This window comes from Arvicanthis niloticus, chromosome 13 (genome assembly GCF_011762505.2).
Source record: "Arvicanthis niloticus isolate mArvNil1 chromosome 13, mArvNil1.pat.X, whole genome shotgun sequence".
Classification (NCBI taxonomy): Eukaryota; Metazoa; Chordata; class Mammalia; order Rodentia; family Muridae; genus Arvicanthis; species Arvicanthis niloticus.
In genome coordinates this window covers 34518081-34654365 of record NC_047670.1, presented here as the reverse complement: position 1 = coordinate 34654365, position 136285 = coordinate 34518081, and the positions used below count along the sequence as shown (strand labels likewise).

Below are 136285 nucleotides of genomic sequence, written 5' to 3'. Positions count from 1 at the left end.
AGCATGTTGAGATTACAGGCACAATCTTAACCACACCTGGTTTTGTAATTACTAGCTCAAGTGAGAATCCTCTGTGGGAGCCTGATAAATTTGTAGTGGCAGTAGGGGCAGGCAAGGGATGTCTTAGTTTCTTGGCACCCCAAGTTTCTATCTCAGTTAGGGATTAGCGCAAAACAGTCTCGAGGTTAAAGTCTATTGGAACAGTTACTGGTTAAGAGCTCCAGATTGAGAAGCTGGGTGGTGTGGATAGAAGACACTGTCATGGGGGCCAGGGCTTGCTTGTATACCGGATGGGAAAAATCTAGAGGCTGTGGCTGGACCCTGGGGAAAGAGCACCTCCCCTGCCACTTCACATCAAGTCCTGTAGCAGTGAGGGAATCATACTGTCTTGTTACCCAGTGACCCGAGACGGGACATTAAATTGAAAACTAGTTGGCGTATTAATTAGACAGGCAAATCGCTCCCTGTCAACACCAATCAATTCTTTTCGGCATAAAAACCAGAACAGTGAAGGCAGGGCAGGGTGAGGTTCTCCAACGTGTGTCTGCTGGGGGCCAAGGCAGTGGGTGGGAAAGAGAGGTAGGTGTCTGAGGGTTCTGCCAGGTGCCCCAAGCCCCATTCACCCACACAACCCTCTTCAGCTGCTTTTCAGCGAGGCCTCTCCCTCCAGATTGGTCTCCATTGGTCCTATCTTGAGAATCTTACAAAATCCCAGAGCCCTTCCCAACATCCCCCACTGCAAGGTCTGTGACTCTTTTGTCTCTCTCTCACCTTTGACTCTAGGCCCCTTGCTTGAGATTTCTAACATGCATAAAACTACACAAGCTCCTAGTTTTCCTTAGCAAACACCAAGGGGCTTTCTAAAGATTAAGATATCACTTCCATGCACTGAAGCTCATCCCCGTGAATGTACTGCTGCTGGGCTCTGAGACCATAACCAAACAATGTTCTCACCACCACCAAAGCCTTCCAAAGTCACACCTTCCCCTCCCTCAGCCCTGGGAAACAACCTGTCTGTCTCTAAAACATTTTGCTTGTCCCTGGATGTCACATAATTAGAAGCACACACGGTTAAATCTCCGGATCTGGCTTCTGGCTTCTTTTGCTTAGCACAATGCATTGTGATTCGCCTATTCTGTGCATCGTTAGCCATCATCTAGATGTGCCGTAGTTCATTTATCTACTTCCCAGAGAAAGGACATTGGTTTCTTACTTGATAGGCCTATGTATAAAGCTGTTATAAATAATTGTATGCAGAATTTCATATAAACCATTTATATAAATTGGATAAATATCTAGGACAATATTTCTAAGTTCCATGGTAGATGTGTTTATGACTTTGTAAGAAACTGCTGCACTGTCTTGTAAAGTCTGTTTTCTTTATGCCCATCAGCAACAAAGGAGACTTTGGTTGTTCCACACTGCTGATATATAAACATGTGTGTGTGTGTGTGTGTGTGTGTATGTGCACATACATGCGTAGATTCGCAAGTGTGTGCATGTGCACATACATGCGTAGATTCGCAAGTGTGTGCACATCTGCCGAGTGTGTGGATGCCAGAGGCTGATGGCAGGATATTTTCCTCCATTTCTTCTCCATCTTTTCTTCAAGGTCTCCTTGACCTTGGAACTCTCTGATTGGGCTATACTGTGTGGCTATTGAGGCCCTGGGATCTGCTTGTCTCTACTCCCCCAGTGCAGGGGTCACAGATGCACAAGACCACACGTGCTACTTCACATGAGTTCAGGGGGTCCCATCTCTGGTTCTCATGGTTGCACAGAAAGCATTTTACGCGGTGAGTCATCTCCCCAGTTCCGGAGTATAAATTTTAAGAAATGGCATCGTGTGTTGGAGGTGACCACACTTATACAATTTGCAGACCCAGTGGCAAAACACAAACATGGAGTTCCTTGTTCAAAAGAGAAGGAAAGAAAATACCACAGGAGTCATGGAGCTAGAGGCTTTGGTCTTTTTTTTCTATCGTCTTTCTCTTGGCTTCTGGTGGGCTGTTTGGTTTGCTTTTTAAATTCGTTCTTTGATGTTTTACTGTGTTCTGTGGTGTGTTTGGGTGAGTGTGCTGAGCAGAGATAAAGATTTAGATATTTGGTAGGACTCTCTCACAGGCTCGGGGTCCTAAGCATTATCTCAGCCACTTCTTGAATAGCTGCTATAAATGTGAGGAGGCTGACTGACTTCTGTGGTTCTGGAGAAGCTGAACAAGAACACATTCCCCACCAGGACCCAGACCTTCTAATGTCGCGCCCCGCTTGTCCAGCAAGGAAGACGCGACAAACCGGATTCTTCTCAACAGCCTTTATTGGAAGCGCTCTTTTAGGTTTCTGGGAGAGACTAACTGGAATGCTCAGAATGGGCTACTTATATACCCCCAGCCCTGGGCGTGGCAAAGCACATGGAGGTGTCCGATTGGTCAATTTGCAATGACTCATTAGCATACTCATTAGCATACCCCGCCCGGGCGGGGTGATTGGCCAGGTTCGTGGTACCCTAGTCGTACCTTATTTGCATGCCCCGTTTGGGAGGGGCTGGAGTCAAGTTCCTAAATGCACTGCGCATGCGCAGTGCACTGATGGTTTTCCCTGAAAGCCTTGAGTCAGCCGCCATCTTGGAGTCACCTCAGCGGCTGACGGGCGAATGTCAGCCCATCAGCCGCTTTTGAGGTTGCGGCGCTGCTTCTCTCGGCTGGCAGCCACAGCCGCTTTTAGTCTGTGGCGCCGAGAGAAAAAACGGGCAGCCGCCTTGAGTCGGCGGCTGCACCGTAAGAAAAAACAGGTAGCTGCTTTGAAGTGGCGGCAGTTCCGCCGCTTTTAGCAGCTTTGAATCGGCCGCTTTTCAAGCTGACATGACAGACCTGCGGTGCCTTCCAGCCGTCAGGTCTGTCAGGTCAGCTTCCTACATCTCCCCCTTTTTTGTTTTATTTGCAAACCCTGAGTCATAGAACGGGTACACGATAGTTGCCCTATGAGTATAGTTGTACAGTGAGGGAAAGCAGAGGCCTGATCCCCTGTGCAAGATGAGATATTGTAATGGGTTTCTTCTCTTGAATACTCCCCATACCCATCTCGATGCCTTTTGACGGGGAAAGGGAGCCTTCACCCTGGGGCGCCACCAGGAGAGGAGGTTTTTGGCATCAAACCTTTATGCAATCAGGCATACTTTCGGGAAATCTATCCGTACTCGTGGAACATTCCCTGTCGAGTACCCACTCGCAAACACCTCAAACTGCCAGTAGAGTACTCCTTAAGGGCTCGTATCTATGAAACCCGCTCATATTTCCTTCAGGGTTGCTAGCCAAACATGGGGAGATTCACCATTCTCGAGGGCGGCTAAGGCTTGGTAGACTACGGTTTTGTGCCTGGCATGATCTCTCCTTAGTCTGCATAGAAGCCATATGCAAAAGACACAACCGGCCAACATCATGGCTCCCCAAACCAGGACTCCCGCCCACTCTTTAAAGAAGGAAAAGGCATTGGCCATCCAGGATGTGAGGTCACTGAGGGAGAGAGGCTGCAGTCTGGTCCCGTTCAGCTGGGCAACCTGGACAAACAATCTGGTCACCATCTCTTCTGCTTGCAATGACCAGTTGCCTCGCAGGTATTCTGACAGCATCCTAGATTGATTGATAGACTGAGAAAAGTTAGTTTGTAGGGGGGTGACACAGAGGCCTCTCATGGAGTACACACAGGAGGCCTGAATGACTTTGAATAGTTCCTCTACTTGGTTTTGGACTATATCAATGCGTTGGTTAGCCAGTAGTATTCCAGAGGTAAGATGGGCATTAATCTCTCTCTCGGTAGTCAGTGCAGTAGCTGTCTGCTCTACTATGGAATTGACTGTCTCTGCCGTCTGTACTTGAGAGGTCATAGCGACCGCAGCAGTTGTGGCCGCGGCAGCAGCTATTACAACAGCAGTTACTATCGCTGCTGTGATACCAAAATCACGCTTCTGGCGCAACAGGGTAAGTATTGGAAATTGTTCAGGATCAGCTTCGACAGGGACGGGTACAAAGGTTGGTAACTGCACCACCAGAGCTGTGGTACTTGTCCCATCCCAGCACTCAGATATCAAGCAGGCAACCCCAGAGGCATTGCAACTTAGCACTACCCCTGAGGAGTTAGTCAGAATGAAGAAAAAGGGGGGCTTCACACAAACGGGAGCCTCTGCATAAGAAAGATTCTGTAATTGCCCCTTAATCTTGATATCTGACAAACTCACATTGGGGTGCCTGATGGCAGTAATGTTAACCAATGAGAAATTGCCCCCTCTCAACCTAGAGAATGGGGTGAGAGAAGTAAAGGCTGACTTGTTATTAGAGAGTAGCCATTGATACCAGGGCCAGATGTTACCTAGCCTGGATGGAATCCTTAAGTTATTGGTATACTTTGCTTTAAACAACGGGGGGCTAAATTCAAACCCAGAAGATATCTGAGTGTGCCGGTGATCGGGACTCTGGCAAGGAGAGAAATCGGGGGGAAACTCTTGGTATGGTGGACAAATAGGCAGGATTTTACGCTTAGTGGACTTGGCTTGGGTGGAATTACCATTAGAGGGTATAACTAAATATTGCGACATAAGAAAGGTGGTGATATTGAGGGAGGCACTAGAATTAGTGCCTGTCTTTCCTGAACCCTGGCTAAGGCCGGAGCTCAGCTTTGATAGAGCTGCGTGTAATACTCCGGTGCTTGTTCCCCCTATATCTATGGGATCTAGCCAATTCACCAAATACCGGGATGCTAGAAAAATGCATGGAGCAACATTCCTATTAAAGGTGAAACATAAGGTGCCTGCCAAGGTGTAATTAGTGGCTGTATATCTTGCAGGGGCCTCCTGAGTGGGAATAGTGCAGGGCATATCTTGGTCACAAGAGGTGGAGAAAAAGGTGGGCAGAACTGGGGAATTGCTATGAATGGGCATGGGAACCGGCCAGGTTTTGGCTATTGCCCATAGTTGAATGGCTAATCCCTGGGTTACCATCAGCAGTAGACTCATCATCTGGATCATCACGTATGTCTTCCGCATCGTTCTGGTCCTGGGGTGATTCAATACGTCTAGTGAGGCGTTCAGGGACCCAAATTGGATCTTCCTGGTCCTGTGGAAAAACACAGACAGCTCCCCTGGATCTGGAAATAACCGGATCCGGACCATGCCATGAGCCTGTTAAGACATCCTTCCATTTTACTTCTTGCTTAACAGTTGGGGTGGACAGTGAATGCCTGTCGGCCGCTGAGCGTCCGTCCGAATCCAATGTCAAAAAATTTAGAGTGAAGAGGGCTAAAGAAAGTTGATCTTTTGGGGAGTGCCCATGAGCTACTCCCCCTTTTTGTTTTATTAGCAGTTCCTTTAGTGTGCGATGGGCACGTTCCACAATACCCTGACCTTGAGGGTTGTAGGGTAAACCAGTGATATGTTTCACCTTCATGTGTTGACAAAATGTGGCGAAAGGCCTAGATGCATAGGCCGGTCCATTGTCCGTTTTAATGACATCGGGCTTTCCCCATGCCGCCCAAGCCGCAAGGCAATGGCTTATCACATTGCGGACTTTTTCCCCACTTAGGGGAGAGGCATAGACGATGCCTGAACATGTATCTATGGAAAGGTGGACATACTTAAGAGTCCCAAAGCGGGATATGTGGGTAACATCCATTTGCCACAGTTTGAGAGGCAACAAGCCTCTAGGGTTAATGCCGGTATGAGGCGGATGAAGAAACTGTGCACAATCTGGACAATTGGTTACAATATCTCTGGCTGCTGCTCGTGGCAAGCGAAACATATGGCGGAGTGTGGTGGATGGTACATGAAACTGCTTATGAAAAGCAGAGGCTTTAGTAATTGCATCCGTGTGGAAGACAAATTCCATGCGGGTGGCTGCATCCACCAGAGCATTGCGCTCTGTCATGGGACCTGGCAGCATAGTATGGGCTCTCATATGTTGGACAAAAAACTTATTTTCCCTTAGCCAAATAAGCTTCTGGATTTGCTGGAGAAGGTGGCAAACAGGACTATTTGACTTAATAGGTCCTGCAAGTTCCAAAGAAGCTACAGCATTAACTACGTACCTGGAGTCTGATACCAAATTAAATGGACCAGGGAAGGTTTGAAAGACTACCAACACAATTTGGCACTCCACGAGTTGTGGAGTTCCAGGGGTAAACTGAATTTGTACTGGGGGTTCAGAGCCAACAACGTAACTGCCAACTCCTGTTTTGGAGCCATCCGTGTATATATCCACTGCCTCAGGTATAGGTAATGAGGCTGTAACCTTTGGAAATATAATGGGGTGATTGGTAAAAAACTGCAGGATAGGGCTCTTGGGGAAATGATTATCAAAATCCCCATCAAAGCTACATCTGAGAATAGTCCAATCATCTATCACAGCACACAAAGTTTGTATCTGCTGACTAGTGTAAGGGGTAATAATCCTCATTGGAGGCACACCGAAGTGTGCCAAGCACGATTTAAGGCCCATTAAAGCTAACTGTGCGATGACCGTGGGATAGTGTTCCACAGTTTTACTAGGAGAAACATGAGGATGTATCCATAATAGGGGGCCCTCCTGCCATAGTACCGCAGTAGGTTGTCTTAGTGTCCGTAAAATACATAAAAGGATGGTATGCACATCGCGGATGCGAGTAACTTGTGCCTTACTTAGAGCAGTTTCTACCCTTTGCAGGGCTAACCTAGCATCTGGTGTGAGGCTCCTGGGGGAGGTCAGGTGAGGATCCCCTTTCAAGATGTCAAACAAGGGAACCAACTCATGATTGGGGATCTTTAAATAGGGTCTAATCCAATTGATATCTCCTAACAATTGTTGAAAATCATTTAGCGTACGTAAATGATCTTTTCTGATATTTATTTTTTGAGGTCTAATGTCCCTAGGAGATATTACTGCTCCCAGGAATCGTCCTACCGTTTCTGTCTGTACCTTCTCTGGAGCCACATATAATTGTGCTTTCTTCAGTCGTTTAATCAATGCTGCATAAGCAGAATCCAACTGGTCTCTGGTGGGAGCGGCCAGTAAAATGTCATCCATGTAATGACAAACTCTAATCTCTGGGAAGGTCTGCCTAATTGGCAGCAAAGCTCGCCCTACATACAGCTGACACATAGTAGGACTATTGGCCATTCCTTGTGGTAGTACCCGCCATTGGTAGCGGGCATCAGGTTCTTCATTGTTTATTGCGGGGACAGTAAAAGCAAACCGCTCGCAATCGGCGGGGGCCAATGGTATAGAAAAGAAACAATCCTTAATGTCAATTATAAAGATAGGCCATTCCTTTGGTAGACTAGAAAGTAAAGGAAGGCCTCGTTGAATGGGGCCCATAGGTTGCATCTGGGCGTTGATGGCCCGCAAATCATGTAACAATCTCCATTTACCCGATTTCTTTCTTATTACAAAGATTGGAGTGTTCCAGGGGGATTGGGATGGTTCTATATGTCCTGCCTCTAATTGTTCTTGCACTAAGGCTCTTGCCACCTGTAACTTTTCTATAGGCAATGGCCACTGAGGGACCCACACTGGGTCCCCCGTTTTCCAAGTGATAGGTGTACCTCCCTCAGTGGCCCCTAAGAAAAACCCAGCCCAGTCCTATCATGTTTGGGAAGTGTAGTTATCACATCTGGGCTGCCTTGCAGATTCTTTCCCAGTCCCTTGCCTGGCCTATAGCCCATGCCCTGCATCATATTTTGTGATTGAGCAGAGTAATCATTTGTGAGTTTCATGCCTAATTGTACTAGTACGTCTCTTCCCCACAAGGTGACCGGGAGGTCCAGAACATACGGAGTAAACCTTCCTGTTTTCCCTTCCTGGTTTTTCCACACTAGCTCCTTAGAGCTCATCATGGGGGAGGATTCATAGCCTAATCCCCGGATGTTTTGGGCAGACCTCTGGGTCGGCCATTTGGCAGGCCAGTCATGGGCAGATATGATGCTACGATCTGCCCCAGTGTCCAACAGTCCCAAAAAAGATCGACCTTCTACCCATAGTGTCATCATAGGACGATCTTGTAATTCTAAAGAAAGATAGGCAAAGCGAGACCCGGTAGACCCGAGCCCGCTATTACCTCTAGTCTTGTTATGGGATGGAAAATAGCTATGCAAACTGGGCAGTAGTAACAACTGAGCTATCCTATCTCCTGGGGAAATAGCCGTAATTCCTTTTGGAGAGGAGGCCAATATTTTGACCTTCCCCGTATAGTCTGCATCTACGACTCCTGGAACGATCTGTAATCCCCTCAGAGCTGAGGATGATCGTCCTAAAAGTAAGCCTACAGTGTCTTTGGGCAATGGTCCTGAAAAATCAGACTCTATAGGCTGCACTCCCATTTGCGGTGTCAGCACGATTCTAATGGTGGCACTGAGGTCCAGTCCTGCAGAACCCGGAGTGGCCCTCCTTGGTTCCGAGGGGCTTGCAGAGATGGACTCTGAATGGCCCCATATATTTGCGGGCCCTGGGGTCGTGGGCCCTTCTGCCCGTTTTTTGGACAAACACCACCATAGTTGTTACGTAGGGGACGTCCATTAATATCTCTGAAGGAGCGACATTCTTTTGCCCAATGATTCCCCTTCTTACATCTGGGACAAGGCCCAGGGCCCTGTCCGTGTTGTCCCGCACTGTTACTCCTCTGGGGGCACTGTCTTTTGAAGTGTCCAGACTTCCCACAAATAAAGCAGGTTTTGGCTCTCTCTATTCCTTTTGTAGCTTGTAGGACAGCAGCTGCTAATCCTGCATTGGACAAAGGGCCTCCTATTTCCCTGCATGCCTTCATCCATGCCTGCAATCCTTTAGCCTTCCATGGAGTGATAGCATTCCTACATTCCTTCGTACACTGCTCATAGACAAGCTGTTCTATCAATGGCATGGCTGTATCTGGGTCACCAAAAATCCTCTCTGCTGCCTCTATCATTCTTGCCACGAAGTCAGAAAATGGCTCCGTGGGCCCCTGGATGACCTTTGTTAGGTTTCCTGATACCTCTCCTCTGTTGGGCAGGGACCTCCATGCCTTTATGGCCATGGCGTTAATCTGGTTGTAAACTGGTATGGGATAACCTGTCTGATTTGCGGCCCATTGACCCTGACCCATTAACATGTCAAAGGACCAGGCATCTTGGCCATCAATTTGGTTGGCCCGAGCCTGGCTTTGAGCGTACTCAATATACAGGGCCTTCCAGTTCAAATACTGACCCATAGTTAAGCAGGCTTTGACTGTGCTCATCCAATCGGATGGGGTCATAGCACGCAAGGTTAGTCTTTCCAACAATGCCTGAGTAAAAGATGCATTAACCCCATACGCCTGGACGGACTCAGCCAAGGCCTTTAGTTGCTTAAACTCTAAAGGCTCATAAAATCTCTGCCGATTATCATCCTCAAAAATAGGAAAGGCCCCCGCTGCCTCCTTCCACGTCTGAGGGAAAAAGGAAGATCCCTTTTTCCCATCTTTTCTCCCCTCTTCCTGTCTCTTTCTTGAAAGAGTCATTGATCTCATTTCGGCTAGGAACTCCTTCAGCTCCTCGTCCCTTTTGTCTAACTTATCCTCTTCCTGTTTATCCTTGGCCTTACTGATGTTTCCCCGACCAAAATCACATCTTTTTTGTCTATACTTAGCGGCTCCCCTTTCCAGCTCTGCTTCTTCCTCAGAAGCTAACCCGGACTCATCTGAAGTTTCTAATTCTTTCAAAGAGGGGTAAATCCCTCTGGATCCCTCTACCCTTTTCTCCTTTTTATCCTTTTCAGGTCGTTTAGACCTGTCTTTGGCTATGCTAGCTTTTCCCTTTTCTTTATCTTTGTACCCCTTATCCTCTTTTTTCTCCTTAAAGGCCCTTTCCTCTTCTGACATGCTCTCCTGATGCTCTTGAAGCAATTTCTGTCCTGCTTTCACACCCTCAACACATCTTTTATCCTCCAAGCAGGCACGTATTATGCGCCAAAGAGGCCTCACCCCAGGTTTCACTGACCCTTCCTCAGCCTCCTTATCAAGCTCTCGACCCAATTTCTCCCATGAGCTAATGGTTAGAGACCCTGTGAGCGCAAACCATGGGGCTACTCGCTCTATCTCACGTAGAAATCCCTCTAGGATTCTTCTTTTTATATCAAGGTGTCGTTGCTCAAGGAGCTCTTGCAACGCACTCAAGAATTGGCTGGATTGAGTATTCCCCATGTTACTCACTTAGCTATGTGAGGTTTACACACGGGTGGACAGGTGGAGTGGCCTAACCCCGTCTGTCCTAATCAAAAATTGGGCTTATATTGTCCCGTTCCCTCAGGAACTTTCCCTTGGGCAAACTGCCGCTAGAACTGCCTCTTTTCTGAGGTCTTCTGAGGTGCCTCTTTACCGAGGTCTTTCTGAATCTGCAGATTTTCGAATCCTCTCTTTCTGAGGACCTTTTATCCCATTTGATCAGGGAACTTACCGGTACCGCCGCTTCTCAGGGTGAAGAGTTCTGAATTCGCGAGAATTTCTCCTCGGGTCCCCCGTTCTCAGATGCCTTCTTTTTTCTTTCTTCTGTCCCGGATTTCTTCTTTCTTCTTTCTTCTTTCTTCTTTTCTTCTGTCTTCTTTTCTTCTTTTCTTCTTTTCTTCTTTTCTTCTTTTCTTCTTCCCGGGTTTCGGCACCACTTTGTCGCGCCCCGCTTGTCCAGCAAGGAAGACGCGACAAACCGGATTCTTCTCAACAGCCTTTATTGGAAGCGCTCTTTTAGGTTTCTGGGAGAGACTAACTGGAATGCTCAGAATGGGCTACTTATATACCCCCAGCCCTGGGCGTGGCAAAGCACATGGAGGTGTCCGATTGGTCAATTTGCAATGACTCATTAGCATACTCATTAGCATACCCCGCCCGGGCGGGGTGATTGGCCAGGTTCGTGGTACCCTAGTCGTACCTTATTTGCATGCCCCGTTTGGGAGGGGCTGGAGTCAAGTTCCTAAATGCACTGCGCATGCGCAGTGCACTGCGCATGCGCAGTGCACTGATGGTTTTCCCTGAAAGCCTTGAGTCAGCCGCCATCTTGGAGTCACCTCAGCGGCTGACGGGCGAATGTCAGCCCATCAGCCGCTTTTGAGGTTGCGGCGCTGCTTCTCTCGGCTGGCAGCCACAGCCGCTTTTAGTCTGTGGCGCCGAGAGAAAAAACGGGCAGCCGCCTTGAGTCGGCGGCTGCACCGTAAGAAAAAACAGGTAGCTGCTTTGAAGTGGCGGCAGTTCCGCCGCTTTTAGCAGCTTTGAATCGGCCGCTTTTCAAGCTGACATGACAGACCTGCGGTGCCTTCCAGCCGTCAGGTCTGTCAGGTCAGCTTCCTACATTCTAACAAGAGGCATTTTGTAATTAGACTTTCTCTCTGGCTATTAATGGAAGCCGCTAAGCCAGATGAGGTAACTCTGTCAAGGGTAATTGTGCAATTCAGGCACAACATGATGTTTGAAGGAAGGTCTGGGAGCCGATTTCACTGATAGGAACTGAAAGGACCGGTGTTTGGGCAGCCCAGCCCCGTGAGCTGGCATGTCAAAGCCACACACCCACTAGCCTGGTGAACCGGGGCCTCACGGCTCTGTGTGTGTGGTGACGGGAGACACTGCCCTTCACAACTGTTGTTGTGCGGGTTGGAACTCGAACAAAACTCCTACCTGGTTCTGGGTCTGAACTTGGAAGGAGTGGAGCGGGCTCAGCTTTGGGCCTCAGGGCTGCTGCATCCATCACCACCTGTCTCACCAGGCACTAGGAGAGGAGTGGGAGGGTCCTTTCAGGTGAGTGTTAACCCTTTCTTCTCTGCCTAGGGATTCCTGCCCATCCAGTACATGGAGAGTACAAAGTACCTATGAATCTGCTCCTCAATAATTTAGTGGAAAGATTCATTTGGATTTAAAAAAAAAAGGGGGGTCACATTGTGCAATGGTGTAACTCTTCAATCCCATGAAAACTGAGACACAGAAAAGAACCAGCCCTGTCTTCAAAGGAAACTCTGCCTCTCTGCAGCAGGGGAATGTCTCAGATGTCTCTTGCAGTCAAATCTTTTAACGCTCCCAGTTTCTACAAGGCGCAGCATGCCCTGCTGCCAGGAAAGACAGCAGGCAAGAAAGCATCAACACAGAGGAACCCCGTCTCACAAACAAACAAATAAACAAACAACAAACAAAGCAAAGGAAGGAAGGAAGGAAGGAAGGAAGGAAGGAAGGAAGGAAGGAAGGAAGAAACCATGAAGCCAGGCAGTGAGATGGATCAGCCAGCTAGTAAAAGGCAATTGCCACCAAGTCTGATGACTTGAGTTCAATCCCCTGGATTCTCAAGATAGAAGTGTGACTCTATACACACACACACACACACACACACACACACACACACACACACACACACTGAATAAATATAAAGTACTAAACTAACCTGGGCCCATGGGGGAAATCACAGAGACTGAGCCACCAACCAGGGTGTATGCAGGCGCTGGACCTAGACCCCCTACACATTTGTAGCCAATGTGCAGCTCGGCCTTCATGTGGGTGCCCTAATATGTGGAAGGGGAGGGGGTCTCAGTTTCTGTTCCCTGGCATTGGATCCCTTCCCCCTACCTGAACTGGTTGGGCTTCAGTGGGAGAGAATGTGCCTAGTCCTGCTGGGACTAGCTGTTCCAGGGTGGTCCCAAGGTGGGGCTCCCCCTTCTTTGAGGAGGAGAGGGGGCAGGAGGTAATGGGGGAAAGTGACTTGTAAGGGTGGAACTGGGACAAGGGGCGGGGGCCTATGATGGAGATGTAATGTGAATAAAAATAAATCATTGGAGAAAATAAATAAATATAAAGGAATATAAGAAAGCAAAGAAAAAAAAAAAAAACATAAAAACAAGCATGGGGCCTTGAAAATGAAGCAAGCATGATCCTGAACCATGGTGAATGTTAAGGTCAGGGAGAAGCCAGGGTCCGTGAGAACACAGCACAGAGTGACTCCACCCAGCTCAAGGGCAGATGCCTCAGGAGTGATGAGTGGAAATAGGGGAGAGGGTGAGACAAGCCAGAGAGGGTAGACCTGGAGGTACATGAGGATGTAGCTCCTCTCATGGGTGGAGGAGCCACGAGGCTTTGGCAGGGTACCTTCAAAGTCACTGCAACATTAGTACTGGCTACTCTAGTCACCAGGAGCCTGTCGAGCTCCTTGGGGGACATCTGGCCAACAGCAGGAGTGAGGCTGCTTCTTTCCCTGTCCGAGTGGTGACTCTTGAATGCTGCCAATAACAACAGATTGCCTCCTGCCTGGCTGTCCATTCCTCAAGCTGAACCCAAGCTGGGAGGAGTGTAACCTTCTGATGCCCTGGACACAGCGCAGAGGAACGTCTGGCTGTTTCCCTCAGGGCACACCTGAATAGTCTGCCTTCTCACCCCTCGTCTCCCTCTCTTTGCCTGGATGGCTTCTCCCTTCCCTCTGTCTTGTCATAGCCAGAATAAAGGATGAGACTCCTTTGAGCCTAGCCAAGGCCAGCCAGGTAGGCTGCAAACTCCAGCTGTAATAGGTCAGCTTGGGGACCTTTCCTTATCCTAGAGGATGACAGCAGTGTCTGCCCCTGAGAGCCTCCTTCTCTCTCTCCTGTTTCTTCTTAGTTTAAGCAGAGGTCATGGGAAGGAGGTAGGAGTCCTAGTGTGGAGAAGTTTAGCGCCAACTCCTCTGACCTGGCTCCAGGTGAGCAGGAACTGTATGAGGAAAGACCAGGCAGAGGCCAGGCCGGAGGTGGCTCGTAAGCTAGGCACTATCCCTGTCAAATAGATGGAGACCATGAGCTGAGGGCGAGACGGAAGTACAGAGAGAGCGAGGTGGCAAAAGTCTCAGTAATTCCTACCAGCAGGCCTTCTGGTCTTGGCTTTGGGGTAAATGGAAAATTGTCCTTGGGGTGAGAGGACAGGAACGAACTTATTCTTCTTTTAATCTGCCCACAAGTTCTTCAGTTTTACACTCTCCAACACATCATCAATACATGCACACAAGAACATCCATGTTTCTGCTGTGTTTGTTACTAACAAAACTTAAGGTCTTCTGGAATTACGAGACCTTCCTATGACACCTAGAGCCACAATCTCGGTAGCATGAATAATGAAACGTATTCTCTCGCTGACTTGGATGTCGAATGGCCATATTGGACTAAAGTGTCTGTGGGGCTTCGTTCCTCCTGGGCCCTCTTCTTGGCTGTGGCTAGATGGCTGTCTTTCCCCTGCACCCTAATAGGGGGCTCCCTCTGTGTATGCTCAGGTCCTCGTTTCTCATAGACACGCCAGGCAGTTATAAAGAGCAAGGGAGAGCCACACCTGTTAGCAGGTGTGATGGCTACTCTTGATTGTTAAGTTGACCACACCTGGGGTGAACTAAAACCCAAGCAGCTGGTGTGGCGGTTTGACTAGGAATGTTCCCCCAAAGACTCATGGATTTGAATGCTTGGTCCATAGGGAGTGGCACTATTAGGAGGTGCGGCCTTGTTAGAATGGGTGCGGCCTTGTTAGAATCTTTGTTAAAGGAACTATGTCACCAGCTGGGAACCTGGAGCACATTGCACAGCCTGCAGCCAGTTCAACAGTTTGGAGAGTGTCCCTTCCAGGCAGCTCAAGTGGTCTGAGAGTGTCTTCCTCGGCATTGCTTCCTTCTTGCTTCTATACTCTGGGGAGAGGGTGGGATGGGATGAATCTGGTCAGTTTCAGGAACTTCCTGGGGCCCCTGAATTGCTTACTTCCTGAGCTTCCCGAGTTTCTCTGTAGGATGGAGTTTTTACACATCAAATGACAGCTAAATACATTCAAACATGCAGTGTGTATCAAATGAGAATCCAGTTCTGTGTGTTGTGAGTAGAAAACACCGTAGAAGCCTGTACACTCATCTACACTGAGTCAGTTGTGCTGATTGCTTCAGGTTCCTTCAGACAGAAAATAGAAGAGCCACATGTTGGAGGTGGTGGCCAAGAAACAAGCTGTTTCATTGGGAGGAGGAGTCAGAAAGGAAGTAGGTGGGGAAAGAATTAGCAAGTTTCAAAGGATGTGACCTTGGACCTGACTGTTGAAGGAAGAAATCCCAGCAGCAAAGCCACCTGAGCATAGATGGGATAGTCAGGTGGAGGCACAGCAGCCTGTGCACAGGGGGCAGTGGGAAAGACCTGTTCCTGCAATTCCAGAAGGTACAGCTTGGAACACTTTGTCAGCCTGTGGGTCTGAGAAACGGCTCACTTCCAGCCAAGCCTGTAGTCCTGTGGGATGCAGAGGCACTATCCACCTTGTATTTTGGACTCAATATACACAAAGCCAGAGGCTCAGTCTGGGGCTCCCCTGAGGAGTGCCCTTGCTCCAGGAATCAGGAAGCTGGGCATGTGTTCATGTACCCAAAGGCTCCCTACTGTCTTTTGATAGTAAGTGGGATCCTGTTTTAATTATTGTTCTATTGCTGTGAGAAGACACCGTAACTGAGGCAACGTACAAAGGAAAGCATTTAACTGAAGGCCTGTGTACAGTCTCAGATTAGTCCATCACCACTCTGGTGGGGAACATGGTAGCATGTTGTAAGTGCAATAGCTGAGAGCTTACACCTTATCTGTAATGTGGGGACGGAGAACAAGCCCACACCTCCCAATTTTTCCTCAACAGTACACTAATGGGGACCAAGGATTCAATTATATGAGCCTACGGCGGCCATTCTCATCCAAATGGCCACAGACCCATATTTAAAAGATCCAGATGCTTTATTGAGTAGCGAGTTTGCTTCTTGAACAATGCAGCTCAACTGGCGAGTCCCAGGTGCTTGCAGCTTTCCGGTGCTGCGCCTCCTTGAGCTCCTGGGGACGTCCGGAGGAAGCCTTGGGGAAGCTGCAACGAGGAGAAGGGGCAGAAAGTGTGCACGTGTAACGCGCATGCCTGTGAATTATTCCCGGAGGCTCCTTCGGCTCAGTTACGCCGGGTTAAGAGTGACCGTGAGAAGCCAGCATCCGGAACGAGGCCAGGAGCACAGCAGGTGCCCACTAAATGTTTCAGAACATCACGAGCGAGTAAACTCTATACAAAAGCAAGCTCACAACCGTGTCTCTCTCCCAGGCTCTCCCGCACCAGGACAACGTTAGCAAGCAACCCATTGCGCCTGTTGATGGACGGAGGGACAGGCGAATAAAGACACCGCGAGGGTAGATCGGCAGGTCCCAGAGGAGCAAGAAACTCCGGCGTCCTGGAAACGCTAACCAAACTCCAGCTTCTGAGCATGCGCAATGGGCTTTCCACCAGGGTCTTGGGACTCAGGCCGGAAGGATCTCATAGGTGCCTCGTTAGCGCAGTAGGTAGCGCGTCAGTCTCATAATCTGAAGGTCGTGAGTTCGATCCTCACACGGGGCACAATACTTTTGGCCGTTCCAGGCCAAATTTCTTGCTAGGAGTGAATTTTACTCTTTATCGTGGAGCGCTCGCAGCAAGGACTTTGTCTTGTGTTGGCTAGGTATGGAGTAGTTGCTGTGTGTTGTCTTGCGTTGGCTAGGCATGGAGTAGTTGGCGTGTTCTCGTAAACTGCCGACCGCCCCGGGGAGAGAGGTGGTACTTTTCCGTGTGGTGTGAGGGGACGTGGAGCCGGGAGCAATGAGGTGGGGACCCGCTTAGGCGCGCGAGGTCTCTAGGGGTCTCGGTCACTTCTGCAGGCCACAGCCGTGCGACCACAGGTCAGATTGCAAGTCAGATGGAGATGTGTCGGATATTACCCATCCCCCCACCTTCCAAGCTGCTACCCTCCCCAGTAACAGCCCTTTTTCCGAGCGTCTTGGGGCAGTGTGGAGAATCGATCATTTTCTGGTGTGTGTTTACTTCAGTACCTGATTCGGGTTTTAGGAAATCTCTCTCCACTCCCTGGAGTTCATATTTCCCTGAAAACTCCCTGGATCACTACAAGCCCCCATTTTGGGTGGTTTTCTTCTCCTTTATACACATCATTCCATAGTTTCCCTGGAGGAGGCACAGAGAACACTTAGCAAACGAACACGTGGCTCTCCCGCAAGGTCCTTCCTTAAGGAGACCCTGCCCCCCTTCAACCTGCGTTTTGGGGTCTGGAATATGGAAATTGCCTTAAATGGAAACCGAGCTTCTGAGCCATTGGGTCTGGAGTCTTTCCTCGTGCACACACCATTTTTGTTGTTGTTTTGATTTTCGAGACAGGATTTCTCTGTGTAGCTCTGGCTGTCCTGGAACTCTATAGACCAGGCTGGTCTCAAACTCACAGAGATCCTCCTGCCTCTACCTCCGGAGCATTTGGATCAAAGGCGTGAGCCACTATTTTGCAGTCTGCCTGTCTCCTTCCTTCTTAGAGATGAATCAACATCCAAAGAGACCTGACTATGATTGCCTGACTGCACCTTGCTGTCCACCGCTGACCTGGGGAACTGAAAAGCCCACTGGGTCCCTGCTACCACAGACTACAGACATAGGTGTCGCATTTCTTACTGTCTGTCACTAGTGGCCAGCAGAGCCACCATGGAGAGTCTCAGTTTTGCAGACAATTTTACCATTGGCTGTCTTACTGAAGTCAGTCTTTTGGGCTGCAAACCTGGAGTTGGGGGGGGGTGGGGGTGGGGTCGTGTCATAAATCTGCGTTTCTGTTCTTAGCTTCCTAAGCTTTGAAAACCTTTATCTTCACCAAGGTTTCCTAAAATTTTCCAGTCATGATCCCTCCCTTTTTGGCTTGAGGAATTTTACGAGAACCTGGATTTATAAGTATATAAATAAATGTACAAATAAAATGTACTGAGAAGAAACCACAAATTTACTTTATTTTTAAGTTGGAAAAATAGCTCGATTGTGTTTGGGGAATCTGAAAGATCATGGGCTGCTTATAGTAAGAGTGCTGTTAGTGTCCACCATCATACAGTGGACTTGAGGCTTGTCAGCTTATCTTAGGTAGACTGAGGGGGAAGTTTTTTATTTTAAAACCAGTCTTTAACGCTCATTCTGGTTATGCATGTATTTTAACCATTTATTAAATATAAAAGCAATTTGGCACACTAATAAGCTGAAAGTGCTTATTTAATTTTACACAATGAATTAAATCTTGGGTGAGCATTTGATACCATAACATGTAGAGTGTCTTCACCTTTCTTCAGAGCTGACGGGTAATGTATTGGGTATGATAGCGCGTGCCTGTTTTCAGTACTTGGCAGTTGGGGCCAGGGAGGTTAGTTCATAGCTATTCTCAGCCTCACAGCAAGTTTGAGGCAAGCCTGGGCTATGAGCCTATGTCTCAAGAGAGCAGGCACACAAACAACCCACCTCACAAAATTGATGATACTTTGATTTTATAATTACCGATGTTAAGAACACTCCTTTGCATAAATATGTACGTTCTGGGCCATTGCAGAAATTGTTGGAAATTCTGACCTGATCTCCAGCCAAAATTTGCTTAGTGATTTTTTTTTTTGAAACTCAAAAAACAGTAATTTTGACATTGCTAGCTAGATCCCAAACACTCAACCACCGAGCCATATCTGTAGCTCAAACAGTAATTGTAAAACCCAAACATTTTAACTATGACACAATCTAAAAATACCCTAATTTGATACTTACAAGCTGAGGAATGACAGTAGGAATATATTTAATGTTTGTTTCTGAAATTAACCCATTATTTTTTTGTAAGGACAAAAAACAGCATGTACAGCAAAAACCTTGGGGTTTATAGCATACAATAATCGCGTATCAGAGCTGAGACGTTCTCAGCAGTGGATATTGGTGTTTCGTGGTGTAGCATAATGGGGTGACCATGGGAATCATGGGAATCACTTATACGCAGACAAACCAAGGCTGATGGATGAATCTCAAAGTGCACCTGCTAGCTGAGATATGGAACCTGCCCACTGCAAATGTGTGCTCAGACAGAGGCTGTGCCGATGTTGTGTGATAAAACCTTGGTAAATGCCAGAATCGTTATGTATTCGATATCGAAATAATTGTTTGTTGTGTGTTCAGAAACCTCTTACTGTTGCCAAAGTTCCATGATTCTCCCAGTCACTGGCGGGACTCCATATAGGGTCAGTCCTACAGTTTAAGGAGCTAGGATCTTTATCATGCTGGAAAACCGTTGGGACCTCAGTTTTACCAAACAGAGGCCGATATTGGGTCTACTTGTCAATTAACCAAGAAGCTATAGAGCCTTTTCCAGCGGGAGCATGCTGATGCTGTGTCCCTCCCACCCCTGCTCTGCACCTGGCAAATGACAACCTGTGCTGTCCTCTGGCCTCCACATGCACACACAAGCAGGTGCATGTGTATACCACTCCCCCCACCCACCCACAATTCATGCAGGAGTGTAGCCAGATGTGGACTTAGTTGAAGCCCAATGATAAATAGTTTGTGCCAGAAAGTTTTACAAACAGAGCAACCATGCAGAGGTTGTTCACATACTCAAGCGGGGCCCTGGGAAACTCTTTGGATGCAGCCAGAACATGACACATTTTTGTCAAGTTCGATGTTCATCCAATCACAGAGTTCACATTCTTTTTTAAAAAGTAACAAACAGAAGACAAACAAAACCAACCTGGGTAAGACTGTGTATGCAGTGTTAAGAAGCGGGAAGAGATCATTGGAAATGCACTTTACATACTTAATTAAACGTGAGAACCTTTGAGATGGTGACTCAGAGCGTGTAGCTAGTTAGTTCAGAAAACAAGAGAATGTAATAGAAAACTGTAGAAAGAATCTCTTGTGCAATATATGGATGTATCACGTCATAAAATGCTGTTAGCCTATTAGCTTAGGCAAGAAACGAGGAGGTGGGAGTTGTGGTACAGAGAAGATTTCTGGGCTAGAGTCAGGTGCAGCAAAAATTTGCTCAAACTCTGAGGAATACGGTCACATGAAACGGAAGGAGAGGTGACCAGGCATGTGGCATGACTTAGACTAGTTTAAACAGGGTAACTGATTTATGAGTTAGCGGAAACAAACCAAAGATACTGGCCAAGGCAATTATTCATAAATAATTCAGTCTCAGAGTCATTGTTTCTGGAACTTTTGTGAGGGTGGAAAAGCCCAAGGTTACAGAAAACCGTCTTCATTTGGGCAAGAGTACTCTTTAAATGCCTTTGCTAAAAGGATGGAAACTTTAAAGAAATGATGTATTACAATCTATGTTCAAGCCCCCCCCCACACACACACTTACAAAGGTAATTAGAGTAGGTCTAAATTCTGGCCAGAAAGGACCTGAAAGAAACGGAGAGATGCTCCAGTGCTTATGAGCACTTACTCTTGCAGAGGACCTGGTTTTGGTTGGCAGCACTCACATGACGGCTTACAAGCACTTGTCAATTCTTGTTCCATGGGATTTGACACCCTTTTCTGACCTCTCTGGACTCCTGCATGCATATAGTGCACCCAAACTCACACAGGCACACACATAAACACACACAGATAAATCCTTTTCTTTTAAAGGACTTAAGAGATGATGTTTGCAATACACAGCTGATTGTGGCAGGTGGAACCACAGCGTTTCAGAACTTGAATGCTTTTAGGTCTGCAGGCTCCTTTCCTAAAGCACCCACCACCTTCTGCATTCTGTGTCCTCTATTTCTGCAGCAAAACATCATCAACGGCCTATACTGTAATCACTGAAAAGGTCCAGGCTGAGGAAGTACTCCTGAGAAAACCACTGTTTGCACAAAGACAAGTAGTATCTTACTATTACGATTCTTTGTGGATAATGGAGAATATTTCCCAGATGTATTTGGTTTACCACCAGATTCTTCTTAGTGACCCCAGAAAACAGAATTACTGCAAAGTACCACACATCTGTTATATAATCAAGTACTGGGCTAGGAACTTCAGGTAATGACGAATAATCCTCACAGGTCTTCAGGGATGAAAGGGAGGCCCGGGCAGCTGTTGGAGGGGTAGGGGCAGCACTGACTATTTTGTCAGTAGAGGGCGGAAGCTGGAGAAGCTGAGCCAGAGCCAGTGCTGTGGTGGGTGGGGTCACAGCAAGAGGCCCAACAGTCCGGAAGTGCAGAACACAAGTCTGCCATTCAGGCAAACTGCCCACAGCTGCAGTTTGAAGTCACATGTAGATTGCCTATGATGGGCATGTGAGTGTGTGGCAGAGAGCACAGCTTGGTTCTCTCTTTCCAGCCTGTGGGCCAGCCTGGGAACTCAGGTCATCAGGCTTAGGCTTGCCCCTTTACTCACTCAGCAGCCTCCTTGACTTGAATATTGTTGTCTATTTCTCCATTTATCTTTAAAATAAACCCCATCTCATCAGCTGAAGTCTGTGCTGGCCTTCACAAGCAAAGAAGACAGCCCAGCTTTGATAGTTTCCAAAAAAATCTTTATTGTGAAAGATTCCAGAAGCCCTTTACAAGCCAAAGCATTGTAATTCAATAGAAAACATAATTTTATAGACATATCTCTCTATACAAAAGGCTGATCTTTATAAAGATTAGAATAAATAATTGAAAAAAATCAGTGCCATTGATTTAAAAAAAGGTATATCTGATTGCTTCATGGTGAAATGCTTCCTATGTCACCAAAAGATGAGGGTGCTGATAGCTGCTCCGAGCCTGGGCTGTGAGTCTCCTGCGAAGATTTCGCACGTTCTTGAGAAGATCGTGTTCCGTGTGGTTCCATTCTGTTGGTTTATTTCTTGAAAAAACTGGAAAACACAATTTACAGTTATTAGCAACCGAGTTTTCCGATATACTAATATAGTATTTACCTTCAGTGCAATTGTGAGAATAATCAATAACAAAACCAATATACTAAAAGACGAATTTCTTGAACACAAAGCCAGCCATATTACCCTGCCCTTTGTGGTCTCATTTCCCAGTCAAAGGGCTTTTCTGTTGTTGCTGTGGTTGAACTGAATGTCACAGAGCGCTCAGCTCGGACTGAGCACACACCGTGTGTGTAAATTAGATAGAGTTTGGCTGGGAAGCTGAGCTCAGCATCCTACACATCCTACCCCGATGCTCAGGTCAGGAGCTATACTCCATAACCACGTCCCCCAAATACAGGCCAGTTGTAATGCAGGGGAGTCCGGGTGCGGAGGGCTGGGAACACTGGGACAGAGGGAGTGCTCTCTACATATTTAAATGGCTCAGCTTCTGAAAATGAGTTTCGTCCCCCAAAGCACTCAGCCATTAAGCTTTCATTTGCTGCCAAATAACCCAAGCTTGGCTGGTTCTTTCCTATCCCTCTCTGAAGTGCAGATTATCTGGGTGTGCACAGCTCCAGGTGTGTGTGAGGGGGGCAGTCCCCAGTGCAGGCTGGAGGCACAGGGCCACTCCAGCTTGAGCAAGACAGTGAACCTTGTCTATCAAAAAAAAAAAAAAAAAAAGTCTGAAGAAAGGACAAGGTTTAATTATTCTTCAGGTACAGAACTTACAGATGCGCACAAGAGGACTCAGTGAAGATATTTCACCGATACTGGAATTTCATGATTTGTCATTAGTCATACTTCTCATAAAGCTTGTCTTCTGGGGATCTTGTACAAAAGGCTGTTCTTCTAAGAGGGCTCAAAAGGCCTCTCAAAAAAATCAAATTTCGCTTTATCTAGACAACAGCTTTATTGGAAAGCCAATTAAAAGTCTAACAGATTTTCTTGTCCTCTCCTTATTTTAAAAATTACATATATGTGTGTGTGTGTGAGTGTGTGTGTGTGTGTATGTATGTATGTATGTATGTATGTATGTATGTATGTAACCCAGGCCCACACTGAGCCTCAGCCCCTTCATACTGAGCCTCGAGAGGTCCCCCAGGCTGGCCTGGCCTTCCTCTGTCTTCTTAGCTTCCCTCGTGGCTGGGTTTATAGGCCTGAATCTAAAGTCACCCACCAGCTCCTTTTCTGATTCTACTGGGATATTGATTAGTTCCTTAAGGGCCAACTCATGATCTTAGCCCTGCCCTGCCCTACCCTGCCCTGGGCCACAAGTCAAGTGATCCCTAGATCACAGGTCACCTAGCCAGCCCCAAGCCCTTCGCAGCCATCAGTCAATCTGCTGAACTCTTTGAGGTGGGTGGGGCGGGGCGTGCTGGAACCATGTTACTAAGTCTAGTCAGTGTCTTTGATTGTTATTTGGGGGCCCAAAAAAAAAAAAAAAAAAAAAAAGAGTCACATGACCTGTGTGTGAGGCTGCTCCTCATCCTGTCTTCTCCAGCAGAGCTGCAAGGCTCCCACTGCCCCATTCTAGACTTCCTACTGACAGTGCCTTGGGAAAGAGACCATGTGCTCTACCTCCCATTAGTCTCCACTCTGCTTAAATACTGTGAAATGTAAAACACCAGACAAGGTCTTCCGTATTTATCAACTTACTCTGTGTTGAGGGATCCATGTCAGAAACATCACTTAATCGTGAGGTTTGAGGCAGGTAGGCTGAGTCCATGTGTTGCCTTTGCAACCAAGGCGCTTCTGCTCATAAAGAGGAGAGAAAGGATGTGTGAGAGTGAGCGGAAACCCTTTATTACTAACAGACAGTGCTCGGTAACTCACACTTGCACGGATGGTTACCATCATGGTCTTGTTCTGGGAAGAACACTGCTGCCATTCAGCAGAGAGTGGAAATACAGTGTCAGGGAGCGAGAGCTGCACAGACACTCTGCTAATGGCCTTTAAAGAACATCTTCAGCTAAAACAAAGGCCAACAAATAGCTAAGAAATAGACACCAGGGGCCAGAAGCCTGGCTTGATGGGAGAGCACTTTCCAGCGCACATAAGGCTCCTGATTCCTTTTCCTGCAGAAGATGTCAGGGTGTGATCCCAAATGCCAAATGAAGAGATTATGGAATGTCACTGAGAAGCAGTGTGTATGCGCCAGAGGCGTAGGGTGGCGTGGCTAAGTGGGTTACCACGGCACAGACAGCCAATCAGTAGCAGGAATCCTGAGCACAGAAATGAGCACAGCAGCAAAACCCAGGCGCCCTTCTGCTCATTAACCACACCGCTCACCATGAAGATCACACGGGGCTGGTGAGCTTAGCAGGTCAAGGCATTTGCTGTTAAACACGACTACTAGAGCCAATCCCCGGGTCAACGTAGTGGATGGAGAGAACCCTCTTACAGCCATGCCCCCAGTACAAAATGAAATACACAGACATAGGCATCAACAAAACCGTGCTCACCTTCCTGTTTCCCCAACCCTGACCCCCACTGCTCCACGTCTGACAACAAGGCCTTTTGGAATCTGCCTCACCTGTATCATCACCATCACAAAAGCTTGATATAGGGAGGGGATGGAGCCATGTGACAAGCTGGCCAGCCTCCAAATGTCCCAGTGTAGGTGATAACATCGCTGCCATGCAGTGGACGAGCCACAAGCCAGGCTCTGGCTCCTCTTACGCATTCTTTCAGAGCTGAGATGTGTCTGCCCCTGACTCTCATTATCCTGTCTAATGTGTCACCTCCAGAGGCTGTTCAGTGATGTTTTCCCACTCAGCCACGCACTGGCCTTCTGTCCACGGCAGTATCTCAAGCACTGGCCGAGCAGACTCGTCTGTGTAGCTAGGCTGGCCACTGCTTCAGCCTGCTCCGCTCAGTCAGTTACTGCACACACCACGTCAGAGCATCACCACCAATGCAGTTCTGCATGGGTGGATTTAAAGCAATCTGCAATTTATTGAAAGATGCTGCCCCTAACACACCTGAACATTTAAAGAACAGAGAGGAAGTGCCTATGCTTTCTGTGCTGCAGCCTGATGCTTTTCTTCCCTCAAAGCATGTTCTGTAAGGCTTCAGAGGTGACTCAGTTTTTATGCGTGGTGCACATGGGTATATGGACGTGCAGGCACGTGTGTCTGTGTATATGGGGGACAGACACTGATGTCAGGTGACTGCTGCTCACTTTCTATATTGAGGCTGTCTCTTACTGCAACCCAGACATTGCCCAATTCAGCTAGTCCAATTGGCCAGCTTGCTCCAAGGATTCTGTGTCTCTGTCTCTGGAAAGCTGGGATTACAAGCAATCTGCCATGCCCTCCTGACACTTACCTGGACGGTGGGGAATCAGAATTCCAGTCTTCGTGGTGGCCCAGAGAATACTTTACTCATTGAGCCATCTACCCAGCCCCTGACTGTTTATTTTTAAAAACTAATGCTTATTTAATGAGTTCATATCACATATACCAAGGAATGCAAAAGTGCACACCAGCTCCCTTGCTTCTCTGACTCCTGAGCACTAGCCTGGAGCTCACCTGGAGCAGAAGGAGAACCTGTCCTGGTGTGGCTGTGTCATGTGGCTGGTTGAGTAGCCTAGTAACAGTCTGGGGCTGCACTCCTCAGCCTAGCACAAGAGACCCTATCATCTGTGGCTGTCTTCATCTCCCAAAACCTGAGCCAGGCCCCACTGCAGCTGTCCTGTGTCTGGGACCCCCAAAGCTGGCCTCATGTTCTCGTGCCCAAGGCATTTACAGGCATCCACACTTGGACCCTGCTGCAGCTACCAGAGCAGGCAGCTTTATACTGTTGCTGAGTTGTACTCATCAAATTTTGTGAGGAACAATGGGTGATAAATCCACAAAAAGTCTTAGAGGAAACATTGTCAATCCATGTGTATATGCATGTTTCTCAAACAGGCCTAGAAACGACAGGGGTTAGAAAACAGCGTGATAAATGTAATAACACTCAAGATCCCAGCCCAGAATCTTCTCACTTGATATAGAAGGAACTGGACACTCACAGAAACCTAAGGCACACATCTCAGCGCTGTGGCTGTGCCCATCCCCATGAAGCCAGGCCAGGCTCCTGCCTTGCCGTTGGTGGCCCTGTCCTCCATCCTGTTCATCTGTCCCAAGTGCCATCTCTTTCTTCCAAGCCCTCCCTGTTCTTCCTTCCTCATGTAGCATTTTGAAACCTGGTCCAATGGCTCCACCTGGCAACAGCATTTCCCAACGTTGCTGTGTTATTTACTCTCACTCTGTGGTGGGGAGATTGTGCTGAGTGAGCCACAACCAGCCTGGCTTTTAGGAACTGCTTCTCCTTCCACTGGGAGTCCTGACGATTAAACTCAGGTCATCAGGCACGTGTAGACTTACCACTGCACCATCTTGCTGGCTCCCACTGTCTTTAATTTCTGAGGAACTGTTCTATTGATATATACTTTATGTATCATATCCTTCCTTTTATTTGAGACAGATTCTTGTGTAGTGCAGGCTGGCCTTGAACTTCTGATGCTCTTGCCTCTATCTCTCAAGTGCTGGGATTATAGGAATGTGCCACCACATATGGCCAGTTCATCTTTTTAAAGTAAATAATCAGGGCTGGAGAGATGGCTCCGCTGTTAAGAGCACTGACTGCTCTTCCAGAGGTCCTGGGTTCAATTCCCAGCAACCACATGGTGGCTAACAACCATTTTTAATGGGATCTGATGCCCTCTTCTAGTGTGTCTGAAGGCAGCTACAGTGTACTCATATACATAAAAATAAATAAATCTTTAAAAAAAAAAGAGGAAATAAATAAATCCCTTAAAAAAAAACAGGAAAATACAATTAACTCATAGAGGCCTTTAAAGAGGAAATGAATAAAGTGAGTAATCGATGTTATCGATACATTAGAAGCTTCTGGAACATGTAGTAGTTGTTTCCCCAGCACTTTCTGGTGACCACTCATCTACTCCTCTCCATACAAATGCGCCAGCCCTGGGCACTTCACATGGCTGGGCTTCACAGCGGGCATACAGCCCTTCATGTCTGCCTTCTACAACTGGACAGAAGGTTTTCCAGGTCAACTATTCTGAGGCATGGACACTCTATTTATAGCAGAAGACAATTTCCCTGTATGGACAGCCATCCTCTCTCCCCTCACATTTCACTATGCAGCTCAGACCAACCTGAACCTCACGACAGCCTCGGCATCCTGAGTGCCTGCATTACAGGTACAGATCACCACACCAAGCCTGAACACATCCTCTGACTATATACTATAAGCAGCGTACTGTCCCTGAGGGACTGTACCAGGGAAGCTGTTGTTAACAGGTATGAATCATAGACTGTAGAGGGGCTGGCAGCACAAAATGCAGTAAAGAAAACTTCCCCATGACTCTACTATGCTTTAGAATGTTAAATTACAATTCTCATCTAAAATTACATCTGTCTGTCTGTCTGTCTGTCTTATTTTGTGCATGTGTATGCACATGTGTGCCACACTGCACATGTGGAGGTGTGAAGATAACTGGGGGAGTGAGTTCCTCTTCCATCATCAGGATCCTGGGAATTTGACACAGGCTGTCAGGCACCACACCAGGGCCTTTACGCACCGACCCATATCAACCGGCCCAATAGAAATTTGACTTTTCAGTTGAATGGTTGGAAGCCTTCTCCTAAAACTTAAGACAGGTCCCGAAGGTCCTATGCTGTTGAACACACTGTTGTTCTAGAGCTGATTAATTTGGCAAAGCATAGATCCTTAGTAAACTTAGAATAGTTCTTGGGGAACAAAGCAGATTCCAGATTAAGAGAGCTCCAAAGACCACAGTCATCTGGATAAGACAGTCCCATGAGGTGTTAGAGGTTCCCTTTGGTTACTACCTGGTGAGGTCTGTGCTGGACTGAGCTTGGGTTTCTTGTACTTGAGGCAAGCACTCTATTGCTGCCTCAGCTCAGGGCTGTTTTCTTAACAGGAACTCTGTTCATCAGTTCTACATCCGCAGCCTACATCTGCAGTCTGTCCCTTGTACCCCTCCTCCCCCCACAGCCCCCTACAGTCCACCAAGCATAATTTGAATGACAGCAACAGAGAGAGCTATAGAGTTTACCATGGTAACAGTATGTTAAGGAATCCGTAACAGCGTAGACCCTGCAGACACTCACCTTCATGCTCCAAAGCTGCACTTGTCTCCTGCCTTAAAAACCATTTTCTAGAGGCATCTGAAAGGGCAGAGACTTTCTTTTCTGACTGCAAATGGAATTCCTTCTCTTCGGCTTCCTTCCACTGCACACACGTGGGGTAAAAAGACCGTTAGAGACTGCAAAGACGACTCTGGCAGAGCGACTTCCTCCATTTTCCTCTGCCCCTTTCTTCACAGGACGAAACACATAGGCCCTGGGTGGTGCTGTGGATTTGGGGTAGCCATGGCCATGTAAGAATCCAGGGCAGAGGCAGGTCCTGTTACAAAGCTGAGTCTCAGCTCTGCCCGACAAGCAGCAGCTGTGTCCCAGGTTCCAGGACCTGGCAGACTCACTTCCATTTAATATGAATGCTGTGCCTCGGTTACAATGACTAGAAAAGCCAGAGACCTCTTTGCTCGGCTCTGGGACACACATCAATCATAAAAGGTTACTGATTCCTACTGGGCCCAGCCTTCCCTCTATAAAAGGAGAAAGTTCATCTTAAAATGAGTCCAGAGATGACTCAGTAGTGAATCTAGAACATCCAGAAATGTTACACAGAAACACACAGACTTTGTGATTAAAATGCCAATTCATTGAGTGCAAACTTTAAAGAATCTCAAAATCTGAGGTCAAAGGACAGCAGAGATTTCTACTCATCAGGGCACAGTCTCCTGCTTTTCCAAGACCATAAACAGCAGAGGCAGCTTTAGAACTCAGGACACTAGACACAATGGCTTGTGCAGGAGACACTTGTGCAAGGACTCTCAGTCCACCCACAAGTCACTATTTACCTCAAGTCAATTTCATCAAAGTTTACAGTCTGTTCACACAGTGCCGGCAATCCTTGTCTTGAAGGAAGGGCTCTCTCCCCACAATGTTCCTATAGCTAATGATGTCAGTATTTGGGGTACCACCTCATACCTCAACCTTCTTTCCTGTTCTTGAGTAAAAGGGCTACAAGACAGGTTCCCTCACTGGGGTGAGGGAGAGGAAGGTGAACCTGGAAAAGGTCGTGAGGTACTGGCTTCCAGTAGGGCACTGTTGCTAACTACCTAAAGCCTAGACCTCCCGGGTCACTTTCTTAAGGTTTCAGAGTGGTTAGGTCAGCCAGAAGATACCCAGCCTTGACTCCAGGGTCACTGAGTGAGTGACAGGATGACACAGGATGACAGTCATGCAGCAGGGCAGAGCAGGAAGGCGAATATCCACGCCCCCAATGCTGTCGGCCCACCTCACCCTCGTTATAGCTGCGCTACTTTGGGATTGCCTACTACTGGTTACCCTGTCTGCCATTTAAGTTTTTAGGTATTATAGCACTAATATAGCATACGATAGCAAGAATAAACCCAAAAGTCACTAAGGTAAGACATAATATAAACCGGGATGACATTTTTAAGTAGTGTCAGGATTAAACAATGTGCTTAAATAGCCCCCATTATATTTTGATCACTTAATGGGTTAGGGGCATAACTCAGTGGTGGGGTGCCTGGCCCTGGGTCTAGTCCCTAGCCGGCTCAGGAAGAGGTTAGCTTGACACACTAGCTAGAGCCTGTAAGCTTCGCTTACCTTCTTAGCCTCCTCCTGTACCATCGCATTTAACACTTCGACTTCTTTCCGTCTGTTCTTGCGGAGGAGACTGGCGACTTCGTAGTAGCCCTCGCTGCGCTGCCGGTCCTCGCGCTTCTGCTTCTGTAAAGTCTGGATCTGCCAGTCAGCATTCAGGCAGGCTTGCTTGGCCTTTGCCAAACTGTCCTCCATTGCCTAAAAAAAAGTAAATTTCAGAAACAAGGTGAAGTCATGTAGGACTCGGGCATCCACCTACTGTATCCAAGAATCTACTTAGCCTAGGTGGGTGATTAAACAAACTGACTTCCAGGCCCCACCACAAACCAATCAAACCCATCACTAGGCAGCCAGTGCTTTTAAAAAGCTGACTGTGGTATGTGTGTGTGGCAGGGGAGAGGAAGGGGAGAAGGTACAAGTTCAAGGCCGGTTCAAGCTTAGGCGGTAACCAAACCCTCTCTTCATATCACAACACCAAGCTCCTGAAGCGACTTTGCTTCTCACAACACTGAGACCTTCCAGGTTAGAGAAAAGGCAAGACACAACAGTTTCTGGTTTTAACACCCTGAGAAACAGAAAGAAAAGGCCCCTTTCAGATGGATAGAAACCTGGGAAGAGAAACAAATAGTATGGTATTTTGGAGGAGTCAGCTAAGAGATGGGTGCCACTATCAGTCCTAATTTTTAGAACAGTGCCAGCCTGCGACATACCCACTTATGTAACACTATGTTAAAGGGACAGCATAGAACGTTCTTTCTGAATGCCTCTTGTCCCATCTGAATCCACTTCAGCTGGCACTTCCGAAAGGGCAGTTCATAAGAAATGCAGAAAATAACTGGAAATGTTTTCTTATGGCCTCAGCAATATACAGTATCCTCAAATCTGCTGCCGTAACCCCTCATTTCACACCAGTGTTTCCAATCCTGAGTTATTGGATAAGATGCCTTGGAAATTCTTGTACGCCTGGCGGAACCCAGGGTTCTGCGACTTTTGTGCTGCCCGGGACATTTCCAGAGAAGAACACAGGACTGAACAATGTGGAACTTATTTAGTTCTCCTATGCTTTCTTCTATGTCTTACTGTCCACTCACAGGGCATGTAAGCTGCACAGCACTGATGTAGTCAGTACCATGAACGCAAAGCCCTGGGACATCTAAAGACACAGACTAACAAACAAATAAGTCAATCACTGCAACTTCAAACACTTTCAAATGTGTGCTCTCAGAAGTCCAGCTCAAAGCTCACGCACACGCACACCACTTGAGCCAGGCTCAGCAGACTCTCACCCTCTGAGCCCTTATGCTCCCCATCTGGCTGTTCTCCAGCAGCTGCTGAAACATGTGTTCTTCCAGAGCCACCTTCCGCCTATGGGTGTCTGTATCTTCTCGAATTTCCTTTGCAATGGCCTCCTGACTTGTCGTCAGATCCTGTTGAGCACAAAGGGATTTTGCTTTGTTCAGGCCCCAAGGATGACTGTAACTTTCTCATTGTCAAAGGGACAAAGGAAACACGGGTAACTCTGCTGACAACTTCAGGGTCCCTGAAAAGTTACCGTATCAACACGGAGAATGGCAAACACGCTCAGAATCAACTTCTGAATTCTGGTAGTTACCAGAGGGTGTATGGCATGCTGTGGAACATGTCAAGAAGAAGGCATCCATTCCTACCCCACCCACAAGCTCTCCATCAGCCTTTGAAAGCCAGCAGTCTTGGCAGGTCACCCTGTGCAAGGTGTGAGTCAGGGTCTGCGTGCGCAGACCTGAGAGGTCCCATGCCCTCTCTCTGGTTGTCAGTGAGATTTCACACAATCAGAAAGTGAAGTTGAAGCTGAGATTGCAGGCTGCCTTGCTCCATCTTCAGCAGAGACCCAAAGCTCTTGGATCATACGGCATTTTGTTACTCAGCTATGGGAAGGAATAAAGCATGCTGCAGTGTGGACGGACCTCGGAAACATGCTAAGTGAAAGAAGCCAACCTCAGAAGACACTGTATACATGTTCCAAGTATAGGAGATATCCGGGATAGGCAAATACATAGATGAGGGCAACAGAGCAGTAGTTGCCAGGGGTAGGAAATGGGACACGATGCTAATGGTACAGTAGCTGGGACATGGGGAAAGCAAACAACCTTCGTGATGATCTAAGGTAAAGAGGCAGAACACAAACTGTATGCCAGCTGACTCTCCGACCACTGCTACTGATGTCATCGGTTGTGCTTCAGTTCAGCACTGGGGCTGAACCCAGGGCCTGTGTGTTCTACCAAGTGCTCCACCACTACTCAGAGCCCCGGCAGTCATTCTTTTAAGATCTATTTTAAATTGCGCGAGTGTGTGTGTGTGTGTGTGCGTGTGCGTGTGCGTGTGCGTGTGCGTGTGCGCATGTGCTGCAGGTGTCCTCAGATGTCCTGGAATTGGAGTTATAGATAGTTGTCAGCCACCTGATAACCAGCATGGCTGCTGGGAACGACACTCTGGCCCTCTGCAGGGTAGCACGTGCTCTTAACCACTAAGCTTACTCAGTGTTAAAACTATATGAAGAAAATCCAGTCCCCAGGATTCCTTTCTTTAAAGCCTTTTTATTTTATGTGTATGAGCATTCTGCTTGCACCTATGTGTGTGAACCGTGTGCATACAATGCCCGTGGAGACCAGAAGAGGGGGTTGGAGCCCTGGAGCTGGGGTGACATATGGCTGTGCGACCATGTGGGTGCTCTTAGCCACTGTGCCATTCATTGCTCAAGTTCCTGGACTTATTTCTTGACTTGAAGATTTTTAATTACTATTTTTCTAATGACCTATAAACAGCTTAATTACTTTTATAATTAGTGAAAATATTTCTTAATTACATGTAGAAAAGGTACATATATAAAGATATTTATTGCTAAAATTATAAAATTACAAATCACTTACATTTAAGATTCATTATTTTTATTTATGTGTATGGGTGTTTTGCCTGCATGTATTCAAGTACACCACATGTGCACACATAGAGCCTGCGGAGGCCAGAAGAGGGAACTAGATTACCTATCCTTCCACTCTGGAACTGGAGGTACAGGTGGTTTTTAGGTGCTGTGTATGTGCTGGGAATTGAACCTGTGTCCCCTGGAAGAACAGCCAGGCCTGTTAACCACTCAGCTGTCTCTCCAGCCCAAACATTAAAGTTTAAGTAAGGTATGGCTCAATAGCAGCACTACAGAGGCTAACTATGAAGGTCCACAGGCATTCAGAAAGAGAATCGCAAAATACTCTTAAGTAACAAAATGTTTTCTCAAATAATAACATGTATTAACAGCTCTTTTCAATGATAAAATATATACCCTAAACTCTACATCTGCTGATTTAATTCCAGATAATTCTAATTTAAAGTATTCCCTATCTCTTGTTTTGTGTTCCTACAATCCCAAAGGTTCAGGGAATCTCCCTTATCTGACCACTCAGCAAGCAGCTCTACAGATTTGGGAGGGGTCTGGATTCTGAGCACTGTGCAGGGTGGAACAGTTCCTGACATGAGAGATTTCAGACTCAGGACTTCAGATGGGGTGTTCTCAATCATTGTCACACAAACACAGGGGAGCTTAGCAAAGAGCAAGAGAGAGATCTTGAGGCAAAACCTGGGCTCAGGCTGGTACCTCGGAAGTGTGGCCACACTGCTGGAGAACCAGGAGTCTAGACATTACACATACGCATCCTGCCATTTGCTAAGTTACACGATATTCTGTGTAAAGGATAAACAGAACGAATACTATAAACCACAGGGGGTCCAGCCTTGTCCACAAGTCAGTCCAGGGGCTGAAGGGCAGCGCTTTCCTCCTGGTGGAAAGAGCTGCTTTCTACCTTCTCATAAAGTCGTTTTTGTGCTTCAAGTTCCAGCTGTCTCATTTCCAGGTCTTTGGCTGTGGCAGCAATCTCTTGATCTCTCATTTGTGCCTATGGACAAAGCACAAACTGTCAAGGCCCCAAATACCTCATAGCACAATTTTTAATAGCTGTAGTAATCTTGTAACCTGACACTCCACTAACAGCACTACAGAAACAAGCAGGAACTGGGTTGAAAACTGACTGACTGGCAACATGGTAGTACTCTCCTGGAATCCAGGCCTGATCTGGGTTAAGCCTTGTTTTTTAAACAGCAAGCACAACTGCCATGGGGACAGGCTGACGAGCAGGTGGCAGCTCTTCCTGTTACAGTAACCAGCTCCCAGTTAAAGAAAACCAGGCAGCTCAAAGTTGGGCTGGAGACGACATTTAATCTTATTAAAATAACGTGCTTAATTAAAAATTAAGCTTCTGAACTTCTTATACACTGAAGCTTCCTGTGAGCTGTCTGACCATCATTCTGCTCTCTGCGTGGACGGTGCTTACCTGGAGCTCACCGTCCCCAAATGTAGTATGACTTGGGGGCTGTCACTTCTGTAAGACAGGGTAGGGCACTCTCTACAGAACCTTCCTAAGCATTTGCTTGCCACAGACCCAGGTGTGTTTAGGGGTGAGAATTAAGTAACTGATGTGTTTTTGGAAAACAAAACTATGTCCAATCACCTATCAATCCCTGTATCCAGCAAACTTGTAAGGACTGTATCACTGCCTTAGTCAGTTCTGAGTATTCAGAGCGTTGGCAGACAGTGCACTAGTAAATCCTTCTAAGAGGCCATAAAATGAGGGCACTGTGGGATGCAGACTCACATTCCAGGGGTAAAATAAATGCTATGTAACTGACCTTGGGGCAGCCTAGCTAAGGTGAGGTCTGAGTGTGAAGCCAGTGCCCTGGGAGCACCATCCCACTCTGTTGGGGGTCCAGGCACACGGCTAGTTTGATTTTGAGTTTTTGGAGATAAGCAGCTATAAAAAAAGATCAGGTGAGTCTGTGAGCAATTTCCACAGTCACGTGCACATGTCCCTGCTGGAGCTGGGGCAGCTGGAGCACAGCGATGAGCTAAGCAGGGGCCTCTCCACTGCTGCTAAGAGGAATCAGGATGCCTTACTGTACGGCAAGAGGATCCGGGAAAGACACCAGAGTTCTGAGCATGGATCACTTTGGGGGAAGGGACACACACTTTTTTGTTAAGAATATAAAGCTATTAACTTGACTCACTAGTGAGGTAATTTAAAAGAACTGTAGATTATAAAAGCTAATTAAAATTAATTAGCCTTAAACAAAGCAAGAAGTATTAAATTAAATCCTTTACAGCAGTTAAAAATTTAGCATTTTATCAAAACTAGGTTTTAAGCTTCCAAAATTAATGCATAAATTTAATATAATACTAATGAGACTTTCAATCGGATGGGAGAGAGGATTCAGAAAAATAAGATTTTCCGTTGGGAATATAAATATTTGAGAATATTGAATCAGATAAAGAGGAGGAACAGTGAGCTGCAATGAGTGAGAAGCCCCAGCTACTGCACTCAGTGTGGACAGGACCAAAGTCAGGGAGCAGATGGGCTCCACAGGCCTGTCCATGAGCAATAGCCCTCAGTCAGCAAGGGGCGTCACCAACACTCAAATGGTGTCAGGACAACAGCCTGCCTTCTAGACAGAGGTAAGCTTGCTCCCTAACTCAACCTATAGTCCGTTTTCAGACAGATTTTGGGCTGGCAAATCTTGTCTACCAAGCACCAGATAGCAAACACTTTAGGCTTTGAGAGTTACAACCACCTGCCTTGTCAATAATTCTAAAATCAAGATATGACACTATTAATATTTTTAACAGGCAATAGGTAAAGACCAGCTGAAAAAACTTTCAACAGACAAGGGTCAATTTCCCAACCACACACTGCGTGGCAGCCACCAGCTATGTGTGACTGACGGGCAAAAAACAGATCGTAAAGGCAAAAGGGTGCTGGCTGGTAAGAGAGTCACGGTTAAACGGGAGACATTTCATCTTTTTTTTTTTTTTTTTTTTTTGGTTTTTCGAGACAGGGTTTCTCTGTGTCCTGGCTGTCCTGGAACTCACTCTGTAGACCAGGCTGGCCTCGAACTCAGAAATCCGCCTGCCTCTGCCTCCCAAATGCTGGGATTAAAGGCGTGTGCCACCACCGCCCGGCCGAGACATTTCATCTTCAGAGACTAACCTGGATTTTATTTTTAGAAAAAGGTTAATTACACAGCCTTTTTGTGTGTTTCTACAGGTGGAGGAATAACTATTTTTATACTTTCTTCTGTTAATGTAAATTTCCATTTGCCTTCTATTTTTGTGTGCATGGCTAATTTAATCCTTCACACTAGGTGTTTGGGTTATGTGTAGTGACCGTTTTACAGATGGCACTATGCTGTATATTCAGCATAAAAACTACTTAAGGCACCCACAGCGCAGACATCTCAGCTAGAAGGGCCAGCTCTCTAACTCCAGATGTTCTACACTGGAAATTCTTCTTAGATTGACCACATATACATCTGTAATAGAGAAGACTACGTGCCCTGGCTCACAACTGACGGCTGCCATACTTTTATTTCTAGAGAAACACGGTATCTCACTGCTTTTCTTTGTCTAAGAACAGGTGCCTGTTAGGGTAGTGTTCACCAGACTGTAGCATCTCACGTAATCTGAAGGTGTTTGTCACGTGACAATGAAGACGTAAGATTAAAGCTGATGAACCTTTCTCTCGATTTCATCCTCCAGCCTGCGCAGCTCCATTTCACGTTGATCTTGCTGCAGCTTCAGCAAGCGTCTCCTGGCAGCATCCTGTAAGTGTATTTCCTTTATCTCCAGTTCTCTTTTCACAGCAGCTAGCCTGAAAAACAAACTGTATCAGGCACTTTCCAACACACCTTTGATATTTTTTTTTTCTTCACTGAGTTGCCTGTGCTGTTGGGATACATTGTATCCATTGCAACACAGCTCTGTTTCCAATACATAAACAAAGTCAGTACACAGGGCAGTGGTGGTCAGCGCAATTGGCCACACCCTTTCAGACTTGATTTCCAACAGTCTGCCTGTCAGCTACTTTCCCAGTTCCGGGATGCAATCCAGAGGCCTCCTGTACACATTAACATCAAGCTGCAGCCCAGCTCTGTCAGAGCATTTTAATACAAATGATACAGGAGGAGGGTGACCAGGAAACCACTACAATGGCATCACACATGGTACCCATGTTTTTTGCAGTTTTGGTGGAGACCATCAGTTCTAGAATTGCTTTTAACTGCACATAGAAATAAGAATCAATAAATGTATAGAATCAAAACATGGAAAGAAGACAGTTTCCTAAGCTGAATGTGGGGCTTCTACACTGTGCCCCAGTGGGGAAACTGAGGTTTCCTCAGTACTAGGGAAGTCTGGGGTAAGATATTTCCTTCTTTGCCAAAGTTTAAATTTTTAAAAGTTTACTGATTTTATGTATATGAGTGTTTGCCTGCCTGTGTGTGTGTGTGTGTGGGGGGAGGTGTATGTATGTATGTATGTATGTATGTATGTATGTATGTACGTACGTACGTACATATGTGCATGTCCGGTACCTGTAGAAGTCATAAGAAGTCTTAGACCCCTAGGAACTGGAGTTAGAGATGGCTGTGAACTGCTTTGTGGGTGGATGCTGTGATCTAAGCCCAGGTCCTCTACGAGAGCAGCAAATGCTCTTACCCACTGAGTCGTCTCTCTAGATCTTGTCAAAGATATTGTTTGTTTGTTTGCTTTGAGACAGGGTCTCACTGTGTAACCCTGGCTGTCCTTGAACTCAGAGTTCCACATTCCCCATGCCTCTGCTTCATAAGTAGTGGGATTAAGCAAGCACCACCACACCTGGCATCGCCAAAGTTCTAAATGCACAAGGAGAGGAATGATTCATGTTTCAATTTGTTGGATCAGAGTTACATTTAAAACATAATTTTAAAAACCACATTGCATCAACAGTGATTTTCCAACACTCTTATTACAAAGCATTTCTGCCTACCATAAAAAGATTGTTTTAAACATAGAGACAGGCTGGTGTAGAAGTCCACGATGAAGCCCAGATTAGCTTTTAACAGCCTAATACCCTCCCAGGCTGTTAGGATTACAGGCATCAATTATGCCTGGTTTGAATGAATATTTCTAAATAATGTTTTTAAAAATATTAGAGCTCATATTACTTCTGAAAATTCAAGCCAAGGGATGATATTCAACATTCCTTTAGGATTAACTTTACTACATGGAGGATCTTTTTTCAGTGGCATATATGCTTTTTATTAATTTATATATTTGCCTAATGGGAATTACACTGGGTAACTTTATATACAGTGTTTAAGTAAGGAAAGGAAAGAAAGGAAATAGAACTTATTTGACTTCCATTCTAGGGTTTCTACAGCAGTAGACTCTACCTGTGTCTCTGCTGGGCCATGGGGACTGCACTGGTGTCTCTGTGACCCATGTGGACTACACCTATGTCCCTGCTGGGTCATGTGGACTGTACTGGTGTCTCTGTTGAGCCATGTGAACTGCATCCTTGTCTCTGTTGGGTCATGGGGACTGCACCTATGTCTCTGCTGGGCCATGGGGACTATATCTGTGTCTCTCCTGGGTCATGGGGACTGCACCTGTGCCTCTGCTGGGTCATGTGAACTTCACCTGTGTCTCTGCTGGGTCATGGGGACCACACCTGTGTCTCTGCTGGGTCATGCGAACTTCACCTGTGTCTCTGCTGGGTCATGTGAACTTCACCTATGTCTCTGCTGGGTCATAGGGACTATACCTGTGTCTCTGCTGGGTCATGGGGACTACACCTGTGTCTCTGCTGGGCCATGAGGAGTGCACCTTTGTCTCTGCTGGGCCATGGGGACTACACCTGTGTCTCTGCTGGGCCATGTGAATGGCACCTGTGTCCCTGCTGGGACATGTGGACTACACCTGTGTCTCTCCTGACCCATGTGGACTGCACCTATGTCCCTGCTGGGTCATGGGGACTGTACTGGTGTCTCTGTTGAGCCATGTGAACTGCATCCTTTTCTCTGCTGGGTCATGGGGACTGCACCTGTGTCTCTGCTGGGCCATGGAGACTGCACCTATGTCTCTGCTGGGTCATGGGGACTACACCTGTGTCTCTGCTGGGTCATGGGGACTATACCTGTGTCTCTGCTGGGCCATGGGGACCACACCTGTGTCTCTGCTGGGCCATGAGGACTGCACCTATGTCTCTGCTGCACCATGAGACTATATCTGTGTCTCTGTTGGGTCATGGGGACCACACCTGTGTCTCTGCTGGGCCATGGGGACTACACCTGTGTTTCTGCTGCGCCATGAGACTACACCTGTGTCTCTGCTGGGCCATGAGGACTACACCTGTGTTTCTGCTGGGTCATGAGGAGTGCACCTGTGTCTCTGCTGGGTCATGGGGACTACACCTGTGTCTCTGCTGGGTCATGAGGACCACACCTTTGTCTCTGCTGGGCCATCTTTTCTTCCTCTTGAAGAAGTATCTCTCTTCTTGTCTCCTCAGCTTTACGGAGCAGCTCTTGCTTCTGGTACCATGCCTCATCCTTAGCTCTCTGCTCGTCCACTTCAGCCTGCATATTTTCAACTGTCTGCCTTAAGTAGACACAATATTTACTATTAGTAAAATGTAAACACGAAAGTAAAGTAATTTAGCTCAAAACAACTAAGATACAAAATCTAGAACCTGGTGAAAGTCCAATATGTGGTTTTATTTCCAGATATAGGAGAAATTAGGCATCTTTAAAGACATATTATGCCTTCAAATTTGGATTTGATACATGTACTTTATATTTCAAATTGATATCTCATTAAAAACTTTACTTGAAAAAGCTCAGAGGTTAAACTCATGTCTGTTCTTGCAGAGGACCAGGTTTGGCTCTTGGCACCATTTCTAGTGGCTCATAACTACTTGTAACGCCAGACGACCTACCTGTACCCTCCAGCTTCTCTGGGGACCTGCACACACGTAGTGTACACAAGCCCATGCAGGCACACATACATACACATAAATAAGACAATCTAAAGACAAAACCTTTCTTATTTATAACGTCTCATTCTGTGAAGAATGATTATTCCATCATTACCTCTCTCTCAAGAAATCCAGTTCATCGTTCCTTATCCTTTCCCGTTCCTGTGTCTGATAGTCCACAATGAATTTTGGATATTGATTAAATATAGGGTATTGCCCTTTTGTTAGTGCAACAAAAGCATTCAGCATGCTATTTGGATGGATATCAGCAGGCGTGGTCTCCATGAGACGATAAACTTCTCTAATTACAACATTTATGTCCAGGTTATTCCGATGGTGAAAAAAGTACTGCAAGAAAACTTGAAGTTCAAATCAAGGCTTCCCCAGCAAAGCCCACTATTAATCCCCAGAAGCAGCAGTAAAAATGAGGGCCGTGAGATGCAGACACACAGGCTAGGGGCAAGGGAGACAGAGCAACTGACCTAGAGGAAGTTATGGGAAACACTAGCTAAGATGAGGCCTCAGCTATGAAGCCAGAGTTGTGGGGCACAGAGAGGGGAGGGAGACACTCAATGGGGGGGTTGTTACAGAGCTCGGCTGCTTTTTTTTTTTTTTTTTTTTTTTTTTTTTATTCTGTAACAGTTTATGCAAGTCTGGAATTTGCTACAAAGCCCAGACTAGCCTCAAACTTGTGATCCTCCTGCCTTAGCTTTCCTCGTGCTGACTTCACAGGTCACACACCTGGAAGGCCTGCCCTGAGCTTCATGCTGACCTGTGCAACAGAGGGAGTTTGAAGCCTCCCTCTGGGCTACAGGGTCATGACAAAACACTGTCTCAAAAAAACACAAAACTGGCCAAGAACAATGAAACTCTAGAGAACTAGTCTACACACATTTCCAGGCAATCACAGACCAGGGGGCCACTGAAGAGATCATTCAACGAACAAGCAACCAAGTGTTCAATGCTCTTTACAAAGGAAAAAATAAAAAGCAGTTATAACAACCTGCTTGCCCAGAATGTACACAAGGTCAGGGATGTGGTCCAACTTTTTATCTATTGTATTTCTACTACCTAGCACCAATACCCAACACAAGCAGGTTGTCAGCCAAGGAATGCACTCCTCAGTGTAAACAACTGAGACTGGAGAACTTCTTGTGTGGGATTTGTTGTTGACTTATGGTGAGTGATGCGCTGGAACCCAGGGCCTCGTGTGAGCTAGGCAAGCATGCCACCACTGATGACACATGCAGCATTGAGAACCTTCTCTTATGGACGAGTATTTACCTCAAAATCATCCTTAAGAGTACAGTTGAGCAAAGGTGATCTAGAGCAGGTACTGTAGGCCACCACGGTCATCAGGAGGAAGGAAGGGTGATTGGAGAAAATATTATCGAATAACCGGAGCCATTCCTCTCTCGTCAGCACTTCTGAGAACAGTGTTTCAAGGAGAGGCCAGGCATACACCTAAAGCAGACAAGAAATGACGTACACCATTCCAGTATTCTAACTAAGAGTCAAAGCGGTCATTGCCAATTTAAGTTATGCAGCAATTACGTTATTAAAAGCACCACATTAATTTGGACAACACTTCTGCTTCCCCACAGGCTAGAGATTAAACCAGGCCTGACGAACACTAAGCAAGTGCTCTACCACTGAACTACATCCTACTTGGCCTCTCTCTGTAAACTTTCGGGAAGGCAACTTAATAAAGAATGGTAAATGGTTCAAAGTACAGAACGTGAGCAGCAGGACAGCCCAGCCCAGCACAGCTGTTTGCCATCAAGTGGATGGCCTGAGTGTAAGCCCTGCACACAGACCCACAGATGTACACACGCACGCGCACACGCGCACACACACACACACACACACACACACACACACACACGCACACACACACGCACAGGCACACGCACACGCACACTTCCATATGCACATAATAAATTAAAATATTATTCATTGGGGAAACAGTGTTTTACCCATTCCGGAATCAATCTTAGCTCTCAAAATAAGTGTTCCTCTAAAGCCCTTCTATTTCTTACCTGGGAAGTTATATCACGATCTATGAAGTGCTGTAGCAGCTCCTTGTCATGAAATGCCAAAACATTTTCTATCATACTAAGAATATTGATGGGAGGATTAGGAAAGTACTCAAACCAATGTTGACACCAATTGACTGCAGAGGAAAAAAAAATCAGAAAGTCGGTCTTTAAATACCGTTATTATTATAAAGGGATTTGCTACAGTCCCACTATGTGTCCGTCTATACGTATATATTCATATTTCTAGGCTAGTATTAAATTTCTGATCCACCTAATATTGAGATTATAGGCAACTACACTGGGGCTTTTCATCTTTAGTACTGTGGGTCAGACATAGGGCCTCGCACACGCTAGGCACTGTCCTACCCCTAAGCTACATCCCAGCCTATTTACTCATTTGTTTATTTAGTTGTAGGTTTTAAGGCAGGTGCTAAACCTGTGGTCTACCTGCAAGCCTCTGGACTAGCTGGCACCACAGAAATATACCATCAGACCCAGTTAATTCTTTTTTTTTTTCCTTCTCAATATGCTTGTGAATAAAGAAGAGATAATGTAACTTTTTAACTGCTAGAACATGAGGTTCCAACACTCAGTTTGATGGTGGCTCTTCTCACCTCATTTAAACCTTTGCTGGAAATGTCCTCACAGGCATGCCCAGCAGCTTCCCAATAAATTTAAGTCTGGTCAAGTTGACCATAAGGATAAAATACAATACACAGCCTTTCCTAAGAAAATCCCTTTGTTAATCAGAGACAGCAAAACACGAGTCATCAGGAACCAGAAGGTCCAACATGTTCGGGATTAGGAATGGTTTTGGAAGTGTGTGTGTGTGTGTGTGTGTATGCACATAGTTTCATTGACACATTTCCAACCACTGCCCTGCTTAGGAATAAAGAAAACTTGCCAATGTGGTGCTCCATTCCACAGACAGAATCCTAGGTGGAATCCAAGAAAAAGCACATGATGCATTGGCACTAATGCATGCTTCCTGCTGCCGGCCTGCAATGCAGAGTGAGCAGCTGCCTCACGCTTTGCTGCCATGACTCTCCTCCTATGATATACCATGAGCCAGTAAGTCAAATGCCTTTCCTTAGTTACTAAGGTAACTGAAGGGATTTGTCACAGTGATAGGAAAAGCTGGATTCCTCAATGTTAGGATTCCCTATCAGCAACAGAAGCTCCATCAGTAGAGTATTAAATAGTTTACAAGGGCTATTATTTCATTTATTACTGTGCAGTTAGACTTGAGCTAATAATTAAGCCAGAGGTAAATCTGGTAATGATTTCAACTTCTTTAAACTGCTGTTGTTAGAGTGATTCACTTTACAGCGAATGACCAGGAACACACTGTCCTAACCTAGCCTCAGAACTTGGAGTCTCAGTGCCTCGGTCTCATCTGCAGACAGGGGCAGTCATGGCTATAGCATAGGGTAGTGATGAAGGAAAAAGGAGGTAACAAAAGTGAACTCAGGACAATGTGCCATACAAACTGTTCAGTTCTGTGAGCCTCAGAGGAGCATGAGGGCAGCAGACAGCACCTGGGCAAGAATGGCAGGTACCAAATGGCAGGCACTGAACAGCAGGCACCAAATGGCAGGCACTGCTTACTAAGTACTCAGTCCTGCAGCAGTTCCATGAAAAGCAACCAACCCTCGGTAGGTGCAAGATCGAATTCTTTCTGACAGAACCCAGCCCAGGACAATATTGTTCAAAAAAAATAAAAATAAATCTAGATTCCCTAAGCGTAGCAAAGGTGCAGCCATGAAGTACTTACTTATGAGTGTAGCAACAACTTCAAAACAGATGAGCTGATTGTTCTGGAACAATTTTACAAATGGAAATGCCAAGAGTGGAAGATATGGTGTGTCACTGAAGATTGCAGACCAGTGAGCTAATGCAGAGAGGGTTCTGGAAGTAAAAAAAGGAAAGAAAGACCAGAAAGCAACAGCATTATTAAAGTATGTCTGAGTAGGTGACTCAGACTTGGTGGAGACCCTCTCCCACCCTCAGCACACAGCTTGTCTCTTTGGAAGCGCTGGGTATGGCAGCACACACCTTTGATTCCAACAATGGAGAGGCAGAGACAAGCAGATCTCTGGGAGTTCAAGGCCAGCCTGGTCTACACAATGAGGTCTAGGCCAGCTAGGGCTACATAGTGAGACACAGCCCCCCAGCCCCCCAGCCCCCCAACCCAGTCTCCCCTCACCACCAACAAAAGGATTCAACCTCACACAAATGGTGGTGTTACATAAGCACTGCTCTGTGCCTTGAAGTTTCTAATTAATACTTGAAACATCTGCATCAGGATATTAGCACAAATACCTGAATGATGTTTTCTTGGTTCCTGTGAGTGCTTGGTGTTGAGGTATCTCATTTATTGAAATAAGATTCCTATCATTGGGACTCTAGAAGCCTTCTGCTTTTATAAACAATATGGCATAGAGTATCGTGAATACCTATTTTCACATGGGAATACAGAGTTAATGGACACAGAGCTATAATTTCAATAGCCACACAATGTCTATTATATTGCCACTGACATTGTGAAGGAATGTCTGTTTTTTAAGACTCTTAAAAACGTGTTATCAGGGGCTGAAGAGATGGTGCAGTGGTAAAGGACCTGAGGACCTGAGTTCAATTCCCAGCAACCACCGGTAATGGGATCTGATGTCCTCTTCTGGTGTGTCTGAAGACAGAGACAGTGTACTCATATTAAATAAATGTCTTTTTTTAAAAATCTAAAAAAAAAAAAGTTTCTTCAAAAAAAAAAAAAAAAAAGCATTATCAACTTGGTTGTTGACTTGACTGTATCTGGGAACAACTAAAACCCAAGTGGCTAGGAGACCCATTTTTACTCGGAATCTTCTGATCTGGGAAGATCCACCTGTAATGTGAGTCCTACCTTCTGGTGACAGCATATATAAAGGCCACTGGAAAAGGAAGCTTGCTCTGTTTGCTTGCCCTTACGCTTGCTGGCAGGTCCATTCCTTCTCTGGCACTGAAGCCTACTTTCTCAGGATTCTGGAGGATACTGAAGACCAGCTGAGACACCAGCCTCCTGGGCTGAACAACTACTGGATCTCAGACTTTGCATTGGTAGACAGCTATCATCGGACTAGATGGACTACAAGCCTGTAAGCTACTTATTAAATCCATATGCACGTGCATGCACGCACATGGGCACACACACGTGCACACACACGCACCCATGCGCTTATGGAGTCAGAGCCTCTGGAACTGGGATTAGAAGAGGTTGTGAGCTGCCTGACACAGATGCTGGGAACCAAGCTTTGATCCTCTGGAAAAGCAGCAAGTGTTCTTAACCAAGAACTATGTTCTCTTTAAAAAGATTAAAATGAACAATTTTAAGGTACTTTAAATGTCCAAACATATGAAGGTAGAAGGTAGTCACCTACCATGAACTGTTGCCCGTGTCTGACAGAAAGACTCTACCTCCACCACTTTTACTACAGTCTGTTAAAGCATGTCATTTAATATATCATTTAATATATACTAATAGTTAAGTAAACATCTTTAATTAAAAAGAGAAAGCAGGGGAGGGCATGGCAGTGCTGGCAAGATGGCATAGCAGGTAAGTGTGCTTGCCATATAAGCCTGGTGACCTGAGTCCAATTCCGGGGACTCACAGAGTGGAAGGAAAGAAATAACTCTCCACATGTATGCACCACACACACACACACACACACACACACACACACACACTCCGTATGTAAATAAATAAAATTAAAACCAAGCATTTTATATATAGTAATATAATTATAATACTTAAGAATAAACAGGGCTTCTTCAGTACAACCCATAGCCAGGCAAGTCTCAACTTTCTGCAATAGCAGAATTAAGCTAAAAACAATAATTCTCTTTCATTAAATGATAATTTTGAATTAAAATTATAAAACCAGTAATATAAGAATAAATAAGAATTTTATGTCACATATAATGAGTGCTCTGTCTGCCTGGTGCCCTGGAAGGCCAGCAGACTGCCGGACTCCTGGGACTGAGTTACACACGGCGGTGAGCTGCTCCCTAAGGAGCAGTGCTCTTAACCATGCAGCTATCTCCCTAGCGCCTAATGTTGATCGTTTAAATGAAAACAGAGAAAAATAAAACAGGTGTGATGGCTTCTCCTTTTAACCACAGCATGTGGAGGCCCGAAGCAGGAACATGGAGAGTGTGAGGCCAGCTTGGGCTACATGGTAAGTTCCAGGCCACAGTGAGCTAGAGAGTGAGAATCCATCTCAAAGAAAAGAAACTAGAAAAATAGAAATTGAAAAACAAAAGAAAAACATGAAGATTATAAATTGAAGTATTTATATAGAATTATAATTAAAACAGTAACTTTAATTGTAAATGGTATATACAAAATGGCTTTATGAATCAAACTTCCTACATCTTATGAAAACTCTCTTGGCGCCTTAGCAGAGTTCAGGAACTTGTCTTCGGGAAGTGCCCATCCATATACTATGTAGGAAGAAATGTAATGAGAGCATTTCTCTGACCATTTGAATCATCAGACAAATGTCAGCATCTTGCTTTTATTTATTGACAAAGTCAATTCTTGATTTCCTACAAAGACGGGGTGCACAGAAGGAATATGTAGTCTGTTCATCCTCCAAACACAGGCACGTTAGCATTTCAGAGGGATGTGTGAGAATATTCACTTCTGAAGTAATAGATTCCCAGGGCTTTCTGCCAAAGTACTCGCTGTGTTTAACTCTGCAAACTTGAATCCAAGAATCAAAGCAAGGCACGAGGGTATTCCAAAAATATCTGAACGATAGTGTTATTTTATGAAGACTTACTATACACAGCAGGCAAGCAAATTAAATGTAGGGACCAAATGAGTGAAATACGTCTTAACATCTGCTGATATTTCATTGAATTCAAAAGGGCAATAATTTAAATTTTAAGGTGCCTCACATTTTTAAGAGTATGTATAGGCAAAGCTAATTAACTCAGCACCTTTTAAGAGCAGGAGACTGGAAACAATCCAGATGCTCATTAGTAGGGACAGGGCAATGAATCATGCGACGAGCACAGGCAGCTAGACTCAGATGCACACCGCTTCCACACGCTTCAAAATGCTCTCGCCTTAAAGCCGAGTCTGGAGATGTGTGAGATGGCTAAGCAGTTGCATAAGAAAAGCACAAACACACACGTGATTATGTAATGTTTGCCGACAGTATTACCAATGGAGAAACAAGGTAGAGGGAACAGAAGCCAGAACAAACCTTATTTTTCATGGCTTGAACAAACCTTATTTTTCATGAGAGTATAAAACAAAATAAAGTTTAAATTAAACAAAAATTTCAGGGGCTAGCAGACAGCTCAGTGACCCCCGTTCAGACTTCACTGAAGAGGAAACAGTACTGAACCAAAAGCACTGGGAATGAATGGGACAAATTAAGCTAACCGTGCAGTGAATGTGTGCTGTCAGCATAGAAATGGTTACATCATTTAAAAATGATAATTAGGCTAGACATGCTGTGGGTTACAATCTAAGAGAAAAAAAAAAACCTAAAAGCATTTGAACTATTTTCACTAGTCCTAACATGAACTATGGTGATACAAGCCTGCAGAACCCGAGGCAGGCGAGTTATCATGAGTTAACGCAAGCTTGGCTCACATCCCAAGGATGGGGCCAGCTAGAGCTTTATAATAAGAACCCACCTCAAACAGAAAACAAAATACCAACTGACCACTCAAAACAATCATGTGAGATCTAGAGTCCCATTATCAAACAGAATACTGAGTTTATATACACACGGCACCGAGTTAAAAGTCAGGTTAAAGCAGGCTGCAGCTGCACCTCAGGAGGCGAGCACTTCTCTACCATGCCAAAGGGCCTAGGTTTGATCCCAGCAACACACACAGACATGCGCGTCAATGCTGTTATGAATCAAGATCTTTCTGACTCTAAAAGATTCAAATATAAAATTCAAGTTATGCAAAAAAAAATTTAATCCTAAATTTGATAGAAAATATCACTATAAAATCTTTCCTGGCCCTGTCCACTGGAAAAGCATATGTTTAAACCTAAGCTTATAATATATAAACGTATTATTTTGGACACTCTAAGGTATTAATTTACTATTTTGAAAACTGTTAACATTTTTTTAAAAGGTACCACGCATTTAACCTGGCCTTCCTTCACAGGCTGTATATTAGAGGGGCCTGGAAGTTGACAGGAACCTTGTCTTTCTTTCTTTGACTGTGCATACATTTTCATGGGGGTCGGGGGAGGTACATGTGTGTGAGGAGCCCATGTGCCCATATGTGGAGGTCAGAGGGCAATCTCAGCTGTTGCTCCTCAGGTGCCCTTCACTGTGTGAGACAGGGTTTCTTCTTGGTCTGGACCCTCAGCGACTAAGCTAGACTAACTAGCCATAGCGCTCGCAAGGATCTGCTTGTCTCTGAGTCCATCTCACCATCACTGGGACTGCAAAAATGCACACCACAGCCCCCAGATTTTTATTTGTGTTCTAGGGATTGAACTCAGGTCCTCTGGCCTACAAGGCCAGTGCTTTATGAACTGAGCCATTTCCCTGCCCCCAGGAAAATTTTTGTTATAGAAAGTTTCCACCTAATAAGAAATGGCTGAACTAGATTGTCAGTGTCTTGCTAATTTCTGGGAAGCAAAGGATCCAGAGGATAATCATCAATAACCAGTAACACCGCCAAAAGACAGACAACCAGCGATGAACACCCTCTGGACAGAGATATACAAAGCCACCTGTAATGTTACCTGGAGAGCCACCCAAGTGGAGGAAATTAACATCCTGACTCTCATCAGGAGCTCTGCATGAATGGTCAGGTTAGAGGACATTATGGAGAAAAATAGTAAGAGGATAAACCAGCAAAATCCAGACCCTGTAAGGTAATTCCTGGTTCTCCAGCAAATACATTGCCAGGGAAAGAAAGAACCTGTAGATGAAGAGAGTCTCCCGTGGCCTGGTGTGGTGGCACATGCCCAGAACCCCAGCTCTCAGGAGGCAGAGGCAGCAGAGCTGCAGTTCCAGAATAGCCTGGGCTACAAAGGCTCTGTCTCTAAAACACCAAAACAAACACTAAAAATATAAAAATATGGTCTACAGAGCAAGTTCTAGGACAGCCAGGATACAGAGAAACCAGAAACCAAAAAACAAACAAACAACCTGCAACTTGATTGAATCCAGATGTAAACGGGTTTACCATAAACTTTCCCAAGTCACTCAGCAATGGGATGCTGAGTGGATACGTAAGGAGACCAGAATGAGCTTTCTTGATGGTGCAGTCTCGAAGGGAACACATGGACTCCGTGTTAGAGCAAAGGTTCCTAGCCTGGAGGCTTGTGTGTGCATATCAGCATGGTATGTGTACGCACACCTAGGGAGGCAGCAGAGGCTGGTGGAAGAGGGCAAAACTATGAATAAGATGGCCCCCGAGTTGGCAGCTGCTCAAGTGAGTGATAGACACAAGGCTATTCTTTACCGTGTCCAACTTTCATGGACTCTTGCAGTTTTTCATCATGAAAACTTAACTCGGAAAAACAGCCTTGAATTATAGAGACCGGGTGCAATTCCAGATCTGACAAATGTGACCACATCACATTACCAACCTCTGTATACCTTGGTTTCTCTACCTGTAACGTGAATTAAGTACATATTTATTACTTAATAATGAAAGATATTTGTGCTCAGCCTTGCCACACGTCACCTACAAACTCCACACTTGAGAACCGTGTGATCAAGTTACTGGAAAGAAAAAAATCTTACAATGTTTTAAGGAAGTTTACAGTTTCGTGCCAAGTCATCTCCAGAGTCCCGCTCAGGTCTGTGGAGCACTTGGGCCACAGTGGGACACACACGCAGGCTATTTACCAAGTGCCGTCTATGAACCAGACACTGGCATTATAAGTGGCACTGTTTTCAAACACCCCAATAATCTCACGATGTTGGGGTTATTAGCTTCAACCCCATTTCCTGACCAAAAAAAATCAAGGATGGGGGAGGAGAGACACAGCCTTTATCAACTATGAAATGACTGAACAGAGTCCAAACTGGGTCTTCTGTCTTAAAGCCCAAGCTTTCTGATGAGCTAAAAGAGATTACGATTTTCTGGAACACCAGCACAAACTACTATCCATACATGATGAGGGTGTGTTGAAACAAGCAGACGAGGACAGTCAACACCGAGTGAACAATGCCTTGTGAGATGGGGACCCCAAAACCCTGCAGTCCTGGTTCCCACCCCATGCATCGCTGCAGTAAGCTGAGCGTACCTCTGCAATACTCTCAGTAGTTTTCTACTTTTGATGGGGTATTTCTTCTGAAGGTTGAGATAAGCTGCATGAGTCCCTTTGTCCACCAAGCTACTAAATGCAGTATGATTTTCAGGCAGTTGTAGTAAAGAACGCCAAATAAACATTCTGAAATAAAAATTTAATTTTAAATGAAAGAGCTTTTTTGGAGCAAAATTGACTTTTAGAATGAAACAATTTGGAGTTTACCTGTATTTTGTCGGATATTCCCCATAGCCTTTTAATAAGATTTGTAAGCGATTTTTATTTAATCCTTCTGACAATTCATTCTATAAAAAGATTATATCAGTAAGTGACAGTTATGCAACTGAAAACAGAGTAATCTAGTCCACGGTAGCTTCCAGACTTTAGAACACAACACGTAAGACAGGCAGGGTGGCACTTGCTTGAGTCTTAGCACTCAGAGGATGATGCTTTTGAAGCCAGACAGTGCTGCAGGAAAGATCCTGGTCAAACAACAGAGAGAACTGAACACAACACAGTAGGAAATACTGTGTGCCTGGACTCCGTGGCAGACATGCTCCCTCTTTCCTACCCTCAAGTACAGACAAAACACAGGATGTGACATTCACTCCATATTACCTCCTGACAAAGCCCCAGCATGACAACACCCAGCACAGCACAATGCGATGTCATCCTCACTAAGCTGTAATCTGCTTTATCCATTCTTTCATACACAGAAGTCTTATTGCTTAAATGCTTATAGAAGACATTATTAAAATAAATGTGAAAAGTACCAAGTGTTGCTGAGGATATGGAATAACTAGAACTCTCTCCTGCTGTTAGGAATATGAATTACGTCAGCAACTCAGGAAACTGACAGTATCCAGTAAACAAACCTATGGTACCAAGAGCTAAGGTGTGTGCCAGAACACAACTTAGTATACATGTGCACTTCAGATTTCAATCCCCAACACTCACTCTTCCCGGCAAAGAGCGCATTATGACTGGGGCAAAAGGCAATGCCTAGAGGGAAGAGTAACATCCCACTCTTTCACGTGGCTGCTGGTAGCATGGGTAGATTAAGTTTGAAAATTCACTGTGTACTTCACTTGTGTATTTTACTGTCAATAAATAAGTTCCCTGAAGATACTGTAACATTTCTATGAATATTTATATTTTTTCTATTTCAAAATAATATATATGCTTTGCAGATAAAAAATTCAAAAAGAACAGAAAACCATCTTAGAAAAGAACATGGGGCAATGAGATGGCTCAGTGTTTTGGTGAAAGTGCTTACCGTGTGAGCTGGTGACCTGAGAGTGACCCCTGGAGCCCAAAGTGGAAAGAGAGAACTGACTTGAAAGTTGTCACCTCATCTCAAAAAGTTAAACACACACAAACACACTCACACACATGCACATACACACAAACATGCATACATGTATATATACACACGTATATACACATAAACACACAGACACATATACACATATAGCACACACATACATGCATACACATAGACAGACATATACACATACACCTATCACACACACACACACACACACACACACACACACACACTGCACTCTTGTATACACTTATTTTAGAAAACAGAATCTTTTGAACTCTTTGCCTCAAGGCACTTGTGCTATTGGCCGCCCTCAAGGAGTTCCTGTTTCCCTTCACAACCTCCTGAAGCATCACTGTCCAGCAGAAATGCAACAGGAGTCACAACTGGAACTTAAAACTCTCTAACAAGTACATTAACAAAAGTAGAGAGAAACAGGGAAAAGTCACTTTCATAATTTTTTAACTCAACATAATCAAAAAAGTCACTTTAATATATAATCAACATGAAATGGTCAATTAATAAAATAATTTATATTCTGGGTTCTCCTACTTTCTTGCTGCACATGTTTTACACTTCAATACCCTTTAAAACATTTACTTAGTATGTGCAATGTGAATGTGTGTGTACATTCCACAACACATGTGAAGATTAATGGACAATTTTTTTGACAGTTGATTCCTCTCTGTCTATTATGTGGGCTCCAAGGATAGGACTCAGGTTGTGAGAGTGTGTTGTGTTGTGTTGTGGTTTGAGACACCGCGTCACTCTGTAACCCAGGCTGACCCCAAACTCACAATCCTGCCTCTACTTCCTAAGTGCTGGGACTACAGGTGTGAGCCACCTTGGCCAGGCTATGATAGCCTTGATCCACACACACACCTCAGTCCAGATCCCCACACTTCAGTATCATGGGCCATGCCCAGCACAGCCGTCACACAATCCAGAGCCAGCCTCAGCCAGCCAGAGCTCAAGTGTACAATATGCTTACCTCCTTGTTGTCTAAGTTCCCGGTCAGGTCTTGCTGTAGGACTCTGGTTTGGATTTTGCTGTCTGTATACCTTGCTGGCCGCTGTACTCTTTGTGACATTATTTTCATCTTAAGATTGCGGGAACTCCCTGTATTATTAGGCAAATCTTCAATCACCTTAACTAGAGGAGGAGGAGGCTGAAAGAGGAGGAAAGAGGTGTATTCATGAACCTGCATGTATCTCCCAGAGGTGGTATCTCAGAAAGTATGTGGAGTTTAATTTGTACAGTTAGTTTTTAATTATACAGATAGTTTTTTCTACAGTTAGTTTTTATGCATAAAGTCTAAGTTAAAATGTCTAAGAGTACTTTAGAATGCTTATTGATGAATAAACCACAGCATATGTCTGTCAAAGTCCTTTAAAGAATAAATATATATGATCAACAGCAGTAAGTAGAATTTGTTCCCAAAAGGTGGCTCAAATTATATGTCAGCAAATCACTCTGCACTTCCACAATGAAGTTAGCACACGACGACCCACACAGAAGGCATGGCTGGACAGATGGACCAGGAGAATGCTGAGAAAAGCATCCTCACAGCCCCAGTGCAGATCCTCGAGGGTGTATGGGGTCCCCTGTGCTGTGTGAGGTCAAGGGCTGTGGTCTGCATGGGGAGGTTAGACAGTCTGCTTTAGAGACAACTCAGGCAACACCATGTACAACCCAAGAGCTCATTTTTAGGGAGCTATCAAACAGGAAAAATCTAACAGGCAGCTTACTTGGACAGAAATGATTCAGGAGAACATTTTCTTCACAAATGACACTTCTTTTGAAATCAAACGATCTTCCTTATTCAAAGGAAAGAAACAAATAAGGACATGGGCTGAGTTCTGAAGATGAGGTATAGTGCTCACTTCCATGATTTAATTCTTCATCTTATGATGGAATCAAATGATCTGAGCAGGTTACACCAGCCTTTAATATTGCTGAACGGCCATTCTTTAATTTAAAAATATTTATTTTTTATTTTATATGCGTTAGTTTTGCCTGCATGTATGTTAGTCTAAGGGCATTGGATCCCTTAGAGCTGGAGTTACACAGGCAGTTGTGAGCCGCCATGTGGGTGCTGAGAATTGAACCTGGGTCCTCTGGAAGAACAACCAGTGTTCTTGACTGTTGTGCCTTCTCTCTAGTCCCTTATTCTTTAATTTAAATCCATTCTTCTAAATTTTTGTTAAAGCCCATAAGGTTTTTTCCCCTGCTGGGGCTTTTTCCTTAGCTTTGAGCACAGTCTTTCCAAGGCTCAAGCCCCAGATGTCGCTGGATTCAATGTTACCTCTATAATAAATATATAAAAATTCACTGACTTCATTAGAACATCATCAAATGACAAGAAAATAGTGAAACTGAGAAGAAAAAGGCATAGAAGGACTGAGGTTGATGCAGGAAACATAGATATTTATGCAGTTGCAACAACCACAGAGACACTGGATGGTGTGCCCTAATAGTAAAAGATGATTATTACACCTGGGGAGCTGGCCCCCCTTCCCTGTGGCCTTGGCGTGCTCGTCTCACTCTGCACAGTCGTTCAGCTCCTTCCCATCTCCTTCAGCGTGTTCTCAGCTGTACAGAGTCACATGGGAACACTGAAGATGCTCGGCAGGAGCACGTAATACATGGTGATGTAAAAACAGCACATACCTAGTGTTCCAACCAGAGAAAATGTAATGACGGTGGCATCTACATTGCATATTGTATGTAGATCATATATAGGAACAACAGAGTATAATCCCATATTGTAAAAAATACTTACAAATACACACATACACAAACACATATATTAGATGAGTCTTGTCATTTGAGGTATATAATTATATAGAATTATCTCAAGTACTGAGTTAGTAGATGATGGATAGATTCATGATAACTGACAAATAAGATAAACAGATAGTAACAGAAAAAAGATGATGGATAGATATATGATAGATAATTGATAGGTGATAGATTGATAGTTGATAGGCAGATGATGGGTGGATGGTAGATAATGTTTCTAATATCTAGTTTCAAATGTAAGAAAGCCTATGATTTAGCAGTGACTTGATTAGAAAAGAAAAGAAAAAAAAAGAGCGAGAGAAAAAAAGAAAAAAACAGACACAGAGCTCCCAGGCTTGTAACCTAGATGAGAACAAAGCAGACCAGAAAGGAAGAGATGAAAGTAAAGGCCTCTCTTGGGAAAGAGGTCACGGGTGACAGTGAATGGATGGGCACCAGACTGAGAAGTCAGATCTGGAGACGCAGCTCTTAAAGAGCCAGGGAACATACCCAGGACAGATGTGTCCCAATGACGTTAGAAGGTAGCACAGAGGAAATACTTCATTGTTGGCAATACAATATCACAGTGCAAAGAGCAGATTCAGTTACTTGATGACATACCTTATTTATTTCTTGTGTTAAAGCCTGAACTGAATATACATTGAGACTTCCATTTTCCATAATAGATGCTATGTATCGACCGTGTGGGCTAATTACTGATGAGCTAATTCCTTCTTCAACAGTCCCAATTTCAAAGAGAAGTTTACAAGTCTGTATGTTGATAAACCTCATAATCCCATCTTGACTTAGCACACCAAGAACCTGAAGAGACAGAAAGGGTAGGGCCTTAACATTTGAAAGCTAAAGCCTGAAAGTCTATATACATAGAACATGGTATATATGTGCATATTTCTATGATGTAAATATATTCTAAAAGTAAAATATTCATTTTATATAATTTTTAAGAGGGCAGCTCAATTTCCAGTGCACCATTACACATTTTAAGATCACCAATGATGGCTCGTGTGGATGTGTCTTTAGGCCCAGACATGTCTGGCTCTGACTTCACAGGATGGAAAGCACACTGGGGAACTATGGAAGCCCTTGGCTTTGCCAGGAAGGCTTCTTCCCCTGAGACACAGGGATCAGTTGCTGACCCTCTCACCTCCCCATTGGCTGTCAGAGGCAGGGAAGAGGTGCATGCGCTCTTGGTAAAGCTCCCCACTCTCTGCCTATGTTCAGTGGTTCTAACTGATGTTTGGAGAGTGGACTAAGATTACGGGTTGTATACTGGATTATGGTAGGTGAGTTAGGTGGGAAGCTATTCTTTGAAGGGGAAAAATCATGTAATTTGAAAAATTAAAAACATAAAGTGTGGGGAGCCGACAGAAGGCGGCTATCATCCTTGCAGCCATCTTGAGCCATATACCCTGACAAGAGACTTGATTACAATAGCCTACAACAGCTAAGCACACTCTGATAACATCTTGTTTTGGATACCCAGGATTTTCCCTTGGGTGTGTGAGACTTAAAGGTGTGTGACTTAAGGGCGTGACTTAGAGATCAGATTTAGAGATAAGACCTAAGGGTGTGACTTAAGGGCGTGGCTTAAAAGTGATACATATAAAAAAAAGGCAGACAGAAGAAATTATGAGGTAGAAGACACTTGGACTAGAGAACACAGAAGAAATGATTATTAGGTATTAGGCACTTGGCACTTGGAGGAAGAACTTGGAATTAGACACTAGGCATTAGACATTAGACATTAGACACTTGTACTGGGAAAGAGACTAGCAACTGGGACTAGGATTAGGTGCTAGGAACTAGGGACTTGGAACTAGGGACTTGGAGAGAAGAGAGACTGAAGAATAAACAGGATTGAATCACACTCTGTCTGGTCTCCATTCTTTGTGTCAGTCCTCACTCTCTCACTTGCTGAACCCCGACCCGAGGACCAGAGCAGCTTGGGGCAGTACGGGCTCTAACAACTTAGCCACCAAGGCTTTTGGCAGTGCGGGTTCCAACATTGATAGAGCAGTCCCCGACATTTTGGCCCCCGAACGTGGGGCAGCTCGGGCTGTAACAATAAAGTGACAACACTAAATGAATAAGCCCTCTCTGCTGCCTAGGGTTAGGGGCCAATGGCTGCAAGTATAACTTCATGTGGCTCTTTGACATTCCACTGTAGGGTTGTTTTACATAAGGTAGTCTGGCAGTGTCCAGAGAAAAAGTGTGCTGTTTGAATGGCTGGCTGGTGGTGCACAGCTGTCCACATGTGCAGGAGGCTATCTTGAGGGCAATGTGCAAGGATCCTGTTCCATATGCCTTCATGAAACTACCTCAACTCTGGGATTCTTATCCTACAAATAGGATATGAAAAATTACATTTGCAAAAAATCTAGTCATCCTGTGAGGCATTATTTATAACAGAAAAGGGCTAAGAATAGATTAAGTGTCCAATAACAGAGGGCTAGTTTAAAGGGAAATATGGAATTCTATAAAGCCATGAACAAGAAAGACATTTTGTACTGATGATAATTACAGAATAATTTCCAAATTAAGGAAAAAGGTGTAAGGCTGTTTTTATAGAGAAAACATATTATATGTAACAACAGTAGTTATGGAAGGAGTGAATACCCAGATACCAGGAGACAGGATGAAGCTTACCACCGATGCCCATTTGTAAGTTTTGCATTTCCAACCATAAGACCACATCAACAATTTAGAAATCTTAAATAAGACGACAAATACCAACGTTTCTACATACTGCATGTGTGTGTATGTATGCAACCACATGAAACGTGCTGAATTTAACTTTGAAATTCATCACTACGACTGTCAATGTAAAACAAAGTTAAACAATTGTCAGTAATATTAAATAAATAACGTAAGATTTTGAATTCTTTTTTCAACTTTAGATTCTTCACAAAAATAAACTACTCAGTTTTAGATTTGAGTCAGTCGTGCCGTCGGTTACGTTGAATGCTGATGAAGACAGAGCTGGGATGGGGGTGAGGCAGGGGTACCACAGGGCACCGGAGGGAGCCTGTGTGGACGGGAATGGCTAACACTTTCAGAGGATAAGGATTACTGCAGAAGAGAAATGCATGAACAACAGAGCCAGCACAGGCTGGGAAGTGGGAGCTTGCTCTGCCTGTTACTAACCTGATTGGAACCTGCATCAAAGCTGTCAGGTAGGAATTCCAGATGGCGAACAGCTCGCACCTTCGTGGGCATCTGAATGATTCTGAAGAGCTGTGTGGCCTCCAAGCACCACAGATGCAGGTGACTGGATTTGCCTCCAGCAGCCAAAATTCGGCCATCTCTACATTTAAAAAGCAAAACCAAACAGTGAGGGGGCGAGACCAGCTGAGGTGTTATGCTGCAGAGCTTCCTGCGGGGTAACCCCCTCCAGTCACCGACCAAAGGTGCCTCTGGCTACGTGCAGCTATGAACTATGGAGTCGTGGCAACCTACTGAGGAAGGGAAGGAAGGCTACATGTGGCCAGTGGATAAGCAGGTGGCTCAGGCTTACTGAAGAACTACAAGTTTTACCTACTGCATTAAAGCACCAGCTTCAGTTTGAGGTTGACTTGTTGGGTGAGTTATTAGAGGCTGAGGATCATGTATATTTTAAATATATTTTTAGGATTTATTTATTAGGCAGGTGGTGGTGGCACCTACCTTTAATCCTAGCACTTGGGAGGCAGAAACAGGAGGATCTCTGTGAATTTGAGCACAGCCTGGTCTATATAGTAAGTTCTAGAAAAGCTACACACACACACACACACACACACACACACACACACACACTCCTTTTTTTTAATTTGAAAATTATTCTGTAATTATTAGTAGCATAAAATATCTTTCTCTTCCATGGCTTTACACTATTTCTTTTATATATATGCCTGCATGTTTTATGTGTACCATATGTAACCCTTGGAGGCCAGACCCCCTGCACCTAGAGTTCTGGGTGGGTTTGAATCACTATGTGGGTGCTGGGCACCTATGTCCTTTGCAGGAACAAAGCGAATGAATGAATAAATTTGATGTTAGCTAGTGAGAAATTCTGTACAGCTGTAAACAGAAGTCACAAACGCTGAAAGGAAGATGTGCCCCTGGACGACACGACCAGACCAACTCTAGAAAACAGAGAAATTCCACCTCTGCCAGTAAAAGTACTGTGGAAGGAATGCGACTCTTGATAGGAGAAGAAAGAACCAGTCAAGTATGCCTGGAGCAGAGGGGAGGAAGTCGACCATGGAGAGGGAAGCCTGCGGCAGGTGACAGCCTAGGCTACAAGCAAGGCAGGGTATGGGATCCACTCTGAGTGCCGGGAAGTTCAAAGGGAATGACGCAGGAAAGCGCTCTGAGCCAGCGTGCTCGAGTGCAGGCGGCAGTTGACTGGTTTGGCAGAGATGCATTTAGAAAGTAGGAATAAAAAGAGACCAAAAGGGGATATCAGTGTCTGAGAGAGTCTGGGGCGGCCTGGTCAGGTGAGGAGTTATGCCAGGGATCAAAATAGCATCAATAGTTCAATATACGGCTTAGTAGAGTTGGTGAGATTTCCTAAGTCCTCAGGAGGAAAGTGTGTGTGTGTGTGTGTGTGTGTGTGTGTGTGTGTGTGTGTGTGGAGAGAGAGGGAGGGAGAGGAGAGGAGAGGAGAGGAGAGAGGGAGAGAGATCGAGAGAGATCGAGAGAGATCGAGAGAGATCGAGAGAGAGAGAGAGAGAGAGAGAGAGAGAGAGAGAGAGAGATAGAGATATCGGTCCACTTCCTAGTCTTCTCAGCAGGCTGGGAAGGTTTATAAAGAATGAGCAGCCCAATCCCCAGCCCCTGGCATGTAGGGTTTCAAGTCTTCACTCCCTCTTTAGAGAAACAGCTGACTGTAGGCTTGGAACAATCTGGAACACTTAGTTAGGACAGACTAAGTGTTTGGAAATGAGAGGACCTGGCATAAGTTTAAAACTCCTAACTACTGTGGCTTGAAATTTCCCAACTACATCCAGGAGTTTGAAAAGATTAATGAAAAAAAAAATGAGTTCAATGACATCTTTGGAAGATGCCAATAAACCAGCCTATTACTTTAAAAACTGCTTTTAGAAAGAAAAAAAAAAAAAAAAAAAGAAGAAGCACTAGGGAGACTAAGGCAGGAGGATTGCCATGAGTTTGAGGTATGTCTGTGCTAGAGTAAGATCCTATCTCACAAACAAATACAAATAAACAAAATCCCAAAATAACAGCAAAAACAAGTAAGGAAAGGAAGGGCGGGGGATCAAGCTCCAATTTGCCCGTGCACCATTTTCTATAAACTATGTCAAAGCAAGCGAAGCACTGATGCGAACGCTTGCTCTTACAGTTCCTAACTTGTAAGTGAACGGCTAGAGAATCAGAAGTGAAGGAACAACAGAAAAGGAAAAGTTAGTGAGGGGCATTACAGAGCTAAAGCTACTAATAAGCCAAGCGTGCAGAGCTAGAAAGGCTAAGGACCCAAGAAAGGACAACAGAATTGCCGGGACACGACTGTTCTATCACACACTGTGCTGGAGTACGTGCTGATTACAACTCCATCCTAGTCCCAAGAGACAGAGGCCTACATGCTCCTGAGGGAAGCATGTTGGTACAGGTGCATGTGGAGGCTGGGAGACAACCGCGGACTGTGCTTCTGCAGGTACCATCCCCTCTGCCTGCCTGCCTGCCTGCCTCTGTGTGTGTCTCTCTCTCTCAACAGGGGCTTTCCAGGGCCTGGAGCCCTACAGACCCATTGACCAGCATGTTCCCAGTGCACCTAGCTTTTTAAAAAACCAACCAACCAGCCAATAAAACAAACATGGTTCTATGGATTAAATTCAAGCCTCCGAGTCCTTGCACATGTTTATTAATGTATCAAGCCCCTCTACAAGAAAAAAAAATGAGACACAGCACCAAATGAGACGTGTACAACCTGTTGTGTCCTGATCAGAGCACAGCAGTCATTAGATCCATAACTGGACAAATCACGGATGTCTCAGCAATGGCTATATGACAATATTAAGGAGCACCTGTTAACTTGTAAAAATTTGATAATAATAGGGCACTTATGTTCCCCAAAAGTAGCCCTTAACTTTCAGAAATATACTCTGAAATAATTACCAATAAAATGATACATGTAAGCTTTGCTCCTAAACAATACAGCAGAGAAATAGTTGGAGACAAAAATAGGATCAGACAACTGTTACAGCCGATGAGTCCTTAGAGTTCCTGTATGTCTCCATTTTTCTGTATACTTAAAAGTTTTCACAATAAAGTAAGAATAAAGTCCAAGTAAAACAGTCTGCAGATCACGTCTAAAGCTAAAGGAAATTTATTCTCAAAATGCTGACTGGAAATTCAGAACTTTTATGCAAAAACTAAATTCCTTAAAAATGCTCATTACCTGGTCACCGCAAACACTTTGTATAGGATGTGAGAGCCGTCAGGTGGACCTGGCAATTGGTACTTGCAAGACAGAGTATCACACTCCCAGGCGAAGATGGAGTTGTCTTTAAAACAGCTGAGGATGGTATTACTTAGTGGTAGAAAGAAAACCTAGGGACAGAGAAGGTTGGTTACCTCTCACCAGGGTCCACATGGTCCTCTCAAATTTAAAATTATACATAACATAATACCACTATTTCATAAGCTATAACAAACAAATAGTAAACCCTTTTAACTAAAAAATAATTGGCTACAATGATGAGGAAATATACAAAATTCTAAATAATAATATAAAATCTGTCTCCTTATATTTAAAAAAATCAGATCAAAATTAGATGCCTTTGTATGTTTTATAACTAATGACATTTACATACATGTACAAACTACACATATACTTATGGACTATACAATCATCTGCCTATTGTCTCATTATGTAATAAAGATGAAAAATTTGTATTTGAAGCCATATTGCAAAGCTATAGCACAACTCACTACTCAAATGTCTGTGATGAAGCTGGGGTAAACAAGCCTGCATTGCTGCCTGTATTAAATGTAAAGCAATAACGTACAGCACCTAACGCGGTAATGATTCTACCCTACTTTTAATCATTACTTCAGACTATAATCTCCCACACTTTTAAAGTATGCTGATTCGTACTGGTAACAGCTTCAGACACCTCATGCTCACCTGTTTCATGACTACATTAGGAAGCCCCACAGGGTAACCCACCTGTTCTATCTGTATTGTAAGTATGTTATACAACCAAACTGTTCAACAATGCATCTATCAAAACACACTCACATACATGTTCAGGGATCACAAGTCTGTATTTATACGAACACTTGTAATGGACTGCTAAGCGGGATAATGCAACATGCCTCCAACGCCTTAAATGCAAGTCCTCTGGGGGCTGGGCAGTGGTGGTGCATATCGTTAATCCCAGCACTTGGGAGTCAGAGGCAGGCGGATCTCTGAGTTTGAGGCCAGCCTGGTCTACAGAGTGAGTTCCAGGACAGCCAGGACTATAGAGAGAAACTGTCCGAAAACAAACAAATAACAGTGAGTCCTGTGGGAATAATTGAGAAAGTGAAGATAAATGTAAATATTATGTATACAAGTAAAGCGAAAGTGTGTATCAAACCACATTTTATTAGAGATTTAACAATTCAGTGAACTATGGGTGAAATTCATTGATAGCAAGGCTGAAAATAGCATTTTCATTTGTTCCATTTCCTACTTTTCTGTTACAAACACCAAAACTCTGAAGCTGATCACTGGAGGCCTCAATATAACTCTCTCCATCTATCTGCACAAAAATGTATATGCACATATATACATATACATGTATGTATACATACATGTATACATACATGTATATTGATATGGATAAAGCATATGAAACACGAGTTAAAATTATCCAGTGAAGGTCATTGACAAGACATAACAAAAGGCTAACCAAAGTATATAAGATGTAAGACACTGACAGAGCAAGCAGGGCTCAGTCCACACTTGGCCTCAGCTCACACTGCCACAGGCCGTGCTTGGACCTTCTGTTGTAACAGTGGTGTAACAAGATTTATAACATGGGGTTGCAATGAACATATGAATATATTAAGACATAATGAATATATTAAGACACTTTCAAAACTGGTGTCAAAAAGTGACTTTAGAAAATTCTTATTTTAATTAGCAGTCTTTTTTTTTTTTTTTTTTTGCAGAAAAGTAATAAAGTTTATTCCTACTGGAAGAAGCAAAGGCTTAAAAGTTAATGAGCACCAACTGCTATTTTAGGTGAATAGCTGTGATAAGATTACTGCCTGCATGATTATTCATTACCAGATTTGTGATTTTAATTGCTAGATTTTAATGATTATAAAATTGTTCCTAATGAAACATGTCATTATTTAGATAATGTCATCTCCTGACAACATTAAGTACTTAGAAAAAAACTTAAAAAAAATTTAACAAAATGCACAGGCGGCGGGAGAGGAGCGTTGAGCTAGCTCAAGGGGCTAGATGTGTTTCCTGGTGGAATATGAGAATTCTAAGCTTCCTGGATTTGCCATTTTCTGTTGCCATGACAAAATGCTGTTGGCTGAATAATCTGTAAAGAAAGTTATTTAGCTCCCAGTTCTGGAGGGCTGAGTGCGGTGCCTGCTCCTGCTTGGCTCCAGTTAGAGTCTGGCTATGTCACCACACAGTGTCACAGCGGCCATGTCTGCAGAGGGAGGGATCCCGATCCTGGAGCTGTATAGGAAGCCAGAGACTCCAGGAGCTTCCCTGCCTTTTCTCTAACTTTATCACCTTCCCCCTCTTCCCTTCTTCTCTCAGGGTTCCTCAGAACATTCAACCCTCTGAGGGCAGAACAATTTAAAGCTACACACCTACACGGCCCACTTGGGGCAATTTTTCAGGATGAGTACCTTCGGGAGGCAAGCATATCCAATTCAGGATTTTCTGGTCAGTTTGGGGAGGTATGTGAACTCTTACTGAATTAAGCAACTCAGGCCTTCTCTGTGGGCGGAGTATTGCATACCAAGTGCAAAAACTAAAAACTAAGATAAAACAGAAGCAAAGGTGGATTTGGCAACACACCCCATAGTCCCAGCGCACAGAGGCTGAGGCAGGAGAGTAAGTTCAGAACAGCCTGGGGCAAAACTGAGAGCTTATTTCACTACAAATCCAAAACTAGAAAAACAACAAAAATCAAGGCTGGTAACAATGACAAAGTGAAAGCCAGGTGTATAATTTCACAGACACATAAGGAGAGCTCACTGTATACAGACTGACATGCAAGAACCTTCTTTATGAAACATTTTCTGACAGAGATCATAAAGTTTTTTCACAGATAGATAAACAAAAGTCATCGAAAATACAAGGAGATATTTCTCAAGTCCTAACTGAGAAATGAAAGTCCTACCACTCACCATCACAAGAACCAAGAGTTCCTAGTTTGAAGAGGTACAACTGGTTAACCTCCTGTTGTTTAAGAGGAACCTTTACCAACGACACAGCAGACTCTCAAAGAAACTTTGGGTCTTTCACTATGAAGTTAATTTCATAACAGCACTTTAAATCTGCAAGTGTCCCATTCTGTTTTTCTGTGATAAGTTCCAATTACATCACATGGTGCTAGGCACTGCTTTGCAGTGAGACAGGTTTGGATTCACACGGAAACCATGTTATAAGCTGGACGAGCTACTTCATGACTCTGCAGTACAGTGTCTCCTTTTGGAAAGCAGTGTGCCTTTTAGAACTAAACTGAGACAGTCCTGGTGCTCCGCCAGGAATCCACTCAAGCCTGTAGACAAACTTCTTGCTTATAAGAAACAGAGGACAGGAAAGAAGCTAAGCAGTTTTATTTGAAGACTGGGTTACAGTTAGTTTCCACTTCTAACACTGTACGCAGGAGCAGAGACTATTTGGCTATCTCCAAATTTTGTATAGGCCAGGAGTAAACAATATTTCTATTTATTTATTTTTGAGGAAGGGTCTCACTATATAGCTCTGGTTGGCTTGCAACTGGCTCTGCAGATCAGGCTGATCTTGAATTTGGGGCAATCCTGTGGCCTCCTGAATGCTGAGATTACCTATACATGCTGCATACCAGGCTACTTTACAATGTTAAACAGCTGTAAGGACTATAGAGTTTTGGGTTTTTATTATTTACTTTTGTGTACGTGTGTGTGCATGCAGATATGTGACAGCACACACATGGAGGTGAGAGTACAACTTGCAGCCTGTACAACTTTTTCCAGCCTGTGGTTTCCAAGGATCAAATTCAGGCCAGCAAGCTTACTGGCCTTGAGTCCCAATTAATACCTTGAGTTGTTGAGTCACCTTGTTTTCCCAATGGTCTTCTTTTAAATCGTTTGCCAGTAACTTACAGACTACAGTGTTCTATCACTTTATAATGATTTTACAAATACGCATCACAGCACACTCATATTCATATACATATACATATACATATACATATACATATATATATATATGTAAAGTTTATATATAAGTTGCATTCTAATACTAAAATCTGGAGGCATTTTGAACTGACTGTGAGTGAGCACGCAATGTACTGGCTGGGAGCCATAGTAAGAGGAGCAGAGGGCATCCTCTCACTGTCCCACAACCATCTCCACAGAGGGCTCAACTTGCACTTCTCACTTCTCTCTCTGCCTTGGGATTTAAAATTCAATTTAAGTGCTAAAGCAATTACAGAGGAGAAGACCTACTAAGACATTTGGTCCATGTCCCTAATGAATACTTAGCTACAACTTCTATTTTCTTTTTAATTATTAAAAGCACACTAAACAACTCTGGGATCTCCATGGAGACTATATGATAAATTTTTGTTTGACACGCATTAGTAGCTGCTCATATTAATAAGGAAGAGAATAAAGGCAATACCACATTACAACATAGCCTACATAAAGCAATCTCACTGAAGATAGTATTTAGTACTCCTGAAAATAGTATTTAGCTAATCAGAGGGGAAAAAATAAACTCTGAAAACAAAGTGAATCTCTTAAAGGTACTATATTTATACATGGAATACGAATTAGTGATTAAAAAGGGACAAAACACATAAAACAGGCCTTATATAAAGTATTACCAAATAGTTCAATTTATGAGTTTTATAACAGACAAAACAAAACCACAGTAGAAAAGTATCAGAAATATCTATGAAAGGATACGATTACTGAGCAGTGGAGTGCAGTATGGAGACATACTGCAAAGTAGTTATATGTTTATGAAACTATGCATTGAGAAACAACATAAAGAAATGTCATAAAGTAAAAAGAATTCAGTGTATGAGATTGTTGTGTGGAGGAATTTTAATCCAGCCACATGGCTGCTCTGGCAAGCGATCAATCACATCTAAAGACCTAGGTGTATGTGATCTGGCTGGAATGCAGACACACTACACACCTTTAATCCCTCTGCTGGAAATACAGACACACCCTTAGTATACACCTTCAATACCAAACAATGTGAGTAAGGTTAGTTTGTAGACGTTAGCAGCCATGTTTGAAAGTGACATCCAACTGAGGGGCAGACAAAGGGATGAATCAGAGAAAGATTTGATAGAACAAGTCAGAGATAGGATGCTCCCAACTCTCATGAGGACAGGTTGCAGATGAAGACAGAACAAGCCAGAGAATGACAAGGAGCCAGAAGATTAGAACAAATTGCTAGAGTTTGTTTGAGGCCAAGCAGAGCAATTCAGTCAGAAGCTGAGTAAAGCCAGTTTGAATCAGTCAGCTTGGACCGAAGTTTCAGCCTGCTGGCCAGAGTTCAGAAAGAGCTAAAAAAGATGAGTTTATTCAGCAGTAAGCCTCTGAGATGACAATTAAATCAGGTAAATAAGTTACTTTTACAGTGTTGGCTATATCAAAATGGGCTTTCCGGTTTATTTCTGCAGGCTAGTATCTAGGGCAGCAAACTGAACACTAGTTTATATTTGAGCATGCCATTCTCCATTTAACCACCGGTTCATGGATTGGCAGTTACTCATCATTACTTGATGAACACTGATTAATTGTCCTGCTTTATTTTGGTTTCCCTCTGGATGCTTAATTGAATTATGTTACAGGGTTTTGTTTGTTTGTTTGTTTTTGTTTTTTTTGGTCAACCTACTCCTTTAAAAAATATGGCTTCATACTGTTCTTTTGCTTAGGGTTGCTTTGGTTAATGTTATACTAAGACACTTTAAATCTATTGCTTTCAACAGTGGACATTTCACAGCTATAGTAATTTAAAAGAAAAGTCTTAGTGTTCTGAACATAACTGTTAGCAGCAGCTAATTCTGGCTACTTCGCTGTGCTGTGCTATGCTGTGCTGTGCTGTGAGAACTCGGTTACTGAAGATACAGTGATTCATCCCTATTGTACCCTCTGAATCCTGTGACCAAGAAGCCAGTGGAGAAGCACATGCCAAGACCCTGACCTTCTGTATCCCCACGGACTGGCGGATGTTCAGCTTTCTTTTCCTCTGGAACGTATCCAGATCCCAGAGCTGAGCTGTGTCAGAGGAAGTAGTGATGGCATATCTCCCAGATGCATGCACAGAAATGGAACACACCGACGATTCATGTCCTCTCATCCAGCTAACCAGCTCCTTGGTAACTGTGGTAACAGTGAAATTGTTATAGCAGTAAGCCATCACTCACCGATACACCAAACACTCTGCACACTATGCATGAACTGATCCAGCTACTGGACATAAAGGGGTCATCATGGCATCTCCTTTATCATCGGCAAAGGTGGCTAACACTTACCACGGGGGAGAGTCAGTAACATACAACCATGCAAATTTCAGGAGAGGTCTACTAAGGGTTAGGAATAGCCTCAGTGGGACAGTAGAGCTTGGGTATTACCACATGGTGACAGTTTTATGTTGCAGAATGGTATATCTGGGTCTCTCTTTTACAAGGAGTGGTTTGAGGCTTGGTCCACACACTGGAGGAGGGAAGTGATTAGACAGGACTAATTTAGATTGCTGTAACAATCCAGACAAGAAATAGGGGCTTAAACTAAGAAAACTAAGAGAAGGAACAAATTCAAAAGCTATCAATACTGGAGAAACACCATCTATGCACTGAGCTTCTGGGCTCCAGTGGTCCTGGTTCAGCTACACAAGCAGCTGGTGCTGTGTTAAATCATGCACTAATACACAAAGAACAGCTTTAGCATGGTCAGGGGCGGGGGGTGAGTTAGGGGAGTGGGGGAGAGGATAAATCTGATTTTAAAAATTGATATTGTCAGGCATCTTGACACATACTTGTCACCCTGTGAGCACTTGGCAGGGAGATAACTATAAGCTTTAAGCCACCCTGGGCAACATGGTAAATATGAGGCCAGTTCTGACCACACTGACAATTTATTTCAAAAAATAAATTAAAGAGAGGCTGGTGAAATGGCTCAGCAGTTAAGAGCACTGACTACTCTTCCAGAGGTCATGAGTTCAAATCCCAGCAACCATATGGTGGCTCAAAACCATTTGTAATGGAATCTGATGCCCTCTTATTATGGGGTGCCTGAAGACAGCTACAGTGTACTTACATATAATAAATAAAAAAACTTTAAAAAAATAAAGAAAGAAAGCCACATAATAAAAATTAAAATCAAATTTGGGGCAGACGTGGTGTAGGGGTCTCTAATCTTAGTACATGAGAGGCTAAAGCAGAATGGTTGTGAGTTTGAAGCCTGGGCTATACAGTAAATTCCAGGCTAAAGGCTGCACAGCACAGCAAAACTGTCTAAATAAGTAAATAAACAAATAAATAAAAGTTTTGACTTTGAGGTAGTCATGTGTCTGTGTGTGTAAACGGAGAAAACTGAATGGTAGAAAAAATACCAAAACTATTCATGGTAATTAGCACTGGGTAATGAAATGTGAGTCTTATTTTATGCTCACGCTTGTGTGGATGTTTCTAAGTTGTTTATATCATATCGCTGCTGTGATCCAAATGTTTTTTCCAGAAGGATGGAAGTGAGGAGAGAAAGAAAGCACGACTGAAATCTTGGAAGTGGTCAGATACAAAGAAGGTCAGGAGTGAAGACAAAGCAGCAAGGGCCTCAGGGAACTGCTTCCACATACTAGCCTAATGTCTGCCATGTTACACATTGCTTCTTGACTGTCAGCAAAAGGAGGAGGATAACATTGTAACTTTTCATAAGCTACATTTAAAGTGCTACTTTTCAATTCTGTATTTTGTCCTCTCAGCTCATGTTGGGGAAAAAAAAATCTATTTTACAAAGTGTACTTTTTTTTTCCTGATGCTGAATAGAAAATTAAGACCTGGCTAAGGACACTCTAGTTCTTTGTCTAGGAGTGGAGCCTATTAAATTGCCTCCTTCCAGGACAGTGAGACAAGTGGTATCACTGCTCTGGTCTTGTTTGGGCAGCCATATTGTTGAGGTATCATGGGTGCAGTAGCTTCTCTGTCATTCTGAGGACTCAATTGCACAGTAGACTTCCTGGTCAATCCCAAGTTTTAAGTACTACCAAGAAGCAGGCCAGCCGGCTAAAGATGAAAAGGTCAGGGGCTCTCCCCACCTTGGAGACAGGCTTGCTATTGTGGGGTAGTGTTGCAGTGTAGGGAGTGGAAGGCACAAGAGTCCAGGTTACTAATCGATGCTGTGAGGAAGCAGGATTTGGCCACAAACAGAAAGGAAGAGGTGAATAGGAAGTTATCAACTAAGGACCTTAGTGGGGTGTCAGGTTCAGTGAGAAAGAGTAGGCTATTAAAAAATGAAACTCAGACAAAACAAACTGGTGGTGTCCAAGGAAGGGAGTTGTAGGTATAGACAAAGACTTAATGTTTTAAAGAACTTTTGTCCCAGAAGTGCTGACTGGATTTCTAGACACCACTAAAAAAGATAACTATTTCTGCTTATTTGCAGGGAGAGTGTAGGACACAGATTCCGAGCTCCAATTCTGGCTGCTTTGCTTTATTTTATTTAAACGTGGAACCCTGGTCAAGTTATTTCAGTTACAGTTTCCTCATCTGCAAAATGGTCATAACAATATCCATCTCAGTGAGTTACTAGGATGAAAATAAATCAGTACTTAGAGTCAGAACATAGTCCTCGGAAAAGAATAAATACAATATAACCATTTATTGTCACTGTTAATGTTAACTATATTTATATCTTTCTAAATATTATATACTATCAATTATTTAGTAACAAAAAAATACAATTTTATTCTTTTCACTTGTGATTGAAGAGTAAGGGGTTTACACTATAGCACTCCAGAATGCCAAGTCAAAGAATACATGTAATTTGGTATGAAATATGTGGGAATTTTTTTGTTTATATATTTTTTTTTCAGAATACCTGTATAGTATGGAATTTCGCCTTGAAAGAGAAGTGTCATATTTGCACTCATGGGAGGTAATCTTTAACTCCTGGAGTTTCCCACATGGTAGGAATATCTTTATTATTATTCAGTTGCCCCTTAGCTACAAATAAATAGCTCTGTCAAGGACTCAGAGCTGGGGCTGGTCTCACCAGCAGGGCCAGCCACGCTAACAGACTGGGAATGGAATTCAACCCCATAGACAATACTTCAATCCCGGTGATAATGGGGTGAGAGATGTTACAGTCAGATTGCTCTCACATGTACCCACAGGCAGTAATTCAATTAACTATGTCTGCATGCTATAACCTCAGTTAAAATTCTTGACACCAAAGCTTGAGTGACCTTCCTACCTCAGCAACAGCCAGCAGAGTCTCGGCATGTATGCTGGGAGGGTAATTCACCATTGAAGACATGGAAGCATCCTTCTAGAAGTCTCCCAGATCCTACCCTATGCATCTCCCTCGCTGGCTGGCTCTCATATACATATCTCCTATATTAAGACTGTAGTCAGTCACATGTAGAACGCTTTCTGAAGTTCCGTGAGCAGTCGTGAACAGACTGCTACTGAGGCTACACAGACTGGTGAGGGCCTTGCAGTCTGCTGGGCTATGTCTTAGTCAGCTTCAGAAGACAAACAGGAGGACTTCTTACCTGTATCAAAACATTTAATAGAATAATCAGCTAATGCCACAAGGAACTCAGACTTCCTACGAAGATTAAAGGCCAGAGCTGTACACGCTTGTGCTGTTCGCTGAACAAGATTAAACCTATTAAGAAATGGCTGTATTAGTATCAGAAAGTCTACCAGTGATCACAAACTTTCCTCAGGGGGAAAATGAGACCTAGAAAATGGTGGGCCAAACTAGACAGAAAGTCTGAGAGACCCACTGTGAATAATGAGAGTATTCCTGCCATGGGCAAAATGCCAGGGCTATGATTACCTCTCACTCAGGAGCCATGCTAAGGAGACTGGATTCCACTTCCACAACTGGGAAGTCTTGTCACATTTTTAAATTTTTTGTTAATTTTTGTCAGTAATTTGTTAATTGGTAAGTCATTGTTAAGTTTCTGTTAATTTAGCAGAGCAGAATTACAACTGGCCATGTCTTTTAGGAAGATGCTTCTGGAAGCAAAGACAACTGACAGATGGAGGGACAGAGAAGAGAAGGTGGTTGTTCTGAAAACTACCAGAGAAGACCTCACCAGAGATACAGGCACACAGTGAGGACGCACGGAGGAGCTGTGTTAAGCCATGATGGAGACCAGGCATGCATTAAATACAGGGCAAGAGAAAGAATAGGAGTTTCTCAAGTGTTAAAAGAAGATCAGAACAGGAAGCCAAACAGGGCTGGGGGGAGGGGGGGGAAGACGTAGGGGGTGGACCTGGGAGGACTAGGAACTGAACGTGAAATCTCCAAATAATCAACAAAAATAGTACTGTTGGGGGCCGACTTTTAGCAGAAAGCGGCTATCAGCTTTGCAGCCATCTTGAGCCATATACCCTGACATGAGACTCGGATTACAATAGCCTACAACAGCTGAGCACACTCCGATAATCTTGGTTTAGATACCTTGAGATTAAAGGTGTGTGAGATTAAAGGTGTGTGAGATTAAAGGTGTGTGACTTAAGAGTATGACTTAGAAGTATGGAGATCAGAGTTAGAGACAAGACCTAATGGCATGATTAAAGGTGTGACCAAAAGGCGTGGCTTAGAAGTGAGACATATAAAAGGCAGAGACAGAACAGATCAGAATCAGACTGAGATCAGAGAATCAGACACATCAGACATTAGGTAGGAGACACTTGGCTCCAGACAGAATCAGACACAGCAGACAGAGGAGACAGAGAAGGAGACACTTAGAGGAAGAGAGACGGAAGAACAAACGGGATTGAATCACACCCTGTCTGCTCTCCATTCTTCGAGTCTGCCCTCACCCTCGCTCTTGCTGAACCCCGACCCCCAGACCGGAGCGGCAGCTTGGGCCGGGATACAGTGGCCACCCAAACGTGGGTCGGCCCGGGCCTCAACTTTTTGCCTGGGCTGCAACGTTTTTTTGGCCGCCCCAATGTGGGGCTAGTGTGGACCCCAACATTATAGTACATTTAAAAAAAAAAAAAAGGAAGCCCAAGAATTTGTTGTGATTTAATTAAATAATGTGTGGTGAGTTTTTAAAAGAGCTTGATATGTAACTAGAATTTCATTTACAAAACATTAAGCTTCTGTGCTTAGGAGAAAAGGCACAAGCTTGAGGGTAGAGAATTTTAAATCTTAAAAACGTGGCGTTCAAGGCTCCTATACAACATTCAGATCTACAGGGTCTGAAAGATACTTCACAGGCCATATGTGTAATTTTAAACTTCCTAGGGCCTATGTTATAGTAAAGAAAAAGATACAATTAATTTTAATATCCAAAACCTTATTTCAATGTTTAATCATATATTCCATTTTTCTTTCGTACTAAGTCTTCAAACTCCAGTATGTATTTTAGCACTACACTTACAATGTATCTAGTCACCTTTTGAAGGCCCAAGAGCTGCAAGTGGCTAGTAGCTATTGGAGAACTCAGCAGAGGAATTCTAGAAGCCAAATCTCAGTCACCAGAGTGCACAGGACACCTGGTCCCGTCATGCCCGGGGCTCCACTGGTGATGTGATTATTAAAGAGAGGACTGGGAATAAGTAATAAATAAGCAGAGCACAGAAGGATGCAGTCCCAGGGCCGGTGCCGGAGCAACACCAAGGACGGGGGCAGGCACTGGGAGAAGCCGGCAACGCAGGGGGTGAAATGGTCAGAAGCTCTGAGAATCGCGGATGCCGAAGCGTGCTGTTGTGTAAGGGGAGCAGGACCTACTGTGTAACGGAGCCCTCAGCCAGCATCTTGCTGTCCGGCAATAGGAGCAACTCCAGGTGAGAGAGACCACCAGGGTGGGTGAGGAAGAATAAGGGCGGAGCAGCAGGGTCGTAGCTATTTTTAGTGAGGAGCAGAAATGATGGTTAGCAGCTTTCTAACAGATGGCAGATAAATCTGTGACTTCTTCTCTTGAACTATCCAAGAGTAAGTGACCACCATCATGTTCTCGACATTTCTACCCCTAACCATCAGAGTCCTTCCACACCTGCCAGGTATCCCACAGCAGCCTGACAGGAGGAGGATGGGTGCAGACCCATGCTTCCACCATGCCTCTCCTGTCTCCCTCCATCTGAGGGTCTACTCCCTTTCCCAACATTCTCGACTGTGACCTCTGTGACAGTTCCAGGACAGTTTTGTTAGTGAATGCCCCTACTAACTGATAAATGACTCCATCTGGCTGCATCTGGGTTCTGTCTTTGGCAAGAACCACATAGAACTGCGTGCTTTTTACCGCAGCTGGTCACCAACCTGTACTGCTCTTACTAACTTTAATCATTTGGTTTATACAGTGTGTGCCAGGTCTTTTCATTTTAACCATTATTCTGTTTCTTCTATAATTCAGATTTTGTGGTGAGGCTGGGGATTTCTCAGTGGCAGAATGCTTACCTGTGTGAAACCCTGAGTTCGAAGCCCCAGCACTGGAAGATAAAATAAGTAAAGAAAAGAATTTTGTAGGGAGAAAAAATTTTGACTGTGCCACATCCCAGTCTGCATTAAAGCGCTGCTTACAGCAGGAATGCACAGGCTGTGACTGGCATCAGGGGCATGACCATCACTCTCAGTACTTATGTTACTGCTCAAATTATCTCCTCCGTGGGCACTCCCACAAGCTGGCTTCTATGTCCTGACACTCTTATTTTTCTAGGGATCGTTTTTGTATCTATGAAATGTTACAGGCTCATCCTATAGCATGCCTGCCCCTATACTGAAGCTGGCCATTTCTGCAAGGACCTCTGATTTCTTTGATCAAGGATTAGTTCTTGGAATCTAAGAACTGAGCACAAGGTCTGTTCACTCCTCCTGGCACACCGTCCTGGCCCTCTGAGGGGGCAACACTAGAAAAGATGTGCTCCTCCTCTCACAGATGTCTGTGTTTGTCTATCTCTGTACAAACCCGGAGTTGACGATGACAAGTCCAACTTTAATCTATAATGGAAGGGTTCATTCCAGCTTTCTTCCTCTCCTTACCTGAAGCCCTCGTGCAGTGGGAAACCAGGCTCCTATTTCCCCAGTGTTTTCTTATTTGATTAAGGAAGGCTCTCTATACTAACTCCTCATCGGTGACGCTTGCCTCACGGCCTTGCCTCGACATGGAGACTCAGTGATCAATCCTACTTAACTGCTTCTGGATCAAACAGAAAAGGAAGGAGGATGACTCCAACTCTTTGTGGTGCTAGGATCTAGTACACTGTAACAAAAAGGTTCAGAGGACATCAAGTTTCTAAATCACCTAACGAAGCACCAGAACTCAATGACAAATGAGCAGCGATGAAAACTTAAATTTAAGAGAAGGCAAGCAGGGCTGGTGGGACTTCATCTCAGTAGCTAAAGGTGCCCCATGCCTAACCGGCACAATGTCAGTCCCTGGACCCACATGGCAGAAGGTGACAATCAACTCTTGGAAGCTGTCTTTTGACCTGCACGTGCAAGCTGTGGCACGATGTGTATGCATACACATACAGACACACATAAAATAAATAAAATGCAATATAGGAATTGTAATGAAAAGAAAAAAACAAGCAGGCAGGAATGGTGGCTCCCCACAATGGGGAGGTTGAGGTAGGACCACTGCAGGGTTGAGAGGCCACCCTGGGACATAACAAGACCCGGTCTCAGGAAGAATACTCAGAGCTGCCAGCAACCTTGTAAACCAGTCCTCCTCCATTCTTCCATCAGCTTTCTAAGAACTCAGCAGAGCTTTGTAAGTCCTTAGTAAGTAACTGAATAGTCAGCAATCAAGAACTCCCTAAGTAATAAGGTACATATTGAAAGCATCTGCTTACCTGTTTCCATGCAGGTCAAAAACATAGATGTTTCCCTGATGGTCCCCAGCAATGAAGGAATCGCCTGAGCCATCAAAAGCCACATTCAAAAACCGCAAGACTTTTGGGTGGTATTCAGAAGTGCTGTGAACAATGTTCACTATAATTCTGTCAAAACACAACAATCTAAATGTTACAATCTACACCACACACCAGCTTTTATGTAATGGGTTCTACTGAAGGCTTCCTGCCTGCTTACTCTTCCTACTGACATTCCTTTCGTCCCTAGAAATCAGTCTTATAAAGATTTCTAAACAGTTCAGAAAGACATTCATTTATTCATTAAATACTAGAAGACTTACTACACGTCAGAACTGAAGAAGCCAGACACAAGGAATAATGGAGACAAGGTTCCTGCCCCTCCTGTCACTTACAGGTTAGTAGCAAAGACAACAGCAAAAAGTCACATCTAAACAGCATTCTGATGAATAGGCAACTGGGTAGAAGAGGCTTTCTGTAATGTAAAATGCTCCACAAATCGTGAGTTGTATCTCCAGCTCTGAGACCTACACCATACCCTGACAAGTGAGTGCTCTAAGGACATGTTTGTCGCTGTGTTCCTGCACCTGACCTACAATACACAGCGCTTACACCACGTCTGTGAAGTGCTTTATGTCACTCTTTGAAAATCCTTGAATCAGACTCCTACCCCAATGATAAGAAATGGAGTTAACTCATCAATATTATCCTATAGATACATATAGTATGCACTAAAGCTATATGGAAAATCCAAACATTTTAACCTTGGGCTTTAAATTACTCATACACAAATACAAACAAACATATAATTAACTTAAATAGGCAAAAGAAAAGGTGTACATGTGGAGGAAAAGGGATAAACATAAATGCTGCTTGCTGCGTGCAGAGAACAGTGGCATGGGTAGCTCTCTCCCACTCTGCTTTTCTAGATTTGATACGTATTTGTTCATAATCACACACTTCTTCCATGGCAAACTTTGTACAGAATGTACAGCAATATTTGTCTAAATTTACTATTTTTTGGAGAATTTCTGTGCCATATATCTGCTGAAAAACGTTTTAGAAACCTTCCTGGGCTGGTGGGATGGCTCAGCAGGCAAACACGCTTGCTATCAAGCCTGGTAACAAGAGTTTGATGCCCTAGACCCAAATGATGGAAGGAGAGGAATGAATCCCCACAAGCTGTCCCTCGACCTCCACAAATATGCCATGCCATGCACACGCCAAATGTGAGAAAAACACTTGCAGCCCAAAACGTTTCTTTACCACACAGAGCTGCACGATCCCAGAACTCAGGAAGCAGAAGCAGGAAAACCGAGAGTCTGAACCCAGCTTGGGCTGCACAGTACGATCCTAATCTTGAAAACAAAGATGAGAAAACGAAATCATGCATCGTCATTCTGGTCTTGAAGACCAGCACAATCCCGCTCTGCTTAAAATTACTTTATTTGTGTGTGCATGAGCGTTCATACATGCCTGACACATGGACGTCATAGGACAACTTATAGAAGCTGGTGCTCTCCTACCACAAGGTATCCAGGGCCTAAGTTCAAGAGGTCACACTTGGCCAAAAGCTCCCTTACCTTCTGAGCCCTCTGGCTAGCCAACTTCCTTTATTTCAAGAACAGTATTTAATCATAAAAATGCACGTATCTTTTAATCTTTTTATCTTTTAATCTTTTGCACGTAAATCTTTTAAAAATGATTTGTCTTTTGACTGAATATATGTCACTGTGCCTGTGCCTGGTGCCTGCAGATGCTAGAAGAGACTGTTATGACTCCTCCCGAGACTGGAGTTACAGAAGGTTGTGAGGTACCAAGCGGGTACTGGAAAGAAATGAAGCTTAAATCTTCTACAAGAGCAGCCAGCGCACCTAAGCTCTGAGCCACTTCTCCAGTCCCTTGTATGTTGGGTTTTAATATTCCAAATTAAAAATCTCATTTTCAAAACTTACGGAAGGATGCCACATTGATAAGTGGGTTAAACATTTTCCTCAAAGGTTCACTGGTAAAGCCCTTGCCTAACATGTACAAGGCCTTAGGCTGAATCCTCCGCAGGGAGAAAAAGTATTTTTCTTCATGTTTATCTAAATATAGAGCTTTTTTAGATTGATCAGGGACATAAAAAAATCTTATGATGTTCATCTTTATGGAGTTTCATGGTGTTGAAAATACAAAAATTAAGCCTCGTATGGTGGTCCACGTCTGTAACCCCCGTGGAGGGGAGATGGAAACACACAGCTCTCTTGAGCTAAAGCGATGAACAGCATGTTCAGTGAGCGTCTATGTCTCAAAAACTAAGGGGAAGAGCAATTAGGGAAGACCCCTGATGCTGATTTCTGGCCTTTACAAGCACACCTACACACATGAACACATACAAAAATAGACATATAAACACACACACACACACACACACACACACATGTAAAAGTGTTTTTATTCTCCTGACACAATTGTCATGTTGGAGGCTTACTGCCTCCTGTTTGTTAACTAACCTAGGCCTAGTCCTCAAAGCTTTTAGCCTCTGTACAATCTAATCTAGGCCTAGAATGTTTTCAGCCTCTGAGACTTACTGCTGAATAAGCTCACCCTTTTTAGTTCTTTCTGAGCTCTGCTGGCTGGTTCAACTTAGCTGTTCTGACTCAAAACTGCTTTCCAAGCTGAAATGAAAACGCTGAAGAATCTCCACTATTGACAAAATTGTTTATTCAAACAGGTCAATGGGTCAATAGCACTGATAAAGGGTAGACAGCCACCAGAAACCACAGTGGCTGGCTAGTCAAATAGTGGCCGATCCACGTATAACTGTGCTTTCAGCCTACAAAAACACTTAGTTTGATTTCTAGGGAAGCAACTAAAAGATTAAACCAAAAAGCCTCTTGAGAAATAAACTTCGAGACACGAAGCCAAGTGAAGATACCATGCAGTCCACGCAAGCCTAGGTAATCAGAAACACCAAGATCACTTAGGCATGCACCATGGGAACCAAAACAAATGTATCACGGGGCAAAGATTTCCACTGACGTCACACAGGAGGCTGAGTCTCAAACCCAGTCATCTACTCTTTTCATTTTCTAGAATGAAAAGAAGCACAAGAGGGTAAAAGTCTCGGCATCGTTGACAGCCCCTGCAACACACACGCCTCTGTGCAACTGCAGAAGTTTGTTCCAGCCCTGTTCCATAGTGAAAAGCGTGCTTGGCCCACACTAGGCTCTCAACATTACAGATGTGGGCAATGTAATGACTTAAGGATGGAGGGAGAGCTTCGGCTTTTGGAGAGGTAGATGTGCATTGCCTTCTTTGCTCCCATCACCTCCTGGAGTTTTTCCCCAACTGGAATAGACATTAATAAATCAAATCAGGTGGAGTCCTGGCACTCAGCTGAACTGCAAATTTCTTTTGCATAAATCATAGAGCCTTCTCCTGCCTCCCTTTCACTGTTACCCGGGACGCAACTGCAATCTATGGTTTCCGAAGCTACTTGCTCCTCCTGAGGTCCCAACCCAGGGATGCAGCGCACGGCCAGAGTCAGAATGCCCGGGCTGGCAACCCTCCGCCACGCTTCCCACTTCAGCCTCCCGCAGACCCGCCCCCTCGCCGGTCTCCACAGCCCGCGGCCTCACCCGTCGTGAGTGGCTGGCGATGGCTTGCGGTGCCATATCTTGCCGCTCTCCTTGTTGCCCAGGTCAGAGCTCTGCATGTCGAACCCCCCCGCCCCCCGACTCTGGACCACTGCTGACCTGGTGGGGTAACCGTCCCGAGAGCTACCCAGCAGTCCCCGCGCGCCCAACCCGGGAAATTCGAGCGGCCGCGGCGGGGTCTCCGCCCCTAAGGACTGTACCAATCACTCGGGGGACGCCCTTTCTAGTTACAACCAATCAGAACGCGGATCCGCTCAGGTGGTTCCCTCCGCTCAGGACAATGGAAACGACCAACGACATCTCTCTAGACTCCACCCCTTTTCTGAGGCTTCTCTCCAACCCTGCGACCCAAAGGCTTCGGGGAGTTGTAGTTTTCTGAGAGGAAATCTGAGACTTCAGTTCTCTGCCTATAGGCTCAAATAGACATCAAAAGTGTTTTTTCTCCCGAGGGCTTACTCCCTCCTGCATTTCGTTTCATATTGCGTTTAGAATAAGAGATTTCTAGAAACAACTAATAGAGAAGCTAAGACAAGTTCGTTGAGAATTGGAGTTCCTTTCCTAGAACTTACAGGCACTGCAGAACTCCACAGACATAAATGAATTCCGTTGTGTTTTATTTGCTTTGTTTTTGTTTGTTTTTGCCACACTCATCATGTCTTAATTGCGTAAATTTACAAGACGCTCCCACATTATGGTTTCCAGCCCACTGTTCAAAATCTAGAAAAGCAAAACCGTCAAGAACCAGCTGCACTGGCATCGGAAATCTTTTTCACTTAGTAAAATTCACTTAGTGTTTCTCAAGTGCTTACTATGTATGGCTGTCCTTCGTGCTTAACATGCCAACTCACTTAATTCACAGAGAAACAATTTAGATAATACTGTTAACTCCACTTCAGTGCTGTATAAAGTTGCAAATTAGTTTCTAATTAAATTGCCCCACATTTGGCGTATGAAACAGAAATTATGCCAGGTAGTGGTGGCACATGTCTTCAATCCCAGTACATGGGAGGCAGAGCAGGCAGATCTCTGTGAGTTCAGGCTAGCATGGTCTACTGAAGTAGTTATAGGATAGCCAGAGTTACATAAAGAAACCCTGTCTCGGAAAAAAAAAAAAAAAAAAAAACCAAAAAACCAAAAAAACAAAAAACAAATGAAAAGAGCAGAAATTTATTCTCTCAGCATTCCGTATCAACAAAGTCTGTCAACAAAGATTTTCTTCTTTGTCTGGGATAGCCACCTTCTGTTTGTTACAAATATCTCCATACTTTTCTCATATATGAAAAAAATTAAAAAAATCATAAAGTGAAAATTAAATGAGGTTTTCAAAAGAGAGTATATTACATTTTTAAGGAAGTGACCTTTCGCTCTTGATCAGTTTTGAGCTATAGTCATCTGATGAGCGTATTGCTCCAGGGACTTAAGGTGTGTATCCTGATACCATCAGGTTCTGCTCAAGATGTGTTAGGTGCGTACGTATCTATTTCTGTCTCATTGTTAGGGAGTCACGTAGCACCTGTAACATAGCTCCTGCCTTTTCTCAGCTTCTTATAACTGCTCACTTGTTAACTGTAGATGAGCACTTCTGACCCACACATGCTCCGGTTCTCCTGTTTCCTTTGGGACACTCATGCAAGGCTATTTGAATCTGTATCTCCTGAGATGCAATTTCTGTGTCTCTAGTAAGATTCTGTCTAAGTCTCAGAGCTTTTGACTTGCCATTTACTAAGGACACTTACCATTGGATTTAGGATTCACAAGAATAGTCCAGAATGATAGTCTTAGATGAAACTCCTTAACTTACTGGTGCGTGTGCGTGTGTGTGTGTGTGTGTGTGTGTGTGTGTGTGTGTGTGTGTTTGCTAGGCTTCACGCATACTGAGATTAGTATGTGGACATACATGAGGGGAAAGGGGAAGCATTTGATTTGCTACAAGTAGGTGCTATTATTATCCCTATTTCCTAGGAAATTGAAGTAGGAGGAAAGCCAAAATAGAATTATGATTCTTCTGTTCCTGAGCCCCATGATTTGCAACAACAGAAAAGCAACAACAAAAGAAGTATTTGGTCAAGCATCATGACAGTCCTATAATCCCAGCACTTGAGAGGTTAAGACTGGATGATTTCAAATTGGAAGCCCATCCTGAGCCACAATTATACTTTGGCTCAGAAAAACAAACCCTATGGATCATTAGTCAATAACAGATAGACACATACATACCCCATATATATTCCTTTATTTACATATTTAAAGTATATAATTGTGTAAGTTTTGACATAAGCATTCATTGTGAACCTACTACCAAATCAAGAGGATAAAGGTATCTGTCACCACAAGACTCCTTCTTATCTATTCTTTGTGATCTTTTGCTGTCCCCATCCTACTTGGCGTACTGCCATGGCTGGGTGTTGTCCGTTCCTCACATTAATTACGTTCTGGACATTTACATAAATGGAGTTCTATTCACCCCTCCTTTCCCCCTTCCAACTGGACTCTATTATATATCAAGGGCTTGAAATTGTTATTAAGAGATTTAGTTGTTTTGCTGGGACACCAGTTAGTCCTCCTTTTCATTGCTAAGTGGTGTCCCATTATATCCATATAATCTGTCTATCCATTGTCATACCATGGTTTTTGGGTTTTCTTCTTCTGCATAAAGCTGCCATGAGTGCTCCTTTTATTTCTCTGGGAGGTGTTTCTGAGAGTGGAGCCCTTGCCTTGAGTGGCAGGCATCAGTTTAGCTTTTCAGGAGACTGGCAGATGTGTTCTGCACCCATGTGGTAGTTCATCCCTCACCGCCCCCTCTCCCCCAGCAGGAGTCCAGGTGCTCCTCACTGCTTATGGATCTCTGTCATTTTGGCCACTCTGGGAATATCATGGTATCCATGGCGATTTTCATTTCTTCTTCTGAAATGGCAAACGAGGCTCAGCATCTCTTTATGCAATTATTTGTGTTCTACGTGCATTCTTGCTAAGTATCTGCTCGAATCCTTTATGTGTTTTTAATTGGATTGTTCGAATTGTTATTATTGCGCTTTGAGACTCATTCATATATCCTAAGTATGAGCTTTTCATTGTACATATCTATGCTTTGCAAATATTTTTTTTCAGTCTGTGGCTTGGTTTTCCACTTTTTAAAAAACAGTGTTTGTCAAAGAGATGATATTAATGAAGATCAACCTATCAGCATTTTCCCTTTGGAGGGGGTTTTAGGAATTGTTAGATATCCCCAAGAGACTTAGAACAGACCACACCAAACCAAACGGTTCCAAGTGGAGTTTATTCAGGAGATAGGGCAAAGATGGGGGAGGGGGGAGAAGTAGAGGAAGAAGATGGAAGAAGAGAAGGAAGAAGAGAGAGAAAGAAGAGAGAGAGGTCAGGGGTTCTGCCTGTTTTATGTGGGCAGTGATGTAGCCTCTCCCAGGTAAAGGTGAGGTAGCAGGTGGATTCTGGCAATGTATGGCGGTTGCCTTGGCAACGATGTGGGGGTCCTAGATGTGATGTCACTGGGTTCCGAGCCTGATACCAACAGGAATCATCTTTAGGAAACCTTTTCCTATGGAACTGGGGAGATGGCTCAACTGGTAATGGACTTGCTATGCTGATTTCAACCCCCTATCCCCAGAATATACACAAAAGGACTGGGCATGGTGGTATACATTTATAATCCTGGTGCTGGGGAAGTAGAGATGGGCAGATTCCAGGGGCTCCGCGACCAGTTAGCCTGGCCTACTTACTGAGTTTGACACTTGTCTACACACCCACAAGTACAAACACACCCACTCAGCCAGCACTCTATTCCTCCCGTAACTCCATAACCCTCGACTCCATCTCTGCCCTCCTGTGGTGAGCCAGGAGGTGGAGACATGAGAGTAACCGAAACTCATAGGCTTACTTAGCAGGGAACAGTAAGGACAGCTTGTCACAGACAAGGTCAAAGGCAAAGACTGACACCTGAGAGGCAGTCCTCTGACCTATGTGCACACACTGTGGCTCACATACACACACACTCATATACATGAACACACATGCATGTGCATGCATCATATGCACACACACATATACACAAAATGAAAAGTAAGGAATTTGAGCTGGAAGTGAGGGAGGGGAGGAGCTGTCACTCCCCAGTAAGAGAGAAGTGGATTGGAGTTAGCCAGGCAGTCACTGAGCAAGTCACTGCAAGCAGGCAACAGCTGTCTGACACTGATACATTGTGTAAGAAGGCTGACAAAAGAGGCAGTTCTGTTTCATCAGTACAAGGTCTGTGTCCGGCTGCCAGCTGATGCAAACCCAGGCAATGTTTCCCATTCCATGGATGACTCAGCTCTGTGACCTTGTGAGAGGGAGGCGAGAGGCAGAAGCCACTGTAGGCAAATCATGACATGGACCACTTCCCCCCACTTCTTTCATATGAGTCAGAGAGAAAGAGAAAGAGACATAGAAAGAGTGAGAGTGAGAGAGAGAGAGAGAGAGAGAGAGAGAGAGAGCGAGAGAGCGAGCGAGAGAAATTGAATATTTATACCTAGGTGTTCTCATAAAACATGCATGAAAGCAGGCAAGAGTGACATTTGGCACTTACAGCCGAAATCGTACAATATCCCAGGATGGGGCAGAAATGGTGTTTGCTGATCTTGACAGGCAGCTTGTCCGTGGCCACATAGAGAAGACAACTGCTGACATAGATCGGGGGTTTTCTTTTTGTTGTTATGTGTTTTGTTTTGTTTTCAGAGCAGAGTTTCTCTGAGTAGCCCTGGCTGCCCTTGATCTTGCTCTGTAGACCAGGCTGCCCTCGATCTGCCAGTCTCTGTCTGGAGTGCTGGGATTAAAGACATGTGCCACTATGCTTAGTTTAGATCAGGGTGTTTAAAAAGATCCCAGAGAAAAGTAACGTTTCCTATTCCATAGAAGAATGGGCTGTGCCTTCAATTTCTGCTCTTTGCAGCCTTTCCCAGAGCTGGAGAGAGGAGGAATGTATGGAGTTGGCAGCCTCTGTCTGTCACACTTAAAGCTGTCCTAAGAAGCCAGGCCAGGCTAGAGACACTTGGTCTTTAGTCACACTGCATAATACTCCATCTTATGGTTGACATAATTTTACGATTCCCCGGCTATTGGCAAGTGGTTTTTAAAGAATAGAAAGAAAAATGATCAGTGCTATTGGGGGCATCAGTACACACCAGGTCAGGAAACTTCTCTCGATCAAGGTTAAACCTTCAACATTACACTCTGCAATACCGGCCCTATCTGAAGACCTTCTCGGACAGATGGCTATAAAGTCAGGATGTTGGGAGTCTTTCCTACAGCACGGAATAATTAGCCTGATTCACAGGCTTCTAACAGCATCTGCGGGCTCAGAGTGCAAGCCAACAATCAAACACAACAGGACGCTAGTAAACTAGGAGTAAGGCTCCTGTAATTGCTGTAAGGTAGGCAAACACTCTGATTGAGGGAAGTGTTAATTATCCAGGAAGACTGCTTTGGGGTTTAACAGCATCTTTCCTCTAGTGTCCCACTTGGAGGAGAGTGTGCAGAGAAGCCATCCACCCACGTAAAGATGACCTAGAAGAAAGCTGGACCTCTTCTCCAATGTTGTCACATCTCAACTGCTATTCAGAATCTCTTCTTTCCTATGTAGCCTTCTTTAGTGGTAAAACTTATTTTTTGACGCACTGTGAGAGACATGTCCATGTCTGTGTCTGTGTCTGTGTCCGTCCGTCCGTGTGTGTGTGTGTGTGTATGTGTGTGTGTGTGTGTGTATATGTGTGTGTGTGTGTGTGCATATTCACTTGTGCATGCACTCAAAGGGAAGAGGTCAATATCAAGTATTGTTCCTCAGGTACTGTTCATCTTGTTCTTCAGCATGGGGTTTCTCTTTGGCCTGAAGGTCGCCAGGGCTGAGATTATAGGCATGTATCACCATGCTCAGCTTTTTTTCATGGGTCCTGGGGCTTGGAAACAGGTCAACATGCTTCCAAGAGAGAAGTACTTTATAGACTGTGTTCTCTCCCTGGCTCTATTTTTGTTGTTTTAATGTACCTGTGAGGGCTGGAGAGACGGCTCAGCGGTTAGGAGCACTGGCTGCTCTTCCAGAGGTCCTCAGTTCAATTCCCAGCAACCACATGGTGGCTCACAACCATCTATAATGGTGTCTGATGCCCTCTCTGGTGTGTCTGAAGAAAGCTGCAGTGTACTCATATTAAATAAATAAATAATAAATAAATAAATAAATAAATAAAATGTACTGGTGAGTTTGGGAAATACTGTACACACTTTCTAGTGAGGAAAGTGAGAGATAAGGTACCCAGTGAAATATTTGATTGAACTAACAGACATTAGAAGACATTAGAAGAATGTTGTCTATTTTAGTAAAGTCCAACACCAGCAGCTCAGACTACCTAACTAACCCTGCAGATGCAAAGGAATGAGGATGAGGGTGTCCAATGGGACCTACATTGACTGGCATCTGTGGATCCACTGTTTTTCATTTCCTTAGAACTTTTTTTTTTAAATCACTTGCTTTTTTATTTTAAATACCATGGAATCTTGTATTTGCATTGAACATTAAGTAAAAACCTCTCATTCAGTATCTCCTCTTCTTTGTTCTTCTACCAACACTGTTAGCATTCTGTCTAAACTCCACCCCCACAGTTACCTGGCAACAGCCAGGTAGGCCTGGCCCACTATAAAAGGGGCTGCTTCCTGCTGCTTGAAAACAACATTAAACATACTTAAAGTGATCAGCCTTTTTGTCTTAAGTAATTATTTTAAAAATATGGATTAGAAATTTAAAGATATGGGACTCAGAATACCCATGTTCTTTGAAGCCACAGTTTATAAGGACTCTAACTTTGGGCAAAGGATTTAATTTTTTTGTTTTTTTGTTTTTAGAGACAGGGTTTCTCTGTATAGCCCCTGGCTGTCCTGGAACTCACTCTGTAGACCAGGCTGGCCTCGAACTCAGAAATCCGCCTGCCTCTGCCTCCCAAGTGCTGGAATTAAAGGCATGCGCCACCATCGCCTGGTGGGCAAAGGATTTAATGTCTCTATGTCTTGATTACTTCATCTGTAAAAATTGGGATAATAATGGTACCTTGGAATTGTGAAGGATTCAGAACAGTCTCTGGCATGATGGGTGATGGGCACTAGGAAAGCCCTGCTCAAAAGGGCACCATACTGTAAATGTTTAGCAGCTAGCTCTCTGAGCTAAAACAAACAAACAAACAAACAAAAACAAACAAACCATGGTATTTCTATTCTGGCAATTCTGTCGTGTAAATACTCCTACCTTGACCAGTTTCAAGCTACCAAAATGGCATCCCTGACTAAAGAATCAGCTTCAATAAAGGTAAGCCAGACATAGATAATCTCAAGCTAACAGATAATAAAATGTGGCATTAACAATTAAGATATATTTGTTACATCTTAAACGTATATTTTAATCTGAGCTTGTTACTTAGTTTTTAATAACAGCTGTGTTTAATCATTGACTCAGGGCATCCCTGAGAAAGTGTCGTAGCTTGTAGATGCTGGTAGCAGCTGCTTTAGACAGTGCGCAGCTCACTCGCTTGGGCATTTGGTAATTTTATTCACCTGTCTCCTAGTGTCTTAACAAAAACGATTTCCTATTTCTTACACTTTTGCATATCTGTCCTCAGCCAAACACTTCTGATCCACATGGTACAGCTATGGTCATTCATGGCTGCATTTAGTTTGAAGCTCAGCTGGGGTTAGAACATCTGGGATAGTTTCTCAGCCACCCATACCCTGCCTCTCTCCCCATGGGGGTCTTTCACCATTCTGCAGTCTACCCAGGCCATTTTTGTATGACACTGGCTTCTAAGGAAAGGACATTACACTAGGAAGCACAGAAGCATGGTGGTCAAGTCCACAATCGCTGCGGAAAGGAACTGTGTACGTGCAGGAATCCTGGGAGGCATTTTCTTTGAGTCTGATTCTTTCTCGTACCCCTGAGGCCCTTGAACTCTGGGTGTTTCTCATGACTTAGCCCCTAAGTACTAGGATTACCCATGTGAACCACCAGACCTGGCTAAGATATGATTTGCTAGAGGTTCTTTGTACAATGAACTTTGCCATCTAGTTTCTCACGGATGGCAGCAGGAAATCGCAGGGGCACATTTGGAAGGAGTATGCAGAGGAATGAATCATCTTGTATTGGGTGGGGGTTGTCTTGAGAAGGCGAGGCTGATTCCATGACAGACTTCAAATTGGCAGTTAAGGCCTAAGAACTGGGCAAGTCCAGGCAAGTCAATTACTAATAGAATAACACCTAAGCTCCAGGCTTTACATCTCATAGTGGCTCCGGAATGCCTAGAGATAGAATAAGATACAGCTCATCTACCTGGAACTCCAGTGTACTTTAAATCGAGCCTGAGAGCTCACTTGGCTGTCTCTCTATCTTGGTAATGGAAGATCCCAGCATGCTGGACTTCTGCAGAATAAAACACTCACTGTGTTTACTTACTATTTGAGTCCAGAGTATCATTCTTCATCGAATTATGGATGTGTATATTCTTAGACGTGCGTGTGTGTGTGTGTGTGTGTGTGTGTGTGTGTGTGTGTTGGAATAAGTATGCAGCTACAAAAGGAGGAGGGGTGGATGAGCTTCATCAGTGTCACCTATAACCGAAAGCTTCTCAGAGGGGTAATTTTACCCTATCCACTCACTGGGCTTTGAGAAGCCCTGCAACACTTCAGTTGTCATAACTGGGGAAAGGTGTTGTTGAGGTGGCCCGAGGATGCTACTGACCATGCGGTGGGTCCCAGTGCATAGGTCAGAGCCTTGGTTTGCAAAAAGCAAACCAAGCCAAACTGCAATCCCACTGAGACACCATGGGTGCAACCTCAACACAGGCATGGCACTGACTGTTGAGTAAGTACAATTTCTCTTCCCAACATGCTTCCCCTATTGCGTTTGACAGCATGAACAAAATGTAAAATGATCCCCGAGCTCTCGAAATGTGCGCTCAGCCTATTTGGATCGACTTCAAACACACGCGACAGATGTAGCACTCTGGATTCCGATGCCTTGCCAGTCAGGCATATGCATGTTTGCACATCAACAACAATAACATCCTGCGACTAAAGGAGTCTGGGCTTGTTCCGCTCTCTAAATCCCAGTTACCTCATTTCCCCTTAACGCTCTGACAAGCTTAGCCCTACTCTTTATTCTCTCCTCTCCTTGAACAACTTGATTTCTTACGATGCAAAGGTTACCTGTGCTCGGTTTCAACTGAAGTGATAATCATTCATTTGCTAATAGTTGTACACTGAGCTGCTACTGTGACAAGGAGCTGCTTATCCGACTGCAGTAGTGAATGAAACAAAGTTACATTTACAAAGAGCTTGCTTTCTAGGTAGGCAGACTAGTGATATATATATATGTGTGTGTGTGTGTGTGTGTGTAGATATATATGTATGTATATATATGTACATATATATGCATATATGTGTATATATGTATATATACATGTACATATATATTGTATATACACACACACACACACACATATATATATATATATATATATATATATATATATATATATATATATATATAATTTTTTTTTGAGGGAGACTCATTATGAAGGTCTGGCTGTCCTGGAACTTTGTGTGTAGACCAGGCTAGTCTCAATTCCTGAAGTCTGATATAATGTCCATTTAGCAAAATAATACTAATATGTTCACCTCTTGGTGGCTGGGAGCTCCGAAACCACGAATTCTAGGCCAGATCTTAGCACCAGGCTTGTGTTTCTTCCTGTGGAGTGGACATTAGATCCAGTCAGAAAACAGTTGGCTACTCCCTTAACTGCCTTGCCACTATCACATCCAGGAGTGATCTCTTACCATCCTCATCTTTGCAGTGCACAGAGGTCACAGCTGGGTAAGGCTGCTGGTGGGTTCTTTCTCTCACCAGCAGCTGCATGGCACCTTCCAGTACTGTGAAAGCAGTGTCCCTTTAAAAAAAAAATTGGTATGTGTACATATTTTTTTCTCTGCTTCTTTGTATGAAAATTTGTGTTTCGTATTGTAATTTGTGTCCTTTGTTCGCCTGCCAAGGGATATTGGCAGTCACTATGTACTCATAAAAACAGTGTACCCTGTATTCTTTGCTTACAGCTGTGTGGTATCCCAAATATTGCTGTTTATTTGACCAGTCATCTCCTATATATACACGTTTAGTTTCTGTGGAGTATGTTGCAATTACAAACAATACGACATTAAATTACCTCATGTGGTCTAAACATAAAGTGGCCCTTACCTTCCTCTGCACCAGCCACGGGGCTTCACTCTGTGAAGCTGGCCTTGAACTTGCTGTTTATCCTCTAGTAGCTTAAACTCACACTCAGTCTTTCACCTCATCCTCCCGACCCCTGTGACTCCAGCTGTGCATCATCACACCAATCGCTATGCCATTTCTCTGCACCTCTTACTTTCAATTATATTATTATTTGTTATTGTTGTTATTTTTTATTTTTCTAGACAGGGTTTCTCTGTGTAGCCCTGGCTGTTCTGGAACTCGATCTTTAGACCAGGCTGGCTTTGAACTCAGAGATCCATCTGCCTCTACCTCCCAAGTACAGGGCTCCTTCTGCATTTATTTTATTTTTTAATATTTATTTATTTATTTATTTATTTATTTATTTATTTATTTAATGCATACGAGTACACTGTAGCTGTCTTCAGACACACCAGAAAGGGGCATCGGATCTCTTTTATAGATGGTTGTGAGCCACCATGTGGTTGCTGGGAATTGAACTCAGGACCTCTGGAAGAGCAGTCAGTGCTCTTAACCTCTGAGCCTTCTCTCCAGCCCTCCTTCTGCATTTATAAATAAAGTAAAAGTACCTGGGCGCTATTGTGAAGATTTATTGAAACCATGGCCATAAGGGGCATAGGTCAGTGCCAATCAAATTTACACACTGTTACTGTGCAAAAACATATATACATATATCATGAAGATGTTCATTATAGAGCCATTTATAGTATTGAAAATAAGTTTCAAAGTTTGGAAAAAGGTCACAGATCATGCCACATCACTGATAGAAAATTAGTCATCAAAGTGATATAAAAAAACTTTATAGAAACACACAAAGACTCTATGCAAAGTCAAATGAAAAGATCAAACAATACCACACACAGAGAGTTACACACACACAGATATAAACACACAGATACGCACAGAGATAAATACACATACACACTTGGCTACATAAACAATTTTTGTTATTTATTTCTTCTCAGAAATTTTCCTTTGTCAGATCTTCTAATACACTGTTTCTTCCCAATAAACATGTTCCCTTATCCTTTTTGAGGTAGGGTCTCACATCTCACAGTATAGTCCGGAATTCTGCTACAGCTTCTTGATTACTGGAATTCTAAATACACACCAAACAAATTCTCTCACCCCATCATGTTAAACAACAAAAACCACAAACTCTTGCTTCCATTTTGCTGTTTCCTGGTGGTGGTGGGAAGAGACATCAAGTCTTTGCAAAGGTCAGGGTTCTCTCCAATGTTCCTTTCTCCAAATGTGTTTCCAAATTCCAACTGAAGGGCTTCATTTTTTTTTTTTGAAGGGTTTCATCTGTATCTTAATTCAAATAGAATCTTCATATCACAGTTAATAATTTAAATCCAAGGGCCAACAGAAAAGAGTCCTCTATATTCAAATCTACCTCTCATTCTAAGCCTCACAGTACCTTAAACAGTCTTTGATTCAGAGAGAAGACACTTCCTCAGTACACACTGGAAGAGCATTGGTAATTCTTGTTCTATTTATGAATGTAAGCTATGGGTTGATGCCTATCAGTAATTATTCTTAAATTGGTGTTATTCTGGCTCTTTGGATTTGTAGGAATTGTTTAAAAGAAGTCAAATGTTAAGCTTGTTTGCTGTTGGCCTTTTTCTTGTTTTTTTTTTTTTCTTTGTCTTCTTTGAAATGGGGTCTTTCTGTGCAGCCCTATCTGGTCTGGAACCTGATACATAGATCTGGCTGACTTCAAGTTCTCAGAGAACTCTCTGCCTTTTGAGTGCTGTGATTACAAGCTTACACCAACACGCCCCTACTCTTTTTCTCCCCACTCCCTTTGAGATAGTTTTCACTATATAAACCAGGCTATCCTCATACATGTGATCCTCCTGCCTCAGTATCCTGAGTATCAGAATTACAGCTGTGTACAGCCAGACTCAGCTTAGAAATTATTTTCTTCCAATACCTTCTACATACACTCTTTGTTTCAGGTGGTCTGGCCTATGCATCTGTTAAACACTGGATGCCTCCTGCCTCCTGTTCTCCTTTTGCCAGGCAGAACACAACTGGGGCCCACCAGAGGCTTTGGACTTTATAGTTTTTCCATTTGTCACGCAGGCAAGGCACAGCCGTGAAAAAAGAATGGGCTCCTTAGCCAGACTTAAGTGGATTTTTCACTTTTGTATTTAAAATTTAAAAATTTGTTTGTGTTTGTGTGTGTGTGCCATGATACACATGACAAACAGTGACAAAAGACAACTGGTGGGTGTTCTCTCCTACTAGCATGTGGGGTTCTAGATATCCAACTCAGACTATCAAACGTGGCACCAGGTGATTTTTAGATTTTTGAGATTAGGTTTCACCCTGTAGCCCAGGCTAACACTGAAATCACACAATTCTTCTGCTTCAGCCTCTCAATGTCTGGAATTATAAGGGAGAGTTGCTGTGCCCAACTCTATTGATTTGATGACAACTGTGATCTCAACATTTGACGTGACTTTGAGAACTCTCACCTGCTTTCCAGTTTGCATAATTGTAGTAGTCATCTATGGGTATTAATATGTTAAGCAAGATGAAATAGGCAAAGTGCAAGTGCAGAACTTGGTATACAGTAGGCTCTTAAAGCAACCAATTTAAGTGTAAGCACCAGGTAATACACTTTTGGGGCAGGGGGAATGAGTCAGCTTAGTGAGTTGTTCACACTACGTAACCAGCCAACAACAGAAGAAAGCATGGAATTCAGGCTGCTTTTTAACAGACTGACTTCATAACACGTGCATGCACACATGGATATGCTAGCATGTGTGCACACATACAAAGGCATCAAGAATAATAAATAAATTATACATTGCAAGGCAGCCCCTTTATCTCCTAGTCCAGAGTGTCAAGGTTTGGAAATTTCTCATAGCCGTGACTAAAAGACAGGACTGGTTCTGCTGGGAATGGCAGCGATAGGTCGTGATGGTTGCCATGGCATCCTCATTTGCAAGGTGGGGCTAACCGGCTTGTTATTCAACACAAGGATTAATTTCATATTGCCAATATGCTGGGAACTTCTTAAAGAAATATGCTCACATGTCTCAGGCATCCCCCTAGGACAGTGCTCCTGGATGATGGTTGTGACAGACTCTCTGAGTCACCAGCCCCCCTGCCTGTCAGCATCAGGGAGCCATTCAATACAGAGCTCCAGTTCTAGCCAATCTTGTGATTTTGACTGTTGGCCTCTCTCCAATTTTTTTCTAATTTCAGTTTTTTTTGAGAGAGAAATAATAGGAAATGGGTTTTAATTTTTATTTTAAATTTAAGCTAGGTATGGTGGTGCAATGCTTTTAAATCTCAGCCCTTGGGAGGCAGAGGTAGGCAGACCTCTGTGAGTTTGAGGCCAGTCTGATCTTCAGAACAAGTTCTAGAATAGCAAAGACTACACAGAAAAACCTTGTCTCAAAAACCTGTGTAAAAATGATTTTTATGTATATGAGTGTTTTGCCTGCATACATGTATGTAATGTATATGGTGTGTGTGTGTGTACCTGGTGCCTAGAGAACTGAGGTGGGAGCAGATCTCTTGCAACCAGAGTTATGAATGACTGTGAGCCACGATGTGGGTGCCGGGAAGAGAACCCAGATCCTCTGGAGGGCAGAAAGTGCTCTTAACTGCTGAGCCATCTCCCAAGCCTCTGCTGCTCCCTCCTCCTCTTCCTCTTTTTCCTCCTCCTCTATTTCTTCCTCTTCCTCCTCCTCTGCCTTTATTGACAGAATCTTGCTATGCAGTTCAGGGTGGCCTGAAACTCTCTCTCTCAAGCTTCCTGAGTGTGGGGTTGCAGGCCTGTCCCTCCACACCTACCTTGGACTCCTTCCTGTGCTTTTATGTGGACGCCACAGCTTGAGGAGCATTCCCAACAGGGCCATCTCTGCAGCTCGGGTACCAGCTCCTTCTAAAGGCAGGGACACCAAAGAGAGAATACGTGACTTTTACAACATAGTATTGCTAAGAAGTGGTTTGTCCCAGTATAAACGTCAGTGTTTCTAAAGCCAGCAGTCAATCCAGACCACTCGCTCAGGGAATCTGGAAACAGTTTGGATTGGTCTTCGTGATATTTTTTGTTCTTTTCTCATGCACAGGTCTTGACGAGCTCATTAGTGGAACTTTCCATAGCCATGTTGGATAAGCAGTTTCTTTTATTTCTTATGCCTTGGTTCAAATGTCAGTGCCAGGGATAGAAAAAGGCAAGCACAACCTTCTTGCAAGGTTGCGCCATTTGAACTCTCCTGGCTTTGTATGAGGATGTTTCTTTGTAGACTTTCTATACTGATATTCTACTGACCCCAACTTTTGTATCCTTTCATTCACCTGGGAAGTATTTAGCATCTTTATAGTTTGTAAAATGTGCATTTCTTAACACTCACAAGGGTAGTGACCAAAGTTCTTTGAAATAATGAAACACTGCAAAGTATGTGGAAAGCACATGGATTCTATCTTTACCCGGAGGATGTTCGTCACATGGGCCACTTGGACCTAAGATTTTCAATTCCTTTACAAAGTTAAGTAATAATTTTTTTTTCAGAGCCCAAATTCCACATTTTTTAAGTTTGAGAAGTTTTTTTCCGATATGAGAACACTGAGTCTGTTTCTTTTCTTATTGTCCAGACTTGAGGGTAATCGCATTACCCGCAGCTCTGCTCTGCTCTGAGTTTACAGTGCACTGCCTCTTCTAGTTTGGCCAACAGTTCCTCTCCTTCCACCATCCAATAATGATGATTTTGGATTTTGTTTAGTGAAATGGGTCCAGGTTTCTCTGGTGAGCAATCTCTTTGATTGCAGTTAAGTTCAAACACTTTGTTCACTACAGGTCAGTTTACACCTATGGATACCGAAGGCTTTACTGATCCTACACCATAGTTCCAAAACAACAGCAACGAAAGAGAAGTCCTACTGAAATTGGTATTTTTCCACCGATTGTGTAAAACAACCATTTTCATCTGTTTCTAATTTAAAGCCCCCAATGAACCAGATTATGTCCAGTATTAAATGCGGTTTCAAATGCGTCTCAAGATTTCCCAGTCTTCCGCTACCACTCTACCTCCTATCATCCTAATCTTTTCCCGTATCCTCTGAAATTTCTCTTCATTACTCATTTGTTTTTCTGCCTACTCTGAGACTGCAAAGTTCAGGTACCAGGACCGTGCTGACAGCCGCAGCTGCATCCCCAGTGTCTAGAAATCTTCCTGAAGTTGTGAGCAAATTGGTGATGTTTTTACTAAATGAGGAACTTTACGCTCTATCGCTTTCTTTCCCTTTAAATAAATATTCATCAAGAGGCACTCCTCGGATTACCACTCTGGCGACAACTAGGTGAAGGGCACGTAGCTTCCCCATTGGCTTGCAGTACCGGCCGTTGCTCTGGGCAACCACTGTTTCCCACTAGACGTGCAATCGTCGCCCCGCCTCTCCTGCTTAGCCCCACCCCAGGACGTCGAGTCCTGGTACGGCGCTTCAAAAAATGGCACTGGCCCTTTAAGCCGTGGGCACTTCTGGTCACGTGGCCCACGGCCACCGGAAGGGGAAGTTTCTCTCGTGATCGCTGCCTAGCTCGTCCGAATTCGGTGGCGCCACGTCCGTCGGTCTCCGCCTCCTGCACAGCGGCTGCGCCTCCACTTTCCCTAGCCGAGCCGGCCGGGGAGCGCGGGGTGGGCACGGGAGGACGCGCGGCGCTGCGCAGCCGGTCACCTGACGGGCGACCATGTCGGACATCGGGGACTGGTTCAGGAGCATCCCGGCCATCACGCGCTACTGGTTTGCTGCCACCGTCGCTGTCCCCTTGATCGGCAAGCTCGGTATTATCAGCCCGGCCTACTTCTTCCTCTGGCCCGAAGCCTTCCTCTATCGCTTCCAGGTAGTAGCTGGTGTTGGGCAGTGGAAACTACAGCCCCCAGGTGTCCCCGCGGCGGAGGAACGGGTTCGCTGGTCTGCGGGGCGCGCTGGGGCTGGTGGGATCTGTAGTGCGTCCGGTTCCAGGTATTTAAGGCTGGGGTCCTTTGAGTCCCGGGAGGTCCTGGGGTCGAGTGCTAAGGCTTGGATAATTTAGAGTCGCGGATTGGCCTACTGGGATGTGACTCACGATACCTGTCTGGCAAGATTGTACTTCCCGCCTTCCGCACTCTGAAGGAAATAGAAGGTAAGTTGCCATTCTATTGGCAAATTGGGCCCACCTGCCTTAATGTCCTCCTCCCTTTCTCTATCCCTATCATGGGTGATGATGCCATCTTTATCAGTGGTGTCTACTTGACATACTTCTGCATGGGTTGTTTGCATGTTTACAGTTTCTCCGCCCCAAAGCTGTGGTTTAAGGTCAGAGATTAATAAGAATGAATTTATTTGTATTTCCTGCGGGCCCTATTCCATCACCTGCCATATAGGAGTTAAATGTTATCAGTGAACGAGTGAACTCGTCAGGAAACGGGAGATGTTAAATTTTCTTAAGCATTCAGGAAAACAGTCAAGAGGATCATTCTAAGCCAAAGAGTGTTAATTTCCTAGAGGCTATTTTTTTTTTTATCGATTTTGTGATATAAAAATTTAATCAGGGGACCCTCAGATCTGGATCTCTGCACGTTCCTTGGCGTTCTCTTTCTACTCTCCACTGTCTGTTATTTTCTAGTGTCCTTTGCTGATTTCTCATTTTCCTGACCTAAATGTTGGGTGCGATATGTTCTAGGAATCCGGCATAGGATCCTCTGTAGTCGCTTCCTTGGACTTGGATCCTTGTCACATAGAAATACATGAATGGGAGACTGTCAGATACAGTATCTTTAGTGTAGTGGTGGGAATCACCACCTGGTGACCAGTAGACATCTAGCCAAATCTCCCTTTCGTCTTTGCCTTAGAAGCAAATAGCAACTGTGCTTGCTAGAGGAATTTAAGCTAACAGTCATCGAGACATCCCTGAGTTCTTTTTTGGTTTTATTGTTTAGTGCTGGGACTCAAACCCAGAGCGAAGCACATGCTAGCCAAATGCTCTGCCACTGAGATACACACCTAGTACAGCCCCTTGGTTTCTTTTCCCCACCCCCGAATTTGTCAGCTAGACAGTTGATTCTACCTCAACCATATATCCAGAATACAGGCCTTTCTCCATTGCAAGCTGTGATCATGGCAGCTTTGCTTTTTTTGTTCTCGCTGAGCAGCAAGAGCGGTCCTGTTAAAACATAAATCGTGTCCTGTCGGTCTCCTGAGACTCCTCTGGTATCTGTGAAATAGGATGAGCAAAGTCCTTGCCAAGGCTTGCTGTTGCAGCATCTAAGTCAACCCCAGGACCTTAGCACGTGTTATTTCTCTCCTGAAAAAGATAGTCATGGCTCACTCACTTACATATGTGTCTTCAGGTCTCTGCCCAAGTGCCAGTTTACTTTGTAGGCCGTCTCTGATGGTTGTCCATCAGAGATTGTTCCTCCTTCACTGTTTCCCTTCCCTTTCCCTTTCTCTGCTACATGCCACCTGTTGGTATTTGTTAGTTCACTTCCTATCAAGAACCTAGATGAGTGCTTGGCACGTAGCAGCTGCTTATGTATTGCTCGAGTTGTAGAAATTATTGGGAGCTTGTTATGTGCTGGGTTCTTGTCTACAGCAGCGAATAGGACAGAGGTTCCTGATCCTATGAGAAAAACAGGCAAGCACATTGCTAAGGACAGTGTTTAAGGTACCAGTGTTTGTGAAAAATCTATGAGAACACTTGAAAATGTCTTTGAATCTGGCTTTTGGACCTAATCTTTCAGAAAGAAAGAATAGTAAGCTGGGAAACTAGGCAAAAAGTGGGGGTAGAAAGAAGACCGCGTATCGAGTAGAGAGCCAACCAAAGCGTGAAGCCTGGTAGATGAAGACAGGAGTTACCCTGGGGTCTGTGCTGTAAAGTACAGGTGAATTGTAGAGGGCCTGGTAGGTCATGCTAACAGTCTAAGTTTTTACAACGCTAAGGATCCTCCCAGGGCACTGCGCATGCTAGGCAAATATTCAGCCTCCCAACTTTTATTCGAGAGCACCAATGAAGCCTGGGAGGATTTGAATAGAACACGGAAAGTTGACTGCCTATTTGCAGGAGTGAAGTCATTGTGTTGGGGAGTACTGGGTAATGGACTCAGAGACATACAGATTTACTTTACTGAGAGTGGGAACGCTTAGAGGGCCTTGGGTTTGGTTTGAAGTGTGGATTAATGGTGTGCTTTGACCAGTGTTAAATCTTGAGGTGTGTTCCAGGCATCCTAGTGGAGACAGACCTCCGGCAGCAGTTGTGAGAACATGACTCTGAAGCTCAGCCTGAATTGTGTAGTGTTGTGTTAATAACTTCTCTGTTAATGAATATATTTTGGCAGAGTGCTGTTGTGAACCTTGTACAGTGGCATGTTGGGTAATGTGAGTGCATGGGGAGCGTTGGCTGTAAATCATTTTATGAGAATATAGTTAAAACTCTTTGAGCCTTGTGAAATCTTGCTCTCTTGTATAGCCAGATTGCTAGAATAACCAACATCAAAAGCTTTTCTAATAAGCTACAGATCTAATGTTTTTTTTTTTTTTTTTTTTTTTTTAAAAACCAAACAGGAACCCATTAGAGGAACCCATCATTTGTGTCACCCCTCATGTATGGCTACACCAGCCCCTCAGATGCAGATGGTAACAAACTTAGTAGAAACAATGCAAGAAGGATGGGGAAGCACAGAAGGTGTGCTTTCACAGTTTCTCCTCAGACGCTCCATCTGTGCCAGCCTAAAGAAACTGTGGCATAATTGCTTTAGAATTGTGCATTCACAATCTGAAGTAAGGTTAATCTTCCTTACTTCTGTGTAATGTGCTGGTTTAAAGCTATAGAGTTTAAAGTGCTCGTTCTCCAGTTAGGATAACAAAATATAGCAAACGGGCCAAGACTCACTACTTGGCTGTCGACAGTTTCTCTTTATCACACACTTTCCAGAGATGGAGTGTCCTCCTATTGGCCCCTGATTAAAGAGAGGTGGCAGTTTACCAATGCCTTAGTATTTATTCACTGAGATGATAAGCCTCCTGTGGAGCCTGTACTGTATTTCATTTTTAAAAACAAAATAGCGTCACTCCCTTTTGTCAGTGCCGTGCTGTTTATGTGCGTTACCTCAGTTTCTACAGCCATCTTGAGATAAGTGCTGCCTCGTTTATGAGCAACTACAGCTGGTTTCTGTCTTCTCATCTAGTTAAGAGTGATCTAAGTTGTCTTAAACTCCTTATTACCTCCTTACCCCCAAAGTGTTTAGCAAAGTGTTTTGAAAAGTGATTTCTTCCAAACTAGTTCTAGAAAATGATTTTTCCTTTTTTCTAGATCTGGTAGATCATAAGGCATCAAGAAGTTAATTCACCTAGGATAGACAGATTTCAGGCTTTGTAGTATTTAAGTAATTGGGTCATAACAACAAGGTCTAGCTCAGACCCTTATAAGTCGTGTGCTGTGAACCAAGTTATTTATCTGTCAAAACCTAAAATATCTTTACCTAAAAGCAGTGATAATATAATGATGTGCTAACTCCTCAGTTACAGGACTCTTGACCGTAGGGTACTCCCTCAGTTTAATGCTTTTTTTTTTTTTTTTTTTTTTTTTTGAAAGAAGAGTAGAAGTTGCATTAAATGATTATATTAATTATGAGCTAAGTCCTGATTTCATAATCATAAACAAAAGTGCCTTCAAATCAAGGAAATATGTTACCTATTTCATACCTTCATACAGAAAATTGTTTGTATAATAGACAATAGTCTTAATAAACTATTGAAATTATTGACCGTTTTTATTACTAATAATATAAGATTTTAATATTAAGTTAAATTAGAAATATAATTCATGAATTATTGTTATTATTTAATCAAACTTACTAGAGAATATCAACTTACTAGACATGGTGGTACCTACCTGTAATTTTAGCATTGAGGAAGCAGAGGCCAGGATGAGCCTTATAGCAAGTTTCAGGCTGGCTCTGCTACAGAGTGAGACACCATCCCAAGAAAGTAAAAAGTAAGCAAGAACAACAACAAAAGCCACTGGGCAGCCCTCAGTTGGTGTGGTGCTTGCTTAGTATTCACAAAGTCTTAGGTTTAATCCCTAATACCACATAAAGCCTGGTATGGTGGCCCGTGTCTGCAATCTCTGCATTGGAGAGGTAGAGGCAGGAGATCACAAATTCAAGGCCATACTTGACTATAATATAATAGCTTCATGAAGAGCCTATGTCCAAAAAAAAAAAAAAAAAAAAAAAAAAAAAAAAAAAAAAGAAAAAGAAAAAGAAAAAAGAAAGAACTAATGAATAACAAAACAAAAAGGCCTCTAACTTAGACTGGAAAGACATGAGCTCTCACCTTCTCTAGCTTGTTTTCCAGAGTTAGATATTGTCACATTTAGCCTAGTGACTGCAAGCTTAGCAGGCTGTTTTAATAGTATTTGGGTTATGTGTTATTTATGTCTGGAAGGATCGTCAACTTGAACTGTAGGCTGACATGGGCGTAGCAATGTTTGTTTACACCAGGGTTCAGCACACAGGTTCTACCATCATCTTGCTTGCTTGGAGACCCATGTGTGTGCGTGTGCGTGTGCGTGTGCTCGTGCGCGTGCATGCCTGTGTGTGTTTTGCATGTGTGTGCATGTACAAGTGTACAAGTATGTGAAGGCCAGAGATTGACCTTGAGTGACATCCCTCAGGAGCTGTAAACTTTGTTTTTTGTGACAGGGCCTCTCACTGAGACTTGGGGCTCACTGGCTAGTTTAGGCTGGTTGGCCCTTTTCCATCTTCCCCTCTCCTTTGGCTTTCCAAAAATGTACCTGTCTACTGATGGCCCTGCAAATAAAGCCTGTTTCCCTTATCCTATTCACATGTCAGATAGAGGAAAGAAGGAGCTGTTGGGGACTTCAGAAATAAACACTATGTCCTTCTGAAAAAACTCAGTGCCTAGTGATTTCAAATTATAATTTTAAATAAAAAAATAATAAGTCTCTTAGATGAATGAAAGCAAGTATAACTCAAGGGTAAGCTTAATGAACAGGGAGAAGAAGTGAGGTATTTTGACAGACACTGATTTCTAAAGAACAGGTGCACACAGTGGCTAAAAATAGTATTGTGTCATCAGCATTAGAGAAAATGTAGTCAGGGGAAAAAAGCCTGAGGGCTTTCTTTTTTTTTTTCCCCCTAAAATCAGGCATTGAGTAACTTAAAGGAATATTGGAGTAGGTGAACTGTGAATTTTAAAAACCAGGTCAGTGGGCGTTTTCTGAAAGGTTGTGATAGTAGCGCACCTCCGTATATGCTTTAAAACACTTCAGACAGAGCACATTTCAGTTCACTTTCTTGATTGAGTCCAATCATTTAAGCAGTGTAAGACAGGATGAGGGCAGGCATCCCAGGACACATGTCACTGGGTAAGTGGAAAAAGCCACTTCAAAAGGCTAGACTTACAAAATTCCAAGGTTAGGGACTTGCTCCTGCACTGTATTGCGTTGCTTTTGCACACAGGGAGGCAGAACTGACAGGTTACTCTCAGTTCGTTCCTAGGTCATAATAAGGATAGCAGTATTGGAAAGTTTACTAATTGCAGTTGTAATTCGGCTATCTCTGTTGAGTGACATTGTAGAGAGGAGGGTTTAGTCTTAGAATTCTAGAGTCATACTAGGACAGAATTCGGTCTTCACTAGTTCCTATTATATAACCTTTATCAATGCTGCTTCCTCATCAATAAAATCCACCTTCTGAATCATTTTGTGTAAATAAATTGAGTAACATACTAATTCATTTTTTTTTAAAGCCATTGATCAAGATCTGGTGATGTATATAGCTCAATTATTAGGGCATTTGCCTAGCATATTCAAGGTCCTGGGTTCCATCCCCAGAACGGGCTGTGTGTGGTTCTCCCCTTGTACTCTGAAATTGGGGCTAAGAAATAGTAACTTTACAGAAACTTCTCTCCAGGGCTTCTCTTGTCATCTGTAGTGCTCCTTTCTTGAGATAGTGCTGTTCCTGTGGTCAAGTTGTGAATGGAGATTATTTAACCTTGTGCTTTACTGCTTCAGTGCAGGGTTCTTGGAAGGTCACATGTAGTCTATACAGAGCATTAAGCTCTGAGGGTTTCATTTCTGTCCATGGAGAATGGACTTGGCAGCTGTGTGTGTGGCAGGGTCTGCGGCTGTTGTCTTCCATCCTAGCAGCCCCAGATCGTTAGCAGCCCTCTTCTGTTTATTGTGCTCTTGCAGTTCTTAGGGGCTTTGTGCCAAGAGTGTATTTTCCCTTCTTTTTGCCAACTCTTGCTCATTTTGACAGTCTTCCCATGATTGATCCAACCATGCTTTTCGTGCTTGGCACATGATAGTGTGCCATAAGACATATAGCTTTAAAGTCAAAGGTCAGCATTATTCTGTTTTTCAAAGTCTAGGGGCCATCACCTTATTGTTTGATAATGTTTTGGAGACATAAGCCAGTGATGTAAGGATCAAAGGGGTAAAAGAAGATACTTTGTGTGTGTGTGTGTGTGTGTGTGTGTGTGTGTGTGTGTGTGTATAGACTTGTGTGTTTGGGAAGACCAAGAGGTTCAATTTTCAGATGTTACCTGCTTTGGTGGTTGATTATGAAAGGAAAAAAGAAAGCTCTGTAGAAAACCATGAAAGGCCGGGCAGTGGTGGCACACGCCTTTAATCCCAGCACTTGGGAGGCAGGTGGATTTCTGAGTTTGAGGCCAGCCTGGTCTACGGAGTGAGTGCCAGGACAGCCAGGGCTACACAGAGAAACCCCATCTCAAAAAACAAAAACAACAACAACAACAAAAAAAAAAAAAAAAAAAAAAAAGAAAAGAAAAGAAAAAAGAAAGAAAAGAAAGCCATGAAAGTTAGACAAGAATATGTCAGTGTTACAGGGATAAAAAAAGATAGGGATATTGATCTCAATAACTTTAGAATAGTATCAAGACTAGCCAGGAAAAGGATTTGGGAAGAAAGGGGAGGAAGAATGTTGTATTTCCTTAGCTATGAAAACACATTTATCAACCTAGAAATTAAAGTAACTTAGTATAGGCATACATTCTAAATGATGTAATCTAAAAGTAGGCTTTAAAATTGAACATGTTTCTATCCTTGGGGAAGAAAATCTTAGAGAAGACTTTGCAAGCTTGATAGTGATGGGTACATTTGCTTGTGTGTTAAACTTTTGTGTTGAATACACAGCAAAAGTCCTATAAAATCAGTGTATTTTGGGATATAGATACTATAGAATAGATATTGCTGTGTAAAATACAGCAGAAGTACTCTACTGACAGAACAGAAAATAACTTGCAACAAGAAAATTTCCATAACACATACAGAGATGCAGATCTAGCAGGGCAGTGGGTGTGCTGAAGTCTCAAAGCAAATACAAATTAATTTCCAAATTAGGGGCTGTAAGTATCCTTTGGTGAGTATGTGTAGAAAGATGGCAGTCATCTACATTTTAGGAGGAAGTATAAATTAATTAAACATTTCTGTAGACATTTGGCAATATCTACCAAAATAAGTGCATATGTCTGTTGATCTAACAGATTGATTCCCAGGCATTTATTCTGTGTGTGTGTGTGTGTGTGTGTGTGTAGAGAATATACAAGAATATTCATCATGGCATCATAACAGTTTAAATGAAGTTTGGCTATCCACATAAAGAAATACTGTGAAGCCAATAGAAATATTTTGTCAAGAGAATGAAGACATAAAACTGTGATTTAAAGCATGGTGAGGAGGGAGGAATAATGGCAGAACATTCACGGAAATGGGGTGTGCATGCAGGCATGCCCTTGGAATTCCAGCACTCAGGAGGCTGAGGCAGGCAAGCCAATTGAATGCTCTAGGAAAGCCTGGGCTTTGAGACCCTAAAAACAAAGGCAAGGCATGGTATTGTGTATGGGGCCAGCCTGGTCTACATACTGAGCTTTAGGACAGCCAGGCCTATGTAGAAGGACCCTGAAAAACCAAAAATAACAGCAACGACAACAACAAACACCCCAAAAGCTTGGCCATGTGGAGCAGGTGACTCTTGTAATCCCAGCAACTCTTGATGCTGAGGCAGGAGGATTGAAAGTTTAAGAACTATCTCTGCTGCAGACTAAGTTCAAGGCCACCTGTGCAATGCAGTGAGTCCCTCTCCTCTCAAAATAAAATGTACAAAGAGTTGAGACGGATCCTAGTGTAGAATGCCTAACCTCCCTGCATTCATTTCAGTTCACAGGGTTGCCCCCAAAGGAAAGCATTTAGTTGTTGCTGAAAATAACATTTGGAGATTGGAATTAGGACTTCCCCTCTTCATGATGTGTGTGTGTGTGTGTGTGTGTGTGTATTGGGTTATTTGCTTTTAAGCCCATATGCCTACGTAGCACCTTCTTTTGATTCCGGCTAATCTCTAGCGTTTGAGAATGCTACTTTTACTTTAGGATTACGTGTGAGCCTGATCTCAGGCAAGACTAGCCATACATTTACATAATATAGATTTTGTTAACTTGTTTAAAAATATTTACTGATTATTTTGACTCCATTATCTCATTCATCTGTGAGTTGATGTTATGTAAGGAGGCAGGAACTCTGTTTTCTCATACTGTGGTGATGTAACATTAGCTCTCATTGAAAGAATGCTTTGCATAGTGTGGTTTTGTTTGTTTAAAGTAAAAAAAAAAAAGTTTATCCCAGGTCAGAGAAACTGACAGCTGTTTGTTTTGATCTGTTCAGATATGGAGGCCGTTCACTGCCACCTTTTATTTCCCCGTGGGTCCAGGAACTGGATTTCTTTATTTGGTCAATTTATATTTCTTATATCAGTATTCTACACGGCTTGAAGCAGGTAAGTTCCGTCATTGTTCAAGTGTTGTTTCATTTTAACTTACTGATTCAGTCTAGTCATGTAGACTTGAATTTTGAGGGCCATCAATATTATATAAAGAGATGTGTATTCATAGTTCTTTCATGCTCACTGGGTCAGGTCAGTATTAGCCTAGTAGACTATTTGATTTTTGTTTTTGTGTTTGTTTGTTGGAGACAGGGTCTCATCTATCCCTGGCTATCCCCAGTTGACCTCCAACTCAGAGATCCACCTGCCTCTATTCCTGAGTGCTGGGATTAAAGATATGTACTACCATGCCCAGCCTGATTGAGTTTTTAATCACAAAATGAGTTGTAATTTGTTATAGAAGGAAGTAGCATCAGATCAAAATTTTATATGTCTTCCCATCTCCTGAATGTTTGGGCAGTGTTCTCACACTTACTCGTGTCTTCGTCCTGCTAGAGTAAGACCAGGCTAGAATGTATATGTCTCTCAGACAGAGTATTCAGACAGAGGCAATTCAGAGCTTAGTCTCCTTCTCAGAGGTTAAGTCACCTGGCCTGGGGCAGGAGGGGACAGCTCAGTGAGGGAAGTGTAAGTGTGAGGATCAGTCCAGATCCCTTCAGCTATGCAAATAAGCTGGGTGTGGCACTGTGCACCTGCAGTCCAGTGCCTGGAGACCAAGACCCCTGAGGATTCTGGGGTGCTCTCTCTGCCTACAAAAGTCAGTGGTTGGGGTCAAGTTTCAGTCAGAGGCCTTGCTCAAAAAATAAGGTGGTGAACAATAGAGGAAGATACTGATTGTGACCTCTGACCTTCACACATGCACCATGGGCACATGCACACTCACATATAATATACATATATACATGTAGAAAACAACTTTAAGGCAGGATTTGTACTGTGGTAGTTTTTTCAAATATAATGTCTTGTATGATATAATAGAGAAGTGATACAGTGTATTAAAAGTGTCTTGTTGAATGAAATATTTCTCCAATACCTTATGTGCTAGTTTGAGTTGCTTATACAAGGAAGCAGTAAATTGATAACCCTAGTCTAAATACAGGTCCATCTTTGTTGAGTGTAAGTGATTTGCAGAGGTTGGCTGACTTCAGAGACTTTATAAAACTGCTGGCTCTTACTTAGGTCAGGTTTCTGACTCGTCCTTAAGAGTCTGAAACTCTTAAGTGTTTGAAAATTGTGCTCTGTCTCTCAGTTGTTGCCACCAAGGCTGACAACCTGAATTGAGTTTTTTGAAGCCCACATGGTGGGATTGTAGACCTGATGCCCAGCAAATTACCCTCTGACCCCTACTTACATGCATATTAATGTACATACATGCATGCACGCACGCATGTACACACACACAAATAAATGTGCTAGGCCTCACCACCATACCGGAGCTCTCCTGAACCATAGCCAGGCTCTCCGGCCTCCCAGAACCTTTGGATTTCACTCTCCCTTGTCCAGCTCTTGGTGGCAGTGCTGGGGAGAGCGAAGAGCAGCGCTTAGCATCCTGTTCCTCTGGCGTCTCTGGTGAGGACTGGACTGTGGCAGTAGCTCTTCTTTTAAGCACCAGTGTAGTACATTCTGGGTGAAGTGTGGATGATCCATGACAAGGTAGTGAAGCTTTTACTGTGGAAAAGTTTAAACATGTACAAAGTCGTCTTAGAGAAACAGGTCAGTGCACCTTTTTATTCTTACTGAGAACAATTCATCTCACGTCACATTTTAGCCCTTTGTGAGCCTGTAGATTTTTGTTTGTTTGTTTGTTTGTTTTTTGGTTTTTCGAGACAGGGTTTCTCTGTATAGCCTGGGCTGTTCTGGAGCTCACTCTGTAGACCAGGCTGGCCTCAAACTCAGAAATCCGCCTGCCTCTGCCTCTGCCTCTGCCTCCCAAGTGCTGGGATTAAAGGCCTGTGCCACCACTGCCCCACTGAGCCTGTGGTTTTGAATGTATTTGTAACCATCATAGCAATTTAATTTCACAGTGTTTTCATCAGCACCCCCGCAGTAGACCCAAAGCACCCCTGCACCCCAGCTCCTGGCTATTGCCAGTCTATCTTCTGTGTGGATTTGCCATGTTTAATATTAGATTGTGACCAGCTTTTTGCACTCGATGTTAGCTTTGTTAGTGCAGACTCCTGTTAAAATTCACTCATGTTGTGGTGTGTGTCAGCGTGAATCTCTTTGACTGTTGTCCCCCATCACATCTTGTTTTGTCTGTGTCAAGTGCCCTTGCCTCAGTTATTTGAAGCAGAATGTCACATATAATTCTGTTTCACTCATGGGTACCCAGCATAGCTCCGAGGTCAGGCCTTAAGGACTTTGTGATGTGGAAGCTGGATCTGGTCTGCGAGCCTCCGTGCCCACTTTCTGCCCTTGCTACCTGTGTTCTGGGATCCATTTACCTACTTTATTAACTTGGTCAGACAACGCAAGTGCTCTGTAATAGCTTATGTGTATAAAACAGGTAAGAGAACCTGCACGGTTAGACCACTGGCTGGTTTTGTTTGCTTTTATCCTTAGAAGTTGCTTCCCTTTCTTTCCAGTCAGAGCACTTTTGAAATGTTCAAGCTGAGAGGCATTTTTGAAACAGTTTCTTTGAGATAAAAAGTTGCTCTCTTTATCTGCCAGTTCTGTGTCCTGAGTCAGCTGCCTGAAAAGTTGAAAATATCTGGAAAATGAGTCTACTGAACTTGTACAGTTTCCCCCTTGTCATCACTTCCTAAACAATACGTTGTAGCAGCTGGTTGCATACAATTTACATTGTAAAAAGGACCATAGGTAATGTGGCCTATTTTACAGTATGTGTCAGAATGTGTAGGTTCTATGCAAACATTATACCATTTTATCTACGGACTGTGGACCTTTGCAGGTTTTAGTACAGGGAAGCTCTTTGCTCCCACCGTCCATGGATTCCGATGGGGGATGGTAATCTGCACCCCATCTCGCGTCCTCATTTGAGTTTCTAGGGCACAGTTCAGCTAGTATGGGTGTAGAATTGTGCAGCCATTATCATAATCAGTTTACATTTCTTTGCCTCTAGAAGTCTATATCTGTCAGTAGTGCCCATTTCCTTCAGTCCATCTCTCATGCAAGCCATAGGACACTTTAGTTCCCTTCCTGCTTCTTAGAGTTGCCTGTACTAGTAATTTCTTGTAATAATTACCATAGGATCATACCATATATGGTCTTTTGTGACTGTTTCTTTTACTTAGTGTCATGTTTTTAAGGTTCTTCTGTATAGCATGTAGATGTAGTTCATTCCTCATTCTTGTCAAATTGTGTAGATAATGTTGATGGGCACTTGGCTTAATCCATTTTGTGGCCGATATGACTAAGGCTTCTGTGAGCATCACTGTAGAGAGGAATCTCTGATACCGTCCTATTTAACCCTCTGTTTCCCAGATAGGCAAACCGTTGTCCAGAGCAGTGCTCATATGTCCTAAAGGGCACACTTTTCTTTACAGAAGTGATGTTAGATGCTTTCAATATAATTTTTTTCAAGTAATTTTCCCTGTAGAGGCTACTTTCTCCCCCAGTTCTGAAGCCTGATGTTTGCCTTGTGTTTGTTTCTAGGAGCTTTTGACGGGAGGCCAGCAGACTATTTATTCATGCTTCTCTTTAACTGGATCTGCATCGTTGTATCCTTCAGGGCTGCTTTGGACCATAAATGAACTCCCTACCTCCCTTTTAAGGTTTTGGGAAATAGTATTCTATAAAAATATTTAAATCAGTGTTTATACCTTTTAAAAACTACAGTTAATGAGAATATCAGATTCTGTTTTTAAAGTTAGGGTAAATCCTATGTTTTGGGGATGCCTCCTCTTACTGTCATCTTGGGGATTTTTCTCGATATTCAGTGGAGTTTTACTGATGTCTCCTTAAGCCCAGTTCTCTGTGTTCTCTGGGATGACAGTTTGTTGACTGAAGCAGAGACTTCAGGCCACAAGACAGCTTTCTGGTTCTTTCCAGAAAATTAATTTATAGCCAGCCTTATTTTATGACTTTATTGCTGTCCATCTTTTGGTCCTAAATAATAATCTAGTCCATAAGGCACCCACTCTGGGCATAGTCTATCTCTGTGTGAGGCACAGTTGATAAGCAAACAGTTGGACCTGACTGCTAGTTAAAGTTGGCCAAGAGCCAGAAACATAGAGGATCTGGAACACACCCTCTCCTTTGAGAGAATGGAATTTAAAAAAAAAAAAAAAAAGCTATCCCTGAGTATAAACATTTATTTCAAATGCACAGACCTCTCCATCCTGTACTTGAATGCTAAATAGTAAATACTAGCAGGGTATAGAAGAAGATACCAGGTGACCAGGTCATGGTGAAGTTGTTCATTTCCATGTCTTCTGCTCCACCGACTGACTGTATAGGCTACTGGGATATTTCTGCAGTGGTCAGAACTTTTGTGTGTGTTCCCATATCTTAAGTAATTTGATTGCTAGAAAGTGTTTTCCTTTGGAACAGTGTAATGCAGTCCACTGGAGGGAAATGATCAGCTCAACCTTGGTATCTATAGAGTACTTTCTACGTATGATCTTTAACTTTACAAACCAAGATTACTGGCTTAGCAATGGATATGCAGGTAAGGCTTTCAACTATTTGCCCTTGTATATGTTTCAGAAGTTGGGATACAGTGAATATACTGTTAGCTAAGCTTTTGAGGCTTATGCTTGAATGCCAAGAGTAATGGTTATGCAGTATTTCCTGGGCATGTGTAGGGTTATGCATTCATTGAAAACAGATTTGATGGTTAAGGAAAATAACGGCTTGCACTGATGTTTCTGACTTCATGTATTGATCATAGATTTTTATGGCATTCATTGTATGATGATGCAGCTAGTTTGTGATTGTAACATTAGGGTTTCCTTTGCAGATCTTTGGAGGTGGGCAGGGTAGACAGTCACACTAAACCCCTGTTAAGTGCTTCTGGAGCTGAGCTCATATCTTGACTTCATTTGCAGTTGCTGATGATTCCTCTGATCATGTCAGTGCTTTACGTCTGGGCCCAGCTGAACAGAGACCTGATTGTATCATTTTGGTTTGGAACACGATTTAAGGTATTTTACATCAGAGGAACACAGCTCAGTTTTTGTCCGTGGTAATCTCGCCTGAGCTCAGATGTGTACCTTCTGACACTTCCAGAAGGGGTCACTGCAGAGTAGTGTACCATAGGCAGGTGTCTTCCTCCCCCTCCTCAGTCCTGCTCCTAGCCATCCCAGCATCCCTTGCTGTTGTTACTTCCAAACCCTCTGAGCCTCTTCAGAGATATGTCACTCAGTGATCGTGTATGTGTGTGTGTGTGTGTGTGTGTGTGTGTAAGTGTAAGTGTAAGGGGGGGAGGATGAGCATACAAGAGGTATTATAAGTGATTTTGTGTGTGTGTGTGTGTGTGTGTGTGTGTGTGTGTGTGTGTGTTGGGGAGAAGAGAGGGCAAGCACGAGCACATAAGAAGGGATTACAAGAGAGAAAACATGCAGGAATCCTGCTGATTTCTAACCTTCCTGTCACTTCTGCACTCTCTGTCAGATACTACATACTGTACCTAGAATAGCACCCCAGATGCTACCTGAGCTTGCTGTTTTCTACCTATAATGTCCTATTCATTATAGAACTGAATGTTGCTTGAGTCTCCTGCCTAGAGTTAGTCTTGTCTAGTCTATGGGCTAGGACTTAACCCAGTTAGACTTAGGGCTCTTTCTAAGCTTCCTTTTACTAGTTTCTGAAGTTCCCTGGAAGTTCACTCAGTCGAAGTTTGTTCTAAGATGTCAGATCTGGAACCCTAATATCCCATTGGGAGACTGTTAGTTCAAGACATTCACACACAATGTTAGATAAAAGTTCAAGTTAATTACTTGTAACAGTCTGCTTTTGAAGTCTTCCAGTGGTTCTATTTGGGGTGTTTTTACTGTCATCCATAAGATGCTTATTTGTTTCTTTGTGAATATTAACTCAGCAGGACTCTTTCCTTGAAGTTACATGTGTATAACTAAGTATAGTTTTAGGCAGGAAGATGTAGGTGCAGTTGGGTTGGCCTTAGATTTGAGATATTTTGTAGTGACCTAGTGATTTCTATAAAGCCCTGGTCACTATTTCCTTCCCCATTTTCAGTTCCCCTGGTGCCATGTGTCTTCAGACGAGGCTGTTGACATCTGTGTCCTCTTTCCTAGGCCTGTTACTTACCTTGGGTTATCCTCGGATTCAACTATATCATTGGAGGCTCGTAAGTAATGTTAGATTTATTTATCTGGAAACTAATCCTTGGGAAACTTAATTCATCTTTATTTTCCTTTCTTAGGCCTTTAAAGACTTTAAAGACCGAGTGTTGATATGTTAGAACCTTATAGAGAAAGATGTTTGGATATACTTGGTTGCATTGTAGGACTTAAGGACTTTTGACATTGGATGGCTCTTATTTTGTTAGCTTGTCACTAGATACATTGGGTTTCTAGACCTGTTTGTTTGAATACATATATGCCTGTCTGGATTCAATATTCATACTGAGCAAATACAGAAATCATTTGCCTTGATTTGTCTTAGGAGCTCATCCATAAGATTACTGCTTGTTTTTGTTTTTTGTTTTGTTTTGTTTTTCGAGACAGGGTTTCTCTGTGTAGCCCTGGCTGTCCTGGAACTCACTCTGTAGACCAGGCTGGCCTCGAACTCAGAAATCCGCCTGCCTCTGCCTCCCAAGTGCTGGGATCAAGGGCGTGTGCCACCACTGCCCGGCTACTGCTTATTTTTAAGGCACTCCCAGAATGTCTTGGAAGTGGCTTACTGCCATAGCAACAGGGATTCTCAGATGAGAAGTACTTCTGTACATAGTTTGATGGTGTAGATCTTTTATTAGGCAGGGTCAAATTTCTCTTCCCTTGGCCTGGAGTTGGTACTGAGATGTAGGAAAACCTTTCTTATTTCCAGTCTTAAGTTTAGAGAGAGATCATCTAGAAGGAGCTGTCTGGGGAGACAGCACAGTGATTAAGAGCAGATATTGCTCTTGCAGAGGATCTAAGTTTGGTTCCCAGCACCTATGTTGGGCAGCATACAACTGCCTGTAACTTTAGCTCCAGGGGCATCTGACCTCTCCAGCCTTCTCAGGACTTGTGCCCATGTTGTGCACACATAGGCATGCACAACAATTACAAATAATTTTTTTACATCTTTAAGAATGAGAAGAATTTTGCTCTGCCTGATATGGTGGCACACGCCTTTAGTTGCAACACTTGGGAAGCAGAGGCAGGTGGGTCAGCCAGAGCTACTTAGCTAGACCCTATTACGAAGAAACCAAACCCAAAACAAAACACAAGCTAGAGATTTTAAGAGCTCTCATTTCTTACTTACCAATTATTTTCCAGAGTTAGTAGGTTTCAAAAGTACTAATCCTTCATGTGGCTGATGTGTTTGAGCTGTGCGGTCCTTAGCTACTCCTGTGCATTTCCAGAGAGACGTGAATGGACTGAAAGGGCTAAGTGAAGAGCTTAGCACCTTTGACATTGGTCAGCCGCTCTCCATGCCCCCACCCAGAGTGTGGGAAGTTACAGGGGTCCCTTTGCTCAGGCAAGAATCACATTGTGGGTAAAGATGAAAGAAGGCTATGGAACTAGCAGCCGTGGATGCTTCAGGTGCCTGTGTGAGCCTTGGGAAACCTGAAGACGTCAGTACTTACTTTAGAATGCAGGACGAGGCTCAGCCGTCCTAAGTGTCTCTGTGTGTCTCATCTCATTGATGGGTGCAAGAGAGATGCAAATCACAGCTCCAGAAATGAAGGAACAGTGGGTGTTGCCCGTCTTTCTCCCTCCCATGCTCTTCTCTTGGTAGTCTGCATATTTCTGTTTTACAAACATCGTATGTGAAGGCAAGAACTCAGAAACTAACTTGCTTTGCATCTTCCCCACCTGAGACATGCTGGAACAAAGCTAATGGTTTGAGGATGGACTGGGGGCTTGGAAGAGATGTCAGAGGGACTTTTGGCCTTGAAGAGCTGTGGGCCTCATTAGTTCTTCAGGCCTGATTTTCCTCTCCCTCAGAATACATTTGTCACTCACGCTGTAAAAGGGCCCATTGTAGAGCTGTCGCCAACTCCCAGAGACTGTAATGGACAACGGTGACCGTGTCTCTTTCTCATGCTCTTAGTTATAGCCTGCTACAGCTCACTTTGTTGCCTGGATGTCTTTGCACTGACTTGACTCTCTTTGCAGGGTGATCAATGAGCTCATTGGAAACCTTGTTGGACATCTTTATTTCTTCCTGATGTTCAGATACCCAATGGACTTGGGAGGAAGGAATTTTCTGTCCACACCTCAGTTTTTGTAAGTTTTTTTCTCCCCTCTTATTGAATGTTGTGCTGTCCTGTGGTTTCCAGTATCCTGATAGGAGACACTTTCATGAGGAGACACTTCACTGCCCTCTCTAAGGGAGAAATGTGAGCCAGTAAAGTTCTTACTGTGGTCATGGTCAGGAAGCCAGGGATTGATGCCACAGCTTAGTCCCTTTCATGACATCTGGCTAAAGATCACTGAGTAGGTAAAGCCGTCACAAAGATCACCTATGCTGAGTTATTTGATGCTACTTAAGAGTGCCAAGCAGTAAGCTGGGGATAGGTGTCATAAAGGATAACAAACACTACATTTTTTTCTTGAAACATTGATTTCACCCATCGTGTTGACTGAATAAGTTAGCTCATCATTTGCAACTTTTAAAATGTGTTTTTATTTGTTGTTCTTTAGGGACAAGATCCCTGCTGTATAGCTCAGGCTAACCTCAAACTCTCCATCCTTCTGCCTCAGTCTCCCAAGTGCTAGAGCCGTAGGTGTGCCATTCCCTTTGTGTACTGCTTTTTATACTGGTGAAGTTATGTATCAAAACCTCCAACCTTTAGTTCGTAAGTCTGAGTTGAAAGGCTGTCCCTGTCTCACAGGACTGGGTAGAGCAAGGCTCATTGTTGGAAGCATAATGGTGGGTTGTGAGTTAATGGCATAGTACTGGGTTCTGGGCTAATAAAAGCCCTGTGCCTAATGTTTCGGGAGGGCTGGTGGCTGAGAAGAGATGCTCAAACACTGGAGTGTGTAAGTAGCATGGCCATTCTGTCAGTGAAGCAAAAGGCTTGACATTGGGACTAGTCAAATCACCATATGGGTGTCCCAGCCTGCATGCCTACAGTCACACCCAATCCCATGAGGGATATGGTATAACCACTTGCATCTAAGAGATTAAAAGACGGGACCCCTTTGAATCAAGATGTTACTTTAATGTTTGCAGTTCTCTTTGTTTTCCAGGAGTAGGTGAGGGCAGAAACACTTTAGCAGTCCGCTCCACCCCAGCTCTGTTCAGGTTAGGGTATGTTTGTAGAAGACATTTGATTGTGAATTAAAATCAGAAAAATTCAGTGGCTGGCTTGTTTGTTTTTAAAAGAGAATAAAAAGAAATTTGTTTCTCTTTTGTGCCTCCAGTTGCTTTCAGGCTGAAAAACAAATGACCATTCTATTTTCTAATTACCAAAGGACACAGTAGTAGCAGGTTTGGATTTTTGTTCTAGGCTTATCAAGTAGGTTGGCAGATGCATCAGCTTTAAAAAGCCTGTGCTCTGGGGAGTAGCCAAGAGTTACTTTACCTTAAATGGCTATTTTCTGACTTAACAGTGTACAGATATTTTTGAATTGTGGACAGAAGTGTAGAAAATCCAATGGTAAAATTACGGCAGCACACTGGAGCTGTCTTCCACCTGAGCCTGCTCTGTTGGTGGATGCCCTTCTGTTACATTTTGCATAAAGATCAAATGGTAAAATGTAGCTCCTTGCAAAAGCAGTAACTGCTTTGGAATTACCATAAATTTTTGTTGATTACGTATAATTGGGTGTCTTTTTATTCTAATTACTGGCATTTAATTTCACTCTGAGCCTTAGCAATGAAGCTGGCTTCTATATTGTCTTGAGGATGCAGTAGAGGAGGCAGCCCCAGTGCCTCTTTCAAGTGTTGTGTTGTTTTATTATGTGCTTTAGAGGAGTGTATTATTGTACAAGATGTCATAGATGGTGACAGTTGGGTGCCTGAAAATGACACTTTGATTTAATGATAAAACTGTATTTTATTTTTATTTTTTAGTTTTTAGAGACAGGTTTGCTATGTAGCCACTGATGGCTGGGGGGTTTGTCATCCTGCCTCAGCCTCCCAAGTGCCTGGACTATAGGTGTGGATCACCATGTTTGGTTGTGTACTTATTTAAGAGAGGAGTTGACTTAAAGATTTCTAAGATGATTCATACTCTGCATTCCATTTAAAAAGCAGCTATATCTTCTTTTATACAGTTCTTTCCAACAGTTAATTTTCTGTTTAAAAAGGGGTCTTTTCTCTTTTTTTGGGGAAAGGAGAATGAAGGTACTAAAAATATTACAAATTGATGCCAGCTACTAACTGCTGTTACAGCAGTAGTACTGACCGTTGTAGCATGGTAAGGAGGAGTAGTACTGACCATTGTAGCATGGTAAGGAGGAGTAGTACTGACCGTTGTAGCATGGTAAGGAGGAGTAGTACTGACCGTTGTAGCATGGTAAGGAGGAGTAGTACTGACCGTTGTAGCATGGTAAGGAGGAGTAGTACTGACGGTTGTAGCATGGTAAGGAGGATGGTGCTAGCTTAGAGCCACGGTGCCTGGGCGAGTACTCATGGTGATTCCTGAAGAGCTTCACTCAGTTTTGCTTCCATTTTCTTGTTTTTTAATAAGCTTGATGCCTGGGAACTGTGGCCTACATCTCTAATCTTAGGTACTTGGGAGGGTAAGCCCAAGCTCTGCAGTTCAGGGCCAGCTTGGGCAACCTAGTGGGACCTTGTTGCCAGAAAAAATTTACAAAAAGGGGCTGTGAGCTCAGTGGTAGAGTACTTGCCTTTGCCCAGCACCCCTGAGGTTTAGATTCTACCCCAGAGCAGCCAGGAAAGGAAAAGAAAGGGCTGTTTGTGTGTGTGTGTGTGTGTGTGTGTGTGTGTGTGTGCGCGCGCGTGCGCGCGCCTGTGTGTGTGATGTTCTCACAGGGTTGCTGCTGTGACAAGCCAGTGAATTTTTAAACATGGTATAGTGCAGGTGCTCCCTGAACAGAAAGCTGCTTTAGCTTTAGGTTGTGTTATTGGCTGCGACGTGAAAAGTCATTTGTTATGACTTAGTCTGGGTGCAAAGGATTTAAAACCAGGGTATCAGTTTGTACTCTCTGCCTTCCAGCAGAAATGTAAACTTTAGAACCCTAGAGACACATTGTCAATTTACTAGTCATGCAGACAGTGAAGAGAAGTGTTGGGAAATGTTCCTGAGAACACAGACATGGGTTGAAGTGTTATTAGCTGCCTGTGATGCCTGGTTTATTAATTTGTAAGGTGAGGCATCATGGGACCATATTTGGGCTGTGCTGTTGATGTGTCTGGGATGGGAAGGATGCAGTTGGAAAGCAGGAGATGAGTAAATTACATACACCCATACACCCATAGCTTCCAGACAGAAAGCCTGTGGCCTGCATGTCTCGGCCCAGAGCTGGAAGATGCTCTGTGGCCTCAGCCTGCTGCTTGTGGGTTTGTTCTCTGAAAGTGAGTTCATTTTGAACTCGTTGATCCAGTCTGACCATATGCTAACATGCCAAGAAGCCATTGGTGCTTTCTGCTTGTTGGGCTGTGGATGGAATCTGTTTGTTTCCATATTGCTCTGTATGAATTACTTTTATAATTAGTGGGGAAATTTGGAGAGCATGAATTTAGCTTGAATTTATCCGAAAGCTTGATAAAGTTAAGAAACATGAAAAGCAAGCGCCATCTGTGGTCAGGGCATTGCAGTAAGTGCTGAAAAGAAAACTAAAGAAGACAGTGTTCCTGGCCTCTTTCAATGTGACAAATGTCCTGGAACATTCAGGAGAGGGAGATGTTCCAAATGACTGGAGATGGGATATAAGTGACTTTGTTCTCATCTTTGTCTTTTTTCTTCTCTCTACTCCAGGTACCGCTGGCTACCCAGCAGGAGAGGAGGGGTGTCAGGGTTTGGTGTGCCCCCTGCTAGCATGAGGCGAGCTGCTGATCAGAATGGCGGAGGCGGGAGACACAACTGGGGCCAGGGCTTCCGACTTGGAGACCAGTGAGGAGCAGCCCTGGCCTGCTCACTAGCCATGCTAAGCAGATGACAGTCTCCTCCCAGTGCTGGGCACGCTTAGTGGCCGAGCTCTGGCTGCCGCTCTTGGACCTGACCCACACTGAATGTAGTTTTCGGTACAAGACACATTTTTAAATCCTGAAGGAAAATACAAGTGTTCCTCCAGTTTCATGACTCTCATTCAAGTCCTTACTGCTATGAAGAACAAATATCAGCTGTGCAGATTCAAAACTGACTCATTTTCTGGTGTCTTCTCTTCCTCCCCTTCCATCTGAAATATGAGCTGGGCAGGAGGGGTTGATTAACCAAATCACAGCACCCTTCCTCTCTCACACACATGTCCCAGAGTTGCAGCTAGACTTGTCCACAGAAGGGTTTTGCCTTTGACAGGCTTATGTACTGACTTTTGCCAAAGCTTGGTCACAAAGAGCTGGTTCACACATCGTCCTCGGCCATCACGGGCAGGACTGTAACAGTAGGGAGAAGATTGGAGCAGCAGAGGAGGAGCTTTCTCGGCTGTGGGGCCTGCATCCGCCTGTCAGCAGTGCCGTCATTTGCCGCCTTCTCAGATATTTATCCACAAATGCACTGCTGAATCAGTGAGGCCCAGACCGGGAGGGATGAGGTTTAGGACTTGTTGCCAGGCACTTTTCTCTCTCTGAGCCAAGTGATCAAATCCATAGTGGAGTTGCTCCCAACACAGGGCATGGGTTTAAATGTGATCCCCTTGCGTTTCTTCCGTGCAGCGAACTGGCTTTGTGTGCCGAGAGCTTTTGTGCTGCGCTGTGTTATGTTAGGAGGCTCCAGACCACACTGGCCAGACACATGTCCCTGGAGGCAAGCACGCTTCAGGGCATCGATTCCGTTTCATCCTCACTGGTGATGCGCGGTCACCGAGTCAGTGGAGAAGAGAGTGTCAGACTTTCAATTTTTCGTTCATTGTTTTTTGTTCCATGCCTTTTCTGGTCAAGTGTTTGTGTTAATGGTAAGGGAAGTACAGTTCTTCAGATGTGTGTCGATCAGTTTGTAAGGCTAATAGGGGCCCATCAGAAGGGGGCATAATGAGGTTCCGATAGCTTTAGGATCATTTGCGTTTGAAAGTCTTTATTATCTTGGGTCATGCATGTATACACTTTGTGAATCAGACCTGTTCCCCTTTTATAGGTGGGCTTTTGCCAGCAGAGCTCAGCTTATCACTAAATAAAGTTTTCTGAAGGCTACAGTGCTTTATATAGTTACTTTATGTTGTCATTCTGAAATCAGACTGCTTGTTGCACTGTGATGTAGCCAGTATGCTCTGAATGATGTCTGAAGGTTTTTTAATACTTTGGTTTTTCCTTTGAGGAAATGTGTCTTAACAGTGTGACCTATCTTTCTCTGCTCATTAAAAAACTGTGATGTATATTATGTTAGGAAGGGGGAATTTGAAAAAGAGCCCCCCCTTCTCATAAGTTTGTGTACCTCTCCATATTTAATTTATATGATAAACTATTGGGTGGAGAGAGGCTGATCCTAAACCGCCTGGTTCTCCTGCTGACCTGAGGCTGTGAGATAAAATGTGTGTAAGATTCCGCAAGCTGATCTCCCTATGGCGTTGCATGTGCATTCCTGTGCCAGCTGGAGGAGGCTCAGGTTCAGGAAGGACTACCAGTTGAGCGAGCAAGAGATTGTTCTATGTCCTGGTACCAGGCTGGCTCCTGGGAGTACTTACTGGCTTTTCTAAGGATCTGCAAGTATGGAGAACTTTTCTGTACAAGGCAAATGTTCATAAAATTCTTTCTCCTGGACATGATTAGGAAGCTGATAATTTTATTATCTTGCCTGGGTTACCAGTCCTTCCAGGGTAGTTTTACCAAAGTGAGCTGTTTGAGTATTGACTTCACAAGGTAAGAATTCACAGTGGATTCTCTTTATGAATGTGAAAAAAAAAAACAAACCAACCCTTATTTTGTACAGACAGCTTTCCATTTTGTAACTAATCCTTTTTACAGGTAAATATTGTAAATTAAAATGTGCAACTTGAAGGCTGTCTGTGTTAAGTTTCCATACCTCTGCTGTGGTGTGTTATATGATGTAATTTATGTTATTGTCTTCACTGGATCAATTTTATGTGATCTCCAGTAGTTTTTGACTAGCAGGACAGCAAGCCTTTTTGTATGTAATTAGTGTTTACATATTAGAGAATGTCGGAATTCCTGGAAGAAATTAGTACTGAGTTTTCCTTTGTGTGTGTGAGCGAGTGCGTGTGCGCATGTGCGGGGACAGCGGGGCAGGACAGTGGGGGTGTGTGTGAGAGAGAAAAAGATGGTATGTGAATGCCTGTGTGTGTGTTGTGTGTTTGTGTATGTGAGAGAGAGAGAATTGAATGAATGAATGAATGAATGAATGAATGTGTGTGTGTGCGCGCACATGTTGGTTTTGGTATATAGCCTAGACTGTCTGCAAACTTGGAGTTTTGCTTCAGTCTTTCAAGTTGTGGAATTAGGCATTTACCACCACAATTGGCTTGGCTTTTACTTAATGAAGCAGGATGCTTCCAAATTTTAGATTAGGAGTCACAGCTGATGGCGCTGTGCTTTGTAGCCTTTCTGTAGCTTTCACCCATGAGTGAGAGTTTTAGAACTCTGAAATTAGATAAACCCTCCGTAGGTAAGAACACCAGACTAGGACACACATACCAAGGTTTTACCTTAAAGGTGAGCAGTTTGAGTTTGGCTTCCTGGCCTTGTGATGTGTTTATCCCAAGATGGGTCAACAACAGGAAGCAGGGCTGTGCACCTACATCTTAGTAGAGAAATAATGGACCAATAGGAAGGAGAGACCCTGATGATTTGGAAAGACAGGACATTGCCAGTAGTCTCATGGTAGTTGAGCTACGTTTTGAATAGCTAATGATAGGCAGTGTTGCAGCTGCCAGCATCTTCATTGCCAACTGTGTGTGAGGTCCCTCGCCATTTTATGTTTTCAGTAGTAACAAGACTGGATAATGAAACTGCCAACCCTTGGGGGGAAGGTACAGGTCTTTCTGGACTTTGCACAAGGTAGTGTTTTAGAAGCCTGGTCTGGGCAAAGCATGCTTGCTGGCAGTTAATTTGCTTTCTATAGTGGCTGTGGATCGGGATTGGGGAAATAGTGGGCACTTGCCCAGGTGTTTTCCTTTTCCCAAATTAGTTGTTACGTTTGTGCCTCTCTGTCCTGACATACTAATGCCTGTATTCAGCCATGTCCCATTGTGAATATTTTAAGACTCTGGTTTCCTTTCTGCTTCATGATGAGGATCATTTGAGACTGGAGGAGAGTGATTCTCTTGTCATGCCCTTTCTACATGTTTTTAAAGTTTCTGGTGATTCTGATATTCAGTTGGCTTTGGGAATCGATGTTTAAACCAACTTCTTTTTCTTTTATTAAATGTGTTCTTTTGATAATTTCATATATGTGTCTATGACATTCTGATTACTGTCACCTTCTTTCTCTCATCCCCCCTCTCGCATCTCTTACCAGCCCCCTACGAGTCCCTTTCACACATTCATGGAGTTTGGTGTTGTGACCCAGCGTGTAACCAGGGTTACTTGTGTCTTTATAGCTTTACTGCTAATCACTGGAGCATGGTGAACTCATCAGGGGCACACAGTTGAAGACAATGTCTGTTCTCCCCCAGAGAAAGTAGGGTCATGTGGGCCCTTTCCTGATTGGTGATTGACTCTTGACAAGCCCTGTCTAGTGTAGGCCCATTGCTGGCAGCTGCTGTTGCTGTGGGGGCACAGTTGCAGTGGCTCGGCCATACCCCCACTGTCAGTCTCATGGAGCGCCATGTCTTGCAGCTCTTAACATTCTTCCTGTTCCTCTGCATGGTTCCTTGAACTTTAGAGGGAGTGATATGGATGTCCTGTTGAGAGCCAAGCCCTTGACTCTAACTCAGTATCTTGAGCAACTCTTTTTTTTTTATTTGGTACCTTTTATTATAAAGTTTTTAGAAAGCAGCTTGATACTGTGTCAGTTTAGCTAAACAACACTGGTGAGTTTTCACTAGGGTGTAAAACTTCAGCCATGAGTTTTTAAACTGTGTTTTATAGTGCCAGGCATGGATTCCTTCTTGTAAGATGGGCCTCAAAACCAGCGCGAGTGCTTGATAACCCCCGTAACAGTTGTACCGTAATTGTACTAGTGGGCACATCCTACTCGGCAGGTTGATATTGTAGTTTATAGGTTTTGGGCTGGGTAAGAACACTCTCTCATCAGCTTACATTGTATCTTCCGATACTCTGAAAGCTAGCTAGCTATCAAGGAGGAAACTTGCAGCTCAGATCCAGTTCTTTGTATCTTGTGTATGTGGTGTCTTCAGCCATGGGGTCTTATCAACTAGTTCTTGAGGGCAGCCAGGAGGAATGGCAAGCACCTATATTGTATTGGAAACTTCTGGAGCCTCCCTGACCAGCAACTCATAAGGAAGTATGTTAGGGGCAAGTCTGTTGTTAAGTATACAAATACTAAATTCTGTAACCCAGATGGCCTGGTTGCTGTCCAGACGAGTCCATTCATGTACACTGGTCATTGTTGTGTAAACCTTACTACCCAATTTAAAGCTAGTGGTTAATAAAAGGGTAAAGCCTGCAATTGGGTAGTAGAGAGAGAAAGACAGGCAGAAATCTTGGGGGAGGAGAAAGGAGACTGGAGAGAGCGGAGATCACTGTTAGACAGGATGGACCAGGAGTGTGTGTCTGAGAGAAGTCGGATGGAAAAAAGCAACCTGGGGGGCATCAGATGTGACTGACATTTGCATGGGTTTTAACAGGTGGAGAGATTAGTATAGCCCAGAATGGCAGGCCCAGCTCTGTACTGACAGCTTTTTAATAAATTTCAGTATTTTATGTTTACTCAGGAATGTACAAACAAGAAGTGGGGTAGAAACCCCAATAGAAATTCAGGAATAAAAGGGGGTGAACTAATCCTTCCCAGAAAAATAAATACTCCAATAGTTGGCACCCCATATGGGACGCTAAATGTAAATGTATTTTAAAGGGGCAGTTTTTCTCTATCCCTGTATAGTTCCCAAATGAATGAGACTGAGTCTCTTAGATTTATTAAGCTTTGCTACACAATACCTGGGCAGTCATTAATCTAATCCTCTAACCTAATCTGGATACCTCCCAGCCAAAATATCCAGGATATTTACATTTTAATGCTGGTCCGGTTTTCTGGGCTTCAGGTGTTTTTCCATGATGTCTCTCTGGACCCCTTCCTCATGGTGAATATTCTCATATTCATTCTCATTCATATTCATTCTCATTCTCTCTCTCTCTCTTTCTCTCTCTCTCTCTCCCTCCCCCCACCCCTTCCCTGGCTGGGGGAAGTCCAGCCCTATTCTCTCTTCTGCTCAGCCATTGGCTGATGCACTTGTATGGACAAGTCCAGGAATACACGGGAAGCAATGTTTACACAAACTTGAGATGGGAGATTTTTAGAGTAAGTATTACAATGCCATGTCCTGATTGCCACTAGATATGGGAGCAGAGAAATGAGCATTTGAATAAATACAAGGAGAATCTTTACACAGAGCCCAAAACCATTATGTCTAGAGAGACGTCCCATACTTGGCACTAGGTCTTGACTTGATAACTCCTGGCTGTCCCAGCATTGTTGGGCCAGGTAGGCTTATCACCCCTCCTAACTCATTTTTTTTTTTTTTTAACTTGGCTAACAAAGTCATAGGTTTTCAAATGGCTTTTTCCTGCGTCCTTCATTCTGTAAACCAAATTTTGAGGTATTTTTCCCCATAAAGAAAGATTCAAAGATTAAGTTATGCAGCTAAGTGCCAAAGACAAGAACCTAGCATTATGCTGTATATGACTGAAATGAAAGCAGATGCCAGCAGGACATGGTCGGCCTCCGGGATATGTGCTTTCTACTGAGGCATATAATGAGGCAGACCACTTTCCCCACTGTAGTTAATCCCATACTTGTTATGATAGCAAACACAGAATTCAGCAAGCTGCCAGGATAGAAATACTAGGAAAGAACAGCTCTGCGTTAAGAAATTGGGAGGCAATTGTGGGCCAAGATAGAGAGAAGCCATTTGTTCTGGGTTAGAGGCATCAGTAAGAGTAGCATCAAAGGTAAGATTCACAAGTTAGACTGTTAGGTGTAGCAGAGTGTGTCTGTAATCCTGGTGTTGGGTGTGGGAGTGTGGAAGTAAGTGCATCCTGGAAGCTCATTGACCAGCCAACCTAGCCTAATTGATGTGCTTCGGTTTCAATGAGAAAGTCTTTAAAAAAAATTAGTGAAGTGTAATCAGGGCAAGACACCTGGTATCCACCTTTGGCCTCCACACCCATGCAGACAAATGGATGCACAAACTCACACATACTAACAAGTACAGCACAAGCCACGCAGAAGAACTTTTAGAGCGGAGAGGACTTTATGGCTGGACATTTAAAGAGCAGTGTCTGGGAAAGGCTGAGAAGGGACATGGAGATCTAATCTCTAACCTTTGGTGGCCCAGTTTCAACTGCAGTCTGTAGGCAATGGTGAGCCATTGAAAATCCAAATTGAGCAGAGAGAGTCAGGAAGGAAGGTCAGGGAAAGAAGCGGAAGACAAACTGGACAAGTTCTGTGTTGGTGGCTATGGTGCTGTTTATGATAAGGCGCTCTCTGACCCAAGGTACCGGGACAGGATTGGAGGGTCAGGAGACGGGGACTGGGTTGAGAGAGAGACCAGTTGTAGAATTGCTGGGACTGAATGAGGAAGAGGATTGTTTATGCTAAATGGTTTCCACTGAACATCCATCCAGGGTACTTTATCAGTAGGGAGAGGCCTGGTGGACTTTATTCACGGGCAGTGTTGGTGCAGTACATTGTAGATATCTAGGTGGTGGATGGCCAGACCCCACACTCAGACATCATGTGTCTGCATCTTTCTTTGTAGAAAAAGGCATCATGAGCTCCAAACCCATCAAAAGTTTAAAAACAAGCATTTTACAACATTGACCTCTTGCTGGGAGCAGGGTGGTTCTGCAGGAAAACCAAGTTGTGATTCTGTATCATCCTATGGGGCCCAGCTCAGGCAGTATTTCATCAAGAAGAAACAGAGACCTGCAGGGAAAAATTAAACACCATCCTATGTGTTCCCCTGTAGCCTGGTCTGTGCTTGTGACGCTCGTTGAGTCATTTGCTTATCTTTTCCATGGTTGGTAACTGTCATTCCATGACCAAGTGCAGGTGGTTTGTGGGATTTTGCTTGTTTTGTTTTTTAGTTGGTTGGTTTTGAGACAAAATCTCATGTAGCCTGTATCAGTCCCATTCTGTAGCTGAGGATAGCCTTGAACTTCTGATCCTTTTCTTCTGTTTCCTGAATGCTTGGATTTAGGCCAACCCTGCTTGGTTTATTCAGTGCTAGGGCTAAAACTCAAGGTTTTATGCATGCTAGGAAAGCACTGTGCCCACTGACTTGACTCTAGTCTTGTGATGTGTTTTTTGAATTGAGTAGAGACTTTGGCCTGCTTTTGGGGAGCTCTAAGGACCTGGTCTCCCAAGAGCATTAGATTTTGTTGTTCATATAAAAAGCCATAGACTTCTGATGTAGGGCATTAAAAGAGATTGGAAGTAATGGGAAGAATGAACTCAAAATGTTTCTTCTAAAAGCAACAAACCAGCCTGGCTACAGGGTGTAGTTACATGTTAGTGAGCTTCATACTTGGGGTGCTTGGGGTGAAAGGAGACTGTACAGACTGAAGGCAAGCAAGAACATGTGGGAAATAATAGAAGGTGGAAATTTAGTTTGTTCTCCTAAGACATTCCCCTGGGGCCAGTGCAAATGTCAGTGTACTAGAGAGAAGAAACCCCCGCCATGTCACGAGACCACACAGACCTCATGGAGTACAGAACTGAATTTTGGTACAGGGCATAAGGATCACTTTGACAGAATAACAGGCCTCATTGGAAACCTTCACCTGACCCAGATGAATCTGATCTCTGCTCAGTGTGCTTGCTGGCCTTTTCCCAAGGGCTGGCATGGACACAGTGGGTGTCCTTGTTAATTAAGGACAATCACTGCTGGCATAAGGGAGCCTTTGGCTTTGGGCTGTACTTGTCTTGATAAAGAAGTAGTAAACCCAGCTCTGAAGATGCAGTGCATCCCATCCAGGGACTGGTTATCTCTTGGAGGTACCTGGACCCATTCCCGGAGACTGATACTTCATAGTTTCTGAGTCTTTATGTAGACTAAGTCTTGAGACTTCATAGGCTCTCTGTTTAAGAAGAACTTTGGCTAAATTAAGCCGGAAGAGAATCTACTGGAGGGGTACAGACCTGCTTAGAATTCTCACATTGGCAGGGCACTATCGTCCAGGAAGCCAGCATTGGGCTCATCTCTTGCTGGGCTACATGCATTTCACGATTAATTCTGCTCTTGTGTTCTGTTTAGGATTCCATTCCGGAGTCTTGTTGACCCAGATTAGACAGTTTTCTCCTGGCTTTAAGTTCAGGGAGAAACATTTGACTGGCAGTCCCATTACAACTACCCACAGTAGGAGGAGAGGTCATTGTCTAAAGGCTCACCAGAGTGCTCTTACTGGAAGGAAGAAGTGGGTCCTGGGTAGGCAACAACCCTGGCTGGGTATGGATACCACACATCTGGCCTCCTGGGAGAAGCCTCTGGCTTTGTTTCAGTCTTGCCTGGAAACGAGATAGAATCCCTGTCCTTGAGCTGGGCTACCGAGAGGTAGCAGGGTGTGCAGTTTTCTAATTCTTTAGCGGAGGGGCAGAAATGGTGGAGTTTATATAACATCAGAAGCTGAGTGGCCTGCAGTTGAGAGTGAGTATTGTCTCTGTCTCTCATCACAGCCCCATCAGAGCCTTCCCTGTCTAGGCTTTCTGAAAGAGTTATTGAAGGAAGAACTATGTTTCATAACCTAAATTCTTTGCTAGGACTGGCTCTCCTTTTCTCTCTATCCTTGCTTCATGCATGGCCCCCTTTGATCTAGTTAATTTAGCTCTGGTTTCAAGCCTTTACCCAAGCAAAACAAAGGCTTTGAAGACCGATCCATCTCAAGACCACATAACAAAGCTGTTCACCAGGTCAGATGAGGGAAACAGGTGAATTCTGTTAACGAAATTACAGTTGTTCCTTACAGATCTATTCTCTGAGATTCTTCTATGTCCCAAATAGTGGGCTCAACAGGGGTGTCAAAATTATATGTACATAATACAAATTAGATTTCCAAAAGCCAGAGTGTGACCTTATTTGGAAAAGTAGGCCTTTGCAGATGTAATTAAATGCTGTTGAGATGAGCTCATCGTATATTATCTGGGTGATTCTGGATCCAGTGGCAAGTGTCTTGGGAGACAGAAGTGGGTGAAGCACAAAGGAGAAGATGGTACGTATGGGAATCGAGGTAGATCTGGAGCGGTGTGCCCACAAACAAAGGCAGAACCCAGAAAGCGGAAACTGTGTTCTTCACCCTGTGGAGGAAAAGGCAGTCCTGCCGACACCTTGCTCTGACTTCTGGCTTCCAGAACTAAGAAAATCAGTGCCTTATATATTATCAAGACCATCCATTTGACATGCAAATCTCTTTCTCTCCAGCTGATCCACGTTCCAGCTCCGCTCAGCACACCAGTGCTTGGCTACCATTGCTTAAGGCTCTGTTCCTCTTTGCTCCCCCAAGAACGCTTTAGAACTAATTTAGAAGCTGACCAAACAGGCTTCTTTCTGCAACCTAGTGTCAACCTTCAGTGTCATAGATCACTGTTCGGAGTAGAGGGTACCTAATTCAGATTTGCATACTATTTTTAGACGTAGACTGTGATGAAATCTCCACTCTTACTGTGTAGAAGACAAGCCGAGCTGATCTAAATTGTGGTCTGGGTGGGCCACTAACTAGGATTACATGTACGTGCCCCCGTGTTCTGGGTGAAGGAGGTGGCTCAGTGAGTCAAGTGCTTGCTGTGTAAGGATCTGAGTTCAGATTTCCAGCATCCAGGTTAAAAGCCAGGTGTGGCAGCGTATGCTGCTAACCCCAGCTCTAGAGGGGCAGAGACAGACAGATCCAGGAGGGCTGCTGGGCCAGGCTGCCTAGCCAGTTGGTGAAGCACCAGTTGCACCGAGAGAATTTTAGAGACAGTCAACATTTAGCCTCTACATGTACACACACAGGTTAGCACTTGTTAGCACATGTGTGTATATGTGTGCACATGCATGCACACGTACAGATTTCTTCTAATCTGGCTTCATTTCTGGGCCTCACTGTACAGAGTATCTTTGTGACCTCAGATTTTCCAGGGAACCAATAGCTCATCTTTTCCTCCGTAGTTTGGCCACTGGGAATAGACACAGTTATTCAATGTTAAGCAAATACTAGCACCATTCTAGAGAGGCTGTCACTTAGGCCTGTGACTGTAGAGAACCTAAAACTGACAGGCTTCGAAAGCTTCCGTCGGCCACTGGCACAGAGTCAATTGCTGCCTGCTTATATGGGGGTTGTGGGTAGACAACAGGGCAGCTTCTGGGTGTCCAGCTGCTTCCCAGAGCCATGCCTTCAGTTCCTTACCAATTACTAAATCCTTTGCTCGGAGAAGAAAAGTTAGAGGTTTCCTACATTTCCATTTGGGGAAGTTGTGTCTCTTCCCTGGAATTTCAGGGGATGAATACTAAATATTTCCTAAGAGGGTTCCTTTCTATTCCCATTCATGAGACAGAAGGTGCCTCTTGGGAGACCCAAGATCTAAGAAAGGCTTATGTGTATCTATAGTTATGACAGTCTCCAGATCATACTAGAGCTTTACCTCCTTTCAAATTACAGTCCAGTATGAGTAAGCAAGTAGGATGGTTGGGGTGTGTGTGTGTGTGTGTGTGTGTGTGTGTGTGTGTGTAGTGACGAGGCAGGAAGTGAGTATGGGGCTCCCCGCAGGTATTCGGGCACCAGGAGTCCTTTCATTTACTGCAGAGATTTTAAGCATTGTTTTTGCGCCAATGTTAAGAACTCTAAGCTACTCCATCTTCCAGGACCCAAGTTCCTCAATGAATCCTTTGCAGGTAGAGGTCAGGCTGAGGAAGAGAAAGGTAGTAGAGAAATATACAAGGATACGTTAATGGCCCACATCCCTCTGCCCTTCATCAGTTGGCCAGAGCATCTCACATGGTCCCAGCCAACCACAAGGTAACTCAGAAGTGTAATCTCGTGTACACAGGAGGAAAATCAAAGGCTGGAGAAAACCAAACACTGCCTCAGAACAGTGTCACCTTCCTATGACTAACTCAGCCAGTAGAACAGTGAGACATTTACATCCTTACTTGGACCTGCTACAGACTGACTTTTAAAGCTTGCTGTTTGTGTTAAGTTATTTATATAGTGTACATTCAGAAAATAGTATGTATGGTGTGAAGGTTTTTATGAGCTGAATGTCTTAGTTACCTCTCTGCTGCGGCTGACAAAAACAGCCTATGGGAGTGAATGCTTACTTTGGCTCATAGTTGGAGAGAAAGCCCATCATGGTGGGGAAGGCATGGCACCTGGAGTGTGAGACAACTGCTCATACTATGTCCTGTAGGCATCTAAGAGGGAGAAGCTGGCACTCAGCTAACTTTCTCCTTTTTATGCATCCAGGATCTGAGCCCAGGGAATGGTGCCACTCACATTCCAGGTAGGCCTTTGGAGCTCAGGTGGTGTGTCATCTAGAAACTCCCTCATAGACATGAATGGGGCCTGCCTCCAGTGATTCTAGATGCTGTCAATCTGACACTCAGCAGTCACATTGGTCATGCTTGTGGAACTGGCAATCCCTTTAGGTTCCTATGCAAATCTGATGGCCTGAGCCCCAGACCCCATAGTGGAAGAGAGAACCAGCTTCTGCAGGCTGCCCTCTGACCTCCACACATGTACCATGGCGTGTTTGCATGCACATGTGTGCTCATGGATATCTTCCCCCACCCCAAGGGTAAGGGAGAGAAGAGAGATGATTTTTAAGAGGAAGCTTGGGCCTGGAAAATGGCCTTGGTCATTTAGAGCACTAACAGGTCTTGCAGAGGACCCGGGCTTAAAACTCCCAGCACCAAGGCGGTGACTCACAACCCTTTGTAACTTCAGTTTCACCCTGTCCTGACATCTGCAGGCACCAGGCATGCGTGTGGTGAACATACATGCATGCTGGCAAAACATTCAGACACAACATATAAATCAATCTAGAAAATAAGGAACTTAGCAGGTTTCTAACCGTTCCTGTTCTGACAGGTTCCTGGTGGGCCTGTGTTGTGATGCGAGTGCCTCCGGTCGCTCCAGTGCTCCTTAGCCCTCCAGTGCTCCTTAGCTCTCTCTCTCTTTTCTGCTTTCTCACCTTGCCACCCTAGGCACTGCTAGAAGCTTTGGCTTCTGGAGAGCTTTGTTGCTGGAGAGAGGGTTCAGCGGTTAAAAGCGCTGATTGCTCTTCCAGAGGTCCTGAGTTCAGTTCCCAGCAACCACATGGTGGCTCACAACCACCTGTAATGGGATGTGATGCCCTCTTCTGGTGTGTCTGAAGAGCTACAGTGTTCTCATAAATAAAACAAATCTTTAAAACAAACAAACAACCCCCCCCCCAAAAAAAAAAAAAAACCAAAAAGAAGCTTTGACTTCTTACCTCCAAAAAATTACTCACATCCTAAACTTTGGAACCCAAGCCCCTTTCTTCATTCTTCCTGTCTTCTAGTCTGGTGACTTCCTGGTCATGCCAGTATGCAGCCTCCATGTTAGAGAACAGGCTTGGTGTGAGGAAGGACATGGAGGCCTGCAAAAGTGAAGATCAATTTCCCTAGAGATAGTGGTGGGGAGGGAAGCTGGGATCTCTCCTGCACTGATGGTTTCTGTATCTGCTACACAGAGAAAGGGAGTTACAGAAAAGCTCTTGAAGACCATTAAGATGTAATACCTGAGGGGAGTAGATTTTTATTAATATTCAAACCCTCGGGGCTGTGATCAGAGGAAGGGAGAGCTGGAGTGAGGAAGCAGAAGGCCTGTAGCCCTGTAAGAAAAGACCGGGAGGGTGTTGGAGGAGGATCCGGGTGCAGGGCTATTAGACCCAGCAGGAAACCTAGCTGTGGCTGGCTGGGCCCTGGAGGTTTCTGTGGATGGGTTAATGGTCCAGGTTCTAACATCACCATAGCCTGGCCTTGATTAACTTGCACCTAGGGAGATGCAGAGGTCTGAGCTTTCCCATCTCTCACAAGAAATACATAATCATTAATCAACATTACTGGGTCCCACTCAGACTAAGTGGCCTCTTGTGATTAGAAAGGGGCTCTTGAAAAAAAAAAAAAGCAGTCTTTTTAGCATTTTGATATCTTGAACACGTGCATTTGACAATGGCTTTTCTGATGGGGGTGGAAAGAGCTGGTGTGCAGATCTCTCTCTCTCTCTCTCTCTCTCTCTCTGTGTGTGTGTGTGTGTGTGTGTGTGTGTTTATATACACACCTGAGAAACAAAGACACAGAAGGATTGTGGGAGTGTACTTAGGCAGCAGGCCATGCACCTCTGTCTAGTGTGCAGGCTGGATTCCTACTGGGCAGAAGCTGTGCTGGGAGTGAGGGCAGCTGAGAGGCAGGCCTTTTTTTTTTTTTTTTTTTTTTTTTTTTTTTTCTTTCTTTCTTTCTTTCTTTCTTTCTTTCTTTCTTAGTTATCCATTCTCTAACCCCAGGGTGCCAGAATTAGGAGACAGCCCAGCCTCACTTCAAAATGGGAAGGCCAGCTCTCACCTCAGAAGGCCAGTGTGAGATTAGATCAGATACTGTGAATACACCCTTCAACTATCCTGAGAAACTTCACTCTCTTGCTCATCCCCATGTGTCCATTTAGTCCTTTCCAGTCATCCTGGAAGGGTCTGTGGCCCAGACTTGTTGGGGATACCAGACTCAGAGGCAGCCAGTGGTCCCTCTAACCAGTCAGTTGCTGAGCCAAGTCCCTGCCTTGTGTGGATAGTCAGCGTGGCTTGGGTACCCGGCAGGCTTTGATAAAGCTGGTGCTGCCTTGGCCACCTTGATGACACTGAGCCAGTGGCTAACCCTCTCTGAGTCTCAGCTTCTTATGGAGAATGATGAGCCCCACCGCCTAAGCTGATTCTATGCCCTTCAGGCCTGACATCAGTTTGATCTTAGAACCTTTCAGGGTGGTGTTGGTACAGGTAGGGAGACAGGGCCAGAGATGCAGGGAGCCTGCTAATCCTGCCATGACCTGCTACAGTGAAACAGCAGTGGCTTCACTTAACTCCAGACTCATGTTGATGTGGTGTCAATTATAGAGGATGCTGTGTGCTCAGGGGGTCACCATCCACCGTCGAAATGATTCTACTTGTTTTGAAGACAGACTGGGGGCCAGAGCTTAAAACACGCCCTCTTTGTCCCTATAAAAATCAAAGGAGCCACAATTCTGTTTCTTAGAGGACCAACTCACACTCTACTGGTCAAAAAGGACACGTGTAAGAATGCACATCGCAGGACACATCACAGCATCCCCTTTAATAAAACCAGATGAGAAACAGTCCAATGTCTAACAATCCCAGAGTGGCTGAGTTCTTGTTCACCATACAAGGAAATCCTAGACATCTAGGAGTCTGGTCAGTTGTGATGCCATGGGAAGAATTACCAGCAAATCTGAGACAGGTGAAGTGGAAAACACTTTACACAAACCAGCACATTGTTGTAAGTGAACATCAAGGCTACGATGTTAGAAGTTAGACTAGTGATTATATTTAGAGGTGGGGAAGTTTCTGGGAGAGGCCAATGGGAATCCGTCCAGGGGTACTGATCTACTTATTGGTATGGGTAGTGACCCGCTTTATGACAGTTTATTAGGCTGTGCTTTCTTTTCTTGGTATACTTTTCCGTGAGGCCATTTTTTAGTTCTGCCATTTAAAAGATTGGGGTAAGAGAGTCATTGGGAAAGATGGAGAATCAGGCTGTATTACTCCTGGTAATACCAGCCCTGCTACAGAACTGGTTGAATGAGGAAGCTGCATCACTCAAATTGCGTACATTTTCTACTGCCCAGCCCTACCTGTCTGGGGATGATAAGGGCCTCTTACAGACATGTCAAATGTGAAATGTCCCACAGACATGCTCACAGGCCAATCTGATGGAACAGTTCTTAAGTTGAGGTTCCTAGGCTTGTCAAGATGCCACCTACGATTAGCCATCACACTACCACAGCATCAAGGCCTCCTTCAATAAGAGCTCAGTCGACTCTGCCACCTTTCCAACATTGGATATTGACGGGCGCTTCCATTCCAATAGTTTCTGCTTCGTGGAGTCAGTGTTCATTCAGAGCTTCAAGAGAGGTGGACAAAGGCCATAGCTTCTGTTTGGAGATAGAAGGCAGGAGTTCCTCAAATGTAAGAGGACTGTAAAAGGTATAACAGAGCCATAAGACATGGCAGAGGCAACACTACTGTATTTATTTCAACAAAGACCTTTTGGGGTGAACACCTTATTCTCTCATGGTGCAAATGGTGTCATAGATGATTGTTGGCATCGGTTCCATACCCACCTGAATGAAGAGAAATAGAAGGAAAGGAAGGACTTGACTGCTCCTGGGTATGGTGGAAGGGAAAGTTTATTATAGATAAAAGGGCAGAGGCAGGGACACCTGGGCGAGTCCAGAGTGGATATGATCAGGCTGAGCTGGGCCATGTGGGGAGAGGGGGAGGGGAAGGGAGTGGAAAGAAGGGGGAACCAGGTGCAGCAGCCAGGAGGCCAAAGGTACAAACAGGGTGAGTAACAAGGACATCTGGATTATATATGGAAGAGCCTCCAGGGGAAGGACAGCCTAGTCCCTGGGCTGGAGAGAACCGGATAGAGGGTGGAGCATGCCATCCTTATCCTGTAACTGGGGATTTGAGAAGCTGGAGGCCAGGTCAGTATTGATAGGTTAGGTAGGCCTCAGCCATTTGTCCCAGGGTAGAAACTTAGCACTACCCTTTGCCTTTAGACCTGTGTTCCTCTGTCACAAAGACTGAGAAACTATCTTTCTCTGACTTTCCTAAGATTCCCATAGATTTTTTGAAAACAAAGGTTAGTAAGTGAATAAACAGTAAGTAAACAGGGTAAGAGAGGACCAACAGGCAGAGGAAATTAGAAGTCATCTTCCTGGCAATGGTGTCACTGGGGCTTGGGTGCATAGGCTCTGGCTCATGTATTTCCACGTGCACCTATGGCTTTCCCAGTCTGCTCTGGAATCACCCACTTTACTTTGCTGATGGACAGGTACTGAACACACAGGCATCTGGAAGCCATGGGGTGGAGGTTTCCATAGCTGTATTTGTAAGATCTAGGAGAATTGAGTTTTCAACTCCATACAGAGAGGGAGGACCCGGCCGTCCTCAGGATCACTAGAAGAATGGATGACTCATCTGTCACTGGAGGGCTGTGTGCAATGATTGTGTGCCTAGATTGCAGGATTGCAGGCTGGCAGACAACCCAGCAATGCTAGAGGCCTGGGGTGTGTGGTGGGAGAGCAAAGGAGTTACCAGAAGAGCTGATCTCAGAATCAGGTAGCCCTGGACTCCCACCCTCTGCCATTGGACAGTCCAAGGTACCTTCTCAAGCACTCGCATGTCTCTCTCTGGCCTCAGTTTCCTCCCCTGTGTAGTTAATGGATTAACATCTACTCTGAGAACCACAAGGAAGTCAAATAGACAGGTGTCTGTGAACACCTTTTGGTTTTCCATGCAGAGAGCATCTTTTAGACTTCCACAGGAAAAGCTTTGAAACCATCTTTGTGGCTCATGCTTGTTCATTTGACTGGGCATGCTTTTTAGGTCTGTAGTTGTGTTGGGTGCTGGGATACAGACAAAAGACATTGTTTAGTAGGAGATGGGGATGTGGGGAGGCTATTAGGATCCTATATGACAGAGGCATTTCTAGGGATGGAGAGGAGGCAGAGAAGAGAGCTTATCCAGACTTGGAGGTGGAACACTGGAAATTTCGAAAAGCTGGATTTCTAGGCTAAGATTTATAAGAAAAGCTAAGAGTTAGCCAGGTAAAAGAGCAGGGAAGGGAGGTATCTAAGGTAGTGGATGTAAAGGTCAGGAAATGAGAACCGTGGGGGACCAGAGGAAGGCTAGGTGAGTACAAAGCAGAGAGAGGGAGGGAGGAAAGGATGGATGGAGGGATGGAGGGAGGGAGGGAGGGAGAAAGGGAGGGAGAGAGAGAGAGAGAGAGAGAGAGAGAGAGAGAGAGAGAGAGAGAGAGAGGAGGCTGGGCTGCCAGGTAGTGGATTTGTCCCTATCAGTGTGGAGGGCACACTCTCTGCCCCAGGAGAGAGGTGGCTGGCCGGGAGCCCAGCTCCAGGCTGATTTACAGGCATCTGGTGCCAAGAGTGGCCATGCCACCTGCTCTTAAATCCAAGGCACGTAAGGCTCTGTGCCTTTGTCCAATGTTAACATGAGCTTAGAGGAGAAGCTTCCCCTGGGACGAGTGTGCTCTGCCCCAGCCCTGCACTCCACAGCAGACACAGAGAAGTTTCAGGCATGGAAGCTGCTCTTGCTGTCTCTCCTCTCCTTGCCTTCTGGTCCTGGCACCTGTCACAGTCCGATGTCCTCACTCTTCTGGGTTTGACAGGCTAGCAGGTGCCTCCTGTAATTTCCCACTTGCCTTTAGATAGATCCTTTTTTTTTTTTTTTTTTTTTTTTTTTAGGAGACAACCCCCTCCCCCACAACCCACAAACCAATCTTTGAGATTCGCTGGAGGCTTTTTCTTTAGTAGGGGTTAAAACCCCTTCCAGTGCCCAGGGAGGGGCAGGTTGAAGTTAAATAGCAGGGAAAGCCGGAAGAGAAATGTCATCTCAATGACTCTGACCCCTCCCATCTTTTCCTCTTCTTCACTTTTGTCTCCGGCTTCTGGCCGGCTGGCTTCCCCTTCTCTAGGAAGACCCCTGTGACCCCCAGCTTCACATCCAGTTCTCAGCTGCTTTTGCAGTTCTGTCTCATGTCTAGCTATAGTTGCTGATTAACATGTCTGCCTCCCCGTAGCACACCAAGGTGAAGTTCAACATCCGTGAATGGTACCAATGTGCTGGTCCTGTGCCAGGTTCTGAATGGGCAGGGAGGGACTGGACAAAGTCCTGGGGTGGCCTACATACAATTCTCCGGGGCACAGACTAATGTAATGAGGCTTCACTCCCATTGGTGGTAGGAAGGGGCCAGGATTTCGTTCAGTTGAGTTTACCCAGAAATAACAGTGCTCTCGTCACAAAGTACGTCCTCAATAAATAAATATTGACTGAATAGTTTTGCATTGTGGATGTATTTTTCAGGTTTTTTTTTTTTTTTTTTTTTTTTAAAGAAAAGGAAGCAAGAGTGCTTCAGAAAGTGACTCAGCAGGGAGGCTTTGCCAGCTGCACTTCTGGGGGCCCTCCCTGGGAATCTCCCATTTCCCACAGACACAGCCACTGCAGGAGAGGGCAGGGAATGGAATTGTGGGAAGGATAAAGTGGCTTGAGGGATAGGAGACTGCCTTTAGTCTAGCGAGCTGGGAATGCTGAAACCAGAGGGCTGCAGTTTGGAATAGTGAGGTTTAGCATGGGAGACATTATGATTATGTCCTCCTGTGGACACCGACCAGATGGCAACTACTTATGCTATCCTTCATTGCTTGTGATGAAGCACCGTTATATACATGGCACTGTATCCCAATGGCTACCAGTTTGCAGAACACTGGCTACTGCATCACTGTCTCTTAAAAGTACACGGAGCATGGCCCACAGAAGCTGGGAATTTGTTCAAGCCATATACAATTATTAGGTGACAAATGGGGTTAAAACCATGGCCTTGGATACCATGTTGGACAACCCCACACACTGCATTTAGAATCATATCCTCTTTCTTAATGTGGCATTATCATGAGAGGTAGGTAGGATATGCTTTATACCGAATCTATAAGAAAGGCAAGTATCTTTTCAACCATTTGGCCCTCTGATATTAGTTACTGTTCTGGTTGTTTGCCAAATAACCTGACAAGAAACCCCTTCAGGGAGAAAGGACTCATTTTTGGCTTACTATTTGAATGATTACGATCCATCCTGGTGAGAAAGGCATGGCCGTCACACTGCGCCTGTAGCCAGGAATCAAAGAGTGGACCGGAAGTTCTGCCCTCAATGACTCCTTCTTCCAGCAAGGCTTTAGCTTCTAAACATTCCACAGCTGTTCAGAACATCACCACTAGCTGGGGACCAGGTTTTCATGCACAAGAGCCTATGGAGGATGTTTCACATTCAAACCATAACACCATACCTTCATTTTTTTCATGACTCACTGCCCACCTGTCCATCTAACCATCCAACCATCTGTTTATTCATCTAGTCAACATCCACCTAACCACTCATTCAAATACCTGTTGTTCCATACAAATGCCTGTGTGTCTTTTCATTTACCATCGTATCATTAATAGCAAGATGTGTACCTACTCATTCATGTACTCACTAATTCATTCATGAACACAACCTGTACATTCAGCCTGTCCATCCACCTGTCATTCACTTAGTTTATAAACATATATTGACTATCTGCTACACGCCACACAGTACAGAAAGGTACAGGGGTTATAAAGGAGACTGGGCTGTCTCTTTCCCCTGAGGAGCTCTGTCTGGTGTAACCAGGGGATGAACACAATAGCAGAAATCTGTATAAATGGCAACAGGCAGTCAGAAAGAGTGATCGTCTCCCTTCCATGGCAAGATAAGGACACACATTTGAATTTACAGGTGAGAGTTGCAAAAATAGCTGATCACATTCTTGGACTGAAGGGTGATTTGTGTCATCAGTTGCAAGATGTGTGGGCTTATTATTGATGTGAATGGAGATGCTTGGGGGGGTTGGTTAAAGAATAACAAGATGAATGCTCAAAGACAATTTTGTGCTGTTTTATTTGGCAACCACAGAATATAAAGCAGTGCCAAATCCCTGTTAAGAAATACAGCTACACTCTTCAGCAAGAGAAAATTAAATGAATAGATCAGCAATGACATCAACAAATACCCATTCTTTCCCACCAAGCCTCCATTTGAACTTAGGCTTGTGATTTGAGTGTGGAGGAAGGGTTGTTTCTTTTCTTTTCTTAAGATTTATTTATTTATTTTTTTATTTATATGAGTACACTGTAGCTGTCTTTGGACACACACTAGAAGAGGGCATTGGATCCCATTACAGATGGTTGTGAGCCACCATGTGGTTGCTGGGAATTGAACTCAGGACCTCTGGCAGAACAGTCAGTGCTCTTAACCACTGAGCCATCTCTCCAGCCCAAAGGGTTGTTTCTTACTACTAACATTTTGTCAGTGCTGGGGATTGGGGTTCCGTGCCTTTCAGTGGCTAGTATAAGTTCTTCTGCTGAGTTATACCCCCCAAACCTTTTATTAGTTTTGAGTTCTGAAGACTGTTCTTTTTTTCTTGCTTGAATTTATAAAAGAGACTATCCCAGTTTTTTTGTAGTTTAGCTTGGGTGGATTTTACAAGGAGCCACAAGTCTTTTGTGGCTTAGCAACTTCAAGGTTCTTTGTGTCTACCAAAGACAACTTAGATGAATAGCTGTAAAGAATATTTATTTAAGAATATCTTGGGTGTGGGGTGGATTGGTGACTGGGCTGGAGCAGTGGCACTTACTGCTCATTGCAGAGGACCCAGGTTCAGTTCTCAGCACCTACACAACTGTAACTCCAGTTCCTGGGCGTCTGATGCCTATTGACCTCTCTAGGTATTAAGCATGCACATGGTTCATGCAAACACTCATACACATAAAATAAGCCTAATTGTTTTTTAAGATCACGGGGCTAGAGGAGTGTGCTGGTTAGTTTTTGTCAACTTGACATAAACCTAGATGTACCTCTCAATTGAGGAATTTCCTTCATCAGATTGGCCTATGGGCATTTTCTTGATTGCTAATTGACATAGGGAGGCCCAGTCCACTGTGGGCGGTGCCATTCCTACACAGGTGATCCTGGACTGCATAAGAAAGATAAGCCACAGGGAGCAAACCAGTGTGGAGGTTTCCTCCATCCACTTCGGCATGTCTATTGGTGTCTTCCTTCTTTAGCTCATAATTAGGCAGTCATGTTGGTGAGTATAGCTTCTGATATTACTAGGAGATACAGTCTCACAGCAAACTCCTGGACCCTCTGTCTCTTACATTCTCTCCATCCCTTCTTCCACAATGTTTCTTGAGTCTTTGGTGCAGGATGTGTTTTATAGATATCCCATTGGGACTGGGCTCAACAACTCTGCATTTTGATTGGTTGTGGTTCTCTGTAGTGGTATCCATTTGTTGCAGAGAAGTTTCCTTGATGAGGGATGAAGTCTCACTTATTTCTGGGTGTAAGGACAAATCTTTAAATTGTTGTTAGTGATTATGCTGGCTTAGTAAATTAGTGGTTGTGAGTCTCTTCCAAGAACTGTGACTTCTTTAGAGCTGAGTAATTAGCTAGGTTTCTAGTGCCAGGCATGGTTTCCCTCTTGTTGAGTGGGTATTAAGTCCAATTAGAGAGCCATTGGTTACATCCAAAGCATGTGG

General features: G+C 44.1%; 2 protein-coding genes and 1 non-coding gene across 9 annotated transcripts; 2 read left to right on the top strand and 1 right to left on the bottom strand.

The window, feature by feature from the left end:
• The first annotated feature begins 16271 nt into the window (after positions 1–16271).
• Positions 16272–16344, top strand: Trnam-cau (transfer RNA methionine (anticodon CAU)). The gene has a single exon. It is a non-coding gene; the product is annotated as a tRNA-Met (tRNA).
• A 4932-nt stretch (positions 16345–21276) lies between these two features.
• On the bottom strand, positions 21277–77724 carry Tbc1d31 (TBC1 domain family member 31). Of its 6 annotated transcripts, XM_076911364.1 has the most exons (23): positions 77525–77659; positions 73884–74030; positions 71821–71934; positions 69620–69735; positions 66050–66228; positions 60062–60213; positions 56812–56971; positions 54268–54468; positions 51857–52033; positions 49764–49843; positions 49536–49682; positions 43032–43165; positions 41258–41391; positions 40503–40682; positions 39334–39566; positions 38690–38842; positions 35942–36077; positions 33183–33275; positions 30639–30779; positions 29356–29550; positions 27769–27889; positions 23282–23377; positions 21277–21622 (listed from the first exon to the last, which is right to left on the bottom strand). In XM_076911364.1, the coding sequence occupies exons 1-23, from the start codon at positions 77599–77601 to the stop codon at positions 21489–21491; spliced, it is 3300 nt and encodes a 1099-aa protein (XP_076767479.1). In that variant the 5' UTR covers positions 77602–77659; the 3' UTR covers positions 21277–21488. The 6 variants fall into 6 exon arrangements, with proteins under 6 accessions (XP_076767479.1, XP_034372830.1, XP_076767482.1 ...); XM_034516939.2 differs by lacking the exon at positions 71821–71934 and having other exon boundaries at positions 77525–77675; XM_076911367.1 differs by lacking the exons at positions 71821–71934; positions 77525–77659 and adding an exon at positions 72487–72518 and having other exon boundaries at positions 73884–74008.
• Positions 77725–93281: 15557 nt separating this feature from the next.
• On the top strand, positions 93282–116700 carry Derl1 (derlin 1). Of its 2 annotated transcripts, XM_034516311.2 has the most exons (8): positions 93282–93699; positions 102541–102652; positions 106214–106278; positions 107202–107228; positions 107608–107703; positions 108814–108866; positions 110842–110952; positions 114615–115984. In XM_034516311.2, the coding sequence occupies exons 1-8, from the start codon at positions 93547–93549 to the stop codon at positions 114751–114753; spliced, it is 756 nt and encodes a 251-aa protein (XP_034372202.1). In that variant the 5' UTR covers positions 93282–93546; the 3' UTR covers positions 114754–115984. The 2 variants fall into 2 exon arrangements, with proteins under 2 accessions (XP_034372202.1, XP_076767478.1); XM_076911363.1 differs by lacking the exon at positions 102541–102652 and having other exon boundaries at positions 93566–93699; positions 114615–116700.
• The last annotated feature ends 19585 nt before the right edge of the window (positions 116701–136285 follow it).

Bases quoted from the DNA above. Each gene is read 5' to 3' on its own strand.
- Tbc1d31 (XM_076911364.1), bottom strand. From the start codon at position 77,601: ATGCAGAGCTCTGACCTGGGCAACAAGGAGAGCGGCAAGATATGGCAC. The intron at 74,031-77,524 runs GTGAGGCCGCGG...GTGTTTTGACAG, and splicing joins TCGCCAGCCACTCACGACGG to AATTATAGTGAACATTGTTC. The intron at 30,780-33,182 runs GTAGAAAGCAGC...TGTGCTCAACAG, and splicing joins AAAAACGACTTTATGAGAAG to GATCTGACGACAAGTCAGGA.
- Derl1 (XM_034516311.2), top strand. From the start codon at position 93,547: ATGTCGGACATCGGGGACTGGTTCAGGAGCATCCCGGCCATCACGCGC. The intron at 93,700-102,540 runs GTAGTAGCTGGT...TGATCTGTTCAG, and splicing joins CCTTCCTCTATCGCTTCCAG to ATATGGAGGCCGTTCACTGC. The intron at 107,229-107,607 runs GTAAGGCTTTCA...CTTCATTTGCAG, and splicing joins GCTTAGCAATGGATATGCAG to TTGCTGATGATTCCTCTGAT.